The 144,179-nt window shown below is 45.9% G+C and overlaps 1 protein-coding gene and 1 long non-coding RNA gene across 3 annotated transcripts; one reads left to right on the top strand and one right to left on the bottom strand.

The window, feature by feature from the left end:
* Positions 1-39,259: 39,259 nt before the first annotated feature.
* Positions 39,260-80,429, top strand: LOC135378522 (uncharacterized). Of its 2 annotated transcripts, XR_010418433.1 has the most exons (9): positions 39,260-39,414; positions 44,647-44,806; positions 45,692-45,831; positions 53,035-53,217; positions 55,175-55,291; positions 64,890-64,976; positions 65,065-65,203; positions 74,556-74,747; positions 79,607-80,429. XR_010418433.1 is itself a non-coding variant. In XM_064611575.1 (8 exons), exons 1-8 carry the CDS (start codon positions 39,325-39,327, stop codon positions 74,621-74,623), a joined length of 984 nt encoding a protein of 327 aa, XP_064467645.1. In that variant the 5' UTR covers positions 39,260-39,324; the 3' UTR covers positions 74,624-80,429. The 2 variants fall into 2 exon arrangements, 1 of the variants encoding a protein (XP_064467645.1); XM_064611575.1 differs by having other exon boundaries at positions 74,556-80,429.
* A 5,691-nt stretch (positions 80,430-86,120) lies between these two features.
* Positions 86,121-89,738, bottom strand: LOC135367183 (uncharacterized). Its single transcript, XR_010414380.1, has 3 exons — positions 89,586-89,738; positions 86,419-86,625; positions 86,121-86,344 (listed from the first exon to the last, which is right to left on the bottom strand). It is a non-coding gene; the product is annotated as an uncharacterized LOC135367183 (long non-coding RNA).
* Positions 89,739-144,179: the final 54,441 nt, after the last annotated feature.

Here is a 144,179-nt window from a genome sequence, read left to right as displayed (position 1 = left end):
GACGGTGCTCACGCAGAATATAATGAGACACCCCGAGTTATTTAGGGTTCCACCGCAGAAGATACTCTACGTACGAAAGTATGCAGCCAGCTGGGAAAAGGATTCTGACGGTGTGGAGTTTATGGACAGGATACCCGCAGATTAGGGTGACGAAGCAGGGTCAGCTTTTCCTCTTACTCACGGTAGTCCGGATAACTGAAGCTGGATTACAAGAATTTTCAACTTTCGTTCCCTGGAATTCTTGTCCGAGTCCAGAAGCTGAAGTCCGGATAAACGAGAACAAAATACATGGAGGAAAATCCGTTCCCGTCCCTTTTGTCCGGATACCGCGGGATCCGGATAAATGAAGTCCGGATAAACGGGGGTCGACTGTACTTGGTTCGTTGGTTCGGATACGCCAAAGATCACTATTCTTGGGTGCCCGACAGCGATGTCAGAAAATGAATTTTACGTGTACCTGCTCTCGAATGCCAGCTTGGACCTGTACCCGTCCAACACGCTGAATGACTTCACGATCGCGTTAGATAAGCCGCTAAACCTGGATGATTCGTACATCGTCGGTCTAGAGGGATTTTCCATTCCCAACAGCTTCCTGAACGTGAACCAAGCGCCCGATAACCTGATAACGCTATCAACGGAGAAGTGGCAAACAAAACAGCTCACGTTCGAAGACACGGACACGCTATTGAATAAAATATTCCCCGAATATGGGATAGAGTGGGCTTACCAGGAAGATCACTACGTGTTTAAGCTACCGTCGCGCGTGCGCTCGGTGAAATTAATCGACAGACCGCTGCATCTCGCCTTTGGAATCGTCGACATCGATGGGGATCACCCGGAGGGCGGTAAAGTACGCGCCGTCCCAAACGTGTTACCGCTCGCGGAGGAAAGAGCCGTTATGATGCGAGTTCGCCGTGTGATAGTGATCAATAACGATCTAATTTTAGAACCCCGATCGCTAATGACCGACGCGTTCAACGAATTCTTCAGAGCGACGAACGATACAGAATCAAGGGTGGAATACAAAGACAACACTTACTCGCTCTCTCTCCCGGCGAATTTCAACTTGTCGACTGAGTTCCTGGACCTCATTCAGGTGAAGCACGTCCGTGTTGAAGGATCCCGAAAGCGCATCACGTGTAATCCCATAGTGAAGACGTAGCGCATCCACATAAGCACTCGAGAGACGGAAAGTTGGCGCATTTCACTTCCACCGAATTACTACGAAACACCCGAAGCTCTCGTGAGCGCCATCCATGAGCGTCTGCAGCCAGAGGCTTCCCTCACGTACGATGCATGGGCGAGGAAGTGTTCGTTGAGGTTGTGGGAAAACCTGTCGCTTACATTATCCGATTACTTTGCGTACCTACTGGGTTTCGGCGCGAAAACCATATTTACCGAAAACGATACGGGCGTCGACGAAGTGACCATAGATCTTCCCATTAACTGTATTATGATATACACGGACCTCGTCACGCCCTCCGTAGTGGGAAACGGGCGGCATCCGATACTGAAATTAATTCCATTCTTATACGATAGAACGAAAGAACTGAGTTTCGGCTTTCTACCCGTTCAGTATTTTAAGTTAGTGCAGCGCGAAATTTCCTCAATCACCGTCTCTATACGCGACGACACGGGTCGCAAGCTACCACTACAAAATCGCGGTAGATCGACGCTGACGCTGCACTTTAAGCATGTACACTAAAGCGGTACCAATCTACGGATTTGGCGTTCCGACGGTATACAGGTCGCACCTCTACCAGAGGGGAGGCAATTTCTTTTCTCAGCTCGGGCGTTTCGCTATTCCACTCTTTAAACGCGTATCGCCCTACTTAAAAAGACGGCTGTTGCGGCCGCTAAGCGCGTAGCCAAAAATCTCTCGGAGGGAGACTCTTTCCGAAGTGCGCTTAAAAGATCGGTGAAAGATACGGGCCGTGAAATTCTCCGCGACCTCGGAGGGGCTGGCGGGCGAAGAAAGAGGAGAAAACAGGACGTCTTCGACGGCGATACCTCGAACATCTTTCTCCACCTTTGATCGTAGCCTTTGGTGAACACACCGCGATCTAACGCGAGCCTCACCTGGTCTCCTGCTTTATACTTGCTCTCACGCGGGGTCGTCGCGTTGGACACGGAGAGCGTACTCGCGCCCAGTGGCGTTGGCATGCAGCGTCACGTCACCTCGAGCTTCTGTGCCGTGCTCGTGCGCACCCACGACTCGAAGGTGATGCGCATCAGGACGCACCACGGTGAAGATTCCGCGAGGCAGTGCGTCAGAGCTTTGATGGAAATGCGGGACGAGATGATCGCCCTGAACGCCTGCCCCGCGGAAATGGTGCTGAATGATGAGCAACGAGCGCGGCACAGAGCTGCCACCCACTGCACGTACTGCGGAGTTCGCGCAAGATCTACCCCGTGTCCGGCACCACGACCATTCCAAGCGTTGTACTACCGGTGAGACAAATTACATCGCGACGCTGTGCAACCACTGTAACTTGGCGTGCACGACGCGGGAAAAACTGCCCAACATGGTGCACAATCTGGCGTACGATTTGGCCGGACTGCTGCGGGAATTTCACCTTCTCGAGTGGAAGCGAGCTCCGTTCATCGTGGCCAGTTCCATGGAAAAAATCCGATCGTTCGAAATTGGCACATTCCTACTCAGAGATACCATGCAGTACCTAAATTCGTCGCTGGGAGAGCTCGTGGAAACCGTCAAACCCATGGGGGGCGCAGAGGCGTTCCAATGCCTGAAGCAGGTATTTGGAGACGACTACGAAATTTTGCTTCGTAAAGGTGTATTCCCATACAGCCACGTTAGCTCGTTCGCGGTCTACGACGAATTGGCTCTGCCGGCAAAATCCGCCTTCCGAAACGATCTGACGGGGAAGGATATAAGCGACGAAGACTATCAGTACGCGCTGCACGTATTTGGACGTTTTGGATGCTCGAATCTGAGGGATTATAATGCATTGTACCTGAAAACGGATGCCCTGTTACATGCTGACGTAATGCAGCACTTCCGGCGCCTGTGCTACGACGCGCGCGGATTGGAATTGCTTCATTGTGTTTCACTGGCATCCTATTCGTGGCAATGCGCTCTAAATTACACGCGGGCAAAATTGGAGCTGATCATTGACGAGGACATGTACGGAACCATCGAATCGGGTGTTAGTGGCGGACTCTGTCAGGCGAGCAGGCGTCATTTACGGGCTAACAACCCGCTGTGCAGTAGCTACGATCCCGATAGAGAGGAGGTGTACATATCGTACATATATTGCAACAATCTTTACGGATTCAGTATGATAAAGCACCTCCCTGTCGGCGATTTCGAATGGGTCGAGGATTTTAGCTCCGTGGATTTTATGCGTCACCCCACGGATTCGGACGTGGGATACGTGTACGTGTGCGACTTTGAGTATCCAAAATCTATCCACACGCTGACGCGGTACTTTCCCCTGGCTCCTGAGAAGGCGGTCGTCCCGAAGGAATGGCGCTCACCATTTCAGCGGGGGCTCCTCTAAGAGTTAATGTATCAGCCGGCGAACAGCAAAAAGCTGCTGCTCACGTGCAAGGACAAGGTCGAGTACGTCGTTCATTACGCGCTGCTCGCGCTCTATTGTAGATTGGGCATGCGGGTGACGAAAATTCACCGAATTCGAAAATTTCGTCAGGCACCATTCCTGCGTCCCTACATTGAGGACAATGTTGCCAGACGCGTCGCCTCGAGCATGACGTTCGAGAAAAATTTCTATAAAATCTCAAATAATGCGGTCTTCGGGCGTACGTTGCTAAATAAATTTAATATGCGAGACATTCGAGTAGCCTTCGATGAGGAGACGGTGAGTCGCCTCAGAAGTCAGGTGGAATGCGTGCGAATGGAAATTTTCTCCCCCGATTGTGTCATGTACGAAATGCGCAACAGAAAAGTGCGATGCGATTTCCCCCTGCAGATTGGCTTCACGATTTTAGAACTGAGTAAGTTAACCATGTAGTCGTTTTACTATGAAACCCTGTTGAGTAAGCTCATTTGTCCAGTGATTACCTGCTACTTTGACACGGATTCTCTGATCCTCTGCCTATTCTGCAAGGACTACGAAGATCAGTTACGTGCGATCGCTGACGACCATTTAGACTTGTCTCCTTTCGATCGTGATCATCCACTGTACAGCGAGAGGAATCGCGGTAGACTTGGCGCGTTCAAAAGTGAAACGGGTAGCGTACCCATTGAGCAAGTAATATGCTTGAAAGCCAAAATGTATTCCATCAAATTAGCCGGGGGAAAACAGATTGCAAGAGCTAAGGGGTCAAAAAGAACATTGTGCGCAAACACCTCCTCCATGATACGTACCGCGATACCCTATTCAAGCACGCTAGCGTATCGCACGAACAGGTGTCAATAGTGGGAAAGAAACAGTGCACGTACACCATCAGAAATGTGAAAAGAAGTCTGATGGCGTACGACGACAAACGATATCTCTACAATGACGTGGACTCCTACCCGTACGGAAGCTACGAATATGGTAAGCTCGAGTGAATGACATAGATAGAGGGATTTCACCCGGCGTTCTTTCCCCCGCCGCACAGATAATGCAGTGGATGAGAAGGAGTAGCTTCATTTGGACTGCGTCACTGGAAGGATGTGGCACCTCGTTCTCTTCTCGCTCGTCTCGTGCGCGCTGGCGCTGGACGCCGGCAACTGTATGATGAGCATCAAGCTGGAGAAGGATAAGCACACGTACGCACACGAATGCCCCGGCGACATCTTGGCCATCAGAGAGTGGCACGTGGTACCTATGCGGTCCGGCATTAACCTGGACAGGAACGCTACTGGATCGTTGCGTACGTGCCTTCACTCGCTGGACGTGAACGACAGCTACGAAGATATCCAGTGCACGCGGAAGTGCCAACTCACGGAGGACGAAATTTTTCTCAGCCGCTGTCCCGGAGACGTCTACATGATCCATCACTTCCGTGGAACCATGCCCAGCATCAAAGGAATCAACCTCTCCAAGACTGCCATGCTTTTCCTCAAACATGTAGTCAATAAACGTTGAAAGGTATATTTTTCCCTGTCTGTTCGATCTCATAGAGCTATCTGAGATAGAGACATTGGGTTAAAACCATCTGAAGCCACCGGCGAGCGATCCGCGCACCATCTGGCTGGCGCCGGTGAAGGCTATGTTCAGTAGGCCACCCGCTAGCCATTATGGCGCGGGCCAATCGGCATGAAGTGAACATCTGAGATAAAGCCGCAGCGGGGCCGCTGCCATCTGGCGGGCGCTAATGAAGGCTATGTTCAGCGGGCTTAGTCAGTGGGCCTGGAACGGGCCAATCAGTGGCGGCGGCCAATCAGAGGGCTTAGAAAATGTGGAGAGTGATCACTAGGCTTAGAATGGACCAATCAGCGGAGCCGGTTAATTAGCATAACGGGGGGCGGAGCTGTGCTCAGCGATACGCATGCACCAATCAGCGTGAAGTGGGCGTAGCCGAGTAATTAGCATAAAGGGGCGGAGCTACAGTCAACCAATCAATGATCAGTCAAGGCTTAGCACGGGCCATTCAGCGTGAACTGGGCGGAGACAAGCCAACTAATTAGCATAAAGGAGTGGAGCTACGGTCAGCTAATCAAAGATCAGTGGCCAATCAGTGGCCATCAACCCAGTGGCGCGGTGGCCAATCAACGTGCAGTGGGCGGGGGTAATGGCGGCCAATCAGATGGCTTTGGATTGGCTTGTGATGGATTACAAATGGATTGTGTTGGCTTAGAACTGGATTGTGTTGGCTTAGAATTGGATTAGAATCGGCCATCTTGGATTAGAAAAAGGATGTCGTTATACAGTACAGTTCTTATGCCGCATGGTTCTTATACAGGCACGTTATTATGCCGTATTAAACTATACTACTGCTGCACGACATGCGCTCGTTTGAAGTATCCGGTCGGCTCTTCATCTGGCTCTAAGAGTTCCTTACGGACCGAACTGTCCTCAACAGCCCTCAGCATCCTGTTCCTCAAGGAGTCCCCCAAGGAAGCATTCTCAGCCCGACACTCTTTAACGTGGTGATGGCCGGCCTACAATCAGTAATTCCTCGCAAAGTGTCGTTCTCCGTGTATGCAGATGACGTCGCCCTTTGGACAGTAGGAAAATCACGCCCAGCTCTCCAGCGCCGCCTGCAGCTCGCTTTAAACAATATCCATACGTACCTCACGCACCTCGGGATCGACCTTTCACCCGAAAAGTGTGTCGAGCTCCCTTTCACGTGTAAAGCTATGGCCAATTTCCCTCTTTGGCTTGCCCAAGCAAGCAATGGCCGATGGCCGACGGTTGGCAAAAGGTCGGATGACAGTTGGCCAACGACTCTTTCGGCCATCCAACGTTGGCGCAGCATTGCATAGTGATAGGCAGAGCGATAATTGGAAAGCCGTCGGCCAGGGTACAGATCCGTATCAAGAACAAGATGTCGTTGGCCAAGCACTTGCCAAAGCTTTGATCAATCTCGCCTGTGGGAGAGGGAAACGTAGAATGGTCTAGCGCTGCATAAGTTCGACGCTGGATGGACCAAGGGAATTTCTCAAAACTAAAGCAGTAAGAAACAGAAGCATTACCTTAATGGCGAGTTAATACGACAAGCAATTCATCATTTCAGTGTCGTTTGTGTACGTACCAAATTAAACTTAGACACGCCTCACCTTTCATTTTGACACAAACGCGAAGAGGTCTCTCGAATTTGAGGAAGCTCGCGAGACAAGTTATGTGTAGTACCTGTTTTTCCTCAGGAAACGTTGTGGGAAATACTAGCAACAAACAACTAATGGTATATCGTTACCTTACGCCGCAAGGCAATTGAGTCTGAAAATGAGTGACGCCGCAGGAATACTTTGGTCTGTAGTTTGGCACAAGCTTGGCACAACGCTTGGCACAAGCTAGGCACAACGCAGGCTGGCCAATGCTTGGCAAATCGTTGGCCAAGGTACAGATCCGTATCAAGAAACAAGCTTGTTGGCCGATTATGTACCAAGCAAGGCCAGGTAGGCCAGCCTAACTATAGCCTAGCTTGGCCCAACCTTTGTTTGTTGCTTGGGTGGTACGAAGAAGCTTGAACCAGTACGCTTTCACCGCTTCGTTGGCGTGGTAATCGACTCGGACTTGCGCTGGGCTCGGCACATTAAACACCTTTGCCCGTATTCACCAGTCCCACTTAGCCACTGGTTTAGTGACGTCTGGTTTAAGTTGATCACGTGAGTACTTCGTCCGCCAATCACGAACAACCACCCCGCTGGTCTAACCCGGCTACCGTGAGGGCCATGGCGGCCTCCATGGAGTTAGTGTGCACAACGCATAGGCCTAATCTACGCTTCGCCGGAAATTTTTCGGCGAAATACAGGTAAATTTTGACTTGTAAAGCTACTAGAAGTGTTTGTAAGGCGAATGTTGTTGCACTCCAATCAATATTTGCCCTCAACGTCTCACTTCGTTCGCCGTTCACACGACGTAAACCCGGCGGCCTAGCGATGGTCTAACTCCCACGTATTTGCATAGGACTGATTTAAACTAGGGGTGGGGGTAGTTTAAAGTCGGTCTACCGCGGAGCAGCTGTGAATGAGCCTTTCGAGAAAGAACCCAAAAATAGTTTTTGCTGGACGCTGTTTTCAAGTTTTCAATAGTTTTCAAGTCGAAATTGCGCAAATTAAGCAAAAAGAACGTTGTGAAGAACAGGTGAGCGAATTAAGTGAAGTAATAACCCGCCAGTGAGTTAAAAGTTAACGATCGGTATGAAGTGAAATTTTGAAATCCGCTCTCCTAATTTAGGACAAACATCGTCAAAGTTAGTGATGTCAACATTGGCAGCTAGACACAAGTCACTTTCCGATCCGAAGCTGACAGGAGGTCGTGCACAAACAGCTGTTACCTCCAGCAACAAAAACGACGCTGATTGTGCGTGGTACTTTTAATACAGCCCCTAGTGCCTCTGTTATACATCACTAACAATAGTTCGTACTCTGCTGCCGTTACTGGTTCTGATTGATACATTTAACGACTTGCTGCACACTACAGTGATCGCCGATAGTTGTGAACGAGCTTTGTGTTCCCAGATTACTGTTAAGTGTTTCCTCCTTTGCCTTTTCCTGTTTCCTGTTTGCTTGCCCAGAAAGATGCAAGCCCCATAGGAAAGCACTATTGTGTTCTGTCACTATGAAAGCACTAATGTTTTTTGGAAATCACTATGAGCATGTTTCTTGGCACAATTTTGTGCTGGTGAGATCTTGGCTATGCTTATCGGCTTCAATGCAGGGTGCTGCTGTATATGTCGACTGGGAGAAATTTTGACAAAAAAGCGTGTCTTTAGGATATCAGACTTGGTTATTCGATAAAAGTACCGGCAGAAATATCCTACACGAGGAAATATTGTGAGCAGTGTTTTGTGTCGACGAATTTGTATGGACAAATGAGAGCCTTCACCGGGGCATATAAACACAACACTAGAGTGTCAAGCAGCCCATGTAGTCATGATGTCGATACCACTGTCAGGTGTGTGCAGATGCTGCGTGCAAACTTGTGAGCAGGTTTCACCTTGCCGGTTCAGGAGAAAATCCACAGAGAAGTGAAGGTCTCAAAATTTTACAAGGACGCACATGTAAGTACATGTGTAGCTAAAATGTGTGCTCTACCGCTTCCAGCACACCACACCAGACGGGGAGGGCTAATATGCGAACAACCGACATTTCTGCAATGATGATGTACCGTAATATTAGAAAATATTCAAGGTGACAGCTACTTGCTTTTATGCTCACATTTATCATCTGCTGACGGTAGATGTGGCTTTGTAGACTGCCCCCGCCAGAGACAAAACACGAGTGACGTGGCTGCAGACTTTATCAAAGCAACATATTTCTGGGATGCGATTACTGCCAATACAAGCCCATGACCATGATTCACACAGTGTTCCCCTTCATTGTGTGAGCAGCACTGTGTATGCCCAACACTTCGTTTCTTTTCTTCCAAATTATCTGTTATGGGCACAGCTGTGCCTGTACCTCATGCTTGTGAGTTGTTTCTTCGCATTAAATCAATAAAACTACTTGTTACGCATTTCCACAAGGATTATTATTAAGGATATCAACTATTAGTTGTGGAGTACAGATGTTTGTCCCATGCCACATGCTATGGAAAAAAGAAATATTTACTACATTGTGCATGGAGACACAACTCCAATGCATTGATAGTGCAACAGAGCGAAATTCTATTGGGCAGTTTAGCATGAAAAGCAGAACCACTAGCTGACACTCTTACTGCACAGGAAGTACCAACACTGAACAGTTGAAATTACTGCTGTACATTGGACATGAAGAATGATTGAATATCGGAAATGCTATCTGTTACACATAACGAACAAACAGAGATCATGAAAAAGGGAACTGTGATGGAAGGACATGTAGGGTGTGTCTGAGCCAATGCAAAGAGAACCAGTAACACAAATACCAGTACCATGAAATATATGTAGATCACAGGGACCTGTTTTTATTGGTAATGCTGTTTTTCCACCTTGTACTGCGGCGCACAAGTACATTGATCTGTCTGAAACGCAGCTATGCTGAGGACAGTCACCACGTGGCAGATTGACATTTGTATCATCTATGCTAAATCATGGGCATCATTATGATGTGACTGCAGATGTATGACAGATCATGTGATCTGAGAGCACAGGCATGCTAATTTTTTGCAAGATTTCCTGGCAAATCTCATATGCTATGCATTGTTGGCAGCTGTCATGACATGTTGGCGACACGGATGTCAAACACTCCAACTCTACACTGGTGTGATCTGTGCACTTGTTGTGTAGTCTCATATGCTGTAAGGCGCAAATCTTAAGAATAGAAAAACACGCCCCTGTGTAATCAGGTCACAAGATTTATTCTATACATCTGCATTCACATCCACATTGCAACCATGCCTCTATTTATCATGAATGCCCAAATGCCTGTAATTTCGTTCTGTTGTGTCTGTCTTCAATGTGTTCTAAATAGCTGAGTTCGAGCAATAACTATAGAATAGTAGAAATTGTAGTAATACTGCATGAACCAAACCAATGGCTGCTTCTAATATACACTTCACTTCACTGTACTTTCAATTATGTTGCAACTTCGTTCTCCTTACAACAGTACAGGTACGTGCTAAGTGCCCACGGTTCTTCCATTTTGACATGTCCTGTATATTACCTGATAGGAACAGGTACTCCCATTGCGTACTAGCTCACCTCTGCCTTGACTCACACTCCACCCCTAAATGCACACCAGTGAATGAAGGATGAACGCAATATGGGCATACTACCGTCACAAAATTCTGATGTAATTAAGGGTGTTGTTATCAGCATCATTACAAATGATTCTAATATGTATGAATCTGTCACTCGAAAGCCCACAGGAAAGAGTGCCTAGATGCCGTTACAATGCAAGACACTACGGCACTCATTTACATTTCGAAAGATTGAAGCTTCCTTCCTTCACATCATCACCAGGAGAATGTGTGGCGCCTCAAGCATACTAGTTTTACTGCATAACCGGCACAAAATGCCTGTGACATATGTTACACCTTCTTATTTAGTTTGTTTCAGTAAAGCAGTTCTTCAATGCAATACGTGAAGAAAACTAATTGTCGTACAGATATGTGGCTGGAAAGTGACTAACCCTGCTTAAATGCATGAAAAACATGAATTGTAAGAGTAGAAACCATTGCTTCAGGAATATTGTGGTTGTGTATGCAGAATTTTTCCTTTCTTCTAAAGAGGAGTTTCGCACTACCTCTACCTCTGTTTCTTTTTGTAACCCTGCCCCCTCCCACATTTTTTTGTAATGTACCTTTATGGGTACATAAAGTTCAATAAAGTGTAATGAAATAACTATATGCCCTTCATGTGTGCCAACATAGATGTGTTTGCCCCAAATCTGTGAAACTGTTGTTGCTGTTGGGTGCTGTTAACTTGCAAACCATCCCCCCTCCCGATACGTCACCTATTAATTTCCAGGATACACCAGCTGAAGACATCGCATGTTCATCACTGGCTATTGAAGTTAGGTGGTCAGCCATGCAACAACATCTATGTTATTTTTCTGCATATTAAGCAATGTCCCACATTTCTGCTCCCAGACTTTGTCCTTGATGATGCAGTACACCGCGTTCACTACCCTAATATACTGTCTGGTTGTGTAGCTTTGTGCTGACACAGCTGAATGAATATGTTGGCTTTTGCAAAGTTACAACTGCCAAAGTGTCTCAAAAGATAACAGAAAATGTGGAAGAAAGATATACAATCCTGTATTTCCTAAAAAATAATAGCAGCACATTGTAGATAAGATGCATCTGATTTCAAGTTTCATTCTTTTCTTTATATGAGCTTATTTGCATTGCATTCATTTGTCCATTGCAGCCTTCCACTTACTGTCCATTATATATCAATGCAGAAAGCTAGCAGACAATGATCAGTGCTGCTGTTTGCTTTGATATTCCACGGTGTTGTTTCTCAAGAAATAGCACAATCTCTCAACACACAGCTGTGCAGTTTATAACTGCGTAGCTACGCAGTGCACAAATGCATGGGGCACATGCACAAATTTTTCAGAGCTTTACCATCTGTATTTCAGGTTGTCTGCAATACAGGACAGTGTAGAAAACTGGGAACAGTCAGAGAACTATAGCAAGACTTAAAAGCTAAAAAAGAAAATTATCAAGAACGCTGTATAGAGCTGCTGATATAATCGTGCAATACCTTAATTTGCACAATTGGACAGTGGGAGTTCTCAGAGCAGCCTTGCCAAAGGAGAAGCAGAGGTCACACGGGCCTCTCATGTGATTTTACTGTCAAAGTTGAGCTATCTCTGTCAGATTGAAGTGGTAAATGCAACTGCATCACCATAGAAATTCTTTCTGAACAAAAAGTCTAAATGAAAAGTCTCAGCTGGCATATTATAGCATGGCATCAGCAGTGGGGAGTTTTTAGGCATTGGTTGTGGTGATTGTTTGGCATGTAATGGTGCAATGATAATGGAAGTGAGATTGTTTACAATGCCAGTATGAAGTCAAGAGAGGAGCTTATAAAGAATGAGCGCAGAAAAAGACCCTGACCAGGTATGTAAGTGTTTCCTCAATAATATATGACTCTGAACAAGCAAGCACAATGCAAAGAACAGCACGGATTTGCGTGTAGCTGATGTTGCAGCTGTTGTTGTATGTGTCTGCCTGTGTCCATTGTATGTTTGCTCCACCCTTGAAACACCATTATTGAGACAAATAAGACCTTCTGTATGAGATATTTGATCCATTTTAACAGCAAAGAGAAGATTATTTGTATTTTGTGTATGGTGGTCTCAATAAACAACAAACTCTGAATGCCTCGGATTTATTGTAACGACACTAAAGTGTGCCCTTTTATTTTTGCAGGTATGGCGTCTGTGGTGTCAAGTGCGCTCAATATATGACTGTAGGACAAGTGTGTACATTCCCATTCTATTAAGTTCCAGCAACTGACAGTCTTTGTTAGGCGAACAGAATAAATGAATTCAGTGCTTGATGATTTGTACAAGAATGCTATCTGCAGAGATACGGAGATAAATGAGGTCACAATTAACCATAGCACCGCACTGATAGAACGACAGGAGGTCACGACACTGGCAACTTCCACACAACTCACAGGCAGGGGCACCCTGGGTAACATAACGAAAACAGCGCTAACACGCACACACACAGGACGCGGATCTAAACAGGACTGCACAGTTCGTTTTCAGTCGTGCGCCCGAACAAACACAGCCAGCAAAGCAATGCTTTAACGCGTTGCAGATTTGTGACACCTTGTAAAGTACCACGTCAATTTCTTGAAACCATAACACTATAAAAGTTATGCCTGTGGGAGTCCGATGCAGGATATGGCCACCCTTGCATCAATGTTATTGCTGTTTACTTACAGACAGCCTACCGTGATGATGCGCCTGCGCACACGCTGCGCACATGACACCAGACTTGAAAGCGTAAAAACACGCTGCTGACATGCCCCAGCGATCGAAAGGCTATCTTGATCGTTGCAATTCACAACACAGGCCGCACAACAAACGGTGGTGACTGACGATAAACAAGCGATGGTCCATGGAAGTGCAGTTATACGAAACCACAATCGACGACCGAACACTGACAAAAGTACAACGATCGCCTCCACGAGAATACGTACTCCTGCCTCTTCAATAACATGGCAAACGCGCTCCTTGTACATTGTTTTACCTATCATATTAACAAACACAAAGGCAGGCTTAACCGCCGCCCACCCACCCACACACCATCCCGCAACCACCTGTAGCAGCGCCAGCCAGCGCCGCCTGAACTTTTCTTTATCAACCTCATAACAAAAAAATCTATATATATATATATATATATATATATATATATATATATATAAATGGGGGTCTTCCTCTTCGCGGCTCTTCCGTCGTCTGCTAATTTCTCCCTCCCCTCAAAAATCTCGTGACAATGTGAATAATGCGCATGCTTTGTGGTCAAACGGCTTCAGAGCCGGAGAGATCACGTGATCAACTTAAACCAGACGTCACTAAACCAGTGGCTAAGTGGGACTGGTGACTCGATACTAAAGTGCAGCGATGGCTCCCCGCAATTCAACATCTTTCTGGCTCAGGATGGGGCTGTGATCAGCGTTCCATGCTCGCGGTTCACGCGGCATTGGTGAGGGCAACTGTGCTTTACAGCCTTCCTATTCTGCACAGGATATCAACAACTTCATTAAATACACTTCGGTCCCTGTTTGCTCGAAGCCTTCGTCGATGCCTCGGAGTTCCAAGAATGGCTGAAACACGGCAAGTACTGGCTGAAGCTGGTGAGCTCCCGATTGAAGTTCTGCGTGAACGGGAAACGGCTCGGCACTACCTCCGTTTGCGTGCTCACATTCCTCGCCACCCGCTCCTCAGGAAAATTCGATACCGCCCTGAAAGCGACTTCTATCGAGTAGCGCAGAGGACACGCCAGACTCTCACTGGCTTCATAACTAAGGACACTATACCGCCGGAAGCCCCCTGGTCTCTACCAGTACCGCCCACTTTTGTACGCCTCCCAAACCTTCTGGAAAGAAGAGATCAGGTCCCCCCTCAAGTCCTCCGAGCCCATTTTCATACTCTGGTAGACGAGAAGTTTTCTACGTTTACGGCAGCATATACCGATGGCGCATCCCGAAACAACAAGTCCGCCTCAGCATTCGTCATTCCATCCGAAGGCGTCATGCACGTAAGACGCCTTTCACATCCAACCTCCTCCACAGCTGCGGAACTCTATGCCATCCTTTTCTTTCTACAACACATCTCTGACTTTACACCCCGGGAATGGGCAGTCTTTACAGAATCCAAATCTGCACTTCAAGCAATTGAAAATTCAGGCATACGAGGCCCATCCGCACCCCTAGTCACAGATGTGTTAATGGCTTACCACACTATCTACGCCGCAGGCCACAGGCTAGTTCTCCAGTGGGTTCCAGCCCATTGTGGTGTCGTGGGGAACGAGCAGGCCGACAGCGCCGCAGAAGCAGCACTCTCGTATCGGGAACGGACCCGTATTGTTCTGCTGAGAGGAGACCGCAATTCAATTCTGCGACGCCTAGTGACACCCCTGGCTTCCCGCCAACGGACAACCGACATTCTTCCCTCCTCTATGTTTAGCAGAGTTGATCCAACGCTCGCTTTCCGCATGCCACGAAACACCTCTCGTCAAGATGCTGCATTAATCCACCGAATGCGCCTCGATGTGTCCTTTACAGCTCAGTGGGTTTACCGCTTGAGACAAGTTGACTCTCCCACCTGCTGCCACTGTGGTGCTCTTGAGGATCTGGAGCATATTCTTCATTGCCCTCACTACAAACCTTCCCGAACCACACTCTCCGAGTCTCTTCGGTATTCTGTAGCTAACAGACGAATTATGTTGGCGCGTGTTCGCCTCTAAAAGGCATCGTCGAGTCTTGTTTGCGCTCTGTAGATCAGTTTTTTTTCTTTTAGTTCACTTGTTTTGTGGACATAAAACTATAGTGCTCGTGTGTGCAGCTTCAGGTCGACATAAATAACCTCCATCAGTTTTATTCTCATCTCTTCGCAATTAAATTTCTATTTCACACGTTCAATGGCTATGTGAATGCCAACTTTTTTCCACGCGCATGTAAAGTGCTGTGGATTGTTCTTCCAATGCCCCCCTCCAATGCAAGCAGTTGATCTTCCATGAGGGGTAGACCGTGAGCTTCAAGTCACTACATTCCGTCTCAGCCTTTGCTCGTTTCTTTTAAGACTGCGACCTCGTCGAGGGGACCATCACATGACTTGTCTGCAGGTTTTTCCTGTGCATATTCCTCGATGCTCTGGTCACATAAATTTGTGACGGGTTTTAACTTCCTCTGCAAAGTTGATTCACTTACAATTACAGCTCAATATTTAGGAATAGTTTTCATAAGTTTCAATAATTTTCATAGTGGATATCTACATATATTTCGACGCATTACCATCCTCCACTGCCCCTTGATCTTACACTAGGCTGTCATCAACTTCAGTGTGCAAGTGTTTTGGTGACTCCTCGAAGAACTCTGCGTGCGAAGAACGGGGGATAGGAGTCTTCCTCAGCCGGTATAGGTGTCCGGTATGCAAAACTGCTTGGGACCGCCGTCCACTTCAACTTCTTTCGAATCTCCTTGTCCTCGAAGTCGTCGCGTGTGAAGTGGTCCTGATAGTGGCGTTATGTTAGCGCCGCAGGACAAGGAACGCAATGGCAAGATCCAACAAGCACTACTTTGATACGCCCGGCTGTTCTTCGCATAGTTGAACTGTTATTCAATACTGTGAGCAAAGGTTCTGCATAGTAATAGGGTAGCATTCTGCTCAATGAGCGGAAGTCATCCCCATATCATCGTCATCATGTATTTCTCTCTCTCTCTCTCTCTCTGCAATGAAAAATAAACACGCCACGAAATTTACCTCGCTCAAGCGTGTGTTATTCGTAGGCGCGAAGTTCTTCCGGCAGGTTCTGTGCCGATATACGCGTCTCGTCACTTTTGCCCGTCGGAATGCAGAAAAATGCTTTGCCTGACTCTGTCCCGTTGCAGCACAACATCCAGACATGGTTGTTCGTAGTTCCTCAGCTCTCTGAGATCCATTTCACGTACACACACAAAAAAAAAAGAGCGGCGCACGAACGTACGCGCACATGCGTCCCAGCTATTGCGTTCCCCGTAGACCCGGCGAGAGGTTGGAAGCAAAGAGGAGGAAAACGCACCACGTGACGCGCCTCGGCGAATGAGCAAGGCGGCGGCACGGGGAAAGCGAATGCGATACTCTTCCCCCGGGTACAGTGACTCTACTACGCCGCATTTTTCATGTCAAATTAAAAATATTTATAGCACGTTGTCGGTCGTATGGTTCCGCATATGGTATTTAGGAGCAACAAAGTCTCTAGTCACATCATCGGCATATCATGCTTGTCTACTGCTTTACAGTACCTTTAATGAACTGTCATGTGTTGTCACATGACAGTACCGCATTCATGAGTAAATGATGTAGATGTGAAGGTCATTAAGCATGAATTCAACAGAAATCCTCTGGCTGGGTGTATTTCCTGCTGCTTGGCACACTCTTGGAATCTGGTTGAAAAGCTGCTTCTGAAAACTGCCCTGCTGCTATCGTTTTCTTCACATCACCTGTGCATCAATATTCGAACAGATTGGGACAAAAGTTTACGGAGCACCAAGGTGTCCCATTTCTTCATGGGAGCGACACCCTAGCAGCAAACAGAAGCGGCCACACACACTGAGAGGTGCACAGAACAGCCAGTCACCTGTTTCTTATTCGATATCTTCCTGCTAGCCAGCAGGGGGCCGATCCGATGTAGTGCAAGGCAACAGGCTCATTGATATGGTGTCCAGCTGGAATTTGTGGTATTTTGGAACGATGTATTGCTAACGGGCAAACGAGACCAGTAAAAATATCCAAAACTAGACCTGAACTGCGTGTTTGGCTCACTGAGGTTACCGAAGAGCTACGTTGCCTTGAGGTGTGAAACAAAGCTTTATAAGATGAATCAACCAAGTTGCGTGATCTAACTGGCTAATACTGAGTAGATTTACAATATAGATTTGCAATATCTTGAGGAATTTTGCCTCTCTTGTCACAAATGCTAAATAAATGCAATCAAGCATACATTGGAACTCAGTTGCTGAGGCAAGACACATGTATACAAACATATGTGATTGTGCTGGTTATTTTCACGCATATAGTATGATCTTCTGAATTCCAGAACTGTTGTTCTTATTTGCATTTCTGCGGTGGTTGGCTTTGCACGGCTTTGCAGTTGGCTAGCTGCACCTGTTTTAACTCCTTGCATCTTTGTTGAGACAAAGCGGAGTTGTTTGGCATTTTTGTTCAGTAGTGTCACAGCAGGTTTAGCATAGCATAGCCAACAGGGGCATAGCCAGGGGGGTTCAAACCCCCCCAAATCGTACATTTGGTAGTGCATCTGGGAGAGGGAAACGAGGGCAAAATCCTCCTTACCCATGTAAAGTCCCCATAGAACCCCCATAATATTTTCTGGCTACCGCACGGATAGCCAACACTAGCATGAGACAAGATAGAAGCCAACTTGAATATACAAGGCGTATTGATGTGCATGAAAATTTTTAAAATGACTGAGCATTATATGCGAATTACATTATCAGAATGTTGATGAGAGTCATGTACCCCGGCCACCATATTTTTGATGATAACGAAAGACTGCAATTGAGCTGGTGTGATGGCAATATATTTTTCCTTTAATCTAATTAAATAATGATGCATTATATATAGTCACGAAGAGTTTGCTGATGGTTGTTGGAATGGTGTACATATCCTTAGCTAAATCATTCATAAGAATACACACAGCGGCTTTGAGCTCACCAAGGCTTTATGCGTGCAATGCCAACTGATGCTAGTATTTTCATGGTAAAAAGCATCGGTTGCAGCTTAAGAAAACAATACCATCAGTCAGGGGCAGTTGTCTCGTTATATTGCGAGAGTACTCAGTACTGGAGACATATAAACACAGAGAATAATAAACTGCCTAGTGCAGTGAGTGGAAAGTTTATTCCACTTCTTATTGGCAGAATATTAACACAATTTTTTCTACAAGATTTCTCAGGTCAGAGCACTTTATAGGATATACAAATTGCCACTTATGTGTGTTATGTGTATGTATGTCATCACACTTAAATGTATTTACCTGCTGTAATATACCCCAGACCAAGCTCAAAATGTGGCATATTGCCTTCAGTTGAAAAGTCAATTGCAAGCATGCATTGCTGTAAAGTGTTTCACATGAACCATTACCCAAAATGTATGAAGTGGCAGTACTATCACATAGGATGACCCATCTGTGGTGCTATGTGTAGAATCTATGCACACTTTTATTTTGATGTTAACATTGCCTTGAGTTTGAGGGAAAACACAGGACGAACACGGGACGAGACGAACACATAGACACACGAACCAGCAATGAAGATTTAATACACAAAGTGCAAGGGAGACAGGGGGAAAAGAAAGTGTCCACTTCGGCATTAACATCAAGTCAACACCAGCTAGCTTGCCTGCTCCTCCTATGTTCATCACACTTTTGTTGGTGCCCAAATGCCTTAACAGCTGTTTTGCATGCCTGTCATGAGAACTAGCAAGAAATCCTCATCTTGCAACAAGTCAGTATTTCCTCATTGAAAGACAGTAGGATCATCCTTCTTGCCTTTATGTGTGAGGGAAAGCACTGAACTGTTTGTTTGGGCTCCGATAGAACTGACCAACAGGGCAACACTGCTTTGATTGTCGTCGTGTTTCCTCTCACTGTAACATATATTATAGTCCCTCATGGTAGTGTACAAGTACTGCCTTGTATTGAGGTGAATTGGATCCTTTGAAACGTGCCATCCAGCACACCCCGAATACTGAGCTGCATAGTACGCTGAGTGCAATGCCGTCACGTAGTTTCCCTAACATAAACAAATAGTTTCTTGAAGGTAAAAAAAAGGACATTCCAGTACAACATAGTGTTTTACAAGTGCTTGCACGGGCCGCCTCTATTGCATCTTCCTCTGTTTTTGTCAGTGGGGTGTGGCACAGCCCAAAATCATGTGCATAATAGGAAGCTGGGAAGACAAACGAGACCTTGCCAGTTTGGACATTGCAGACATATCAGCAAGGCAGGTGTCCCCACGCCTGACGGAACCTTGTGATTTGATGGACCTTTTCCTTTGATGTGTCCTCTCTGTAAAAGCACCTGATCAGTTACAAATATAATAACACTTTAAACCTCCATCTTTCAATCTTTTTACCCCTGTACCTTCAGTAAAATGACTCTTGGCTGCATCCTGCATTTCTTCTCTCCATGCCTGAAAATCTGAAGTCAGTAAAAATAAGCAATGTCCTCAGTTTTAACACAATCCTCATGTGTTTCGTAATTTTGTTGCTCCAGTTAAGAATACAGTATGATAATTCTGAGTAAAAACACAAATACAAAATAATAGGAATCATTAAGCACAACGAAAGATGACTGGTAATTGCCGAAACCACGATATTTCTTACTCATATATCGACTTCGGTGTTAAGATAGAACAGGTGACAATTAGACAGTTAGACGATTACACAGATGGTACGAACACGCCACCAGGATTAGTCCAACTCGGCACTATCAGTGTACATTACGCACCAGTCTGCCGGTTTATGCCACTGAATCATATGCTACAACACAAGTGCGTTGAACGCGAATGGTGTGTACTAATGTAACCGAGCATGAGACGTACTTACCAGCTCCAGAATTGCACTCGTGCGTCTTAATTCACTTGGAAGTTATGTACAGTCAACCCTCGTTTTATGAACCCTCGATTTACGAATTCCCTCGGTTTGTGAACGGTGTCACAAGGAACAATTTTTTTTTTCATGTATTTCTCCCTCGGTTTATGAACCCTCTATATCCGAACTGTGAACGGATTGTCAGGAAACGAACCGCAAAAACGCACATGTTCTGACATCGATTTATGAACGGGGAAATACTGGGATTACGTCAATAAAGATGAACAAAGAAAGAAGGTCAAGCTGTGAGAGCCAATCTGTTCAATTCGGCCTCACCGTCATTGTCATGAGCCAGCAGTGGCGCCGCTACATGCTTATAAGCGCGCGCCACGTGCTGTTGTCAGTTCTTTCATTGTACGACGTTCATCACCATACGTCGTTAGTCTGTTGGATCCCCGCTTTAGCTCATTCGGCCCTTCATCACCCAAATTGCTAGGTATATCTTTCCTGTCTTTTCATTCATTGTATGTATCATACCAGAGTGTTAGTAAACTGTCTGTGTGTTATCCAAATGCCGTATTCCTGAATCTTATTTTGAGTTTGGCAGATAGCCAGGGACATCGGATCCATCACCAGCGTTAACACCTTTCTTCACCCCTTTCCCTTGGTCTATCTTGCCTCACATGGCGCAGCCGACAGGATACGGCAAGTGATTCTTCAGATTTTTCACTTCTGGTTGATACTGTATTAATTTTTTGCAAGTACTTCGACTTCGAAGTCTTATGCTTTTGACGTAGTTCGAAAGGCTTGTTCGAATTAGGCTTAGCCTCGTCATTCGAATGCATTGTATTGCATCTTTCGAACAGTTCTATCACTTCGTAACTTCTAGTTCACTTTTTGTCACGCATTAATTGCGTCTTCAGTTTTTCGTTGCATTTGTGCATTTTTCAGTTGTTCGCAATTTCGAACGCGACGTTCGACGTTCGTTAGGTTCAGCTGGTAACACTTATCTGGAACATGGTGCAGTATTGTTTCCGTCTCTCGTTTTTCGTTGTGTCTTAACAAATATCGTCTTTTGAGTTTGTTCTTTCATGGACAGTCCAAAGGTGTTGAGACTTCTTTTGCGTCCAGCACAAGAGTTATTTGAAGAGTGCGTCTCACGTAATCTCACACTCCCAGAGAACGCTGATCCTCGTCAAGCAGCAATTCTCATCATGGAAGACGACGAAAGGAGGAAACATGCATCTACGAGTGCTATTCCCACCAAAGACAACGAGGAATACCAAACATCGGAAGAATGCGAATCATCCGAAGATGAACATCAGGATGAACAAGCCTCACCAACAAACAAAACAAGTAAGAAGACACCTACCGCGAGTTCATCTGCTCCGATCACCATCGATCAGTTAGCTGAGATTTTCAAACAGGTGGTTTCCACACCACAGAGGATAGTAACCACCCCGGACCTTAGTAGTCAGACATTGAAGTTCTTTTATGGCCGGCCCAACGATGATTTTCGCGCATGGCTTTCATCAATTGATGTGTTACGTATCCAGTACGGTTGGGACGATTATACCGCCTTAGCCATTGCAAAGAGTAAGCTTCGTGGTGCGGCCAAGGATTGGGACGATGGATCCGGAAGAAGTTGTGTCACATGGCAAGACTGGGTCAAAGGTTTGAAAGATCAATTTGATTATGATCCAGATCTACCAGATTGGAATCGCGATTGTGAAGCTAGAGTACAGAAAAGTGAAGAATCTATTTCTGACTATATTCACGCAAAGATTAAAATACTCTGCAAGTGCCCTTACCAGCTCAGGGAACGTGACAAGATCCGTTGTCCACCATCACCATGGGTCTACAGAGCGAGGCAACGAGGACCAGTCTCACTTCCTACTACATGTCTACTGGATGTGACTGTCTCACTCTGATCAAGCTGGCACGACAGATCGAACCTTCTCAGAAACACCGTGATCCAAACTGGCGTCAACAAGGAGCCAAGCCAAAGGACTACACGAAGAAGGAACGTCAGCAAGGCTTTTCGTCCACATCACAGCCTAAGTATTCATCTCAGCAAAATGGTGAGAAACATTCTCCTACTTCCACCAAAACATCGGACAAATCAAGCCTAAAATACAAAGACCCAAAGGACTACACCAAACATCAAGACAAAGACAAGAAACACAGCTACACTGCTTCAATAAGACACGACTTACCATCTAGACACCCCGTGAGACCCGTCATTGAGATTCTTGTAAACACACCGGTCGACGCTCTTGTTGACACGGGTGCAGACATCTCAATTTTAAGAAAACAGGAAGCAGAACTTTGGGGTATTAACATAAAACCATGGAGTGACTCAGCAATGATCGCCGTCGATAACGAGTCCATGCCGTTCGGCGAAGCCGTCGTGGAAGTGAAGTTAGCGAACACAACTGTTTCTCTTCAAGTTGCTATCGTCACTAACATCACATATCCTTTCATACTTGGTAGCGACTGGCGCACATCTGCCAAGCTTGGAATCACCGTTTGGCCTAATGGACGCGTCTCCATCCAGTCACCTCCAAAGTCCCACCAGGAGAAGATCTTTAACAGCATGTTCTTAAAGAAAGACTTCCTCCAGGAACTTTCTCCATCTCACGCTGAAGAATTTCAACCCATACAGGAAAGGATCTTCTACAACACGACATCCAAGGATCAAGACACTTCGACAGACATCAAAACACATCACATCCTTCACGCTTCCAACAACGTGCACAACCACAACACACTAACCACAACAGGAATTGAACACACAACTTCTTGTCCTTATTTCCATCAGGCAAATGGTCTCGTGGAAAGATCTGTAGCCACCATAAAGAATATTCTCAAAAAATATTGCTTTGAGAATCCGTCAAAATGGGACCAATACATTGCAAACACCACTTCTTTCATAAACACTTCAAGACAAGGTTCTACTAGATTTTCACCACATTTCCTTCTCTTTGGATTTGAACCTCGTATTGAAAACGAGATTCAGGTGGGCGAAAAGACGGGAAATTCGTGACAGAGTTATGTCGTGTTGTCCCTTCCTTCCACAGTTCAGAATTTATCCAAGTTCCACCCAAGCATTTATCCACCAGCTAGCCTGCGCCTATGGTACATATTTTATCTGAAACCTGTTCACACGAACGTACCGACAAACCATCTTATAACTGTGAAGGTAGAGGAAGAAAAGTAATATTCCATTTAAAATCCCATTTCCGACACACGCACACAAAAGTAATAATAATAATAATGCTGGTCAGTAATAGCCCTTGCTCCTAATATAGTTTTGAACGTTTCACATAGAGCTGTGCCTTTACAGGGACCCCGTGGCTACAAGGCAGTGAAACAAATAAACATTGCAGGGCAGCTCTTAGTGAACATATGCTAAATAGATAATGGAAAAGCGACGTACATGAAGACAAAATAGAAAAGCGCACCTGCGAGGCTGTCCTGGGAAATGTATCCGGCTCACATGTCTTTGGGCGTTCGCATGGTCCTCAAAAACCATGTCGCACAATCCGCATCGGAAGAGTGTTGCCATTTCGGTGTCCAGTTGTGTGTTGATAACCCGTCGTGGAGGTCAAGGCTTTTCGACAACCACACTACAGTGCCCTGGAAGATTCTTCTAGGGCACTGTAACCACACGTTCAGCTGGTTTCGATACCGCGCTTTCGCGGAAAAGAGCAGACGACAAAAGCATGACGTCATTACTCGAGCGAGCCTTCCCTGACCGGCCTTCGGAGGAAAGTTGAATCGAGTTACCTCTCTGGTTACTCCACCTTGTTTTGGAACGCGGGTAGTGACGTCATCGAGTTACTTGACCCGGTTTTGGAACGGCGCTTCGGGTAGAGAGCTACTCAAGAGTTGACTCGAGTAGGTTTTGGAACGCACCCTGGGTGACGGACTGATCGTGACGTCAACCCGATCGGAAAAATGCTATTAAATGTCATCGGATGTCATTGCTTGTTATTAAATGTCATTTGCGTGTTATTACATGTCATTTGCGTGTTATCGCATGTCATTGCGTGTTATTACATGTCATTTGCGTGTTATCGCATGTCATTGCGTGTTATTACATGTCATTGCGTGTTATTAAATGTCATTAAATGTGCATCCAGGTGCCTATCAAACACTATCGACACGTGACTTCGCATTGTTTACCTGAGTTAACCGTTACCTTATCCTGGCGGCGCATGTTATTGAAACCTGGAAACCCATTGTTCACACTATCGATACATGATTTCTATTGTTTTCTCAGATATCTTATCGTGCATGTGCGTGTCGCATGTAACCTGAGCGGCCCATTGTTACCAGGTCCTATATCTATCACTACTCCAGCACAAGCAGCATTTTGGACAGATCTCTGCAGGGTATGCACAGTGAAGCTTCCTTATGTCAAACTAAACTGGTGGTGCAACCAAACTGTCCCATAATTAAAGGAGCATGGAAATCATTTGGAACATATATTTTTTCACCACTTGATATGAACATACTACCTTCATAAACTGTCACGCAAAATATTTCTTTCGAAAAGCGTGAATTTCCTGAGAAAATTAGTTTGCAAGAATGCGCTCCGCGGCGACAGTCTCCCCCAAGCCGAGGCGGCCGATCACTTCATTGGCTCCCAGAAGCGTCCGCTCCCCGCCAGAATCGTCTGCTAGCTCCGGAATCGTGGCGACTTACCGACTGAGACGCGGTTGCTATTTATTTGCGTTTGACATTCACTAGCTTTCTTACATGATTTGTCTCGTACGTTTTAAAACAAGACATAAAACAAGACTGCGGGCAGTGTAAAAGGCGTGGCTTGCCTCTGCATGTGTTGCCGTGACGGCCCGGGTTGAGGTGGATCCACTGATCTGGATTGTAAAAGGCTGGATCGCGGATAGGGAGCGCGAGCGTGAAGAAGCCGGCCGCCATCTTACTGTACACACAACAGTCGCCGTAGCGATCATGGCAACTTCTTGCAATTACGGTCGTACCAACCGTACTGGCAAGGTTACAGGGCCTAAATTTATACAGGTGAGTCACTCTTTATCGAGGAATAAATAGGCGTCCATTCTGTATATTTAGTTGACCATTATGAAGTGTTTTTTTTTTTGCCCAAAACGAGCACTGGATGCAGGTTGCTTGATCGCTCTTCCGACGTTCAATCGAGCACACTTGCATTTTACCTGGCGGCAAATACAGTTTGAGTGCATAATATGCTTGAAAGAACACGTTACACTACACAGGTAGTGTTGTCATCAATACATGTGCGAGCACTCGAGCGCTTTTTTGCATGCATTGCTAGCATGGTACACGGTGTTCTCTGCGGAAGCAAGTGCCACATTCGTTTCTTTGAATTACCTTCGCGCACAAGTTCGGTATTACGTCATAATAAGACCACGATTGTCACCTTTTTTCATGTATTGGTATTGTTTTGTGCCTTGGTTTGATTTGTGACAAAGAATCCTACGTAACGGTGGTGTGGCGCGACCTGAATAACGCCTTTGTGTCTGAGCTGTATCGTCAGCTTGTTACGATAGTAATAATTTGTAGCGTGTCGTGCTATTTGTAGCAGTTTTTAAGGCAAAAGTGGTCTCTCAATACAGGTTTCGTCATGAGGGCTACCCAGTGAATAATCTGTGCGGTGTGATACGGCTGGGTGTACAGGTAAGTATCACGTTCCTCATCCACTGGTTTCTACTTTACAGGAAGGAACAACCTCAGTGCACGCACTGTGGTTAGCCTCTCTCAGTTTTGCATATTTTCTTACATGTTCACATCAGAAACACACCTTACACTTTAGGCTCCTTCACCCAGCAATATAATAATTAGAGATTATAATTCTTTTTAGAAGAGTTCCCCATATTCTTTTTAGAATAGTTTTTAATCTTTTTAATTTTTAGAAGATACAGGGATTGTAAACCATGTTTTAAACTGATGTTTTAACATTTGTCCAATGCATTTATTAAACAACATATTCATTTTTAACTGGTTGCACCCAAACCAATGTTCTGATGTATTATTTCCTTTGTTGTCGATGCACCATAAAAATTGGAATAATCATCATCAATGCAGGTTACTTCACAGCTGCCTCGACATACTCAAGAAATGGGTGCAGAACCTGCGTAATGCCCACAAACTTTGACTACCACAGCACCTCCAGAAAGTAAAGGCATATGTGTCACATGGGATTTTTAAAGGCATTCACAGTATATAATACCTTGTATGAACTGTTGTAGATCTAAGCAGTCTCTACAGTACACTCTCAGAAATTAAAACATGTCAGGGAACTGTGATAATTGTTTCAGTTAATAGGCATGCACATATACTTACGCTATAAGAAGAAAATTATTTATTGAGAATGCACTTCTCTGGCTACTCATGTTGTTTACATCTACGGTTGATCACATTCACTTATCACATAATATATTATTATATATTATTATATTATCACATATTCGATCACATTAAATTTAAAATTCAGCATATATGAGAAAATATCAGGAGGGAAGTTGCTATTCATTGCTCATTCCAACCTAAAATTGAGTGCTACAAATTTAGAGAGCGTACCTGACCATTATCATTCCTAAAATATATATTGCCATTGTAGCAAGGTCACAAAACAATAAATGTAGTCTTTTGCGACCTCCCTGCACGTTCATTGTATCCTGAAACACATAAGTGCAAGAAATAAATCTTGAACTTGAATAAACTTGATGTTGTATAAACTTGACATAAAATGTTGAATAATATAATGAATGATTAAAATATTGAATAAACTTGAACTCGTATATTCTCTTTACTCATCATCAGTGATCTTCATTACAAAAGCATATCGTGTTAGACTTTTTTGTTTGCGTTTCACTGACTGGGTACACGAGGGCCAAAATGACAAAATCACAATTGTTTCAAGCTCCAAATAATCCTGTTGCAATTTGAAGACCATGCGTGGAGCTGCATTTTTTGGAACATGCTCCACATAACAAGCATGGCAAAGTCAGCACTGGATAGCAGGACCCCGTCCCCAAGCAGCTTTTCTCACGCTGCAGTTGTATTCAACAAAAGCATGTGAGTGCTGGAGAAGGACATTCAGTTTGGCACAACCGCGCCTGCAAATAATCAGAACAAATAGAGGAAGAAACAAACAAACATAGAAGGGCTGTACTTCAAAAAGAGATAAGTCCTGTGTCTCAAGGAGGTGTTACCACTTTCTAAGTAACTTAATTGATTAAGCTTACATCACTACCTGATTAACTGTCCTAACGAGTGTGATCTAATTGCGTGAAGTAATTATTTGCGCTGCTTCGGTGTGTCCATATTTGCGAGGCAAAGCACCGCTGTCGTTTACTAAAAGACTCTTTCTAAGGCGATGCTTGATATAAATCATACTAAACGCATACACGGCTAAAACAACGGCTGTGATTCTACAGAATGATCTCTTTCTGCCATGCGAGTATATCTTTTCCCAGACAGTTCTTTATGGAACAATTTTTGTTCAGAACGCAGTACGGGATATTATATACATGGTTGTTGTTAAACTCAAGTCGTTTCTTATTGAAATATTGGCTGGGAAACGTGCTGTAGTACAATCCCCAGCGCTGCACTGCGGTGACGGTCTAGTTTCGGAATGCAAAACCTAACGTAATTAAGAATCGAACGGCAGGACACCTGTGAAACACTGTTAGGATACATCAGTATATACTGGCACCTTACAAAATTGTGTGATGACAAACAACGATCAATGCTAGCAGCGCAGTAAATACTCACAATCTCTGTTGCCTCCCATTGTTTTCTATGGGCACACACAGCACTTTGGGGCCCACCAACATGACGGCCCGAAGGCACGCCTCTCCCCCACGAGCCCCTCTCCCATGCGCGATCCAGCCTTTATACATAGAGATCAGTGGGTGGATCGTACGCGGTTGTGGTTTCTGTTCCGATTGTGCTGAGGTGTCGTTAATTAGTGAACAGTATTGTGCCCGTGTGTGCAGCATATATATGATACGACTAAATACATTCCTGTCTTGGAGATTTATTCCATGTGCCATTGTTGTATGCTGCGTATGACCATTCAAAAAGAAAATGTTTATTTAGCCATGTGTTTTGTGGTTTCCCACAGATCGCTAGCAGATTTTGGTATCCATGTTGTTGTGCTTGTGGAGAGGTTGCGCTCCTGGTATCAGTAAGATATGGTAAGCACAATGTCACACACCTATGCATTCATCGGTCCGCTCTTTCGCCTCAGAGATGCCAGTGTCCATGCGGTTCAGAGCCCATAGTGGTCTAATTCCAGCGAATTTCGAACAAGCGAGGAACCTGACCATCTCCATTTTTTTTTAATATATTCTTCAGGGGCGGGAAATGATGAAAAATGCGCCTATATTTAAGCCTCAACCTTCAGCCATTTTCGAGGGAGAGGGGAAGAAAGAAACTGGTCGAAATGTGACCCAGTCGTTTCGAGCTACTTTGAGGGCTTGTCAATTGAGAAGTATGCGGTTCTAAGAGCCACAATATTTTTCACCTGCTCACTGCTACATGGACAACACGCTGTCGTCTTCCTAGCCATTGGTAACTGAAACTTTTTTCCTAAAAAAATGGCAAAGTCGCAAGAAAACGCGGAAACCCGCGTTTTTCGGAGCCTTTTTGTATTGACGCCTTTTGTATTGGAGAAAAATGAAACCTACACCATTCGTTTCGTCATTGCATGCCCTATCTGGTGATACCATTTTCATTGTTCTAGAGTTAATCTGCTAGAAGCAGATTGTAACAATCCCACAGGCGGCATCGCGATTTAGCTGTACTTCGGCCGGCGCTAGCAAAAAATGCCCACCAAAAAGTTGCCACGATTTTTTTATATGTGGCGCAGAAACCCTTTCCTGACACACAGAAAAAAAATGAGATTCGTATTTGATTTTCGATGACGCTACGATTTTTTAAAGTGACAGTGTGCACGCGCGCTGCGCACTGCTCCTGGGCGGTACTCTCCCGCAGCTGGTCGGCGTTACGGTCGCCAAGGGCGAACACGATTCAGAGAAATCACGTTAAAAACGCGATTATGGCTCATATCCGAGTCGCTGACACTATCGATACAACCCGGTGCACGATTAAGAAGTCACAGAAGTTGGTCGCGGAAAAAAATGTGTGGGCATTGCCTGATCCGTACCAGCACAGTGCTCTGAAGGAAGATGATTTGGGGGCAGCAACGAGCTTTTATACGGTGGATGAGCTGGACTGCACGTTCAGAGCCCAGGATCAAGAGACGTCGTGCACGTTAAAGGAGGAGGCCAAAAACTCACAAAAGCTAAGAGGTACATGACTTGTTCATCCGCGAAGCCTACAGAAAATTTAGGAACAAGTATCCAGACATAACGCTTAGCTTGAACAAATTTTACTCCATCCGCCCCAAGTGGGTTAGCATTAACCCATGCAGAGATGAATGCATATCCACGTACTGTGCAAGCTTCGAGCTCAACGCAAAGGATCATGAGCATGTGCATCTGTGATGGAAACTGCGAAGAATGTCTTTCTGGGGATTGCGAACAGTGTCCAGGTACAGAAGCACTAACTGAAGAAAGTCTGGGCATCCAAGATGACCAAGAAATTGATTACGCAATATGGGAGGAAAGCGGCCTGCTGAGGAGGACATTACATGCGCGCAACTTCATTGAAGTAATTAGAAAGTGGGTGCTCCTATATCACCCATGACCACATCAGGAAGGCCCAGAAAGAAGCGGTCCGAAGGGAGAAGTGTTCTGTAAAGGCAGGACACGTTGTATTTCATTTCGACTTTTCAGAGAATTGGACAGGTTATCCTGCCCAAGGAAGTTCAGAGCTACCACTGGCACAAAACTCAAGTTTCGATATTCACATGTGTGGCTACTACGTCAACTTCAACTCGCTGTTATGCTGTTGTGTCCAACGACACCCGGCACGACAACGCAGCAACATTTCTTTCTCTTCTCAAGATCGAAGAACATATGGAGGACCACGAACCCCTGCATGGAAGCGCTGTATACATCTCTGATGGGGCCAATGCGCATTTCAAAAACAGATTTCAGCACTATGAGCTCGAACGCAACACAACTGTAGATCGGTGGCTTTTCTCAGCTCCAGGTCATGGAAAGAACGCGTGTGACGGAGTCGGAGGTGTTGTCAAACATACTGCAACAATTTTCAGCTTGCGCTCTCCAGCAACGGAAGCAATACGAAACGCGTGTAAGTTCACTACCGCCGTGTCAAGACATGTCAAAAATGTGACTTTACTTCGGAAGATGTGAAAACCTTCAGGCAACAAAAAGAAGATGAGTGGAAGAATGTACGTCCAGTGCTCGGCCTTCGTTCTCATTACGTGTGGGTAAAGGAAAGTGAGGCTCCCAACAGTGCAAAGTTGAAGAAGACTCAAGCAGGTATCCCACCTTTGTTCTCATCCTGTGTTTTCCAGAGTTATACAAATTAAAAGTGCGTTGCTCTGAGCCATAACCATGTTTTTAACTTGACCTCTCTGAATCGCGTTCGCCCTTGGCGACCGTGTAACGCCGACCAGCTGCGGGAGAATACCGCCTAGGGGCAGCGCGCAGCGCGCGTGCACACTGTCGCTTTAAAAAATCGTAGCGTCACCGAAAATCAAATACGAATCTCAATTTTTTTTCTGTGTGTTACGAAAGGGTTTCTGCGCAACATATAAAAAAATCGCGGCAACTTTATAGTGGCCATTTTTTGCTAGCGCCGGCCGAAAAACAGCTAAATCGCAATACCGCCTGTGGGATTGTTACAATCTGCTTCTAGCAGATTAACCCTAGAAGAATGAAAATTGTATCAACACATAGGGCATGCAATGAAGAAATGAATGGTGTAGGTTTCATTATTCTCCGATAAACGGCGTCAGTACAAAAAGGCTCCGAAAAACGCCGTGTTTCGCGTTTTCTTGCGACATTGCCATTTTGTTACGAAAAAAGTTTCAGTAACAAATGGGTAGGAAGAAGACAGCGTGTTGTCCATGTAGCAGTGAGCAGGTGAAAAATATTGTGGCTCTTAGAACCGCATACTTCTCAATTGAGAAGCCCTCAAAGTAGCTCGAAATGACTCGGTCACATTCCGACCTGTTTCTTTCTCCCCCTCTTCCTCGAAAATGGCTGAAGATTGAGGCTTAAATATAGGCGCATTTTTCATCATTTCCTGTCCCCTGAAGAACATATTTTTTCAAGAAAAATTGGAGATGGTCAGGTTCCTCGCTTGTTCGAAATTCGCTGGAATTAGCCAGTGTTGACCACAGCACGGAGAAGTCATGATGGTCGACGACCTCTTCAAGTGAAAATACTGGTCACTGCGCCGCGTCTTCATGACTATGCATTTGTAACCAAGAAGAAGCACTATATTTCAATCCGAATGTTCGTTCACACTTAGCAGTATCACTTACCAGCCTCCGGTACATTCGTGTGGCGAAATCGAAGCTGACGGAGCTTAGGCTCCAACTCCATAAACCGTTTCGTCAAGAAGAGCAGACGTGTCGCCTAAAGAGTGTTCAGTTCATCACCTGTCCTTTCCACGACGTCCGATGAACAACAACGCTTCCTGCTCGTTCGGCTTGCCGGCGCCACCGACGCCGGAGAAATCGCAAAAAAGAAAGAAAAATACGGCGCGGCCATATGACGTCGGCGGCTGGCAGCCGAGTGAGGGGGCATTTCTGCCGCGAGATTCAAAGCTCCCTCGCGCTCCAGGATTGCGCGCTACGCTCAAACTTTTTGTGCGAATATGTATCACAGGGCTCAGGATCGTAATTTGTACTTCTCCCGTCATATTTTCTTCCGATCACTTCCATGCTCCTTGAAAACCGTGTCACAGTTACGGAACCAAGTGGATCAAAAGCTAAGAAGGCATGTAAATGTGTCATGGGAATATGAATTTGGTTATGAAATGGGCATCGACATAGGACAACAGTCCTGTGCTTTCGCTTTGGACTGTGCCTCGCAGCACTTGTCTAACCGTGACACTCTCGAACTTGTCTATTAATTTCACAGCTTCACTTAGTACTTGTAGCTGTAATTTAAGCAGTTTCCTCCACGTCGTTTCCTCATTGCAAGGAGGCATTGCAGCACAATTCCTGGGAAGCTTTCCTCATCTTTGGTGCTCTGTACCGTTGAGACAATCTGAGCAAGCACACGTGCTTATGCCCCAAGCGAGCACTGACCAAGGCTGCTGGATCAATTTACCACTCTGGAATTGTAATCATTCCGTTTTCCCACTGGAGTGGATTGTCCTGAGTGCTCCTGTGAAAGCCATATTTTCGGCGCATGGCCTCTTCTTCTGCCCAGCAATCCCACGCTCACAAAAAAAGAAAAAAAAAAGGAAAATATTTTATAGCTTATAATACATATACGTGGTGTTTCACCTAAAGTGATAAAAAATTGGCGACGTACCCGCCTGAGAATAGCGGAGCTTTCTGCAATTACCGTCTGGAAACTTTTGCCCCCATTTGGGAAGCTTTGGACAATTTTGAATTGAGCGAAATTATTATTTTTTCAATCGAACTTTGAAAGTCGCCAAGCCGACCTCACCTTTTTAGAGGAATATGAAGCCCTCCACGGCTAACCGCAGACCCAACAAAAACTATGCACAGCATAGAAACAGAAATAGTCGAAAAAAAAGTAGAAGTGCTGCTTTAGCCACGCATGCTTGATTGTCACACACACAAAAAAAAAAAAGCATGCGCGAGAGGTGCGGCAAGAGGAGGAAGAGTCCTTCCACATCCCTGCGATGCTCGTGCTGTCATCTGTTAGTGGAGCAATGGCAGCCTAATGAGGGAGAGGCATGTGAAAACGTGATCAACATGACATACAGCTGGTATAATTTCTTGTTTAGTGTCCCATTAAAACCAGCATATACAATACTCTTCGCACAATTTAGGGTTCATCAGTATAGCATGCTATTGGAGGATGCTATGCTATGGAGGATGTCGTGGCTTTGCTGTGGCTTTGCTGTCGTGCTTGCTATTTTGTATTTTAACTATTTTATAGTTCATTATTTGTAGCAGAATGTAAGGAATGCAGTGGGCTTGTTAAAAGCCATTCTTTGAGTGGGAATTGACCAAACTATCTACTCTGAGGAATTGAAAGGAATGAAATTAGCCCAAGCGTCCATTCCTCTGGCTGTCCAAGCCTACAACACTGGTACTGACGAGACCTGGTGTTTGACAAGAGTACAGAGTACACAATACTACCTCATTTTTGATGTGAGCAATTGTACAGAGATGCACAAAAGAGAGACTGTCTTCTCCTAATCTACTATTTGAGGCACTTACATTGACAATCTGGTGCGGTATGTTACACAGGAAAATTACATCTACAATAATAATTTTCAGAGGCTCTGAGGAGGAACAAGAAACTTCAGTGTAGAACACGGCATGAAGTGGACACCAATCAAGAACTCGCTACGCCATGCGAAGGAGCGGCAACACAACACCAGCAATAGTGAATAGTGCTGATGAGTTAAGTGGAACGTTGAAAGCCTTTACACTTGGGCTTCTGCAGAGACTTGCAATCTTTTGTTTACCACGAGAGCTACATTCCCTTGTACTAAGTCGGACACAGTGCAATATCTTTGAAAATAATTTATTTCTGAATACGTGCAATCCACACGTAATACTTGTTGGCCAAGATCATATGTCAGGGATAGGATGCCCTTTTTCTTTGTATGCATGGTGTCCAAGGTAATGTGCACGAAGGATATTGAAAAAGTGTGGCTGCCCAGTATGAATGAAAATAAAATGTTTAGAGCCTATGCGAAGAAACTGGAGCTCTAAGGACAACGCACAGAAAGAACATTAGACATTGAGCCATTTGTGTTTAGAGCCTTGTGTGCCCAGAATTTTTTGTTATGCCTAATTACCGAAAGTTATAATTTCGCTTTAACAGAGGTGTAAGAAAGTTGTGCTTCGAGCAACTTGTGTCTCAAGCAGACCCTTGCTAGGGAACACACCAAGCTAAAAAAAATACTGAGAAACTTGAAAGCTCTGCCATCGCCGCATACAAAAGCATTGGACGCTCACGTGGTACCTTTAGCTCCCTTTTTTAGCCAGAAAATATGTCTGTCCGACACGTACGTTGCAGTTGTGATGGGAGTTTCGGAACATGGTTTATAACTTTCTTATGTATGCCTCGAATCAAAAAAAGTTTTGGCTAAATAATTGTGCGTCATTCGTCACGAGTACACAAAGCTTCAAAAAAGTCTACAGCTTTCGTTCGCATCCCCCCCCCCTTTCCCGCGAAGACTAGTGAACCAGTTACTCTTCTTCTTGCAATCTGGAATGATATGCTTGGTTTAATAAACGAACAAAAGCTTTCCTTGCCGTATGAATTATTTTGAGTGACACATACCCAGCGCTGTCACCAGTCGGCTTTCCTATTTTGCCCGGGGAAGCGGTGAAACTTCAGACACTTCCCCGTTTCGCTCGAGAGGAAGAACCACCTGAATGCACTCAGTGTAGCGAACCTCTGTCGGTTTTACACAAACTCATCTCATGTCCATCCAGCAAGGCTATGCAGTAGTGCGCGTAAAACACATTTACCTTATAAAACTACGAGCACATGTCCACATTCCACATCTCTCCGCAGCTAGAAGAATCCCCAGCGGCCGGCGCGCGGGCAGAACTCGTGGCAGTGTTGTCAAATCTCATTCGCAGGAAGTCGCTAGTGGCGCCAGGGGCGCGAAGCTGTAGTAGAAATCTATTGTAGCAGAAAACTCACGTGACCTCCGGAGCTGGACCAATGACTGAGGACTAGCCACCCTATTTTTTTTAATATTTTTATTATGTCGCCAATGACGTAAATGACGTGTCATCCGTTTCTCCCTCTACTTTTCGCCTCTCTGCTGCTTCCCATTTTCTTTTGTTCCTTTTTTTTTCTTCAATTCACTGTTTTTCTGGTTCGCGTTTGTCGGAATGCAGTGTGAGTTACAGAAATACGACGACGCCTTGGTTTTTTTTTTTTTTTTTTTTCACATGAGGTATTTTATTGTGCGACATACGGTTATGCAAGAAAGACGTACACAGCATGACTGCGGTAATGAAAACATCATGACATTAATATTGCTCCGGAATTTGCTTGAAGAAGCGTGATAATGTCAGACTGCCTCTGGCAAGGACTGCTACTGGGGAGCTCTGGCTGCAAGATGAAAATTAGTATCAGATAGACAGCTATGCATGTGAAAGTTGCAATATAAATAGAAATAGTAAAGGTGCTATTGAACGCGAAAAAGAACGGTGGAAGGGTTGTGAGAAGCTCGCAGCCATGGGGTATGATGAGCGACTAGTATAAAAAATACCTTTTATTGCTCTACTTCACAATGATATATTCAGGACGAATAGCCTGACAAACTTGGCTTGAGCGCTACGTGCAGAACAGTCAACGCGAACGAAACTTGCCGAGGGAAATCACCAAGTAGCATCATACCTTTATACAGTACGACGTGAGCGGGTATTTAATCATAACATTTCGATGATATTTTTTCACGAAAAGAAATTGTATTCTACCATCGTATCTTTAAAGCTCCACTGACTGTCTCGGTCACAGCGTATTCCGGTCCCGATTTACGGTAACTATTAAGCAACTTATTCACAATACACGAAGTGAACGCGGTGTTGTAAAGCAACAAGCAATGACAAATCACTTACCTGTTGGCAGCCGTTGACCGGGTATCAGGTACGAGGCGTTCGGACGCTCGAATAGTTTTTACACCAAGAAGCAGAGCAGAAATGTTACGCAGGCATTTTCTTTGGCAGCTGTGACTGTTCGAGGACACTCACATGATAAAGCTTGCGCTTTTAAACAAGAAAAATCAGAACTCGTAGTCCAACCCAACCGCTACACAATACGAGCCGTCTGAAACGGACGCCGGCGACTCCGTGGACGCTGGTTCCAACCGGCACAGCCGCCGCGCTGTCGCCTGTTTGAGCGCTCGCGAACAAATATGAAAACGGCCAATCATAGCTCAGAAAACGAATTCATCCTCATGGGAACCAATCAGTAATCACTAGCCACCGGATGTGTCCATGACGTTCAATTTATGACGTTTTCTGACGTCTGATGACGTAAAACGCATGAAGCGCCTCACTTTATCCCGCAAACGAACTGGCGAGTTTCGGGCCCTTGGTGGCGCCCCGAAAAGTCGCTAAAATTGAAACTGAAAGTCGCTAAAAAAGTCGCTGCCGCTATTGTGCCCTTTTTGTTCGTTGCATGTTATGAAACAATATGGTGACAGCCAAGATGCCCTACCAAGATGATTCAGCGAATGAGCGCAGTGGATGGCCAAGAGAGAACATTAAAAAATGGGCATGAGTGGATAAGAATGAGAGAAAGTAAATGAAATTCGGCATCTTGAACATCTTCTGCAGACCTTTTTCTCGTTTTGTCACCGGAGTCATTGAACATGGTTTGTTTATTGCTTACAAAAAGTTCCGATGCCTTCTCGTGTTTTTGCGACCTGCTTGTCTGACAACCTCGCATAAATCTCACACTTGCAATATAGGTGCACAGCACCCTTGTGTCAGTCTTTGACTGGACGACGCTATCCCTAGAATACTGGCAGCATCACCGAGCTCTTGCGGTATTTCTGATGTTACTTAAGAGGTATTTTGGAAAGCGCTTGCGTCTAGGCCACGTGGTGCGCCAGAAATGGGGCAAACTGGAAACAGCTCAAAGAAACTAGCGCTACGAAGAACAACAACGAAACTGCACCACTGCACGCTGCAGGGAGCACGCTGAGAGATCTCCGTTACAGGTGATTGGACCGGAGTAGTTATTAAGGCCAGCGAAAAGTGGCGCAATTTCGGATTATTCTTCGCTAGAGCTTGTCGGCCGCTGAAATGTGACAGGAAAATCACGATTCTTCCTGACTTCATGAAGGAATATTTGTGTCGCTAAAAAGTCGCTGAGCATGTCAGAAAGTAAAAAAAAAATCCGCTAATCCCAAATACAAAATTTTGTCGCTAAACAGACCCCGAAATCCGCTAAATTTAGCGACTTTCCCCCAAATTTGGCAACACCAGAAGCATCCTCACGTGACATATGACGTTCGCCGAGAGGCGGAGCCCGTATGACTCGAACTCAGGGCCAGTTCTCACTTTGCGACGCCCGACGCGGCGTCGTGAGCGGGCGGCGGAAATAGACGCGCATTTCCGGAGTCAGGAGAGGAGAGACGTCGAGCCAAAAAAACTGCCATGCTGAACTTCTTTCACGACGTCGGCGAGAGCTGCCGAGAACGACAGCTGGCGACCAATTAGGTGACACAGAAAGGCCACGCCCCCTGATTTTTCGTCTGCTTTGGACGACGGAAGGCCACTGTGGTGGGAACATGAAAATTGTGCGCGCTGACGGGGCGACGGAAATGCGCCTCTACTTCCGCCGCCCGCTCACGACGCGGCGTCGTGAGCGGGCGGCGGAAGTAGAGGTGCTGCCCTCAGCTGTACCGAAGAACCGGATGCAGAACGTACTCCAATATGCCAATTTGTTCCACTGTTCTTTCAATCTGTGAGGTACGGTGGAAGGTGGAGGTACGTGTGTGATAAGTCATGCATGTGCATGCTCTTAGTGCACAGCGCTTCGAATTTCTGTAATGAAATACGCTGACAGCTGAACAACTGCAAAGCACTCGTGACAATAACGTTATTTTAAGATGAGGAATGGGGAGTTTCATTGCCAACGTCTATACTCCACCTCATTGCTGGTGGCGACGTGGTGAATAAAATAACGAGCCCCTTCAGAATAAGGATAGATGTTATTGTAACACACACACAGAGACACTCGTAGAACATAATACGATAATGGAAAAAGTCAAACGAGAACCGTACAATACCAAATCACATAATAACGAACGAGAACCGCGGAACACCACACGAAAACCGAACAACAAACAAAAAATATAAAAACGGAGGCACCTTTCAATAACAGACACTGCGAAACCTTTCTGAGTAAAAATAATTACTTTATAGGTTGACATTCACGAAATTCACCTTCATACGTACGCGCCCTGTGCACGACAGCTACGACCCCCTACTCGGAATACATGCAGCGGAGAAGTAAAAGAAGGCAATTACCATTAAAAACTACAGGAACACGGCTTGAATACATCAGCACACTGATTCCTAAGAAAGATGCGTGCTAATTAGCAATGAGGAGCGTTTAAAGCGCAATAAATACTCTAAATCAAATCGCTTCCCATTGTTTCCTATGGGAGCAGCCGGCGCCAGTGGGCCCTCCAACTGCGTCCTGAAGACGTTGTAGCAGAAAGTAATGAGAGCCACTGCTGAGGGCAATATTTGGTTACTGTTGTTATCGCAGAGTGCTAGACACCTGGTACATACATGTATTTCTTTACTTAACTGCAGGATAAGAAATTACATTTCAGCGCCTACTTGTTTTGTGGAACAAAATCTGCAGCTGAGGCAAAAGTTTATTATTACATTTTGTATTCTGGTTTTGAAGGCTTGTTTCGAGGTATACAGTGGAATCTCACTAAACGGAAATTGCTTAAACGGAATTACTGCTTTAACGGAACAACAGCTGCGAGGCGGTTTGGATTCATATTTGTGCAGCGCAAAATAACATTTTTACACCAGTGGGTAAACGGAACTGACTGAACATTTCAAAGCAACATCGCTACGTGCATCGCAGCTTGAGCTCTCCGCTTCCAGTACCGCCATGATTAGGATTAGTATGTTAACAGTAGTAAATGCCATTTCCAACAGTATCGCAGAAGTGCGGACATAACGCTCTTGATCTTCAAAGCAAGATCGAAGTTATCAACAACTTCGCGAGAGAGGACACTGTCACTTCGCGGACTTGTCATGTCGCGGCTGGTCGCGGTGAAGCGCAAAAGGACGCTCTTCCACTCCCACGTCCACCAATGAATTACACCAATGAATTACGTCCTTTTGCACTTCGCCGCGACCAGCCGCGACAAAAATATGTAAACCGAAACCAATTACTTACTGCAACAAATGACCCGCTTCGGTGGCAGATTTTTCTCTAAAAGGTGCCCACTGAAGGTCCCAAAAGGGGTATACCCATTTTAATGCCGACGGCGCCCTGCTTTAGAAGTTATGTTTTTTCACGAAATTAATTTGAATTTTTATTTAAATAATAAGCGGCTCCAACTCATTCACACGGTGCGCAGGTTGTAGGCAGTATCGGACAGATACTTGTAAAAAAGAAAGTTCTTCGATTGGTGCACCAGTTCGCGAATTATTTATCCCGGTGATTTAACTGAGACACCCGGTATACATACGCTGTATCGTTGTTGCATTGTTTGGAAAGGTAAGCAATGCCACAAAATCTGCGCAGAAATTGGTTTCAGTTTTGGTTTCGTCCCTCCGCGCCCTCTATCCTCTATTCCGAAGTGGGCGTTGATTTTCATAACGGAGGGAGATTGCTCACCTTTGAAGCAGTAGTGGCAGTTCGCAGTAGGTGCGGTTTGGTCGGCTCGGCTTGTCAATGACAACTCCGGATGAAAACATTGAGCGTTATGCTACAGAGGCAATGCAGATCCCTCCTGGGGACCTGATGAGCACATGCTGTGGGCCTGTAAGTGCACATTCAACAATATTGAACTGTACGTGCGACGCACCTGTACAGCTTTGTTTTAAATCGCTTTTGAAGGAACCAGCGTTTGTCTACCGTATATTGTTTACCGTCTATTCGTAGAGTAGACACCGGGTAGAGTCTTTTGGCACCGGTCACAATGACATCTGCTAGTTTGTTTCTTGTAAAGATCAAAGTTTACGTGCGATCGGGGCGTCGACGTTATAATGCATGCTAGCAATCTACAAATTTCTTATCGTCTGTATCAGTACCTCTCATATTATTAGGTCGAAATGCGTGAGACGAAAAATTGATGCGAATCATGCGAAGTCTTTGTGTACATGTTGCGTGCAAGTGAAAAAAGAAGTGCATATGGGACTCCAGTCCATATTCACTTCCTTTTCACGCGGATCCTGTGTCATATAGAAAACTGTTCCACAACATGCGGCAAGGAGGAACGGAAACAATTGGGCGTTGTATTGCACGCCGGTTCGAAAGAGCATGTAATCTAATCATCTTTGCAGCGACTGCTGCATGTAGGAAGTATATATCGACGAGTATTTGTACTTGCATGACTGTGGTGGAAGGAAAGCTCTCAAGGCAATGAAGGTAGCTGTGTATATAGACGAGTGAGCGCTTGTTTATGCAGGGAGACAAATGCACGCGTTGTCAGGACTGGACATTTTGGAACAGTTGACCATTCGAAATGACATTGGAGAGCAATTGCTACAAAACATGTTGTGGTTGCGCATACACCTTTTCAGTTCTAGTTTTTCTTTTTACACACATATCGTGGAACACTTCAGCAGGGTTTACGTTGCAGCATCACCCAGTGAGAAGAAAAGTTTAGTACTCTTACAGTTTTCAACACTGATTTTCCCTGCAACCCCTCGATCCCCCCACTCTTTTCTTTTTCTTTTTCATGTGAATATACATTGGAGTAGATAGAGCATGTGGGAGTCCCCCACCCTGAAATCCCACACTCCTGCACTCCTGACAAAAATCCTGCACTGATCTCAGGTTTCCGAACACTCAAAAACAAGAAATGAGCAGTATAGTGTGTTCTGCATACGGTACATCGAAAACTGTAGTGGTGTTGAATTGAATGTTATTGTCTTGATATCTACATCACAAGACATGCAGCTTATTGAAGCACTGTGTCAGTTAGGGATATTACCAGTACCTGCCCCTAAAAAATCTATAGAAGTCATGCAACATACACCCTCCAAAATACAGACAGAAAGGCCAAAAATACCAGAAGAGCAGTAGATATGGTTACCACCCCCTGCACCCCTGTACGGGACACCAGCACCCCAATCCGAAATGGAAATTCCTGGCTCTCGAATCAAGTAACAATTATGCAGTTCTCTGCATTAGTAGTGTGTTCCAAAGCAGCAGGTAGATAGACACAAATAATTGACAGAAACTAATCAATGAAGAATGACAGTGTTCAGTTTTTATTAAACATACTTTGCTTATCAGTTCCACATCACATTCTTTTTTTTTTTTCTTTATTTGGCAACAGGGTTTGGGAATGTGCCTGAAAGCAAGGGAGGCCCAACATGTTTTATACTGTTAAACCAATAACACCCTGAGGGAACTGATGTTCTGAGGCTGGAACAACATAGAAGGGACAAATACATACAAAGCCTCAAATGCCTAAGAAATTAACGATGAATTTAACATCTTCAGAATAAAACCCTCTGTGCAGTGACAAAAGTCAAAGAACAATAACAAAAGAGGACAACAACAACTCCACAAAAGTTATTACCTAGTTATCATTGCATTATATCAGTGCTGTTGTTGTCGTCCTCCTCTTTTGTGTTGGTCATTTGTTTTTTGTCCCTGCACTGAAGGTTTTATCGCTTTTGAATGTGTGTTACCAACCCACCCATTTTTTCACCTTTTTTCACATATTTTATACCCCTGACACGTGGACTCACATGAAATGACAAATGTGTGAGACTCAAACGTATATTTCTTTAAATTTTTATGAACTGGTAAGCAGTTTCATAATAAGCAGTTTCATCATGTCTGATTATTTATTTATTTATTTTGTTAGTTATAATTTATGATAGAAAAGTTCAAAACCATGCAGTCGCTAAAAGGGACAAAAAGGTCACTGAACTTTCGACAAATGATTTTATCGATACGAAGACGAGAATTTTATAGTAGTTTTTTTCCCATTGTCAACAACTGGGCCACATGTGCGATAGATTTTATCTAACCTTTACCTACTTTGGGACAGGCTATTAAAAAAAAAAAACGTATCCTCGGTGGTGGGTTTGAATCCTATGACCAGGTGTGCTGTCTGAGGTTTTCCCTAGGTTTTTTGAAGTCTTTCCAGACTAATCTCGGCACAGTTTCTCCCGAAATCGGCCCAGGACACATACTCTGTTTGGGGAGAGGACAGTGTTTGTCCTCTCCCCTGTCTGTCCTCCTTTGAGGTTTACCTCGATGCATTCATACCAACTTGCCCGGTCCCCCACTTTTTCCTGCTGTACTCTTACCATCTTTCCATATGTGTATGCTGCTCATAGCCAGAGCTGCTTTGCAGCATTAACACGTAATCAAGAGAGAAAAAAAGTCATTGGATATGACACAATGTGGATTTCACACTTGCAACAAGTTGACTCTCCTAGATGATGTCACTGCAATGATCTGGAAGATCTAAATCACACCTTCTCCATTGTCTGCACTACCAAGCTTTCAAAACCACATTTTTCAATGTCTCTAAATCAGCCGGACTCTTGCCGTCTCACTATGTCAAAATTCCTTATGGGACCTAAACTTTCAATGCCTGCCTTGTGCGACGCTGAAGAATGTGAGTACGAGATCAAAATCATCAAATGCCTCTCCAAAGAAGTATATAAAGGCCTGCTTCTTTCGTCACAACAAAACTATTATAAAACATTTTGCACCGCCCATTGTGAGATCAAGATCTCAATTAATTACTATAGAAAGGTCAGAAACTAAAAAGTGTATATATTAGGTAACAAGTAATTTGAAAATAACTCATCAATTTTTCCCAAGTACCTTAGGAACTTCAAGTTCATTTTCGTTTGAGGTAAATTTTTCAGTAACTTATACCCCAGTCAGACGACATGCTCGAAGGACTTCGGGGAATTTTCATTTGCAAAAAATGACCTCTCAGAGCCGTGTCAGACGGCAGCTCAAAGGACCTTTCTAAGAAATGACCATCAACGCGAAAGGAGGCCCCCAACGACATTTGAGGTGCAGAAAGGAGCAATCTCGACAACAGTGTTATGCCATTGTACCCTCGCTACCTTCGCAGCTGAATGTAGGAAAACTTATAAAATGCGGATAATGGAGTGAAACTGTGTAAACGTATTTAGATCCTATTTAGAGAAGTGCATATGACTTCTGCATCTTGATTTGTGGCGCACAGACCAACTTCAAATTTCCACAGCAGACAGGGAAAACGAAACCGAAAAAGGGAGCCGATGAGGGCAGTCAGTTGAGGAGCACTCCTTTCCCGCCTGTCTGGCAGGCGCCCCTGAACAAAGGTCATTTGAGAGGCCGAAGGCCATTTCTCGCAACTGACATTTGGAATGCTGTCTGACTAGGGTATAAGTCACATTTTTTGCACAGTAACTTAACTGGTAACGAGTCTCTTTTGTCTTGTAACTTCCTTATCTGTGATATATATATCAAGAACAAGAGTTGTTCAAAATAAGACCTTTGTGGAACGCCAGATGTAATTCTAGATGTCCCCGATTTCAAACCATCAGTAACGACACACTGCTCTCGAATGGAAAAATAAGCCTCAAGCGAGCACAAAATATGAGCGACTTTTGGTTCAGCACACTCACACGAAGGTCCTCAGTATCGACAGTGAGTATTACAATGCACAAAAGAGAGAGGGCGCTGACAAGCTGGTGCATACTGAAGGCTGGAACCGGAGACACAGAGATGACAAAATTTCTCTTACACAGCAAACACAGGTTTAATAACAACGAACCGCTATATCCCCAAGAACCTCCAGAGGGGGGGCAAGGGGAATAAGCGAGGGGTTACTAACACACTTTCCCCTCGTGGCTATCTCCACCGACTCCAACAACAAACGCTTCCATTTGTTCCCTTCCGTACGCAGAACTGAAGTGTCACTGAATACAGGTTGACAGCCATTGCATTCACTGATATGGGCTACAAGTTCACTAGACACAAAACTCTTCTGGGTGCTACGGCTGTGTTCTAAAAGGTGAAGATTCAAACAACGACCTGATTGACCCACATAACAGAACCCACACTCAAAAGGAATGCAGTACACAACGTTCTCCTTACACTGTACAAAAGGATATTTGTGAGCAAAATACAATTCTAATGCCAAAATTCTTGGGGACAGCAAGTATGTTACGTGAAATAGAGTGACAATATGGGATGACAACAGTTTTGAGTTGCTTATGGGGGTCATCAGACGGTTTTTCAGGAACGAAAGACACTCGACAAATTTCAATGAATGCCCAAGAAGAAAGCACATGGATATCATAACGTGCCTGGAGTAACCTCTTACATTGATTTTTCTACGCTTGAAGCCACACAATGAATACAATTTTTCGTGGTAGCAGTTCTCAACAATGAAGAAACTATGCCATTTTTCACAACTTTAGAATGAGCACTCGAGTAGGGAAGAAGAGGTGTGGCCCCTCGCTTGTTCCCCTTGCCCCCCTTCGGAGGTCCTTGGGGATATAAGCAGTTTGTTGTTATTAAACCTTTGCTGTGTAAGAGAAATTTTGTCGTCTCCGGTTCCAGCCTTCATTGCGATGCATGCTGGAAACTTCTGCTACTGATTATAAACTTCTCTCAGATACATCTGCTCGACTATTAGAATAAAATGTGCATATATATCGTATTTCTGTTTAGTTGTTTAGTAATGATCACTGATATGCAAACAGCTGTAATGAGCACTCTAATATTTACTGTTTGAGCATATATTTTATTGTTTTGTCAATTCCAGTTTGAACAGCCTGAGCCACATTTCTCTCAGTGTACACTGAGCGAAAGCGGTGTTCTGTGCCTGTGGTGCAAACTCCTTTCCTTAAAGTTGTAAAGTACCCCTACTGCAAACTAGTTCCAGCCTGTTGTTGTGTCCGGGCTCTTCTTTTAGCACAATAGCAATACAACTCCTGTGACAGGCTTTCTCAGTGGTTTGATATGTCATGCTTCATAAGCCTTCATGTTTTATATTCTTGTGCTTACTGTGTGCATTTTCAGGTGAAAAGGTGCCATGCCATAACAGGAAAAGAATGGGCATTTGTTTTTTTGTCTGCCGTCACCTTGTTGACCTCCTTGGGCTTCACCATCGACAGGCTAGCAGTACTGCCCAAACACTCGGATGATTTCACTTTTGCACTCGTCCTCCTGTTAGCAACTTGTGAGTTACTGTGTGTCCAAATCCTCTTGTTCACAAATCAGAAATGTACAAAATGTAACAGACAAACAAACCTAACATAAAATTACGGGAGTTCTCCGAGGCAGTGTACATTTAAGGACAAACAGGAACATGTGAGCCTCCAAACGCCCGGGAATCAATGAAATCAAACAGCTCAGGGGAAAAAGTTCAGAAACCCGGAAATCAGAAGGCCCATGTGCAAGTCCTTGACTTCAGCACCTTTTCCCTGAGTTGATTTAAAACAACATGGTTAAAAGTGTGGCGCACTCTTTTATGGTGTCAAATGGTCATTTTAGAAATGCAGAAAATTTAAGAATTGTGAATACAAAGTAAATAGTTATCCACCTGAAACCTCTATGAGGTGCACCTGTATGAGGGACTGCATTAGGCATGAATGCAATCTGATCTGCTGCTTTGAATGAGTTTAACCATTACCGTTTACACTGAACAAGGTGGGATAGCCATGTGATCCTGCTATACCTCGCAGGAGCTGTTCCAGTAACAGCCACTTTTTATGATGAGCAAATTAGAATGGTGCAAGCGAGCTGGTGTACTGTAGGTAACATGTAGGTAACATGTAGGTAACATGTAGGTAACATGTAGGTAACATGTAGGTAACATGTAGGTAACACATACTGTGGTAACGTTTCCATGAGTTCTTGGGGACTCCGTGTTTCCATGAGCGTTCCTCAAACTCGAGGAAATGTTACCACTCTTCATGACCCCTGTTAGAGGCTGTTATCTTCAGCAGTATTTCAACATGCCATTAGATATTATAAAGGGCCCTCGGATTTGCTGCATGCTTTGCAATTAGAAAAGTTGTACCTTTTATCATTAACTTTAAAATGCGCCACTTTGTGCTTGCAGTAATGTGCATGTTCTACGTCACCCATGGCATCTTCAAGGAACGACCATATGAAATTGTCGTCTACATCCTGAGCATGATCGTGGTGTTGGTTTATCTGATTATGAATTTCAGTACTAACACTGCTTCAGTCTTCAAAATGGTAAGACATGTTATAATTAGTCATTGACATTTTGTGACAATAATAATAACTGTATAGAGTACTGAAGATCTTTTAGAATGCCCTTCTGTGATTTGGCTATGTGGAAATGGGTATTTCAGGCTTGATAGACCAAGATGGTCTACGCCAGGCTGTCCAAGTCACACATAAATGCCAATGTTATAACCATTCTGCAAATTAAATTATAGTCGTTGTGTTGTAAGCACTCTATGTGATGGCGCTGCATGTATCTTATATACCTTGATTATGCAAGAGTGTATAAAAAAAAGTCAAAACTTCTCGAGCGGGACTACACGGAGTCGCACACATCCGAAACTATAGGTGAGCCTGCCACAACACATGGTGTCAGAAGTGGGGTTTCGGCAGTTGCTTGCTAGTGTAAAGCATTCGAGATCTATTAACCATGTTCACTAACTGGAAATTGGATATGGGCACTACACAGTCGTCGATTAATCTTCCACCAATCTGCCAGCCGCCAAGTGAGTTCGACTTCACAAATCCCGAACAATGGCCACAGTGGCATTGGCGATTCAAAAGGTACCACACGGTGAGTGGACTGTGCTCAAAGTCAGACGAACACCAGATAGATTGCCTCATTTATCTAATGGGAGACAAGGCAGAAGACATATTGTTGTCCTTGAAGTTGACCGCAGAGGAGTTAAAGAAGTATGATGTTGTCATTTGATCCTTTGAGAAGCACTTCGTTGTTCGCCGTAACGAGATCTGCGACAGAGCCAGATTCCATTCGCGCAACCTGCGGGAAGGAGAAATAGTCGAACAGTTCTTTAGAAAGCTTTATGTGTTGGCAAAATATTGCAACTTCGGGGTTCTACATGATGAAATGATACGGGATTGCATCGTCGTTGTAGTCAAGGACCACAGCCTTTCAGAGAAAATGAGACTAGACTCCGAATTGACTCTTGAAAAAGCCACTTTACTGGCCCGCCAGAGCGAATCGGTAAAGAAGCAGAAGCTAATGCTACATGCTGAAGAGGCTAAGGTGGACCATGTTATGTCTACCAAAACGTCAACTTCAAAGAAAGGTGAGAATCCTCCTTATGCCGGGAACCAGCAGCAAGCAAAAGACAAAACATCGTCGAGTTCCAAGTCGCCAGTCTCGTGAGGTGCCAGCATGAGATGCGGGAAAGATCATGAGACAAAGGAAAAGTGTCCAGCCCAGAATGTGCTGTGCAACAAATGCAGGAAAAAGGGACACAATGCCAGAGTGTGTAGGTCATCGCGAGTGTGTGAAGTGAGCACAGACAGTCCAGAAGACAAAGAATACTTCTTGGGCTCAATAGGCTCCGGAAGGGGACACGGAAGGACCGTAGCAGTGCAAGTGAGAAAATTGGGAAAGCACATTAACTTCGCTGTGGACGCAGGAGCAGACGTCTCAGTCATCCCCAACACTGTGTCGTGATGTTCTGCAACAGCCAGAGCTGAACAAGTCTTGACGTGTGCTCAAAGGCCCAAACCAACAAGAACTAGGGGTACTCGAGGCACTGCATGAAGAACTGACATTCCAAGGGAGGAAAGTGAATGCAGAGCTGTATGTTGTGAAAGGTCTGGAACGGTCACTGCTCTCCAGGGATGTCAGTGAGGATTTAGGCCTGGTCAAATGGCTGTACACAGTGACTACCAACACACCAGGAACCCGAGAAACCAGGGACATTGATCCAAAAACGGAATTCCCAGTGCTGTTCAGGGGATTGGGGCATGTCAAGCAGGCGTACACGGTTACCTTGCAGCCGGACGACGTCCCGTGTGCATTGACTACAGCTAGAAGAGTGCCAGTGGCACTACTCCCTAAAGTGAAGGCCAAGCTCCAAGCTATGTCCAATGATGGGGTCATCGTACGAGCTGAGGAACCTACAGACTGGTGTTCGGGAATGGTCATAGTTCCAAAAACAAATGGTGGCATACGCATATGCGTGGACTTAACCGAGCTGAACAAATACGTCAAGAGAGAAGTCCACCCACTCCCGATCAATGAACACGTCTTCACACAGATATCAGGAGCGAAAGTGTTCAGCAAATTGGATGCCAACTTGGGTTTCTGGCAGTTTGAGTTGGCTGAAGAGTCTCAAACATTGACAACGTTCATCACATCATTTGGAAGGTACAAGTTTAAGCGTCTTCCTTTTCAAATTACGTCTGCACCAGAATTTTTCTGGCGAAAAATGTGTCAGCTACTGGGCGATCTAGATGGTGTCGTGTGTAACATGGATGACATTCTGGTCTTGGGCTCTACTCACGACGAACACAATAGGCGTCTACGTGGAGTGTTAGAGAGACTCCAGAAGCACGGCCTCACACTCAAATAGTTCAAGTGCCCTACAGCTGTACATGAACTGAGGACGTTCCTTGGCATGGTGAACTACTTGGGCAAATTTGTGCCTCATCTCGCACACGTGGCTCATTCTTTGAACACACTGTTAAGTTCAAAATGTGAATGGTTATGGGGACATGAGCCCAGCAGAGCGTTTGAACAACTGAAGACTATTTTGATGTGCAGTCCACTGCTACCTTTGTTTGACCCTGGGAAACCCACCATGCTTTCCTCTGATGCCTCATCTTTCGGGCTCGGAGCCGTTGTACGCCAGGAGCAAGAGGAGGGAGTCTACAGACCAGTTGCATATGCCTCTAGACCTCTTACAGAGGCTGAAAAACGGTACTCTCAAATAGAAAAGGAGGGGCTAGCAATCGTTTGGGCATGTGACCGTTTCAAGGAACTCATCACGGATATCAAGACTGGAACCGAGATTGACCACAAGCCTCTCATTCCAATTTTGATACCCATGACAAGGTCCTTGAAACGGTCACACGCCCAAACGATTGCTAGTCCCTCCTTTTCTATTTGAGAATACCATTTTTCAGCCTCTGTAAGAGTTCTTGAGGCATATGCAACTGGTCTGTACACTCCCTCCATAAGACATCGAGCCCAAAGTTTCCCCAGAATAACGGCTTTGTCAAGTCAGGAGTGCGCATCATAAAGAGCAGCCTGAAAAAGTCTGAAGACGTCTGCCAGGCTCTTCTGAGTTACCGCGCAACGCCACTCAGCAATGGATATAGCCCTGCTGAACTTTTAATGGGAAGGAGGATTAGGCCATCTGTACCAGTGGTAGACCATCTACTAGAACCAGAAACTCCGGACCGCAAGGAACTCTTCGAGCAGGAACAAAAGAGGTGCAACATGCAGAAGCAAAATTATGATTGACAACACAGAGCACGAACTCTAACAGAACTCGGGGTAGGAACAAAGGTGTGGCTCACAGACCAAAGAATAAGTGGGATTGTAACGGAGAACCCATGTTCATACTGGGTGGAAACCAACAAAGGCATTGTGAGGTGCAATCGATACCATCTGATACCGATGGAGAAAGCTATCAGTACAGCTGCTCAGGCTGTTGAGTCTACGGACTTCCCTGACATTCTGCCGGCCGACGTGCCAGGAACAACAGGCGACACAACCACCTCAGAGGAGATTTGGAGTCAGACCACGACAAACATCCAAGTAACCTACTGACTCCGCAAGTGAAACACACAAAGACACGGTGTGGAAGAGTTGTGAAACATCGTCATACATCGTCTGGACCCTTAGTGAAACACTAATGTCAAGAGTTAAGAAGTGTCTTGTAAAAGAAAAGAAAAGAAAAAGAAAGAAAAGGAGATGTGTTGTAAGCACTCTACGAGATGGCACTGCATGTATCTTATGTATCTGATTACACAAGAGTATAAAAAATAAAGCACTTCTAGAGTGGGACTACACTGAGTCACACACGTCTTCATTGCCGCAATCCGAAATTATAGGCGAGCCTGCCATAAAATAGTCGTAATCATGTAGTAACAGATACAAAAAGTATTTATTGTATAAACCAGACTAGGCTGAATTTTTTCTTTTTGTATGTTGAGGTTTTGTTTCCAAAGAAGTGGGCATGCAAAACTGCCTTTATGTTATAAGCTAGTCAGTGGGAGATAAATTTTTTTCAGTTCCTCTTCAGGAAAATGGGTGCATACACAGGATTGACTTATAATTTAATTTACAAGATTACTTTCTTACAAGATTTACAAGAAAAAAACTTTCTAAGGTCCTCGGCACCTCTTTCAAGGATTTTAAAAAAGCATGAAGCTCGTAAAACAACATCGAATAACTTTTCATGCCGAATAAGTCTATTTTTCTTTCACTACTTTCAAATGACTTTGTTTCTCATAATATATTGTAACAAATAAGAAAGTTGAAGAATAATGTGATGTCAGTACTGAAGTCTAATTCTTAGTTTGCAGTCTGTCTGTTATCAAATATTAAAGGAGCATTGAGGTGACCACCAAATTTGGCTTTGACTGTGGCGTGTCCTGCAACAAATAAAATCATCTCCCGCCAAAGAACGACGGGCACAGGTGATGTGGAGCGCGACAGCAGCGCTTCTGTTATGCACACCTTAAAAATATCCTCCCCCCTTCAAAATCGAGTTCTTTGGTTTGAGCCACGTGGCATCGCGTCACCAGCTTGCGTGGCTCTGTGGTTGGCCATGGCCATGTCACGTCGTTACTGGGAGGTACCCGGGTTCAAATCCCGGTGCCGGCTCTGCTGTCTGGGTTTTTTCCTGTGTCTTCCTCAGATGCTTTCAGACATATGTCTGCACAGTTCCTTTAGAAGTCAGCCCAGGGTGCGCACTCCCCCAGGGTGTCAGTCGTGATGTTGCCCACCTCTGTGAGGCCAAGAATGGCAAGCCCTTTCACCAACACCACTACCGGCATCGCGTCATATGATAGCAGACCAATTATTGACGTTCGCGTGAGAATTAGACACGAACTATTGTTTACTATTGCACTAGTACTGTTGCTTAGTCTAGCCAGAGACGTTGCAGCTGTCATGACGCTGAATTTCAGAATCACGAAGCGCAAAATGTAGTTCCACACAAGCAAGCGAAGCATTCCGTCTCACGGCTGATAATGAAGCTTGTTTATTGGCTAGAAATTCAAAACGTCACATCCCTCCAGAGCATGGTGCTCGGCCCCCCTATCACACAACAAAAAGCTACGTACATGTGGCGGATGCGTGGTGGAGAGAGGCGCTCGGGTTACGCATGTTTGTGCACTTTATGCAGCATCTTACATGGGTGGGGTAGGTACCCATGGAAGAAAGCATTTATATGTGCGTCAGTGAGCTGGCATGAGCCGAATGAAATGTATATGTGGGTATCATGACCTGTGCTCTTTCATGGGGTATCATTATTTGTGAAATGCTTGGCAGCCTGTTTATGGCCCCTTTAAGTGTCACTTAAAGGAGCATGGAAGTGACATTTAACATGACTCGAAACCCTGCTTCATCTGTGAAGCTGTCCACAAGGAGTCACCATGCAAAACATTTTCGCTCTGCAGCGTATTGTCACTGCGCAATAAAATATACAAAAGACAGTTGGAAAAAACAGTCGCGGACGAGACACGAGCCCCGCGTGACGTAGAAGCTGCTTAGGGCCTTTTCTCTTTGCTTTTTCTTCTCGGCTCACGCGCCGCTTCTACATGCTTGAGCTGTGCCGTTGGACGTCACTGGTCACGTGCCGAAGCCCGTGGTACGTCACGACGTCTTCTGCTTCGCCGATGCGCTCTTTGGATGTGGAGAGGGTTTTGAAAGGTGTGCGGAACAGAGCCTTGCGCGCGCACCGTTCTTTTGCAGGAGCTCATTTTATTCCTTGCAGAAGACGTCACAGAGAAAAACAAAAAATATTTTGGGGGTCACTTCTATGCCCCTTTAACACACCTCCTGAAGTCTTTGCAAATCTTGCAAATTACATCTGTGCTTGCATTGTTCCTATCTACAGTGGATTCTCGTTAATTCGAACTCGAGGGGGCCAGGATATTTGTTCAAATAAAGTGAAGTTTGAACTAACAGGAGACACTCTCCTGGAAGGGGGCTTGGCCACAGGGAGCGCTGCGAAGCACTTGGAGTTGTGCTATACGTTCACGGTACCGGTTTCACTGTACGACACAGTTAAATGATATGAGCGTAATTCAGATCGTTACTGCTGCCAAACTCCGCCACCGCCGTCGTTACGTTCCTGATGCCTAGCGGATGTTATGGCAGAGAAAGCTTCTATACATCGTCCCAGCCGTTACATCTTTGAAGGAAACACAGGCCTTTTATGTTCACAAAAATTCACTTAAAAAAAATATGAAGCAAGTTAGGGTTGAAAACAGTCTGTGATTCGCTCCTGCAGCCGCTTCCTCGAATGGGACTTTTAGCATTGCTTCCGGTTTCAACACAAGTTCAAGCATGGCATCCTTATATTCCTCAGAAGGCAAATGGAGCACTGTCGTATCCAGTGCCGATGCTACATTAGTTGCACTTGGTAAAGGCACTGGTTCGTGGCTTGGGTCGTCCAAATCTGTCACTACAGTCGGCACGGTCCTCTGGTCTAGTTCGGCTGGTGCATGTGGAGTCGATGATGTCCATGTCAGTCAAGAGACCAGTCTCCACACTGTCGTCTATGCTGACATGGTGCCAGTTACGGAAATAAATGATGGCAGTGAACAGGTTGTAGAATGATATTGACAGTCGCGAAGCCATAAAAGCGAGTGACTGCACGCAAACACACCTCTTCCACCCTTCACAACCTCGAGAGAAAAGAGGAGAGGGGTGGACGGAGAATGCAAACATTTGCGTATGTTCCTTGCCGTCGTAAAGAGGTAAAAGTGTCCTTGAACAACACAAAATGCGGAAAAAGGACTGGAACTGTACGGAAGGTGAATAACAAGGGAGATATGGCACACTATTCTGGTCCTACACGTGAGCGCTGTTAGCTCGAATTATCAAGTGTATGCTCTGATCTGTTCGAAATACCGGGAGTTTCTTCCCATTGAAATACATGTGGGCTTGGACAAGACCTGGAGGCGATTTCGAATTAACGAGATTCTATAGTATTGGTCATGCTCTGCTTCCTTTTCTTTCTTGCTGTAGACAAAAACCAAACCAACGGTTGCCCCTGAAGTAGTCCTAGGGTGCATACTAATCACATGCCTCACTTCTTTGTGCTGTTCTTCTCTCTACATCTATCCTCGTCTGAACATTGCTCAAAACCAGAGTTGCCGTGCAGTGGCAACAGAATTTAGAAATGGAAAGACAGCAAAAAAGACAGAAATATGGAGCTTTAAAGGACTTGTGTTTCCTTTCTGGTACCGTTTCAGGTCCGTATGATAGTAGGTATCATTTTGACCCTGCCCAACATTGTACTGGCTTGTGTGGTGTTGAACCGGTACTGTTCCTGTTGGTGGTTCGTCTTCCGCATGAGCTCTGACTCAGGTGTCCAGGGGATGTTGAGGATGTATTTTGCGTGCCGAAGTCTCATCACCTTGGACCTTCAGCTCCAGGTAGGGGCTTACATGTTACATTTAATTGGTACACATAGGTGGAAATAGAGAAAAATCAACGTAATAGTGAGCTGGGTTATATGTACACTAGAAAGTGTACATACACCAGAAAATATTGCTTAACCAAATGTTGAGGGGCGAACCAAATGATAAAAGTGTATAGACATAAATTTTCTACAGACAAGAAAAAGGTCAGGATGTCATCACGTGCTAAAAACCAGAATATTTATACTTACTGCTACATCCTTTAATTTACTTTTCTCTCCTGGTCTCTGCGAGAGCACTACAGGCAACAAAAAGTGCACGCAAAGGTCACTTCGTATTCTTCGTAGCAGACAATCTGTTGCTGTGTACTTGTGTTTAATATCTAGGCTCATTGTGTAATAATTAAGCTGCATTAAAATTATTACTGAAAATTGAAATACTGCAAAATGGTAGAATTTTTTGAAAATATGCACCTGAAAGTATGCTTTTCCACACAATATTGCCAGATTTTACCCTATTTTGTAGCTCCTAAAATTTGTGCCCCAGCTTATAAAAGGACATGGGTAAAAACCTAAAAACACAAGTCCAGGCATGTTGGTAAGCCGACATTAATAAATTAATACAGTGCAAATGTAGCACACAGACAAAACAAGACTGGACAAGTGCTGTTGCAAAGTGGTGGAACTCTGGGCTGGTTGGTAAGCTGACATAACAAATCAATACATACCTGCCAACTCTACCAGATTATCCGGGGGACTCCCAAATTTTGTTCACACGCATACGGACGTGCCCTCCGACGAAAATTGAGATCTCGGGCTTTTACCTCTATTTTCCTCTAATAGCTGCACCTACGCATTCCCGAAAAATTTGCCTGTAACACGTGTTTCATGTCATAACCATTAATTGCTGGATGTCGCGGCAGGTTGCATATTTCATTGTGTCCATGTTTCTTGAGAGAACGTGCTATCGCCCTACAGTCAGCCAGTCTGGTACAATAGTTTTGCCTCCTCCAATGGGGCTCTTCAAACAGAAGAAATACCTGCACGTGTTCCTCATACATGCAAAGTGCTTTTTTACTGGTTTTCTGGTTGGGCACAACCAGCCGCAGAGCATAAGTGACCACATGTAACCGCTGTTCTGGAAGATGTTCCCAAAATGTGACGAAGTGGAGCACAACTGGTGTGGGCAGACAAAGGCCACTGCCATTATCAGTGAAATGGCTGCGGCCACACCAAATGCAATGTTGCTTGTAATGACGCATCTTTCGCAATTGCAGTTGACTGAAGCAACAGTAGTGCGTCACAGCCGCACCCAATAGTGGGTAGTTACGATGTAGAGGGATTGCACTACGGTGGCAATGCTACTTGGAGTGTGCAAAATTTATGCGTTCCCCACCACCACCCAGTATCTCGCTGCGGGCAGGCTCCTGAATTTTGAGTTCGTCAGGTTGGCAGGTCTGTTAATACAGTGTGATTGGAGCACACAGACAAAAAAGACTGGACAAGCGTGGTTGCAAAATGGTGAAACTCTTTGCTGGTTGGTAAGCCGACATAACAAATTAATACAGCATGAATGGAGCACACAGACAAAACAAGACGAGACAAGTGCTGTTGCAAAATGATGGAACTCATGGCTGGTTGCTAAGCAGACAATGGAGCATACAGACACCTGTCCCGTCTTGTTTTGTCTCTGTGCTCTATTCCCGCTGTATGAATATGGTACTCTTTCCATTCATTATGCGTAATTATGTGTTCTCTTAAAGCGTTTGCCAGTACAAAGGAAATTTACAGCCGCTAACATTATGACAAATAAAATGTTAGTCTAGCCATCTAAACTTTTCTTTGTCTTTATCACTTCTTCTGAATGATTTTGTTTACCACCTCTTCACCTTTCTGAGTACACAACAGTTTAAGCTGCAGTATTAAGATTTTCATTTGATCTGGTAAAATTCTCTTACCTTGACTTGTTCTAGATTAGCATGCTCATCTTTGTACTGGACAATGGATCTTCACTTGACCTTAAAGAGAAGCTTATTTTGGGTTTTGGAGTACCCATCACTGTTGCATGGTTGCTCTGTGGCCTGTATGGAGTAAGTATGTAAATTTGTCTGACAAAACACATATATTTACCAAATTGCAATTACTTTGACTGCATCATCAGCACTTCTGGTTACATCCAAAAAGTTCTGAAAATTAACTTTGGAAAAGGCAAATTCAGTCACCTATAGTACTCAGTGCTGCCACTCAGCATCTCGTATTCAGCTGAAATGCAGGAATCGCTTTTTTGAAGATATGCACCTGAAAATATGCTCTTCCACACGATATTGCCTGATTTTGCCCTACTTTGTAGCTCCTGAAATATAAAATCCAATTTTCGTGCCCCAGTTTAAAAGAAGTCTTAGGGTAAAAACTCGAAAACACTAGTGTCTATGTGCACATTGACTTTGCAGGGCTGCGTGTTGAGAGTCTCAAAGTTGGTGCCATTATGTGCCATTATGTGCTTTTGTGTGGCAGGGTATTGCAGCTGAAATATTTCTTTGCCAAACCTTTTTGCAAGATAAAAAAAATCCAAAGGCTTTCTGGCACTTTTCTGGTGCCTGGTTTTCTGGTTTCTGGTGCACTTTTCATGTGTAGGAATGTTACTACTACATGTCTAGTTTCTGCGGAACATAAAACCTCCAAAACTGCCATGTCATAACATCACCACTACTATCAGCCCTGGCATGTCAAGGGCAACTTCTTTGGAGGGTTTAATGAATACGAGTCAGTTTAAAAAGCAGTGAAAGACTCTACAATTTTTGTTTTTGTTTTTAACTGCTGTATATTGCACAAGAAACAACAATCGTATCTGATGGATGCATCCATAGGAGCTTCGGCCTCAACTTTTTCAGAAAACCCGTAAGAGAATGAGTGAGGTTGACGTGACTCCGTGATTAGTGACATGATCAGTAGAGCACAGATAAATATGCAGGAAAAACTTGTGAAATATGCATATAACAATGCCCCCAAAACCCTGAATACATGCAGTGTTCTTTTTTTGTTTTTGGCATGAGAGCAATGCAAGTAATGCATACCTGCCAACTCTCCCGATTCATCCTGGAGACTCCCGGATTCAGACCGGTTTGAATGATTGTACGACCGAGAACCAAATCTCCCGGAAAATGCAGTTTCCCCCTGTATATCTCAAACGTCTGCTTTTTGTCTGGCCACGCTGACGTAAACGTCAATCCAATACCAGCCCGATTGCCATCGGCATCGCTGCCTCTTTCCAGAGCCTCTATCTTACGGAGTTCAAGGGTTATGGCTCTAGCTATAGCACTGGTAGTTTCCGGGCATCTCCATGTTTTCGGGCGACAAAGGTGCCTTCGCACTGTTTCCGCGAAACAAGTATCTACACGTGTTTCTGAAGCAATACACAGATATATTGGGATGCATGAGGAAGGGCACCATGTGTTCTGCACAGTTTCCGGCTGCGACATCAGCATTCCGCGTGGAGGGTGGACCGACATTGTTACCCATGTTACGTCGAGCAAGCACAAGAACCACCTTAAATGCCAAGATAGACAGTGCTAGCTAGGTCAGTCTTCCTGAAAGCAAGACAAGGACTACGATGTTATCCGTGCGGGCCCTCGTCCTCCGCGTTCCCAACTCCCGACGATGCAAAGCGTACCTACGCTTTGCATCGTCGAGAGTTGGAAACACTGAGGAGGATTGTGCTTTGAACTAAGTTGACTGCAATTGTCAGTGAAACGGGAAACCGCGCACAAGAGCTCATGATACGCGCGCTGAACTGACCACAGCGATGTACAACTGTGACTGATGGTTCTGACGTATTATGCAAACTAATTTTTAATGACTCCTTAACTAACTTGTTCCACTATTATGTTTAAGCTCTCCTAGGAAGTCCAGATGGGCTTTTTAATTTCAGACACATTATCGAGGTAGTGCTGAACGAGTAGTGTTGAGTGTCAGGGCAGTTCAGCATCGCAAAGAGAACAGAGACATAGTTTTGTGTCTTCACTTTCTTTTGAGAAAGTGTCATAGCCTTGTCACAACTTGACACCCAGATAGTTTCTTGGAGAGGGCAAAGTATGTTGCTTCAAAACTTGTGCTTGATGTGCCTGCTGAGGTCAAGTTTGCTCCTGTTAGATATGCAAATAAAAGCCTCCCAACATCGGCTTTCTCCTCCCCCCCCTTCTCCCCGCTCTTGAAATCTCTCTAATATGGATGTTCCCAAGTTGGCAGGTATGGTAATGCATATTTAAGAGAAGTTGAGCATTGTATTAGGGATCACACAATAGAATGAACATACACAGCTGGTAGAAGTTATCAGATTGAAGGCTTTGCCTTCGGCGGTGTGCCACAATGCAGATTAATATGAGAACGCTGCCTGTGTGCATATCTTGCGCAGTGGAGCAACCAGGTTGGGAGCTAAAGACCCCACCACACCAAAATATTGATCAAGGATATTAGATTCTGACCAGAATTTTTGTGAAAGAGAAGCCAAAAGGGCTTTTCCAAAGGTGTAAAGCCTTTCAGTGTTAAAAAGAGGCTCTGGCACCCAGTCATCTGAAGATATGGCAAAATATGCACCATTCATGCATTTTCATGTAAAATATTCTACAATGTGCAAAACATCCATTTCTGTGTATCGTAGAACCTTTCTAATCTGTCCCAAACCAGGACCAAAGCATTTTTTAATCTGGGGTACGAAACTATGTGGAGGAAAAATACATGAATTTGCATGAAAATTTGAGCTCTACTGATCAGAGTGTCCATTGACCGGGCAATCCTTTGTGGTCACACTGCTCCCCGCAGGCCTGATTTTTCCAGGTGCTTTTGTAAATTGAATTGGTAGAAACTTGAGAAGAATGATGCCCAGCATAAATATTTTGTATTACCGCTCCCAATAGACTGCTTGTTTAATTGAGCAGTACTCCGAGCAGCATGTGAATGGTAATTTCGCTGCACTTTTGAGCTAAGCACTTTTATTCCAATTCAGTAAAACCATTTTGGGCTTTGCAACTTCGTACTATGAGCATGACTGACTATTACTGATGTATGGACAAGGTTTTAAAACTATTAAAGTGCCACTACGGACTAGATCTTGTGTATTCAGAATCTTACCAAAGTTATGTTACTGAAATCTTCTTGTCTCACTTCGCATTCCTGCAAAATATTTTGGCTCTATGTAATTAATTTTTATTTATTAATTTTTATTTTTTATTTTTATTAAGAAAATTAATTTTTATTTATGAGAACTGCGATGTCATGTTATGCTCCAACTGAGTGCACAGCTCTCATCTGGCAACGTTGTTGCTCTTCGCGTCTTCCGAGTGTGCTTCCAAGCCACACCAATCCATCACTCGTCGACGAGGTAGTGATCCATGGCGAGTAACCCTGTAATCACATTTCTGCCGGCTCACGCTCAGGCGGCAGGGAACGTCATCGCTCTCTGGTGCCACGTGACCGGCGCTTTTGGCCACGTCACCACTTTCTGATCTCCGGAGCGGCAGTCGGAGGCAGCCGGATATCTTGTCCTCCCAGCACAGATTCTGACGACCGACGGAGTCTGCTGCCGGCAGAAGGAGAAGGTGACTCCACAGATACTTATCGCGCTTGCTTTATATTTCATCAGGAAAACTCTGCATGTGTCCCATACAACGGCGTTCACTGTACTATGGCCAATTCTGAACTGGAACGCCAACGATGGTTGGCTTTACCGCGAAAGTGGTGAAATGACACCGGCGCAACAGCATCGGAACAATTATGCAACGCATAGATGGATGCCTACAATGTAGTGTGCGCAAAGGAAGCTTTTTCTCTACATGAGGCGAAATCGACACGAAATACAAAGCATGAATTTTATAAACGTGGATATTTCTTTCTCTGGACAAACGTTGACTACACATAATATTTCATTGCACCTTTCCGATACATGTACAAAAACATAATAATTGGAAGCTACTTGTCCTGCCGAAAGGGAAATAAAAATTTATTTTATTTCATTTAATTAATTATTGACTACCTGTAGCTCGACATCATAGCGTCATCGCAAGTCTATCACTTGTCGGGACGCTATAGCGCCTATATTGGTGCTCGGCATCGAGATACAGTTCATTTGTAGAAAATAAAATCGAATGTGATAACGTCTCTTCTCAAAATACAGTTAAACCTCTATGTAACGAAGTCGGTAAACACATCGCAAAACTTCGCTATATGGAGAACTTCGTTATAGAGAACGTTAGCTAAATTTTGGTGGTTGTTACTACAGTTAAGTAGCCTGAAGTTCCCGGGAATATAATGCACGAAAAACAAGACTATGGAAGAGAAAGAAGCAATTTATTTGGCTCAGAAATAGTCAGTTACTCGCTTTTGCACAGTCTTGAAGAACGTCTGTATCACAGACCGTTCATAGTTTGCCAGCGACGCCAGAGCGCCATCCTGGTCCTTGTACGATGCCGCGTATCGTCGAAGCACGTCAATAGAGTCGAGCACCTCCCTAACAGATGGCACACATATGTCCTCGTATGTATCCTTACGCAGACCGGCGACGATATCGGCCTCAGTAAGCTCCTCTGTGCATACTGCCGTTGAGTCGGCGTCCAAACGGTCCTCCAGTGCAACATCATCTGGCACCCCACCTTGTTCTCGAAGTTCTTCCCATCGCTGGAGCACAGCGAGCGCGTCCGGGGCTTCAGTTCTCTTTGGCCTTCAGGATCGTTGACAAAGAATTCGCCGGGTTCCGAACCTCGCAGCTGCGTCCTTTTTTTCACCCTTGGCGACTGCGTTGATGATCTGCACCTTGGCATCTACGGACAACGATTTCCGCTTGAGCACGTTTGCCATGGCGTCCACTTCACCCGCTCACACGCGGAACCAAAAAAAGTGACAACTGACCAGCGGTTGTAAACTGTAGGGAGAGAGGAGGGGGCCTCCTTCCTTGTCATTCGTCGAACGCTGGTTGCGCCGGTCACCGAGCCCCCGGCGCCCTCCTCTCACCAACTCTCCTTTGTACAGGCTTCTCCAACACAAAGAGCGACCTGGATATGATGCGTCGGGCACCCCGGATGGCCCTGAATTCCAGAAAGTTCGGAACGTCGCACTATTTCCGAGAATCGGAGCGGTGTTAAGCGCGCGCGGAACTTCGTAACACAGAGAACACGGGCAAACGCACTACGGTGTACGGAAAACCCAAATACATGGGCTTCAATGGGAAAAATGTACAAGCATTTGAAAAAGTTCGCTAAGTAGAGAAATTCGCAGCATGGAGAGTTCGCTATAGGGAGGTTTAACTGTACTCCGACAGGCGTTTGGGTCGTCCACACGGAGATTTGGATTAATACTGTACATTCCATAGCGCTTTTTTGGAATCTATTCTTTGGCACATATCTCTGTGCCGTTTTTCACGTGAATGCACTTAGCATCATCCGCAAGGAGCGCAAGTGCAATAAGTTTTTTCTTTCATTGATCAATCCTGCGCTAGACACAGACGAAATGCAAGCACGAATACAGAAGGGATCGGAAAACTGACAGCCGCTGGGAAACTGACTCGTGTGAATGCTAGAAATGAGCGGGCGTCTTCAGACGCGTAGTGACCTGGTTTATCTCTGATATCCTCTCACTCCTTCCCGACTAGCTGCCGGCAGAAAACTGACTCGTGTGAATACAGGGTAAGTCACATGACGCTGATCGAAAGAGAAAAGGAAACCGGGGACTCTTTTCGGCTGTAGTTTGAGTCACACGAGTTCCACCTCACGGTAAACGTCATATGTCACTTCTGCCCGCGCGCTGGCCGCTGGAGATTCTTCTAGCTGTGGAGAGATGTGGAATGTGGACATGTGCTCGTAGTTTTATAAGGTAAATGTGTTTTACACGTAGTACTGCATAGCCTTGCTGGATGGACATGAAATAAGTTTGTGTAAAACTGACAGAGCGCTACACTGAGTGCATTCAGGTGGTTTTTCCTCTCGAGCCAAGTGTCTGAAGTTTCACCGCTTCCCCGGGCCAGAGCAGTAATACACGGCACTTTCACTGCCCTGGCCAAAATAGGGAAGCCGATCAGTGACAGCGTATCTGTCACTCAAAATAATTCGTACGGCAAGGAAAGCTTTTGTTCGTTTGTTAAACCATGCATATCATTCCAGATTGCAAGAAGAAGAGTAACTCGTACACTAGTCCTTTCTTCGCAGGCAAGATGGGGCGGGGATATATTTATTAGAGCAAAGAAAAAAAGGGGGAGGAAACGCAAGATGGGGATTATAGTGTTTGCCGAATAGCAACACAAGTGCCTGCTGCTCAACTTCGGAAAATTTTGCGATCAACAACTACAAATCGCAATAGGACTGTTCTGAACTCCCTGAACTTTCGTCTTCTGTCACGTCACCCGGACAACTGCAGCATAATACAATTTAGGCTAAGTGCGACAGGTGTGAGCAAGCAATTGTGCCCATGATGTGTGATTCAAATGTGTGCTCAAATCGCTGTAAACATCAATTAAAAGAAAATCGCAAAAGAACAGACTGAGAAGAATATACGTATGATTAATATATTCAATTTAATGAAAGAGTTTCTCTGTATCTGTTCTTGTTCGTTTTTTTTTTTTTTTTTGATTGCGTGTTAGCGCCGCGAAGCAACTGTGGCTATGAGCAGCGTACAGATGTGGACAGACGGAGAGAGGACAGCAGGAAGGAGTGGGGGACAGGGGGATTAGTATGCGTCCTGGGACGACTTCAAGGGGAACTGTGCCAACATTTGTCTGGAAAGTCTTCGGAAAACCCAGGGAAAACCTCAGACAGCACAGCCGGCGGTAGGGTTCGAACCCACCACCTCCCAGTCTACAGCACGACCTTGGTTACCACCAACGAGCGGACGCCTTAGCCCACTCGGCCATGCCACTGGTTGTTCTTGTTGATAATATCTGTATCTCGAAATTCGGAAGCACGTACAACAACAATAAATGATAGAGAAGTTATGATGACATGGGATGTTTACCCCTGGTATCCACAGGACCTACCCTACTTCACAGAGGTTGATGTAAGAGGAAGCACGTACAAAAGTTCCACATAGCTATGATAACCCATACTATTTTGTGGAGTAAAATAAATGTGAAAATCGCCGTGCATCGAATACATAATGCTGAATTAGAGAAGCTGTAATGGGTAACATGCCTCGGACAGTGGTACACAGACAACGGCATAAATAATATTTCATGACCTGCTGGAAGTGCTGACTGTTTCAACGGAACATTTAATGGAATGTTTATCATGTTCCCAGTCTGACGGGATGCGTACATATAAGCGTTCTTAATACCTTCTTCGAAGTTAGAACTAAAAAAAAAAAATCGCATAATTTGTGCTACTTGCAAACAGTTCTGCCGCCAGGCACATACCAATCTGACCTCCCAGTCTTTGGTCTTCCCGCCCCTACCCTTGATCTCTCTTCTCCCTCTTTCTCTCCTCGCGTGACATATGACGCACACCATGAGCCTGAGCCTGTGTGACTCGAACTACAGCCGAAAAGAGTCCCCCGAAAACCAGAGAGACGACCCCCTTTTGCTTGTGTTTTCTCGAAGGTCGGAGGATGGCTTCCCGGTGTTGGGCATGATGGCGGTGGGCGGCCTTCATGTTTGTAATTTCACCTGTGGTGAAGCTACGCTACTCTCATTGATGGCATGGTTTTGTGTCCATCTGTAGGTGGTTGCTATTGCAACGAAAGTTGTGGATGTGCTTGAGGAACAAACAACTTGTATATTTGTTTGTTTTTCTTATTTTTGGTACCGTCATATGTGCTTTGTCACACGTTGTTTATATTCCAAAAACGGGAGAGCACAGAAACAGTAGACAACACGAACAAGCTGTTTAAGTTACGTTTTTGAGTGCATCTTCCTCAAACAGACCTCGCTTCTTTTCTTCTTTCTTTTTTTTTATTATTGATCATTGTCCGCCCTCCACTCCTTCCCCAAAAGATCTCTTTTGTCTCTGCTTCTTTTGCAGATACTGTGCATTGTGTTAAAACATGCTCTTTTGCATATCCAATGCTACCTTAACTACTTGCTTGCTTTAAAACAAGGTAATGTTTCTTGTAAATCTCTTATGCGTCACATTTCCGAGCACCGTGGGTCCTGCTTCCAGGTGTGTTGTGCAACATTGAGGGGAGAATCATTATTACAGTTACATCATAACAGCTTGATTATCATACTGACATGTGCCTAAAGGTGGAATAGGAAGGGCACCCCTGTATGGGGTACATATATAGAAAGTTAAGGGGTGCTGTCAAAAATATAGGGGGTGTAGGGAGTCTGGATAAATCACTGAGCATTGGGAAACCAACAATGCTAATTTACAACAGCTGGATAAGTTTAATGTATTAAAATGTAAAGAAGCAGTCCTGACGCACAACAAGAAGCTAGTGTCAGCCCTTTATTTAATTGCTCTTTGTACAGAAGCTCAGTGCACATTGTGAACATAAGTCACTCACTGTGAGGCAACTCATATTATTTCACTTTCCACATGTATACCACCAGCAATGGGGTACAGTATTGCCCCCTGGCAATGAAACTCCTCAATCATTATCACCCGAAATTAAAGTTGTTTATGCCACAAAACGGCAACGTTTTGATGTGAAAATTGCACGAGTTTCACAAAAGAGGATGTTTTCACGTACATGCAGTACCTGCAGCAGATATCCGTTGGGGAAGGTGCACACACAAACAGGGTGTGCCAAAGCACTCATGATGGTAGCAAAAAGAAAGGAAGAAAAATAATTTTAGCTGTTTGTTCCTCGAGCACATCCACACAAACACCTAAAGATGGCCACAAAACCATACCATCAATGATAATAGTGTAGCTTCACTGAGTCAAGGACACCCTTCAAATTAGCTACTCACCGCCAGCAAGCCATGTGATATGTCTTCCGACCTTCGGGAAAACATAAGTAGAAAGAAGACATCTCTCCCATTTTCTCCCTCTTTCGATCAGCGTCACGTGACCTCTCGACCTCGTGAGTCTCCCTGGGTGCTGGTGTCGTTGCTAGGAGACAAGTGACATCACTGCAATTTGTGGGCAACACATGATGTCCCCTGCTCCTGGCATCATCGAAACTTGTGGAGGCTCAGCAGATATTCAATAATTGGTAGAAATGCACAGTGTTCGCAAACAGGATTGAAATTAGCTATATAAAATCCAAAGTACCTCTTTTTCTAGGACTAAATAAAAAAAAACGCCTTTTTCCTCGAGTCCGGAGTGGCACTTTAAGTGTATAGAATAATTTTGACATCTAGAATTCTTATGTTGCCATTCTTGTCTCTCCATGTACACAATGTCGTAAAATATTGTGGGGCCAATTGTGGATCAGGACAATCCCTGTTCATTCTAGTGAGCCTCCACTGTACGTTGCACTCGCGCAAGAAGTAAGATATTCAAAGTAATATAATAACTACTGTGACAGTGAAAGATTACTGATGCTCTACACTTATTTACATACCCCCGTGGTGCCGTTGGGCATTGTGTAGGAAAATGGGACATCGCAAGTAACCGACAAAAAGGCAGGGAGGCAGGAAGAACACGTGTGCACACAATGCTCATTGAAAGTTAGATGCAAAGCCTTACTTACATTTTCCTTTATGCTTGATGGAAACATCACTTACTGATTATTGGTATTGACGACTGAAGTTCCCTTATACTGCAGATGAAATGGGAAAATAAAGCCATGACCGGATTATTCCTTGCTTTGAGCGTCTTTGCCTTTGTATACATTGGCTACCGTTGTGCAGGTGTAAGTAAAGCTTAATGTCATACTCTAACATTTGTGTGTTGTAAATTCAGTCCCAATCATTCTCTAACATGTATTTCCTTATCCTCAGCTCACTGCAGCAAAACCAGCTCTCATCTTCTTCTATGCAACAGTATTTTGTGCTGCTGTTGCACTGTTGACGCATCTAGCCGTTGTGATCACAATGATCTTGGTGTTGCGGAACTTTGGGAGAGGACTTAAGAACAAATGTAAGCCTGTTTCTCCTGTTACATATTAAGGAGAGGGTGTAAAGCCATTTATGGAGGTTAAAGTTATGTCATGCAGTGAGGTGTGTGCAGATGCTGACAGGCAAAATTTCATTCAGCCCTTACCTCTAGTTTGATATTGTTCAAGACAATTCCCAGGATGTCCCACAGTGTAGGAAAGATGTCCCCGATTGGAAGCGCGCGGCAGTATTTTTGTTGCACTCCAGAGCTAGATATTTCCTAAAATGTGAATGTCTCAAGGAATGGATATTGTCGCTGTTTACCATTCCATTGGATTTTTGTAATCTCTCAAGTATAATTTAACCTCTGTATGCACTAAGGGGATAAGTCGAATTATCCCCTTTCTAGTATTCTTGTTCCAATGACATCCACATACCACTATATACCAGCCAAAGAAACTTTAGGACAATATTGCAATTTATTGACTTACTATAGGAGGGTAATAAACGAGAAATGCATGTGTGTCAATGGGACGGACAGTCAGATCAGGCCCCTTTTCTACACATGCATGCAAATGGTGTAGCTAAAATTTGCTACGATGCAGAAATGAACTTCGACTTCCACTCGAAAAACATGTTCTTCCTGATATTAAAGGTCAGATATGCCGATTTTGAAGTGCCGCAGAACTGAGCGATACTCGCGCTGTGTGTTCATTACCGAACACTGAACATGTGTGCGAAATATCTTGCTCCAACTGTTCGTAGTTTTTTAGAAAACAGTTTTTTTAGTTCCCGCGCCCGGCCGTCAGACCGTCGGCAAACCCTGCGCACGGGCGCACCGACGTCACTGCTCTCGGTTTATCTGTCTTTGGCTTGGCCGCTTGGCTTCTTTCGTTTCGTCCTCTGTGCATCGTACATAAGCGAACAGCTGTTATATTGTTGCTAAGCCGGAAACAAAGCGTGTGAATATTTTTTTTTGGCACGGCGTCGCTTGGAAAGTGCACTTCCTTGTTCTGACCTTGCCTTTTATGGGCTGGAGCGATATGATGCGTGATATGCCACGGCGAAGTTGTCGAAGATGCGACGGTGCTACGCTGTTAGAACAATTCGTCGGAGCATTCAAGTGTTACCTATTATAAGCTGCCAAAAGACCAAGCAGTGCGAAGCTCTTGGCTGACAGTGGTGCCTGCTAATTTCCACTGCAAGGATTTCGTCCACGAATGTTATCATAAGTTACGCGCGACTCCGGAGGCAATTTGGAATCTCGGCACGAAATCGTCCGAAGAAATCTGAGGTGCCCGACGCACAACATTTTGAACGTGCCACGGAGGATCAAGGCAAAAAAACGAGAGCAAAAAAGGTAAGTCGAGGTTCAGATATAAAAAATAGCAAGCTTAATTAATCGACTGTGCAGCTGTCCTACTGCGATTACTCTGATATAACCACGATTAACAACACAATAGTATTGATAATCTAACTTCTGAATTATCACAGGTGCACGCTGAAGGCGGAAATCAAGCATGATCTGGCTTGCATCTGGTGCATGAAGAAATTGCTGACACGTTAGTTGCAGTGTACCTCCACCAACAGGTATGACAATGTGATGTCATAATTTGAGTATTCACCTATGTTCAACTTTTCATGTGCACTCGCATGCAGACATCTTGACACCACTTTTAAATCTGCCCTCAAAGTTACAACCTGTGCTTTCAGGGTGGAAAACTAAGGTCGCCATTCCGATTAGCTGCTATCTCCCAGTTCAAGCACTTTTGCTGTCTGGACACTGGTTCCTGTGGATGGGGTGTTACAAGCTTCACTGTCTGATATAGAAGGTACATTGCATTAGTTCAGTTAATTTGTCTTTTGCACATTTTTGTTACTGTTAGGTGGATTACTGTTGGACATACAATCCTTTGACACACAGAAGCTGATGTCGCCTCTGATAACATTTTAGAATTTTCAGTGTCATCAACGTCCATTGAGGAAGGTGCCTTTACTATCTGTGAATCTTTAATTGAAGAATAGCCCAGAATTCATGTTAACATAGTCTACTCTTATTAATTCACTGTCTGTGTTCTGAGAGCTAAGAAAAATGGAAACTATTTATTTGTCACAACTTCACACTGGATGTGGTACTGGATTGACATGTAAGCTAAAATACCTGGATTCTACAATAATTGTGTTGAACTTGGTGCATTACCGTGGGCAATGCCACATTCATTACATTTTTAGTGGGTCCGGTGCACAAATACTGTGTGCATACTGCATACATACATACTGTTCGATAGGCAAAAATACCTGAGCAGTGCTGTGTAGTCTTTTTACCCAAAGTCCATACTCTTAGTGCAAAGTCACAGTACGTAGAACAGCAATGTGCAGGCATGCTGCGATAGAGATTCACAACAGAAAGAAGACTGTTGAGAGCATCTAAATTTTAATGAGACGAGACTTTCATGCACAAGGCTGCTCTTGTTAATGTCTAACATGAAGTTACAAAATCCCAGAATATATAAAACATGTTGTAATGTAGAGAGTGAGGGTTGGTACAGACATAAAAATAATTATACAATCATATATAATAAAATAAAAAGGGGATACAACTCCCCCCTCAACACAACTCGACAACTCAATAACTCTACTTGTTCACTACCTTACAACATGTCTTATATATTCTGGAATTTTGTAACTTGATGTTAGATCTCGAGAAGTACAGCCTTCTGTGCGAAAGTCTTCTTTCTGTTGTGCACAATCATTATACAGTAAATACGAATATCCCTTTCTTGTCATTAAATGCTTTTTCTTTTTTTTCCAGACTCAGAACGGTTAATTTGGATCAGGTCATGTACGTTCCATTTAGACATGGCAAACATAAAGTGGTGTTTCTCAACACAACTTAGCAGTGGCTTTCATGCATTACTGCTACGGCCATTAAGCGTGAATGGAAAGCTGCACATTATGCATGATGTAAAACTCCAAGACTAGGGAACACGAAGGGACAGACACAAACACGTCCCTTTGTGTTCCCTAGTCTCGGGGTCTTACATATGCATCATCTTCACCAGCTCGCTTGCTTCCTAGCCATTTTTTCTGCACATTATGTTCACTCTACTTTTATCGTGTGCTATATAATCTTGTTCAAGTTCTGTCAAACGACGTGTAATGCTATAAAAAAATTCAGTACACTGTTTATGTGGGTTGAATGGTAGTGCATGAATGCAGGAAGGAAACTGTCATGTTATGGCAAGTGTTTACGTATTGTGCGTTTAACTACTAATTTTATTGGTTAGCTTTTGCTGGCGTATCATGTCAAGCCATGTTATATTAATTTGGAACATGTTCTTCTTAGTAGCCAGAGCAGCTGATACACAGTGAGAACATAGCCCGTGTGTGTTTGTCTTTTCTACCGCAGCCCTTGGGTTTCCTCCCTGATGCCTATACACGTCTGGGATAGGTTTCAGAACCGGTAGTTCCCGCCAAGTGTGAATTGCTTTTCAGGGGATCATCACGCTAGCAGATGAAACATATGGTTTAAATTATATTATATGATATATATTATATATTATTTGCAGGACAGGAATTGCGTAGCTTCACACAAATACTACTACTACGACGTAAGAGTGGTTTCAAATCTAGATTTTTTGTGTTCCTGACATTATCGCACAAGATGTAGTATCCACTATGATCCTTTATATGGGGGTATGTACAGTGCAATCAACAGATGCTATTTACAAATCTGTGCTTTTTACTGTGTTGAAATGGGGTAGTTTGTATCTGAGAGCCATAGTGAAACACAGGCAGCCAAGGACAGACTTTTGATGCCCTCGAGAAACATGGCAACACATTGCAGGGACTCTGGATGCTGCCTAAATTTCCAGAACACACAGCTCAAGGCAGCGGTTAAATAACAAGTGGTTAGAGAAATCCAAGACAGTTGCATGTGTAAGCAGTCCGCTGTTGGATTTGCTTCTGTCCGAGATACGTTATCTCAAAGGGAACGCACGAACACACTCAGAATGATGCTAGGGCTGCCTGTGAAATAGAATGAGGAGAGGGGAAGATATATAACCCTTTTTTCTTGTCTGTTATTCTATTGGTTAAATTGTCATTTGCTTAGCAGCATATATGTGTATATTCCAAAGTCTGCTAATAAATATATCAGTTTAGAGCTAGCAGTCGCATTGTAGATGTCTCATCCTGTCCTTGGCTGCTTGTGTTTCACTATGGCCATGCTTGCTATTGCAAAAACAGAAAAAAAAAACAATAGAAAAACACGAAAAGGGCGACCTAAAAAGCTGCCTGTTCTAGTGCTCACATGGAGGCAATGCAATGAGGTAACATGTTCCATTCATGAACTGTGCATAGTAGTACATATCACAACGGCAACGATTATTCAAATTTTTCTTGAAGTACTTTGTTTTTTGGAGCTTTGTTTGCAGAGTCTATTATTGGAACTTTATGTGATTCCCCTCTTGAGATACTTTAAGATTGCTGATGCTGTGCAGTTTGTTAATTTTGAAACTGTACTGTGCTGAGGTACAAAAAGAGAATTGTCATATCTGGATTTGAGCACATAGGAATAATTTGTAAGTACTTTCCTTGTTGACATTAATATTTGCACCAGGTCACAACATTGTTGATTGATGGAAAATGTAAATAAATATATTTATTTGCTTGCCAAACAATGCACAAATGTCTTCCTTTCTAGTGAGATATTCCCTGTTCACGAGACATAAATGTGGAAAAGTTAAAGGGGCATAATGATGGTAGAGTCTAGCGTTGCTTTTTGCCACTTCACATATATTCGTGTGCACATGTAGGAATAGGAAGGTAGAGCATATGCATAAAAAATGTCATATGCAGCCACACATATGGTTCAGAAGATTAATTAGATGATGTCCAAGCATATATAATTGTGCTTCATGTGCAATGGGTATGCTAACGGATTGCTTCCATGAAGCCTTTTTATTTATTTTTATAAATTCTTTTTATAAATGTTATCTTTTATTTTATATAAATTTCATATTACATATTGTATACTTATATTTTTATAAATTAAAAACTCAAGTTATATGGCCCCTGTAAGAGTGCCCTTTGCAAATGGTTTGGTAACGTGTCTCTAACTGTAAAGGTAAGAGGCAATCGAGAATGCTGCAGACAAGGTTGCAACTTACATATTGCTTATCATGTCCTACATACAAAGTGATTTGTACAATAATTCCTGAGGACGGAATTAATTCCGAGGCTGGCCAGTGATGTCACCCAGGACGACAAGTCACATAATTGCCTCTAACACTTTTACACCCCATGGGCTGAGTTGTGAATTGAAAGAGCACTCTACAGAAGGATAAGGTGCACCTGATTTCTAGGATCTATGCTATGCCCTAACTCTTCAGCACCACATTTCTAAGTGGCAATATGTGCTCTGGTACTTCTTTTGCGTCTGCATAGTGTGCAACCACATGGCTACTGGAGCTTTCGTGTGCATGTTTTTGTGCGATGGTGCTCATTACAAACAATATCCAGATGTTAGACATAAAATGCAGTAGTTTGTAGCGTGCCACACAACGCAGCGTGACATGGGAGTGTGTGATTCAAAGAAAGCTTCTGGAAAATGCACAGAATCCCACAAAAAGTTTAAAATGTGATTTGTATTTTGTTTTACGTCTCTCGTCGTTACATACCATCGTCGACGCTGTTGCACATTGATAAATCGTACGTAAAACTTGTCCCATAGCAGTATGCAGTTTCTCAAATACATAGCACAATTTTTTCCTGCAGGAATAAAACGCTGTCGGCATTTTCTTGCTAACACGGCTGTCGAAACGTCAGTCTCTACAATGGGCAAGTGCTGTAAAGGGGCCAATGCAGACGCGACTTGATACAAATTGTACGTGCTCACAAAACACAAACGACGAATTCCAGTCACAGCATCGCACAGAGGTTGGTTCGCGAATGAGTTCGCAGCTGCTACACTGTTTACTTATCGCGGAACGGTGGAACCCGGCTGTCCGCCATCTTCAAGCACAGATACGTGAATCCGCGAGAAGCCGTGGCTGAAATCCACTGACAAGTACGAAGGCGCGTACACGTCACAATGCCCGTTCGGGTGCATCTACGTCATAAAAATGGCTGCGCCCATGTGTGTTTCGGAATGAATTATCTATTTTTTTGACATGGTACTGTACCGAACTGAGAGAATGAAGGTTCATTTTGGGGACAGCTGGATGTGGGCTTTCAGAATATCACAACCGTTTCGACTATTTTGGGATTTTTGAGTTTGAAGGGATTTGTAATCTGCTCCTTAGCACGCTCTCCGAGAGAGGGAGCCTCGTGAAGCCGTACAAGCCCCTCTCACTCTTCACTTCGACTTTCGCTTTCTACAGATGAGCAACGCAGCTCATGCCGCCAAGTTACTCGCGCTTTTGTAACCTTCAAGAATAAAAGCATCAATGACTTCCTACCTCACGTGACCGTGTCAGCAGTGCTACTGAGCGTTGTAATCGGAAGAACATGTTCACTAAGCTAACAAGTCATATTTTGTTGGCCATACAGGCATTATTTTCAAGATTGTCCTCGTTTAGCAGCACGATAATCACTATCTAGGCTACTGCACTGCACAAAGGTAACTTCGTCCGTCCTGCCGTCACCATAGGAGTTCGACTGGTGAAAAATGTTTTTTCCTGCACGAAAACCCTGTGCGTGCAGTGTAATATGGAAAACGTAAATATGTCCTGCTCCTGTGCTTTGTTCAATTTCTGCTATGTTACACACTCAGAAACGATGCCAATGGAACATGCATGTAGAGTAGACACATGCATACATGTTACACATTTTGCATTTGCGCTATTCAAGGAAACTCATCTGCAATTACTTTCCCAAATATTCACTCGCAGTTTCCTCGGGGTGGGATTTTTCGACTTATCCCCTTATTGCATACAGAGGCTCAACTATTGCAGAAGACAGATATCTGCATTCATTCTAGTTCAATGAAATAGAACACAGAATGTAACAGATACACATACTTTTCGTTTTCTTGCATTTGCATTGACACTTTTCTGCTCTTTATATTAAAACCCGATTGCGCAGCCGATGCCTTTGAGAACTGTCTTTTCAGTAAAATCCAGAGACTAGGGACGACTAAAACTGACACAACAGGGGGGGGGGGACAGAGTTTGGAGACTTTTTTGTGTGTTCCTGTTTTTGTTATCCCTAGTGTCGGTGTTTGACTCATGAATTACTCACCAGCACATTTGTTTTCCTTTTTTTCTGCCATGATTTCATTGTTTTTTCACGGTCAGCAAAATGCACAGAGATTCCATAGTCTTGTGTACAACCGCCGGTTTTGTCAGTATTTGTCCAGGGGTGTTCAAGTCAAACTGGGACTTTGTCTCCTGAGTGTACAAATGGCTCGCGCTACTTCTTTTTCGTCATTTTCACACGCGACAGGCCTCCGCGTTCACCATATGGTGGTGCAAAACAGACGGCACGTGCTGGACAAGATGGCCGACAACGAGGTGAGCGCGCACATCGAACAGCAAATTGTCATGAAGTTTCTCGTGAATGAAGACGTAAAGTCACCTGAAATTCTCAGAAGACTTCAGGCTCAGTATGGCCACGATACACTGAGCCGCAGCAAAGCGTCTGAGTGGTGCAAACGGTTCCGAGACGGCTATACATCAGTGCAGGACGATCCTGGCCGTGGCGGCTCAGAGCCCAGTTTCAGAGATCCTGAGAACATCCAATTTCTGGAGCGCCTGATCCTCAAGGACTGACATGTCTCAAACTGGCTCGTAAGACGGACCTTTCTATGGGAACGTTGAACAATATCATTAATGAACACCTCTAGTTTCGGCAAGTTAGTGCCCGTTGGGTCCCGAGGCAGCTCTCTGTGCTTGACCGGCAGAGAAGACTGGAAATCCCCCAAGAGCTAAGGTACCGTTTCGACACTGAAGGACAGCTGTTCCTTGATCGGATTATCACGTGTGATGAAACGTGGGTGCACCATTTCACTCCTGAGTCTAAACTCGCATCAAAACAGTAGAAGCATCCGGGCTTGCCAGCTCCCAAGAAGCTCCGAAGCACCCCGTCTGCAAATAAGGTCATAGCCATGGTTTTCTGGGACAAGGCTGGCGTTGTTCATGTTGATTTCCTGCCCAGTGGTACCAGCATCAATAGTGCATATTACTGCCAGGTTCTCAGGGGTGTGCATAAGGCGCTGAAGCAAAAGCGGCCGGGCCTCATCACCAAAGGAGTCCTCCTCCTACAGGACAATGTATGCCCGCGTACCGCACATTTCACAACATGCACTTTACAGGAACTTGGCTGGGAGTTGCTGCCACCCCCCTTACAGTTCAGACCTCGTCCCCAGCGATTTCCAACTCTTCGGGCCGCTGAAGGCGTTCCTTGGGGGCCGCCACTTCAGCTGCGACGATGAGGTCAAGAATGCGGTCCGATGATGGCTGCTACGCGCCTGTAAGGATTTCTACGCTGCTGGCATCCAAGCCCTCATGAAACGCTGGGACAAGTGCATCATTAGTGCAGCTAGAGATTACGTTGAAAAATAAAACTAAAACTGTAAGTTCATTTTACTTTTGCGCAAAATGAAAAGTCCCGGTTTGACTTGAACACCCCTCGTATTTCAAAAAGTTCAGGTACCACTTTATGCTTGACGCATGAGCCCTAAAACAGGTTGCCGTTTCTTTTAGATGTCCCTTTATTATAGTTCACTGATTTGCAGAACAAAGGTGTCAAACCACTAACCTATTTTCAATTAGAACGTCTAACATTTTCGGTTAATCCCGATTCGATTCGATAAGCACCTTGCGAATTAATTGTTTGTGTTAAGCCGTTCTTTTTTCCGTTTTTTTTTTAGTTTTTTTTTTTTTTCTCAGAATAATTTTGTACTTTTCAACCCCACACCAGTTTGCACCAGAGGGGCACACTAAACGTTCTAACAAATAGCACGATTCGCAACACACATGCATCTGATATGTTCGAAACAAACCACTATCCATGTACTACACTGGATATCCCACAATTAAAAATGCAGAGTTTGCTGGACACATGCTTACTAGAGCACTGGATCGTGGGATTGCACCTGGTAGCAGCACCCAAGGGACATTTTTTCCGCCTGTGACTGCTGGTACCTCCTTTCCCGGATACTTTTTTCCTGGGGACTTTTTTTCCGGGGGCATTCTTTCCGGATCCTTGAACCCACAACTTGGAATAATTCATACCAAACACTTTTCATGTGAAACATGAATTTCTTTGCTGGATATTTAAAAATGAGTGGAGTTCCTGGACGTTACATGGAACAGTTCTAGCACAGTTTTTGATGTAACGTATTACCTTAGTAAGGCATGCATGATGCTTCACATTTCTCTTTCTTGTTGCAGTGGAACTAAGACCCATATCAAGTGGCAATCCTGCTCCAAGCTGCTCTTTAACCCAAGAGTCTGCTTGATGTGCACCCTTTAGCAACTAGCAAAAGATGATGATTATGAAGAGGCTATGGCAACAACATGATACCAAGCAGTCTGCATGCTTTCCTGCTGCTCAACATTGTGACCACTCTGTCAAGAAGCATTGTAAGGATCTCCATTACTTTCAAGGCATTGTGACACTTCTAGCATTTCTAGATGACCCGTTGCGTGGTAAGCCGGGTTGTTAAAGTTACTTTGAAAAAGTATCTGAGTTACAGCTACAGTTACAGATACCCAAAAATATACTCAGTAGTTTTACAGTTACTTTCTATATTTTGCCACTTGAATGATATGCCTGGCTGCTATCACTTTTCCTTCCAGTCCTCTTCCTGTTTCTATGGATCTTTCTTTGAATAACAGATTGGGCACACACTGACTACATAGCTCTGACTGATAGCACATGACTAGACTTAGTACGTAACACTGGACTGACAAGCAATGCTGCATTAGAAAGCTATCATATGTCGATAGCTCGTTGTGAAATGAATTTTTGTTTCTTTTGTTTGCTCAAAAGAGCACAGCCATTCCAAAATTTGTATCATTCTTGCATGGTCGGAGGTTTGTAGTCACAAGACACCCCAAATTAAACAGCCTCTTAGCTGCGGCACTGCTTGGCAGTCCAGTGCTCTACTTCAAAAATACAGACTTGAATACTGGGAAGGGCTGCAAGACACTAATGTCTTTCAGTGTCGTTAAGGCTGTGTACTTTAGAAACTCCTCTTCCTACTCCGGAACAGATGTTCTTGTTGGATTGAATGAAAAAGTGTGTCACAACCCTGAGCGCCACTATCTGCAGTAATGTACTGCGTGCAGCTCATTTTCTGTATTTCTGGCTTCTACAACTGCCACGCAAGGCACTGTTTCCTGTCCTCTAGCCAATGTGTTTTGAATTGTGGAAATGACATGGCAGCCACAACTAACCTTTCATCTGACATCATTGAGCGAAACCACTCTCTTAGCCCTGCATTGAAGGTTCTCTACCTGAGGTGCACAGTATTTCATGCATTCAAGTGACAGCCCTGTGAGTTTTGTTTGAAGCACGGCTGTGGTCGGAAGAAAGTATCCTTTATAATGGTACCCCCTTTGCAACAAATTAACAGCTTGTGCTACTGGGGTGATGACGTGCATATACACCCCAATAAAGTCATAGCCTGCCTTTGTAAAACCAGGAATGTTTAACTTCTCACAAATCTGTTTCATTTCTGCATCGTTCTGTGTGGGTACTGCATGAAGAGTGTTCAAGGCATCAAGTGCACAGAGCATACACTTCAATTCAAGATTACTATTGCCTTTTTTTGGAAACAAATAATGCAGTGCTTCGGGAGCGAGTGAGAAAGGAGTGGCCGCACTGATTGTGTGGGTTCGATGGACTGGATTGTCTACAGTTTATTGAGGTTCACAGGCTTGCACCCTAAGTCACCCGTATCCCCACTTAACTTGCGCTGTTCATGCCTAATCTCGGTCATTTACTGAACCAAATGTACTCAAGGAGGAGTAAAAGTTACCTGTAAAAAGTAATTCAATTACATTTACAAGTACCCCCTTAAAAATGTATCCTACTCAATGTACATAAAGTATCTGAATACAAGTACTCATGTACTTTTAATGAGTTACTTAACAACCCTGGTGGCAAGGTAGGGTTACAGTTTTAGGGCACACGACGTAACAGCTACACAGAAAAATTGCTGATCTCTAGAGCTACCCTTGTGGGATAAACTCTCATAATGTGTACAGAGCAAGCATATCGACAACAACGAGAATGGAGGGCCCAGAAGTGTGCTGATACAAGCAAGTTGATTGAACTCTACAAAATTAATGGAGCAGGAGGGACAACAGGCACACACACACGTGTGTATGCACACACACATGCACATGATGTCAGCAACAGGGTGGCAACGATAGATGTGGTAGCACTACGTATTACACGCACACTCATACTTGCTTCCAGTTCCATGCTCTGTCTTACTTTTTGTGAAGGCCTATGTGCTTGGCTAAATCTCGTTCCTTAAAGGGAAGGAACTAATCATGTTCGGCCACGACTATACGCAAGGCAAACACTGGAGCCATGCAAATAGAAAAATTTCCATTGTGAATAGTTCATGAACAGTTCACTTACACTGCGAATCGAATTCGAATAATCAGAAAAGGCCCAATTCGAATAATTTTGAATACCTCATGGTGAAATATTTTGTGGTGTTGTGCTCATTAGATGATGATGTGCTCCAAACGTGTGAGCCTTTTCAACCACCATATAACATATCGTGAGAGAAGGGTCCCTATGTGCTGTGTGTGGTAGACAGCATTTGTGGGTGAACTGCATTGAGAGTTAGTCAACATGGTCCATGCAGCCTGCTTTGTGTGCCATCTCCTCATTTCTCTGTTCACATTGTGAATTTCCTGTACTTTTTTTTAGAAACTGCACATATTTTCACCTGTTACTGAACATAACTCTCAAAGTTGGGAGTACACTTACTGGAACCTGCAATGCCCAGAGTATAGTGTTGACAATGAGCTCACAAAGTTTGTCGACTTTAGTGACATAATATTCTAAACAGTGTAAAGCGGGCTTCACCTAGCGCTCCGAAGTAATGAGGTGAAGCCGACTTGCCGAATGGAGCCACACACCAAAAGAGCAATGACATTAACATGAAGTGGGCTTCACTTAACCCTTGGATGTAACGAGGCGGAGCCCAATTGCAGAATGGCGATAACGATACCTCGCTTCAGTACTATTAGAAAATATTCAATAATTTCGAACACTGAAAATAGGTTGTGAATAGCATTCCAATAACATCAGACAATATTAGTTTTGTATTCGAAATTTCGAAATTCGCAGAGCTCTAGCAAACACAGCTTGCACACAGAGTATGCAGGAGAACTGCACTTGATTTTAGAAAGATGCAGTCGTGGGTAAGTTACTAAAAAAAAGTAACTATACTTTGGCACAAGTCAACTCTTACAGGCCAACTCTGTCACAGTCACCACCAACACAGCCTCTGCCTTTTTTTTTTTCTTTTTAACCAAGCCATTAACCTGACTACTTAAGTCCACCATGCAAAGTGACCCATTCAAAGTGATTCCTCCGACAGATGCAAAAATCTTGCAGAATTCGATTTTAAAGGAACAGTGAGGTGACACATCGCTCAAAATCCAGCCTCGTCTGTCAAGCTGCCCACCAGGAGTCACCATGCTCTGTGGCGCGCTATAACTGTGCAATTGAATTCACGAAAAACTGTTGGGGAAAGCAGCAGCGGACGACTGGTATGATTCTCGCATGATCCTCACGCGTGGAAGAATGCCCCCACGTCTTTTCTCTTTGTTTTTTTCCTTCTCATCTCACGCGCCACTTATACACGCTTGAGCTGTGTCGCTGTACACAACTGGTCATGCGAGGGGAGTAGCACATGTCACAACATCCTCTTGTTCTGCAGTGCTCCTTTAAGGGCTAAGGGCTGGGCTCCTTTAAGACGTCTGGCTTGGGAGGGTATATAATGCGTCAGAGTTGCAATGTAGTGCGCCTGCATGCTTTCAACCCGTTGTTTCTACACTGATCATGTTGCATGGAAATTGTTGCAGTACCTCAGTAACTTAGTTCTATTTTAGTTACTTCAACCAAAAGTGGATAGCTAGGTAGTTATGGTTACAGGTTACTTTTATGGAAAAGTAGCTAGTTACTGTAACTATTTACTGCAAAGAGTTACTACGCAAGACTGCTGAAATGTTGCCTTATCAACTCCACTAATTTTAGCGCAGCAGCGATGGTCATATCATCATGGCAACCTTCAAACTGAGGTGTGGGTTAACGCAGAGCCGTTTATAGAGAGAGTTTGGCCATTGGGAGGAACTCAGTTTGAAGCGTGCCATGCCACGTCACATCTGAATGACTTCCCCCGCTGGGCTCTATTGTTGCCCTGGCATCAGCCGGCTGTCGACGCCATTTTGCTGCTGAACGTTATTTCTGATGCAAGGAGGGAAGACATGTGCGTACTTGCCCTTCGAAAATCCTTCATCCTTGAACTCTTTCAGTTTGGCATCAAAGCTCCCCATATCACAAGAGGCGGTGGTTCATAAGCTGGCGATCTCTGTAGATTTCATTGTATGCGACAAAGCACCTGTCGACCAGGTGGCGGACAGCATCAAAATAGCGCACCCCAAATGGCTGATAAGTGGATTCTGGATGGATTATGCTTGGATAGAGGCTTTTTGGGTGGCGCAATGGCAACTGGTGTCGAAATAGGTTCCACCCACAAGGGGGCAAAATATTAGAAAATGGCGGAACTCACTTTATAAACGACTCTGGGTTAACATGGTGAACTAGACATTCTCTGCTTCCCCCTTTTCCACTCTCCTGGCTTGTTTTTTTGTTTTTTCCTCGCTGTATATGATTTCTGTGACTGCATTCTTCTGGTTTATTTGTGTTTGTCACCCTTGAACGTCAAAGAACATTGGTGGTATACTCACCAATGTTGTGTCAAAATATGACTGATCACGTGAACAAAATTAATATATAAAATGTATTACTCAACTGTATTACTCAACACTTTATTCAGCTAGAGAATGTACCAGAAATCACTTCTGTCATCACTTACTTTGAAGCCCTTTGTAGACACAGTTTAACTGTTGGCTTTTGTTTCATAAACTTCATGCTAGAGCACATTGTGTAGGGTACCGCGATTGTGATGCCTACCGTGTACCATGAACATGATAGTTGTATCGTGATGCTGTGATCTGTCGTATAAATAGATGCTCATGTCTGAAGCTGGAGAGCAAGATAAAATCGGGTGATATTGCATGAAAGAGCTGATCTTTCGTGTGGAAAAGAAAAACTCTAAAGGAACTACACACAAGCTCGTGGAAGTGCCTGCATTTGAGCTTTGGCGATGGTGATGATGCAAATCTGTAGTAAAAACGTATTTTACCAAGTATAACGTTAAAATGTGAGGGTGCATGCAAACACCATGCAGGGAATTCCAATAATTCAAGCAAAATCCTGTGTGGAGCACAGCAACAATTCAAGCCAAAACCTGGACATTCCTGGCAATGGGAACATAGTAAGTGATGTGTCATGTGCCATATTGTTATTTTTGTGAATCATTGCGCTAGCCTTCTTGTTGTACTGCTTACGTCACTATTTGAGAGTTCCAGGTGTTCGTGTTTTCATCATTGATAGACAACATGATCTTTATTTTTTGTTAGCTTTTGAGGATGAACTGCATTGTGCCGCTTTTAGAGTGAACGTGGTCACTGAACTGTGATACTTCTGCCTTGTATGTACTTTTTGCTAGGTGATAAAGCGGTCATGAAGAGTAATTTTACATAACACACTTGTGTTGCAGCACATTATGCATGCTACAAAGTAATTTGTTTTGCTGCATCACGTACATTCATGCTTTTAGTCAACAAGTGTAAATTGTCTAATGTTTTCATGCATATCTGATGTATAATGTCTCTATGAACCACATGATGTTGTGGAAAAATTTGTATCTACTTGGCACGCTTTCTTTTATGATCTTGCATATCATTTGTTATTTTATCATGTTATTTTCTAATTTGCTATGCCCCATGAGCCTGTGCAGGTATGCGAGTCAGAGCATGTATATTTTTGTACATCACTGAGAAACTACCATACGACTCACTAGAAGTGTGATATAATATGTGAGTCAATTTCGATTTTTTACAATCTGATTGATATTAACGGTTGTTGAAGTTATGTGATGCGATTACCAAAGAGTACTATGTACAGATTTCGGATTTATGAGACAGAAAATAAAAGCTGATAAAAATCTTTTTGTGAGATGCTTTCTTTGACGTCACAAGCATACGCTGCACATAGGTCAGTGTTCTCACCTAGAGATATTGATAGACAAGTTGCCTCGAGGAAGGAGGTTGCCGCGCTGCAGTGCATCTTAGTAACATTAGCATAGGTCACAGTAGAAAACAAAGAGAAGGAAAAATGATATGCTGCTTTATGGCGTCACCCGCTTGTCTCTCAATAGACCTCTTCCTGTTTGTAAACAAATGACGTCATAGTGTTGGAAAGCGCCACCACTTTGGTAGAGTTGACCTACGCTCGAACCTAGAGAAGAACAAGGTCGCGCACAACAGCCATGGTCTTGAGGGGATTACGATGGTCCCTGAAAGGGAGGCGACCTTCGGTGAACGATGAAAGTCACTGAAATGGTTAGCCTTGTCGGTCCTACTTTTCTTCAAGAGACTGTATGGGACGGTATGCAGAGCCGTTTATAGAGAGAGTTTGGCCATTAGGAGGAGCCTAACTTAAAGCGCGTCATGCGACGTCACGGCTGAACGACCTCCTTCGTCGTGCTCTATTGTTATCCAGTCGTCAACCGGTCGCCGACGCCATACTGATGCTGATCGTTGTTTACAATCCAAGGACAGAAGACACATGCGTACTTCTTGCTTCGAAAGCCTTTCGTCCTTGAACTCTTTCAGTTTGGCAACAAAGCCACCCTTATCACTGGCGCCAATGGGTCATAAGCCGGTTATTCCTGTAGATTACATTCAACGCGACCAGGAAGCTGTGGACCAGCTCGCGGACAGCATCAATATGGCGCGGACTAGATGGCTGATAAGTGGATTCCGCTCGGATTCAGGCTTTTTGGGCGGCGCAACGACGACTCTTGTCATGTCCCGAGCGAGAGAATCGCAGCCGTATTCCCCAAGAACCAGACTAGCTTTAATAATCTCCAGTGCTATCCAGTTTAATCATCTCCTTCCCTCGCGCTACATACGTCGTCGTCATCATCTTCGTACATGTTCCACTATCATCACAGCTTCCCCCTTCAGCGAAACCTTACTGATAGCCGTATCGTTCCGGTTTTCTAACCACCCGACCAGACTTAGTCCTCGTTTGCGGTTCTAGGATGGCTGCCTGTTCGGTTGGCTTCTGCACTGCCGCATGTTGCTCCTGCAGGTCCCAACTCGTCCGCCGCGTGGTCCCAGTCCGTGTGCACTACGTATGACCTGGGACTATCCGCCTGGCCCAGTATTACTCCATGGGCCGCCGCACCCGTCAGCACACGTACTCTCGTCTGGTCCTGCAGCCTCGGTCGGTGCCTTGCTCGATGGCGAGTGTTGTATCTCTCGGCGTCCGCCCTCTGGCGCCTGGCGTATCGCGATTTCTATGACCATCTCCCTGAGACTTGGAGGGATCACTAGTCTACTACCTCTTAGTAGAAGCCCGTCCACTGAAGACAGCTCGTCGGCTACGTTGGCGAATTTCCTTAGCTCCGCAGGCAGGGAGTTGTGCGAAAGCCACTGTGACCTCGTGAACTCGATGACTCGTCGGAGAGTCCCATCTCTCTGTAGAGCTTCCCGTATATTTGAAAGCATGGTGGGTGACGCTGGCAAAAGCGCCAGCGCCTCGTATTCGCGCACCTCGGTCTCTAACGTGTCGTCCGCCAGCCCACTGGTGGTCACCGGGTTCCTCGAAAGAACATCCGCCGTATAGAGCTGCCTTCCAGGAACGTGGACGATCTCGAAGTCGTACTCGATGGTGCGAAGCCTGAGCCGTTGGATGCGAGGAGTCATGTCCGCGATATTCTTCGTAGAGAAGATTGGGACCAGTGGTTTGTGGTCGGTCTCGACGAGGAATTGGAGCCCCAAGACGTACATTCTGAACTTACTGCACCCCCAGGCCACGGCCAGCGCTTCTTTTTCGATCTGCGCATAGCGTTGCCCCGCCGCAGACAAGGCTCGCGACGCGTAGGCTACTGGACGACGGACAGAATCCTCGCCTTCTTGAAGAAGAACAGCCCCGAGTCCGTAAGACGAGGCATCGACTGACAGGGTCAAGGGACGTTGCGGGTTGTAGTATGCGAGGACTGGAGCTGTTGAGAGATCCCTCTTCACGGCCTCGAATGCCTTCTGTTGCGATGGTCCCCACGTCCACGGGGCGTCCATAGGCAACAGCTCCCTCAGTGGAGTCGTTTTCTCTGCTAATCCGGGCATGAACTTTGCCAGATGATTGAGCATGCCGAAAAACGACTTGAGCTCAGCTCTTGACGTTGGCGGAGACATCTTCTCGATCGCCTCGACCTTTTCGGAATCAGCAGAAATGCCGTCGGCCGACAAGATGTGACCCAGAAAGTGAATCCTCGCTGTTCTAAATTGGCATTTCTTTGCGTTGAGTGTCACACCTGGCTCCGTCAATCTGCACAGAACAGCATGCAGACGCCTGTCATGTTCTTCAACGTTTCTCCCATAGACCAGGATATCATCCATGTGACAAGTGGTTCCTTCCAAGCCTTCCAGGATGTTGAGCATCTCACGCTGAAAAAACTCCGGCGCTGTGGCTATACCAAAAGGAAGACGCAGAAATTGGTACCTTCCCAGTGGTGTAATAAATGTGGTGAGCTCACGGGTATCCTGCGACACCTGGGCGTGCCAGTAGCCCGTGTTGGCATCTAGCTTACTGAAGACCACAGCCCCTGTTATGGTGCTCAAGTTTTCTTCCACCGTCGGCATGACGATTCTTTCCCGTACTAACTGTCTGTTCAACCTGGGGCGGATTACTGGCCATTGCATCGGTGCGTCGGCCTAACGTGGCAACGCCCACCGTCGGGCAAGCGCGCGCTGCCGACGCACGATCTGAAGTGGTCAGTAAGGCCACCGTCGTCCGCTGGGTAGGCGAGCCTCGTCGGCGCGGGGAGCAATGACGCTACTCTCGGTGGCAGACGCAAGTCTGTCAAGCAAAAAGCCTAAATTTGACGACATTAACTTACTTTGTATTTACCTCTAAGAAATATAAATTTTGTTACCGCGTGGAAAGAAACCTTCTTACACATACTTCGCTAGATCAGCACGTAAGACACGAATCAGCCAATGCGAATGCAGTGCAGTGTCGTCTGCTGCCGTCGCCGGCTCAAAAGGGAATCCTTCGGTGCTCGGAGCTGTCTCTTTTTCTTTTCACGCGACACATGCGTTGGGGATTAATTGCGTATTTTATTTTAGCATTACATTCGTAGAAGACGAGGACGGTGATCTGTGCACTATACGCCGCGTGGAAGATTGCTATACTGACGAGGATAAAGTTATTTGATGGACTTACGGTGTGCTTGCTGAGCTTGTCGAGTGATCTCCTCCTTTTTAGTTGTACAACTAAACTAAGCAGTGATTCGGGTAACAGCTCAGAACTACACAGCCTGCTGAGGCTTCCAGAGAGTTGCCGGCTACAACAAGCAGCCAAGCTCAAAATGTGCGGAGCGGAGGCAGATGTCGACGGAGGAGGAGACAGGTGCCATCATCAATGTCCACCAACTCCTTGAAGAACGAAGGAGAATCGTGGAACAACAACGGCGGACCGCAGGAAGCATTGATCGCCTATGCCAAGTATGCCCAATGAAAGAGTTGCTAACAATACGGACAATAAAATATGTGCTGGCTCATTCCCGCAGGCACTGGCTGCAATATCACAATATTTTGCGCACAAGCTTTTGCAGAAAAGGCATACAAATGAATAGCGCAAGTATTGCTAGTTTTTTTTTATTGCAGTGTCCAAGTATTTCATAAATAAAGAAATGTCATGCTTGTGCAAGACGGAGTTAATTTCACAATGGTGGGTTACATACACACTAACTCCGCTAATGCGGGTGCATAACATTCCCTATATGGGAAACACTCGATGTGTATGTCAATGTTTCCATATACATCCTGTATGTGTATACACGAGGCTTTGGACAGTCGGAAGAAGGAAACAAACTGCTCTTCCGACAACGATGTGAAGACATCCTTGTGAGCACGAAATGTCCTCGTTGACTGCACTGAAGTGGCTCCTTGGTTCTCTAGAAACGCATACACAAGCGCCATTTTCAACGACGAACATCGCAGCGTTTTGCGTCGGCTGACCTCCTCGCCCAATGGCTACGAACGCCACACACCCGGCGATGGTGGCAGGCTGCGAGTAAGGTCACTTCTTCCTTCTCACGACGAAGCGGGTCACGTGCAGCACGCGTTACTATGGAGACGACGCTGCGCTACGCACCGACAAGTGGCCAGTAATCCGCCCCTGGTGTAGTCCACACACAGACGTAACTTGCCGTCCTTTTTCTTTGCTACTACCACGGTCCCTTGATACTCTTTCTGGTCAAGAAACTCCGGCGAAAGACTTCTTAGGGCGCGCCGCCGACGCATGGTGGCGCGCCAATAGTTCGGAAGTAAGACCTCGCGCCCTCCACTGTTCTTCAGTGCTGGTGTTTTTGCTCCGGATTTTTTATTACGGCCTTTTTCGGAGGTTCTTTTTTATCGGGGAATCTGAAATGGGGGATGTACGAACTTCACCAGACAAGTTTTCGTCCGATTTGGTAAAACTGAGCGCTATAACCGCGAATACCGAGCCCGTGTCAAGCGCGGCGGCTGCGATATGAGGTAAGAATCAGAGGTAATCAGAGAGGTAAGAAGGTAATGAGGAGGAAAGAGGTCGTGTATTAATTTACTGAGTGATCGATGTCACTTTGCGCATAGAATACGTTCGTTAGATTACGTTAAAGCATTATGTGTCTGTGAATACGTGGATACCTGCCAGCTCATTGAGACGTGGAAGAGCGTCATGCAGTGCGCTGTAACAACAGTGCGTGGTTCAAACTAAAAAATTACCGTCGGGATGTTGGAACCGTTGTAGAACCCGTGGGGCTTTTTGAAGGTCCTCATTTATGTTCATTTGCTTTTAACATTATTCACTGCACCTGTCGTTACCATATTTGCCACGCCGTTTGAGATATCATTTTAATTAACTTTCTCGGGTCTCTCAACGCAGACGCCAGCCCTCTGCTGCATCATTGGGGTTGGCCCTGAGAAGGGCCGTTTTGTGGAGTGCAAGAAATAGATGCACTGCTCGTGCGCTGTATCTCCGTGATGGTTTCATTTCTTTCCAGCACCAGCAGGGACAGGTCTTCGTGTTGCCTCATTCCACTTCTTATTTTTCTCCCTTGAGAGGAAATGTAGTCGGCATCGTACAAAAAAGTGCAACGCTTCAGCCGTTTTCTGGACGTAGTGCTCCTTGCAGCCAACTGTTGCTGTCGCCAATTCTTCATTGATGAGGGTTGCTTCAATAATTTCCCCGTAAGCGGTGCACCTCACGCTGTTGTTTGTGCAGTCCCTGAAGTGTGACTCTGCCAGCTTCAGCAGTTTCATTAGCTGTCGTGATGGTCTCTACAAGCCACCATGGGTCCTAATCGAGATGAGATCTGTCGTGGTCGGCAGACTTGTTGCGCATTCCAGGGTGTCCGCACAGGAAGCACAGTCCCCTCCACGAAGCTTGTGAACAATATAACCACCAAGGTATTCCAAAATAGCATCATTGGTGGTCACACTGGTTGCCTGGTGAAGTTGGGTGTCACATGTAGTAGCTGGGTCGAGCAGGATACTGTCCAGCTTCTCGATAAGGCGTTCTACCTGTGACAGTAACGTGGTGTCAGTTTGCAGAGGGGAACTTTCCATCATGTAAAACATCACACCGGGTGTAAAACATCACACACGCAGCTTACATGGTTAATCGGAGGTGACTTCTTTCCGAAAAGGCTCTGAAGTGTTAACAGCAGCTGCGGACCTTGCGACTGGACATTGGTTCTATCAGGTGGCTTCACCAGGTTGTTTACGGACAGCATGCGGTATATGTACAAAAAATGAACCGCTGTGGGTCGTCCTCCATCACCAGCAATATGCCTGACGATGCCGAAGAATTTCTGGAAGATGGGATTAGGTGACTCCTTGTAAGAAAACGTTATCTGTCGCAGCAGGTACATTGGTAGATATTTACCTCCAGTGGATCTTGACCGAGCTTTCCGGTGAGAACATACTTGTATCCCAAAGCTCTCAGGTCTTCAACGAGTGCAACAGTGCTGCGTAGAGTAACCCTTAAGGCAGAACAAGTCTGTTTGCTTAGAAAGCATGCCTGCTGCTGCTGAGTCAGTGTCTTCCTAAATGCACACCATTCCTCCAGCCATGCAATGCTCTCTTTTATGACCTGAAACATCTTACGTTTTAGAAACATATGAGTTGTAGAGCGAGAAATGAGGCGACCAGGCTCTACTGAGGTTGATGGGTTTAATGACGGTTAATGGCGATGAACCGAAAACGAAAGCTCGGGTCACGCGCAGTGCTGCGCGTAACCGATGGCGGTGCTGGTGATGATTATGACGCTGCTGCTACAGGGCTCCCCCCCGTGGCGGATGACAAAGCTGGCGAGGAGGGCCGAGGTTGGCGGAAAGGTCGGGCGCCGAGGCCAAGGAGTACAGGAGCCGGACCCGAGGCGGCGGGCGGCTCGTAGTGTGCGAGCTGCGGCGCCCAATGCACTCGACGTGGAGGGGGAGGAATGCTGGAGACAGGAGCTGAGCACGGACGTAGGGAGGGCGGGTCGGGCGATACCAGAGGTGCAGACTCCAGGAATGCGGGCTTAAGCCTGTCGATGGCCACAGTGTCAGGTCCCCGTGGAAGATCGAGGCGGAAAAACTTCCCGGCTCGCGAGATGACCCTGTAGGGGCCGTCATAGGGAGGCTGCAAGCTGGAGCGCACAGAGTCCCGGCGGACGAAGACGTGGGTGGCTTGATTGAGGTCGGGGCTCACGAACACGCGTGTTGCGGGAGCGGAGCGGGTAGGCGTGGGCTTGAGGTCCCGGAAGAGCTGGCGGAGACGGTCGATGTAGGAGGAAGGGTCGTGCACGAGCGGGGCCGATGGGGTGAAGAATGCTCCGGGAAGGCGGAGCGGGCAGCCGTAGACCATGTGGGCCGCGCTGCAGTCATCCTGGCGGATCGCGGCGCGATGGCCAAGCAGGACGAAGGGTAGACGCTCGGGCCAGGTTGTGTCGCCGTGGTCAGTGGCGCGGAGGGACGCCTTGAGCTGCCGATGAAGGCGCTCGACCAGGCCGTTGGCAGCCGGATGGTAGGCCGTGGTTCGGATGTGATGGGTTCCGAGGGCGCTGCACAGGTGACGGAAGAGGGCCGATTCAAACTGGCGTCCTCTGTCCGTGGTTACAGTGGACGGGACGCCGAATCGGGAAACCCAGGAGAAGAGGAATGCGTGGGCCACCGTTTCTGCCGTGATGTCAGGAATCGGCGTTACCTCCGGCCAGCGGGTAAAGCGGTCGATGCACGAGAGCAGGTAGCGGTAGCCTTTGGCCAGAGGAAGCGGGCCAACCAAGTCGATGTGGACCTGGTCGAAACGGGCATCTGGCGGAAGGAACCGCGATGGAGTGGTGTGGAATGGTGTGGCGGTAGATTTTGGACCGCTGGCAGGCCAGGCAGGCCCGCGCCCAGTCACGGACATCGGCATTCATGCGAGGCCATATGTAGCGCTCTGCGACGATCTTTTGCGTGCCGCGCACGCCAGGGTGGGACAGCGAGTGGAGGGCGTTGAAAACATGCCGGCGGAAGGCCAGGGGAACGAAAGGGCGGTGGGTACCAGTAGAGGTGTCGCACCATAGACTTGCCGTCGAACCGGGGAGCGAGATCTCCCGAAAAGTGGTGGATGAGGCGGGGGATGAACGAAGGGCGGCGAGCTCTTCATCAGCCTGTTGCGCCTGGGCGATGCCGTCCAAATCGACCGCGGGGGGCGGATGGAGAGCATTGACGTCCGGCCGCGAGAGTGCGTCGGCAGCGGCATTGTCTTCGCCTGCGACGTGTCGCACATCTGTCGTGAACTCCAAGAGGTAGCACATGTGGCGGGTTTCACGAGGCGAGTGGTTGAGGGAGGCCGATCGCAGGGCGAACATGAGAGGCTTGTGGTCGGTGTACAGCACAAACGGGCGGCCCTCGAGAAAATGGCGGTAGTGTCTGCATGCCAGGTAGGCGGCGAGGAGCTCACGCCCGAAGGTGCTGTAGCGTGTTTCGGCTGGCGAGAGGCGTTGGGAAAAGAAACCGAGAGGTTTCCAGTGGCCATCCTGACGCTGCTGCAGAGGGCCATCCTGAGTGGCCATCCTGACGCTGCTACCAAATGTAGAGGAGGTGGTGTTCCCCTACATTAGTCCTGACCGGCGATGATGGTATGTCCCAGCGGGCAGATGGACGTGGCCTCACACTAGGACGGTGCCGGTAGAACTGCTCTGCCAGCGCCGTAGCGCGTGGCAGCAGAGGCACGTCGTCATCGTCGTCACCGGGCCGCCACATCACTCCCCCCCTCAGACGTGGAGCGGTGCATGCGGTTGAGGTTCGCGTCGATAACACGAAGAGGAGAATTACGGCTCATAGATGGTGGACGGCTGGGCGTACGGCTTGTGCTTGTGGCTGTTAATGCAGCAGCAGCGGGATGGCGGGAACAAGAGTGCTGCGATCCGGGCGGGTTCCAGTGATGAGATGTGAATGCCGATTGGTTGAGTGGTTGGGTGCTTGAGTGGTTGCTGATTGTCTGCTGAGTGCGTTGAGCCCTTGTTGACTGCGCTGAGTGCTTGCTGAGAGATTGCTGCTGAGCCTTGATTTTTGCTGAGTGATTGGGTTGTTGAGTGCTGATTGTTGCTGGGTGAGTTCGTTGATGAGTGGGCGACAGTACCGCGACCGGTACGACAGCGTGAATGCCGGTTGCCGCCAGAGAAGTGCCGGGGAGGACCATCATGAAGCAGGTGGAGGCCGGAAAGTCAGCTTACTGTGGTCTCCCTGCGGGTCCCCGGTGGAACAACGGTCCCGGTGCGCCTTGCCTGCTAGAGGGTGGTTCGCTGCTGGTTTGCCGACGAAAAATTTAGGATGTTGAGTGGCCGAATTACGCCGAACATGGTGTTCGTTGTTCGGGTCACCAAATGTAGAGGAGGTGGTGTTCCCCTACATTAGTCCTGACCGGCGATGATGGTATGTCCCAGCGGGCAGATGGACGTGGCCTCACACTAGGACGGTGCCGGTAGAACTGCTCTGCCAGCGCCGTAGCGCGTGGCAGCAGAGGCACGTCGTCATCGTCGTCACCGGGCCGCCACAGAACGATTAATAGGATATGAAGACCTACATTTAGTTGTCCTGGCCGAGCCTTTGCCACGTCATCTGGCCGCTGAAGGTTCAGACTGTCGAAGAGTGCATTCAGCCTTCGAGTGAAAGAAACTGTTCCTTCACAGCCATGCAGCTTTTTGCATTCTTCTCGTGTGCTATAAAACTCCATAGATGTCGCCACGGATTCACTGAACAGCTGAAAAATTTTGAGATGATCATCATGCTGCTGCATCAACGCTAGCACAAGAATAGCAAAATATGGACGGAGGCTCACCTGCACTGCGAGCTTCACGTTCATTTTTTGAAATGCATTTGGGTAGATGTGTGCCTTTGTGAGCTTCGCCACAGCTCGCAAGTCAACCTGTTGTTCTTCGTACTCAAGAAGAGCTTGATAATGGTGATGGTAGACTTCTTTACCACCAGGAAGCTACAGCATTAAACGTAATGTTTTTGAACATGTTACACACACTAAGCGATCAACCAACTTACAATGAATTTTCCTACTTTCAGGAGGTTGTTCCGGATGCATTTAAAAATGTGTGGAACATCTATGATGGAGGAGACTTTCATGTCTGGAACAGTAGGGTGCCCAAAGGACGTGACTGGGTCTCCTTCAGCTGATATGCCTGGAAATATATGGTTCTCGATGAATGTGTCAAGCTACGCTACAGTCTCCTCTGCTGGAAATACTAACTCTAAGGGAGGTGGAGATGCATACAAAGAGTAGTGCATACCTAGAGCCCTCAGTGCAGCCTGGTTTGTTGTGGAGTTGTCGCATGTGATGGCTTGCACAAGAACTGTTGCCTTGGTGAGGTGTACGATGCACTGAAGGATGAGCTTTGCCAGGACAGAGCCGGGTGCTGCTCCTGCTGTACAGAACGTTCCTATTGTTTGGGACCACCCTCCAAGGATTGGCCGGAACAGGAAAACGAGCACATGGTCTCCGTCTTTTACTTCATCCTGTGGCCGTGTGTGATCACCATGGTCCACCTTTCCGAGAACGACCATGTCTGCCTGATGGAGGTGGAGGCCTTTCCGTACGCTCATTTCGTCAAACATGAGCACCCCTGTAAATGATCAGCACATTTGTTAGTTGTTGTGTGACCACATACCACACAGACAAATACTTGCCACGGCGCTCTCTTTCTGGCACCTCCTTCAGTTTATCCTTCAGAAGAGTGAAGAGGTCAGGATTAAATCCAAAGTTTGCGTCAAGGCTTGAGATGTAGGACCGAAGCGTTCGAGGGTCTGGCAGAGGCAGGTATTCGTTCTCCATAAGGAATGTGTATGCTGCAGTGGACTTAATTTTCAGAAGAAGGGAGTCGTAAATCCATTCCATGCTGTACCTGAAACAAATACAAATGCTTCATTCTACGGTGTCTGAAAAGGATGTAAACTTGGTGACGTTGGAAGGGTTCTGGCATCTTTTTGAACAGCTGTTTGGCTTTGGAACATACCGCATTCCTTTTGCAGACTTCACGGCTGCCTTTTTCAGGCACTGGTCGAAGATGATCCTCTGGCGCTGAGGTAGCTTCTCCTGCTCTGATTGTTTCCCACGGGCCACGTGTGATGTGCGGCACTCAATGACCTTGTGTGCAAGTCTTCGCTGCAGGCCACGGAGTGCATGTTGTGCTTGCCAAAGTTTCGCTTTCACTCTTTGAAGTTCTATCTTTGAACCGACAGCACCTTCTTCTGTCTGGCACGACTTGTCATGTCTACGCGCTGCTTCGCCGTCTTCTTCTTCCACGTCTAGGAAAGGATCCACGTTTTCCTTGGAATGGAGCCTCAGTATTTTACGCGGCGGTCCACATACTGGGTGCCCGCCCTCCACGGGGAACGCACACGGGGCTTGCTTGTGTTTCGTCGCGGTCTTGCTGGGTCCGGATGGGGTACTTGGCACACGAGTCTTGCGCACACGGCTTTGTGGTTTCGGTGTCGTCAAGTACGACGGGCAGTTCGGGAAGATGCGCGGCACCGCGCCGGCACGAAGCTTCGGCACAATCCTGTCGTACGACACAACCTCCTGGTTGATGACGAAGTTGTCAGTCCTCACGATGTCGGCTAGGTCGAAGTGCAGGGCACAGACTCTGGTGCTTGGCGAGTCAAACTTGAACCTTTCCGTTTCCAGACGCGGAATGGCTCGTTTCCACCGCTCTCTTTCGACTGGGTCCGACGGCAAACGAAAGAGAGACGTCTTAATCGTGCACGTCGGTTTTCCAACGTCACAAGCAGTTACACAGTACGTCGTGGGCATGCTGGTACCGCGTCAAGCGAACAAATTGCAAAAAGCGGACTGTCGATGCAAGCGGATTGATATCCAGGGCCCCGACTGAAAGCATGTGACATTACAGGAGTGTCGTCTGCTAAAGGAGAACGGTTCCTTTCGAGCGATGCGACCGTCCCCGCGCGGCGCCTTTTGACCCTAAGAAGTCTGCTCTATTGTTTACGGGCGGAGTTTCTTGACCAGAAAGAGTATCAAGGGACCGTGCTACTACGAGTGGGGCACACCATTCAGTAGCACGGTCAACCCTCTGAATAACCCCCAGCTGCTCCATTCGCTTGATTTCGGCTTGCACCTCAGGAAGCAAGGGCAGTGGGACCCGACGGGTACGGTGACCGCATATGGCTCTGCACCGGGTATTAACCTCACGCTGTAGGTCGCCTTTAGCTTTCCTAGGGGCATGAATAGTTGGGGATAGTTTGACGCTACCGGGTCATTTTCTGGTTTACTTTCAATCGCCAGTACTTGCGGTAAGACATCCAGTGCCTTGATTGCAGGTCTTCCCAGAAAAGCGTGTCGTAGCCCCTTGAGGACACATATTTCTTGACGAGAATGGATTCCGTTGAATGTCATGTCAACTTCAGTTCGCCCCAGAGTCTCTATCTTCACTCTTCCAGGGCCATACAAGGTCTTCCCAGACCTCTCCATACATCCAGCAAATGTCCATAAGATATCTCGCCCGGGATGTTTCGATATCCACTGGAGTTTGCCAGAGATCCGCTTTACATCCATGCGATATCCCAGCGGCTAGCATTTCTGCCCTGTTTGTAGATCCATTGAAAGTCCCTGTGACGTCTGTCACGGATATTTTTGTGGCGGCCCGTGGAAGACGACGACGACGCGCCTCTGCTGCCGCGCGCTACTGCGCCTGGCAGCCGGCTCGACTGTCATTGCCCCATCCGCCTCCCTGACTACACTCCCGTGTTCGAGAGCGAACTCCTCGCCATGATACTGGCTCTCAGAATGGTGCCCCTTGCATTTCCCAGGATCCTGCTTTTGTCCGACTCTCTATTCGTCATCACCGCCCTCGCCAGCCCCTCCAGCGAGTGGCTCGAGCTCCTGCAGGCCCTGAGTCCTAGCCACATCGCGGAAGTGGTCCTGACATGGATTCCTGGTCGCTTCTCAAACATCTTGCACTTTCCGCCTCCTTCCTTCCCTCTGCTATGGCTTCCTTCTACTATCATGCGATCCTACCATCCTCCTTGTCCCGCGTGTGAAGCCGTGGGTCTCATGAGTCTTTAGAGATTACTCTGCACGAAACCCTGGCCAATCGCCCTGTGTGGTTAGTGGCCACTGTACCTAGTGGTGAAAGAAGAAGAAGTTCTACCGGCACCGTCCTAGCGTGAGGCCACGACCATCTGCCCGCTGGGACATTCCATCATCGCCGGTCAGGACTCATGTAGAGGGACACCACCTCCTCTACATTTGGTGACCCGAACAACGAACACCATGTTCGGCGTAATTCGGCCACTCAACATCCTAAATTTTTCGGCAAACCAGCAGCGAACCACCCTCTAGCAGGCAAGGCGCACCGGGACCACTGTTCCACCGGGGACCCGCAGGGAGACCACAGCAAGCTCAGTCTACGGCCTCCACCTGCTTCGCGATGGTCTTCGCCGGCACTTCACTGGCGGCAACCGGCATTCACGCTGTCGTACCGGTCGCGGTACTGTCGCCCACTCAGCAACTCATTCACTCAGCAACAACGCTCGGCAGCAATCACTGAGCGCACTCAACAAGGGCTCAACGCACTCAGCAGGGACTCAACACAATCAGCAACAAACAGCTCTCAACAACGATCACTCAACGCACTCCCTCAGCAACAAGCAACGCAGCAACTCAACGCCACACAACGCACTCAAGCATCCAACCACTCAGCACTCACAACTCATCTCTGGAACCCGCCCGGACCGCAGCGCTCTTGTTCCCACCATCCCGCTGCTGCATCAACAGTCACAATCGCAAGCCGTGTCTCCAATCGTCCACCATCCACGAGTCGTCATCATTCTCCTCTTCATGGTATCGACGCGGACCTCAACCGCATGCACCGCTCCGCGTCTGAGGGGGGGAGTGATGTGGCGGCCCGTGGAAGACGACGACGACGCGCCTCTGCTGCCGCGCGCTACAGCGCCTAGCTGCCAGTTCTACTGGCACCGTCCTAGCGTGAGGCCACGACCATCTGCCCGCTGGGACATTCCATCATCGCCGGTCAGGACTCATGTAAAGGGACACCACCTCCTCTGCATTTGGATATATATGGGATATTACGAATATCGTACATATTTTGCTTTGAAAAATTTGGTGCATGAGATATTTAGGGCCGTATTCCCAAACCACCCGCAACTTCGCCCTAAGGGCGCCCGTAGCCCAGGGACCATTGAGGGCGAACATTCCCTCAGGGCAGCATGCGTTTCTCAAACGTAGACGTGCACGCGCTCAGCGAAGGGCTGGCCATCGGGAGGCTCGAAGGGGATTCGGCCCGATTCCTCGTAGAACGGAGCAGAAGCGCATGCGCACGACCGCGCTTCATTTCCGCTTCCGACGGCTGTCGTCTGCTACTTTGGTATCTGCTGGCGTTTGTCTTGCAAACTTCATGTCAGTATTGTGTTCAGATGTTGTATAACTGTTGGGTATTGCGAATATGAATTGTACCCATCTCATCATCGTCTCTTTATGTGTGTTTGTGTCTTGCGCTAAAATAGCAAGATTGTAACAATCACTGGATGGGCGGACAAGGGAAGCCACGATTGTCCATGCCCCTCCTGATGTTGAGACGTTGGTATAATGCACAGACGACTTCGATAAGCAGTATCTTTCTTTGAATTCATATTCGTCGTACTGCTCAAGATGGTTTGTCCCATTCCCGAATTCGTCGCACTGTCGGCATAAAACCGTTATGGAATCGCTCGACGCGATCCATGAATGAAATCACGCATGTCCTCCATGTTTGTTTCGAGGCAAGCGTCCCTCAGGGAGCGTACAGGGAGCTCGCGAGCTTGCTTGGCTGGCGCGCGCCCTTAGGGCGCCACTTGCAGATACGGGCGCTTTGGGAAACGAAATTCTCCTCCCCCAGGGCCGGCGCTTACATAGGGAGCCCTCAGGGTTGTTTGGGAATACGGGGTTAGTGTTTGTAGAGTACATAGCGACCGCTGCAACTGTGTCCTGGCAAATAATATGTATTGTGTGTTTTAACCTGCTTACAATGTGAACTTTTTGGCACCTTGTACTTCACGGGTTATTGTACAGCCTACGTACAGAAACTCTTGAGTCCTCCGAGATAACATATATATGTATGTATACATACATATATATGTAAGGTCCACCCCGACTATATATTAATACAAACATATGAGGATGTGTAGCATCCTGTACACTCACGCAATACTATATATGGAGGAACTCAATGTTCTCGTGGTGACTGTATCGGGTGGTCTGCAGCATGTATGGACAAAAACACTCACAAGATGACTAGTAATGCAATGAGTCAAATGCAAAATGATGTGCTGCTGAAGGGTGTTTTCATATACAGGGTGTTACCCTATAAAAGTATACCCGTGCCGCCATGCCGTACTCGCCAATTACTCAATGCAGGTGGCACATTGTGCGATCTTCATATAGAGCTCATAAGGACATGTAATCTTGGTAAATTTTGAAGTGATTGAGCGCCGCAGCACGAAGTTATAACTCAAAACGTGCAATTCCCGTAGTGAAAACAATCAAGATGGCGGCGTTGAGAAGAGCATTTGACATGCTGCTCCCCAGACGACGACGTGTCGCATATCCTGCCAGCCCGATGGAACTGTAGTTTTCATTTCGCTTTGGTGTAACTGTCGTATTTTGCTCAGAAGCAAGCAACGTGAGCAACGAAAAATGCCGACGTACTCGGCAGACGACACCCAAAAGGGATGTCGTCTGCTTACTGAGCGGCGCCATCTTGGCTGTTTTCACTACGGGAATTGCACGTTTTGAGTTATAACTTCGTGCTGCGGCGCTCAATCACTCCAAAATTTACAAAGCTTAAATGTCCTTATGAGCTCTATATGAGGATCGCACAATGTGCCACCTATACATTGAGTAATTGGCGAGTACGGCATGGCGGCACGGGTATACTTTTATAGGGTAACACCCTGTACATTACAGATTTTGTACAAAAAGACCAGCAACTGCTTGGCTACCGCTTTTTCCTTTGGCTTATATATAAGCCAAAGGAAAAAGCAGTAGCAAATTCACCATGTGTCTAAATTGTGTCAGTCCTCAGTTTGTAAAATTTATCTGATGAGTATAGCTCACTTGCTAACTTTCGAACCATTAAATAATAGGTTTTACAATATTAGCAGTTGCTCGGCATAAACCTTTTGAGCACATTGTCCAGATAGCATTCTTGATAAAAGGTAAATAAATGAATAATAACATTTATTTCCTTATGTGCGAATGATTCAGCATTATCTTACTGTAATAGCTTTTCTATCCTCACATGATTCGTAAGACACATATTGCAGTGGTCATTCGCGTGGAATAACATTATCCTCATGTGGAATGCAGCGTGTATCAATTTTCCCTGCATTGTCGAGTGCAATGTCCCCACTTGACTGGTTCGCGCAGCCTTAAACAGGTACCATGTTTGCAGTGACCGGTAGCAGAGACAGGTTTTTATCCCCTGCATACAAACACAGCTCATGACTAGGCCCTGAAGCTTTAGGGTTTAACCCGATTTTTACCTAACAAATTGTCCTCATCGACACGTCTGCAGGAATGCACACTAACTTGTTTGGCAGCAAATGCATTTAAATAACCGTTTGTAGCAAACCTGTACAGTTAATTGGAGTAACTGAGCCAGATTTTTCCAGGAATTAGTATACTGGAAGTTTTTCTACCTGAGTTTGCATTAATTTAGAGTACGTTTCTTACCCGATTTTTACCCCCCCCCCCAATTTAGGAAAAAATATTTCTCCAAAACTTCACGCTCTACTCATGACGCTGTGTACCACGTCGACACACATTACCATGTGCAGTGTGAAATTTACCCCACAATTTATGCTGATATACAATAGTGTAGTCGAGCCCTGGCATACGACATTAGAGGACGATATGCAGCGTCAGTTATTGGTCATAGAATATATAATAAATGAAATTACAGTGACGTACGAGTTCTTATTTTATTTGCTTGTGTTGCCCTGCTGCGTTTGTTTAGCACCTTGTAATTCACAACAGCAAAGGTTCTAAGGGACAAGTAAGGATTACGCCTTCAACATCATGTTATTTAAATGTGTGAAAACTGTTGAGAGTTGTTAAAAAGCACGCGTCATTGGAGCACATAAAAACGTGCTGCAAAAGAAAGCTTTGTTATGTAAAGCTGTCATGGCTTCATCCGCCATGCACTGGTCTCGTACTATTCTCCAAAAGCAGTTTTTAAATCTGTACAGTGCACCAAAATATGTTTTGTGATGACATGAACTTGGGATGGGGGCCCACTGGATGTTGAAAGGACGTTACAATGTCTGGGATGTTAGCGACCTAATTTGGACCAAGCCATGGATAGCCCACAGATATCCGGTGGACGTTGAGATGTCCGAGACATCTGCGACTTATTTTGGATATCACCAGGACGTTTCTAGTTTGCTGGGGACACACATAAGATTGACCTGGGTACGGAATGATTCCCGAGCAGAATGGCCATAGTACGAGGACGTGAGATTCTGTATATCGGGTACCTTTATAGATATGATACCTGATACGTATATATCTTATTTATGATATCTTATTAATAGATATATTTATATATGTGCAATATCTTTAGGCTAGTTCCATCTCAAATCGAACAACCCGGCACACTTGATGTCTCGAATGAACGGGAGAAAAATATATGTTGAAGCCATCGGTGAGTTAGGAGAAATAAACGCTCTCCGAATTCTCTGCGCTGCGCAGTAGCAGAGGAGGAAAAACGGCCTCTCAGAAGAGATCAAGAGATCCATCGAGTCAAGAGATCCACCGATGGATCTCTTGACTCGGAGGATCTCTTGACTCGTCTGGGTGTTCGCCAGGCTTGGATCTTTTGACCCTTTTGTGTTAAGTCGTTAACTCTAACATCGCTAAGCAGAAATTACTCGTATCCAAATACGAGGGACTCGTTTTACGTGCGGTATAAATAGAATACAAATTTTTATTTCTTTTTTCTTTTCTGGTGCTACGCAAAAGGGAACCAAATCCCAGTCTAGGCGAGAACACCAGGACAATATCACAAGGTTACACGCAAAGTAACACAAAGTAAAACGCAAAGTTATAAAAAAAATTGAACAGTTAAAGATGCACAAGGAGGGAATAAAAAAGAGTAATGTGATCATTGCATCAACATCCGCATTATGTTTTTCTTGAACACAGCGAGAGAAACACATTTGTAATTCCAGAGGAATCAATTTCACGTGGGTTCCGCCTATCGCACCGCACCTCGGCCACCTCTGCGGAGTTGTATGCCATCCTGTTATTCCTAAAGTCTATTTTGGATCACCACCCCCGCCTCTGGGTGGTTTGCACAGATTCGCGGGCAGCACTGCAATGCATAGACAACATGGGCATCCGTGGCTCCTTGGCTCCGGTGGTAGTGAACGTCTTGACGACGCTCAAGGTTTTAGAAGACAGGGGCCACCGGTTGACCCTCCAATGGGTTCCTAGCCACATTGGCATAAGAGGCAATGAAGTAGCGGATCGGGCAGCTGCTGCGGCTCACCATCGCCGCTCAGCAGTCCCCATCATACTTTCGAATGGGGATAGACGCTCCCTCTTGTCCGCATTGACTTCGCCTTGGGCCTATCAGGAATGGTGTCATGACATCACCCGGTGGTCGCTTCTGTATGCTGTTGACCCAACACTATTATTTGAAATGCAAGGCGGTTTCCCTCGCCTCTTTACCTCTCTCGTACGTCGTTTACGACTCAGCGTCGCATTCACCCCTGCACTCCGGTATAGGCTGGGCCACAGCAACACGGCGCTGTGTACAACTTGTGGTGTCCCGGCAGCAATCCGACACATTTTAGAAGACTGCAGCCAGTACGTATGCGAGCGACGGGCCTTTAAATGACAACTTGAAATGCTCGATCAGAGGCCATTCAACATCTGCAAAGTTCTCGGCCCATGGAGTAACCCTGGACATCAGTGCCGTGCACTTGGCGTTTTCTTTCCTTTCTGAGGGCCACCGGCCTCCTTCACGAACTGTAGGGATTTCCTTTCCTCGTCATCCTCTCATATGAACCTCTTTGGAATGGGGTAGGGTCCTGCACTCAACGCAGGGAAACATTCCACATCATCATCATCCATTCATCTATGTTGTTGTTGTTGTTGTTGTTGTTGTGTTAAAAACAGGTAGTTGCATTGTAAGATCAACCTGTTTGTAATACAGGTGTGTAATTGTGTGTAATTGTAAACAGGTAATTGTAATACAGAAGTGCTGTCTTTCTTTTTTCGTGTTGGAGATTATTTCTACAGTTAGCGTGGGCTACGTACACTCACGTTGGGTGGGCCAGCGGCTGTTTCAAACACGTTGATTATTCAAACACTTCTCGTATCACAGCAGGCTCGTCGTCGAAGAGCCAAGTCGCTGTTGTGGACAGACGTTCTACATGGCGGAACCGTCTGATCATGGACTCTCTCAGGGTACGAAAGATAGCTTCATATGCCCGAACATCTGTTTTCTTTTTTTTTTCTGTATCCAGTTTTTCCTTAATTTTTCCCGCCGTCCACAAAAGGACAAAGAAAAAGCACTTTGCGACTGGGCCCATTATTATTGGTAACAAACTTCAGTTCTGGCATAACGTGGGGACGGCTGCGCCAATGGACACAAAAGTACAAAGACGAGGAGGAGGAGTATCGTTGGGAGGAACCCGAGAGGTCTGCCTGCCTGATTAGGCGGCATGTTTCTCGGGAAGGGAAAGGTGGTGGAGAGGAGGAGAGGAAAGGGTGAAGTGGAAGACCGAGCGGAATCCGCTCGGGGGGAGGATAGCTGCGTCCATGGGCCGACTTCAGGGGAACTGTGTCGGCATAGGCCTATTACACATCTGAGGGAAACCCAGGAAAAACCCCAGACGGCACAGCCGGCCCGCGGATTCGAACCGCGGACCTCCCAGTCTCCAAGCGCACGCGTTACCGCTGCGCCACCGGAGCTGGTAAGTACAAAGACAAGTCTGAGTCCAGCAGTACACCCTGCATTTTGGGGTTGAGGTCAATGAACGTAGCATGTCAATGTTGATTGGAAAGCACAGTCAGACAGTATTTTCCCGCACGGTCAGTAAAATAATAGAATAACGTGATAAGGGTGGAGGCCAATGAAAAGAACGCGACAAGGATAAGTTCTAAGCCCTGCGGCCTACGATTCTTTGTAAGCTGAGCTCAATATTCTTGGTAACAAGCATCCGTTCTGGCATAGCGTGTTACGGCGCTAGGGGCAATGGACATAAACGTGCAAAGGCAAAAAAGGGACTCGCCGCCGTAACCTACAGCGTAACCTCAGGATTTTCTCGCTTACTTTTTTGTGCATGTGCGTGTGTGGTAAGAAGAGAGAAAACACCGAAAAGTCTTCACTGTTACCGGGCATATTACTTCCTAACTCAATACTACGTACAGCGCAATCGCTTTGCAATGAACGTGGTAAGGGATAGACTTTCTTTTTTGTCGGGAATCCTGACCAGTATGACGCTTTCACTGGTTGGATCTCTTGACTCGCCTGTCACGTGACCGGTTGGATCTCCTGACTCGATGGATCTCTCGACTCGTTGGATGTCTTGACCGGGTTGGAACTCTTGACGCTTTGGACCTTTTGACTCGCCTGTCACGTGACCGGTTGGATCTCCTGACTCGATGGATCTCTTGACTCGTTGGATCTCTTGACCGGAAGCGATCGCGCGCAGGTTTGAGCGTTCCCTACAAGGCTATTTAATGTAGCGTTGTAGTAATTTCTTGATCTGGCTTTAGGCCACCTAGGGCACAATAGGCTCCTCGGTTGGCAGCTCTCTGTCGGCTTTTGTTTGTCTGCAAAAAAATATCGAAGTTGACTCAAAGCGCCGAAATGCACCATATTCACTGCAACTTTGCGGGCGATGTAAAAAACGGATAAAATTGAGCTTTATGCCGTTTAATTTGTCATTCATGGGGCTATCGAATTATATATAATTTGTTACTCTACTCTGTAAGGAACGGAAGCGATACCTCATTATGCAGCACCGTACCACCGAAAGATGACGAATTTCAGAAGCCCTTATCGAAAAACCCCACCAAAATCTTGCCTCGAAAATTTTATATGTTGTAGGTTGTCCCTTGGACTATGCACAGAAGAAAAATCAAAATTCGGACTTGATCGGTAGGCGCGCTGTGAATTGTTTGCCACCCCTATACACGGAACGCTTTCAAGAGGTGGCACTGTGTCCCGCGTGTTGTAAAATCGAATTTTCTAAAGAGACTTTCAACTTCTGTCTTCACATGAAACGTAATAGCTAGCATTTGAAGCCCTTTGTGAGCGTTTGCGTTCATAACAGTGTTGTAAGCGCTGAATGTAGATTGTGGAGCAACCAGATGTGGTCGCATTTTTTGCGGGATGTCACACACGCATTGCAAGTGTTGGGAGCCCGTGAAGAACGAAATGCTTTAGAATACTTTTGCGTCTTTATAAGAGGTATATTTGTCCACAGTGATCATATCGAATCATATTTACAGTACACAGAATAAAAACAACTTGACAGCGAAGAAGACAAGGTAACGAAGGTAAGAAGATAACGTAAGTAATGCTTATCTCTCACTCTCATCCTGGGTGGATGAGAGTGCTCGTGTCATGAACTGCTTTAGGCTGTTGTAGGAGCCACTTTCCTTAATGTTACTTTTGATGGCAGGTTCTTGTCAGATTTTCTTGATAGGCTCTTCTCACATTACATGCTAACTCGCTGCAATCCTTGCCCCTACTCCGGGATGTTCCTGGCAAGGTAACACCGAAAGCGGTCTCCAGTTTACGGCCTGTCTTTCTGCCCATTTCTTCACGTATTTGGGAGTGTTTCCGCTGTGCATATGCCTTCACCGACTTTCTTTACTTAGGCGGTGTGACGTTAATGGCTTCAGATGATATACACTCAATGATTTCTTCAACCACGTCGGGCTGGTGTACAAAGCTTCCTTGAAATGTGGGCGACATTGCTGCTTGCTGTGATTCAGCCTCCCTTGCTGTGATGTACTTGAAGCAGCTTCTGCACAGCTAGGCCATTTCTGATACGCCTTCGGTTTGATCCGCTAGAACCACATTCTTTATGGCAGCTACGACGATCTCGGAAGCAAAGCGAAACTTCTTTGTCCGAAGCACTTTTTTCCTGTGTGCGAGGCGTTGGTCAGCGCAATACATGCACGCGGTCAGCGCTGTAAACGAAGAGACCATTGAGGTGGGTGTGATGCCAGGACGACACACTACAGTAATGCAGATGTCTTCACATGCTCTGTATAAGGGCATTCCGTGCACTTCTGTAGTCGAGAATGATGCGAAACTTTGCGCAAGGTGTCTTCCGAAAGTTAATCCGACTAGGACCTTCCCATGGTCACAGCCTGTCGAACCGAAGAACATATTGGACTGCGGCGCCAGTCGGGCTGTTTCGGCAAGGTTCACAAAAGGCACCATGAATTAGCCTTGAATGTGTGCGTAAGACGCTACACAACGACACTCTGCTCCGTGTGATTTCCGCCGTCCGAAGTCATGGAGCCGTAAGAAAGGAAATGTTTTAAAAAAATGCTGGAAGTCACTGCGTGATCTCTCATGACTTAATGTGTACAGTAAATATGCTGGTTTATAATCCCCCTGAACAGATATACCTCTTACAAAGATGTAACAGCATTCTGTTCTTCACGGGCTCCCAGCACTTACAATGCATTTGTGACATCCCGCAAAAAAGTGCTAGCACATCTGGTTGCTCCACAATGTACATTCAGCGATTACAACACTGTTATGAACATAAACGCTCAGAATGGCTTCAAACTGTAGCAATTACTTTCATGTGAAGACAGAAGTTGAAAGTCCCTTCGAAAATTCGATTTGGCGACACGCGAGACACGGGGCCACCACTTGAATGCGTTCCGTGTATAGAGGTGGCAAAAAATTCATAGTGCGCATACCGATCAAGTCCGAATTTTGATTTTTCTTCTGTGCATAGTCTAAGGGACTACCTACGACAGATAAAATTTTCGAGGCAAGTTTTTGGTGGGTTTTTTTAGATAAAGGCTTCCGGAATTCGTCATTTTTCGGTGGTACTGTGCTACCTAAAGAGGTATCGCTTACGTTCCTGACAGAGTAGAGTAACAAATATTATGTAATTTGATAGCCCCATGAATGACAAATTAAACGGCATGAAGCTCAATCTTATCCGTTTTGTACATCGCCCGCAAAGTTGCAGTGAATATGGTACTTTTCGGCGCTTTGAGTCAACTTTGATATTTTTTTGCAGAGAAACAACAACCGACACAGCACTGCCAACCCAGGAGCCTTTGTGCCCTAGGTGGTATAAAGCCAGATCAAGAAATTACTACAATGCGACAAGAAATAGACCCGTAGGGAACGCTCAAACCTGCGCGCGACGACATCGTCTTCTAAGAGGCAGTTTCTTCCTCCTCTCCTATTTCCCGAACCGCGCAACGCAGAGAATTCCGAAAGCGTTTATTTCTCCTAACTCACCGATGGCTTCAACATATATTTCTTCCCCTTCATTCGAGACATCAAGTGTACCGGATTGTTCGATTTGAGATGGAACTAGCCTTTAGAGATTTCAGTTCAGAGTTGTTCAGTTCAGAGTCACATTTCAGAAGTTTTTGGTGTACAGTTACCCGCACATCAGTGGATGCACCGTGTATACACGATATTAAAAACTGTATTGCCTACAAGCGCAAACCAATAAAAAAGCAGGCAAGAAGCAATCCTTGTGGGACGCACTTTTGAGAGGACCTTTTCTCCGGGGACCTTTTCTCCAAAACCCGAGAAGAGAAATGAACCAAGAAACAGTCATCTTTTTTCGAGTTCTTCTTTTTTTTTTTTTTTCTTTTGTCCCAGAAGCAATGACATGGCTCCTGTGAAGGCGAAGTGCCACAGCCCGGTTGTGCCTCATATGCACCAAATGCTCATAACCTCCAAATGCTCAAAACCTCCAAACGCTCATATGCACCGACAAAAAGTTTGTGGTTTTGAGCGTCTGGTGGAAATGAGCAGGAGGGGAGAACCTGCTCATAAGCACCAAACGTCCAGAACATCCGAATGCTCATATGCACCGAAAGGCGGGCGACCACACAGGCCGGGTCTTCCTCTCCCGCATTTGGAACAAGGTCATAGGGTGAGAAAGGTGGAATGAATGGCGATTACCAAGGCCGCTTAATGTGTCAGTTTGAAGTTTATGTAACAGCTTGGTCCTGCTTGTATGTAGCCAGAACGAATAGCGCCTTCTCGTTTATGGATTTCAATTCGAGCTTTATTTTCATAGACATGGAGGCAGCCTAGGACAAAAGACTTGACTCTAGCTCGAAAGGCACTCGGCTCCCAGGGCTGTAGCAACAAAGAGCGTTGTCCCCTCCGAACATATGTCCGGGTTCACTCACAGTGCAGAAGCTGGAATACGATATTTATAGAGGGTTTATATTATGCATACATAGGCCTGCAGTGAACATTTGCGCAAAACCCTTCTTTCGAGTCTTGTTCCTCGCAAGCTGGTTAATCTAGAGTCACTAAATAAGCTACACTTAAGCGTAGCTTATTTAGTGACTCTAGGTTAATCAATGCGTCATAGTCCAGAGATATGATAATCATGTTTTCGGTTGACTACGAACTGAGAAAGCCTGACATCTCTTATGGTTAATTGAGTGCAGGATATTCTTGATCGGTCAGTTTCATTGTGCTGAGACTTCTTTCAGCATCAGCGACAGTAGCTGGTGTGGTCAGAAAATAGAATGCTGACGCAAATGCAAGGATTCAGATACATCTCCTGGAGGCTTTCTTGTATGTGTACGTTAAAAATTGTTTGGCGTCCTCTCTTTTTCTCAATGACACAAAAGGATATTCCATTAAAAGTTCGCTGGAAAGAACTGAGATTTGAATATTCGTTCTGCAGAAAGACGACTGTTCCTTTTTATTTATTTATTTATTTCACTTTTAGGAGAAGGTAGCAGACATTGCAGAACTGCTTCATGATCTTGTCGCGTTGTCTGTACTCCGCAAAATAAAGAGAGGAACACAAAGAACAGACGCAATTTGTACAATACAAGCGGTGCAGCAAATGGAACCGCTTTTATGTTCCTCATTAAATGACGTGCAGCATTTAGTGTTCATTAAGATTAATGTTAATTTAAAAAGGCATGTTTTCCAATTTCGAACAAATGAGGAGAGCGAATAATAGCACTTGATTGGCTATGATTCAGTTTATCAGATGTCCACAACGACGCTCCTGTATTTTTGTGCGCACGGAACCGCGCGGGACCATTTCTTCCGCCACGCAACGAGGGACCAATTTTCCGGGACGGACTTTTCCGGGACTATTTTTTTCCGAAACTCCATCCAACGTCTTCTACACATTCTCGCTCCTATAGTTATTCTACCTTCAGTCTCGAAGATGACTGGCTTGGTTCTTTGGATGATTGGTTTTCAACTCATTTCTGTGTGCCCACCGTTTTAGGCATTCAAGAACATTACTTCCTTTTATAAGTAGAACTCGGAAATTTACGTGCCAAAACCATGAAAATAGACAGATATTTAGACAAAAAAAAAACCTAAACAGGCAAGAACATGCAAAAACAGATACGTTGTAGCACATGCCAAAACTACTTGTAATCTACGCTTCACGACGCAGACTTTATACTGTGGAACTCTAGCGAATGCTACAGAACCATTCGATGACGCCAGTGCCTGACTGCGACGCTGTGCAGCGTCAGTCCTCCTTCCTGCACCGCTAGTTCAAGCTCACTGGGTGTTATCGTTGAATCTCTAACATATATTCAGTTTAATGTTATTTCTTCAGTTTATTTTTACTACTCGGTTTCTCTTGTGTTTACTCGTTTATGTAGCTTAAGGCGCTATGGAGTAGACGACGTTCCATGTTGATATCCGTTCATCGGCCACATTTTCTCTTACACGTTTTGTCAACCACACTCTACCTCAGGTAGGCGAATTTAATTCACTGTGGTGACGATGAAAGGTCTCGCCGTTGTTGGCCTCACAGATGTGGGCAACGTCACGACTGACGGCCTGGGGGAACGTGCTTCCTGGTCAACTTGAATAGGAACTGTGCCAACATATGATTTGGTCGATAGACATTTCATCGAAAATCGAAACGGCAGTGGTCGTTTGATCGATTTTTTATTGGTTCGCTTGGAGTGTTGAACGCCGGAGTTCTAAATGCTGTTATCCTAAGCAACATTTAACTGCGTGTAACTCGTTTGCTCGTAAACACATTCCTCATGCTAACCCACTTTGTCAAATAATAATTGATTTCAAGTATTAAACATTCTTGGCAAATAAATAAATAAAAATAAATTAATGACATTTTTCGATTATTTATTCCTGTTGAATGTGGATAAATTTTAACAATGTATTATTGTTTCTGACAATCAACTGACCATTGCATAGGAGAAAGAACAGTTTTAGTTTATTTACTTTTCGCCTATGTGCAGGTGAATCTAAATTTAGTTCTTGCAACAGACATGGAACCGAAGAAGTCCTTCGAAACCTAGACAAGATAAGCAGGGCAGCAGATCTTTGTACTTTTTCTATTTTTTCGGATAGCGTGCATGTGTAATGACCCAGATTGCAGATGCATACATTAAACGAGGTTGAACTAAGGTATTATATACTGTTAATTTAATATCTTTCGTTGTGCCATGGCGAAATTTCCTTCTTAGCATCGACAGACTTCGAGTGGCTTTCGCGCGCACATGGCTATCCCGTTTCAGACCGTTCCCTTTAAAGATGTCACCAGCAATGAGAAGGGTGCTCAGAAGAAACACAGACTATCGGCTGCTCCCAACCTGGGGCAACTTTCTTCAACATGTGTCCGACTGGTTCGTAAATTACAAACGTCTGCAAGTAACCAGCGGTCTCCCTGTAAAAAAAAAAAAAAAAGTAAATAAAAGAGAGAGAAATAATAATAATAAAAATGCAAAAAGCAGAGTACCCTGATTGCCAGCTCCGTATGCTCGAGTCAAAAGTTACAGAAAAAGAGGTGCGGATGACACCGTGCATGCAGTTTTGAACTCCCTTCGAACAAACGTCTTTCGAACAAACGCCGTCGATCAACCGGCTTTCGATCAAACGCCTTCGATCAAACGTCATTTGGCCAAACGGCGTTCGACCAAATGAGCGGACACTATACGGCGTTCAAACACCAATTGACTCACGATAGATAAAAATAAACTTCCATAAAAATTCGTTCTGACTACATACAGGCAGGACCAAGCTGTTACATAAACTTCAAACTGACAGATTAAGCGGCCTTGGTAGTCGCCATTCATTCCACCTTTCTCACCCTATGACCTTGTTCCAAATGCGGGAGAGGAAGACCCGGCCTTTGTGGTCTCCCGCCTTTCGGTGCATATGAGCATTCGGATGTTCTGGACGTTTGGTGCTTATGAGCAGCTTCTCCCCTCCTGCTCATTTCCACCAAACGCTCAAAACCACAAACTTTTTGTCGGTGCATATGAGCGTTTGGAGGTTTTGAGCATTTGGAGGTTATGAGCATTTGGTGCATATGAGGCACAACCGGGCTGTGGCACTAGAGTCTGAACAGAGGGGGGCCTTACAGTGGGACTGTAAAGAGGTTCTGAACGGGTATTTTCGACAATGTAGTAACGGGAGAGCAAACGGAGAATCTATTTGATCTCCTAAAGGTCATGAGAGGGACATGTACGGTGTTTCATCATAGCATTATTCCGACAAAAATACCAGGGGGTAGCTTCATAGCGGGTCTCTTGGATAACATAAGTAAGTAAGTAATAAGTAAGTAGGTCATTGTTTTTTTCGAAGTAAACATCACACTGCACGAAGACCCTCGAACATACGAGGGGCGTTCAAGTCAAACCGGGACTTTTCATTTTTCGCAGAAGTAGAATGAACTTACAGGCGAGAAATTAGTTTTATTTTTCAACGTAATCTCTAGCTGCCCTAATGATGCACTTGTCCCAGCGTTGCATGAGGGCTTGGGTGCCAGCAGCGTAGAAATCCTTACAGGCGCGTAGCAGCCATCATCGGACCGCATTCTTGACCTCATCGTCGCAGCTGAAGTGGCGGCCCCCAAGGAACGCCTTCAGCGGCCCGAAGAGTTGGAAATCGCTGGGGACGAGGTCTGGACTGTAAAGGGGATGTGGCATCAACTCCCAGCCAAATTCCTGTAAGGTGCGTGTCGTGAGATGCGCGGTATGCGGGCTTGCATTGTCCTGTAGTAGGAGGACTCCTTTGGTGAGAAGGCCCGGCTCTCCGAAACAGGAGGTGTTCATGAATGATAGTGTTCAACGTTCCCACAGAAAGGTTCGTCTTTCGAGCCAGTTTGAGACATGTTATCCGTCGGTCCTTGAGGATCAGGCGCTCCAGAAGTTGGATGTTCTCAGGAACTCTGACACTGGGCTCTGAGCCGGCCCGGCCGTGATCGTCCTGCACTGATGTACGGCCGTTCCGGAACCGTTTGCACCACTCAAACGCTTTGCTGCGGCTAAGTGTATCGTGGCCATACTGAGCCTGAAGGCTTCTGTGAATTTCAGATGACTTTACACCTTCATTCGCGAGAAACTTAATGAAAATTGGCTGTTCGATGTGCGCGCTCACCTCGTTGTCGGCCATCTTGTCCAGCACGTGTCTTCTGTTTTGCACAAACTTATGACCTCCACGTGCTGAACGCGGAGGCCTGTAGCGTGTGAAAATGAGGCAAAAGAAGTAGCGTGAGCCATTTGTACACTCAGGAGACAGAAAGTCTCGGTTTCACTTGGACACCCCTCGTAGCTCTAAGAAGAACCGGCGCGAGTCGATGCCTACAGTAAGCCTTTCATATTTCCCTCAAATCTGCATGCGGTATGTTAGAAAGTAATAATTGCTTGGCAGAATTTGTGATATATCCAAGTAAATTTCTATCGCAAGTTGTTTGGGTATAACTCTACATTATCTTCAGGTGGAATGCAGAGCGGAAGCTTCGCGGCGTTTTTACAGTGTACAGACCCAATTAACGCTTTCCGCCTTTCTGTCTCCCAAGGTTCTCCGAGGAAGCGATAAAACCTTATTTTTTGACGGTTTGGAATCTGTTATGGTAGCCAACGACGCAACAGTACTGTGTTTTCTCATTCCAGCTCAAACGTCCGAGGTCGGTGGCTCGACCACCTGGGATTTCGGCGAATTTTTTTTGTGACTTTCCACTTCACGCGCAGAAGACAAATGCAAAATATTTCGGTCACAAAGCTAACCGCCTCTCCGCTAGGTGGCTCCAAACTTCCGCGCAATGCGCGAAACCTGGTTCCCTTTGCGCGGCTCTTGCGTGCCAACCCTTCAACGGATCGCGAAAAGTTTAACGGCATGCGCTTGGAGAAGGGTATGTTTACTTGTGAGCGTGTTTCTTGCGATTTTTAACCTAAAAGAACAGAGAAGAACGACCGCGCAAGTTCCACAAAACCTGCAATATTGATGATTTTTTTATGCTGCGTTACGTATCACATATCGAAATGATTTTTATTTCACTTAATCCCCATAATGAGGACATTACGTCAAAAAAATTTCAAGCCCCTGGGTGCAGCCGTTTCTTGAATAAAAATACGAAATTTCAGTTTTTTCGCAAAAATGCCCAAGTAGAGACGACAAAAAAGCTAACTGCCGGACGGTCTAGAACCTCAAGCGTGGTATCAAAGTGTAGATCAATGCCTCTAGTTTGCAGGAATAGAATATCTCAAGGGTGTTTTTCCTTGTTGGGAACATACAATTTTTGTAGGAGCCATGCCGCACGTGAGGTTTCCGTGGTCCGGGCGCTCCTTTCACCCCACAACTCTTAACTACTGAGTGTTATGTACACTTTAATGACAAACGCATAAAGAAAATAACAAGTGGCAAGAGACTCCCCTAAGGATATGGAAAACATGGAGCTTGACAGTTCAACACAACACTCACGACAACCAGCGGATCGCATATCTCTCATTATTGTGTCTCTAGCTTGCTGGCAAAGCGGTGTTTGTGTCTTGCGTTTCCGTGGAAAGTTTCACTGCAAGTTTGTGTTGCACAGTGAACAACTTAGTGGACACATTACCATAAAACGCGGAAAACATCGCCTTTGTTTGACGTTGATGTTAACGATGGCCGCAGGTGTGTCTGCGCAACGGTTGAATATTGTAGTAGTTGTAATAATAATAATAATAATGGGACCGTGATGTTACACGTAAGGTTTGTCTGCGCAGTGTGGCGACAGCTTGCCGAAACCGTTCTCCGTGTATCTGTTCTTCGCAAACCTTTGTGTGTGTTTGTTCGTAAGAAAAATACTTTCGTTTGGCACCCATATTGTGTGTATGTCATGCAGATGCTCTTCAGCCCATGGAAATATATCCTGTGGACACGGGATCTCATTTTCATGCTGTCTTTGCAAGCTGGCTTTCGCGGCGGGTATTTTCACCGTTCCGCTTATCGCACTGCAATGTCAGTTCTCGTGGGAGGTGGCGAAGAAGTTGCAAGTGGCAGCGACACCGAAGTCCTCTTCATGGTTGCAGAGGTTCGCGAAGTTTTTGCGGTTCTTGTACTGGGAAGCTGCCGCCCATTCATGCATGACTTGTAACAAGTCGGGCAGAGCTTGTCTCCAGGTGTCAGGCCAATTGACGTCAACCTTTGGGCCAAGCTGCCGGAAATGCTCTTTGTGCCCCGAACTCTTTTTGTGATTTGCAAACGGATCCGCGCAGTTTCTGGACGATATTGCAAATGGATACTTACTAGTCTGGAGGTAGTAGTAGTGGTACCCAGATATGCCATTGACGGTTCCTGCTCCGAGATCGAGACTGCTGTTCCTCGGTAAGCCTTGGAAACTGAATACTCGTGATGCTGCAGAAAGACCTGCACTTCTGTGGTCCATATGAGCATGTTAGTAGTATAAATATATGTCCTATAGCCAAGAGTTTTCTCTAATCCAATTCCAATCCAATTCTAATCCAACACAATCCAGTTATAATCCAACAGAGGCCAATTCTAACGAATGCAACTTTCTGGGCGTTTGAGGCTTACTTGTCTGTGTCGTCCCTAATTGTTGGCCTGCCTCGGCCAAATCTCGTTGTTTACGCCGATTCTAAGCCATCTGATTGGCCGCCATTAGCTCCGCCCACTTCATGTTGATTGGCCCATGCTAAGCCTACTGATCTTTGATTGGCTGACCGTAGCTCCGCTCCTTTATGCTAATTAGTTGTCTTGACTCCGCCCACTTCATGCTGAATAGCCCGTGCTAAGCCTACTGATCATTGATTGGTTGACCGTAGCTCCGCCCCTTTATGCTAAATTCTTGGCTCCACCCACTTCACGCTGATTGGTGCAGGTGTATCGCTGAGCACAGCTCCGCCCCTTTATGCTAATTGACCGGCTCCACTGATTGGTCCATTCTAAGCCTACTGATCACTCTCCACATTTTCCAGCTTTCTAAGCCCTCGGATTGGCCGTCCCCAATTTAAGCCTACCGATTGTCCCGTTCTTAGCCCACTGATTGGATGATTAAGCCTGCTGAACATAGCCTTCGTTAGCGCCCGCCAGGTGGCCCGCTCGGCAGCGACCCCGCAGCAGCTTTATCTCAGACAGACAGGGAAAAAAACACATTTCAACGTTTATTGAGTACATGTTTGAGAAAAAGCATAGCAGTCTTGGAGAGATTGATTCCTTTGATGCTGGGCGTGGTTCCGCGGAAGTGACAGATCATGTAGACGTCTCCGGGACAGCGGAAAAATTTCGTCCTCCGTGAGTTGGCACTTCCACATGCACTGGATATCTTCGTAGCTGTCACGTGTGCAGCGATCCAGTAGCGTTCCTGTCCGGGTTAATGCCGGACCGCATAGATACCATGTGCCACTCTCTGATGGCCAAGATGTTGCCAGGGCATTCGTGCTTGTACCTGTGCTTATCCTTCTCCAGCTTGATGCTCGTGGTACAGTTGCCGGCGTCCAGCGCCAGCGCGCACGAGACGAGCGAGAAGAGAACGAAGTACCACATCCTTCCAGTCCAAATGATGCTACTTCTTCTCACCCACTGCTTTATCTGTGCGGGGGAAAGAAAGCCATGTGAAATCCGGCTATCTACGTCATCCACTCGAGCTTACCATATTCGCAGCTTCCGTACGGGTAGGAGTCCACGTCACTGTAGAGGTATCGTTTGTCGTCGTACGCCATCAGACTTCTTTTCACATTTCTGATGGTGTACATGCACTGTTTCTTTCCCACTATTGACACCTGTTCGTGCAATACGCTAGTGTGCTTGAATAGGGTATCGTGGTACGTATCATGGAGGAGGTGTTTGCGCACAATGTTCTTTTTGACCCCTTTAGCTCTTGCTATCTGTTTTCTCCCGGCTAATTTGATGGAATACATTTTGGCTTTCAAGCATATTACTTCCTCGATGGGTATGCTACCCGTTTCACTTTTGAATGCGTCAAGCTTACCGCGATTCCTCTCGCTGTACAGAGGGTGATCCCGATCAAAGGAAGACAAGTCTAAATGTTTGTCGGCCATCGCACGTAACTGGTTTTCGTAGTCCTTGCAGAATAGGCCGAGGATCAGAGAGTCTGTGTCAAAGCAGCAGGTAATCACCGGACAAGTGAGCTTACTCAGCAGGGTTTCATGGTAGAATGAGTACATGGTTAACTTACTCAGTTCTAAAATCATGAAGCCAATCTGCAGGGGGAAATCGCATCGCACTTCTCTTTTGCGCATTTCGTACATGACGCAATCGGCGGACAAAATTTCCATTTGTACACATTCCGCCCGACTTCCGAGGCGACTTGCCGTCTCCTCATCGAAGGCTACTCGAATATCCCGCATATTAAATTTATTTAGTAGCGTTCTGCCGAAGACTGCATTATTTGAGATTTTATAGATATTTTTCTCGAACGGCGTGCTCGAGGCGATGCGTCTGACAACATTGTCCTCTATGTAGGGACGCAGGAATGGTGCCTGACGAAATTTTAGAATTCTGTGAATTTTCGTCACCCTCATGCCCAGTCTGCAATAGAGCGCGAGCAGCGCGTAATGAACAACGTACTCGACCTTGTCCTTCCACGTGAGCAGCAGCTTTCTGCTGTTCGCTGGCTGATACATTAACTCTTCGAGGAGCCCTCGCTGGAATGGTGAGAGCCATTCCTTCGGGACGACCGCCTTCTCGGGAGCCAGGGGAAAGTACCGCGTCAGCGCATGGATAGATTTTGGATAGTCCAAGTCACACACGTAAACATATCCCACGTCCGAATCCGTGGGGTGACGCATAAAATCCACGGAGCTAAAATCCTCGACCCATTCGAAATCGCCGACGGGGAGGTGCTTTATCATACTGAATCCGTAAAGATTGTTGCAATCTATGTACGATATGCACACCTCCTCTTTATCGAGATCGTAGCCACTGCACAGTGGGTTGTTAGCCCATAAATGACGCCTGCTCACCTGACAGAGCCCACGTCTAACACCCAATTCAATGGTTTGGTACATGTCCTCGTCGATGATCAGTTCCAATTTTGCCTGCGTGTAATTCAGAGCGCATTGCCATGAATAGGATGCCAGAGGAACGCAATGAGGCAATTCCAATCCGCGCGCGTCGTAGCACAGGCGCCAGAAGTGCTGCATTACGTCAGCATGTAACAAGGCATCTGTTTTCAGGTACCAGTGCGTTATAATCCCTCAGATTCGAGCATCCAAAATGTTCAAATACGTGCAGCGCGTACTGATAGTCTTCGTCGCTTATATCCTCCCCCGTCAGATCGTTTCGGAATGCGGATTTTGCCGGCAGAGCCAATTCGTCATAGACCGCGAACGAGCTAACGTGGCTGCACGGGAATACACCTTTATGAAGCAAAATTTCGTAGTCGTCCCCAAATACCTGCTTCAGGCATTGGAATGCCTCTGCAACGCCATTGGAACGCCAAATCATAGGCCAGAATGTGCACCATGATAGGCAGTTTTTCCCGCGTCGTGCACGCCACATTACAGGGGTTGCACAGCGTCGTGATGTAATTTGTCTCGCCAGCAGTACAACGCTTGGAATGGTCGTGGTGCCGGACACGGGGTAGACTTGCGCAAACTCCCGCCTACAGTACGTGCAGTGGGTGGCAGCTCTGTGCCGTGCTCATTGCTCATCATTCAGCACGATTTTGGCGGGGCAGGTGTTCAGGGCGATCATCTCGTCCCGCATTTCCATCAAAGCTTTCACGCACTGCCTTGCAGAATCTTCACCGTGGTGCGTCCTGATGCGCATCACCTTCGAGTCGTGAGTGCGCACGAGCACGGCACAGAAGCTAGAGGTGACGTGACGCTGCATGCCAACACCACTGGGCGCGAGTACGCTCTCCATGTCCAACGCGACGACGTAGTTATACTGCTGCTTGTACTGTATTTTAGTAAATTCTCCAAAGTTTTTGCCCGGTTCGCAAAATTGAAGCAATTCCAATCCGCGCGCGTCGTAGCACAGGCGCCGGAAGTGCTGCATTACGTCAGCATGTAACAGGGTATCCGTTTTCAGGTACAATGCGTTATAATCCCTCAGATTCGAGCATCCAAAATGTTCAAATACATGCAGCGCGTACTGATAGTCTTCGTCGCTTGTATCCTCCCCTGTCAGATCATTTCGGAATGCGGATTTTGCCGGCAGAGCCAATTCGTCGTAGACCGCGAATTGGCTCTGCCGGCAAAATCCGCATTCCGGAACGATCTGACGGGGGAGGATATTGGCACGAATCATCTTCGAGAAACTTCCAGGGCAGGCACGAAACGGTACATCTCATCCCGGCGCGTGCTGAATAAGAAGCAAGAAGCTTCCAGACACATCGCTTGCTCTCTGGCAAACGCACGTGCTGTTCTAGACTTTTCGGCGCGACGCTTAAATGCTTGTGCGCTCCAGGCTGGAGCATTTTCATTCTTTGGACTCAGTTGTGTTCAGAGAGCTATCACTCTTGTGTTTTGCTACCAAGTAGTCTAATAAACCGTTCACTATTTATTCGCCGACTCGCCGACCCATTTCGCTTCGTGACAATATGATTATTTGATTTCGTTTACGTCCGCGCACAGGCAACGATGTTTCGCTATGCTCTCTTCCTTCAGGAAAGAGCGCGTGCAACGCTCGCATACGAAACGCTTGTCTTTCCTAATCAGTAACCGCTCGAGGGACTTGATTCCAAAAAAATGCTGGTCTATAGCCAATAAGTGAACTTTCTTTTCATACTCGAGTTTTGGGGGTCGCGACACGTGCACTCCCTGATCGACGTACACGTATACGTACACGGATATCATATTTTTGTCTGCAAATTCGTCGAGGTCAGAGAGAAGCGACTAGGCCACCAGTACTCCACAGCGTAATTTTCATATTTTTTTACCATGTATTCCAACTCTTTGGATGCAGGAGGGCGAGCGTATTGTATTTAAAACACTCACCCTCCTTACGTGCCGGTAAATGAATATTTGTTAGCACGTTCCTGCGTTTAGCCAAATGATCGGGAAGCGCCCCATTGCATCCAAATTTTTTAGTTTTCACCGCGGAAATACACATTTGAACGTTTTGGACGTCGGTGGACACGAACCCACTCCCTTCCCGCTGATAATTTTTTATGCGCCCTGTGGACTCCTGAATCACGTCCATTAGGGTATTCGCGATGGCTCCGTCACTGTGGACGTCGCGAGCGCCATAAAGTGCGCGATGTGCGCGATTATCTCTCCACGAATTTCCTTTATCATTAAAACATCAGAACAAATGCAAAACCTAAAGGGTATTCGTTGCGCACTCAATATACCCAGCAAACACACATGATTCCCAGATCATCCCGTTTTCATCTCACGGCCTCATCGGGATGACTTGATCCATGCGTCGTCCCCCAGATCTCCGGGACTGAGCAATGGGAAATCGTACCATATTCATCCCTGTGAGAGCTGCCTGCGAGGATGCAGACGCCACAAACCCTCCGTGCCTCCAGCTGCGCTTGCGCGGTACGCAACTGCGGCTGCATTTCGTAACTTTACTACGTAACCCTCAATGATGATATGATCGTTACCGAACACAATGTAAAATCTATCGATTTCATTCTTCATATTTTCGCATAGCAACATCCAGTACTTTGTGGTATTAATAAAGATACGCGACTTGCGCTGCTTCAAGCGACCAGTGGGAGCGAGGTTCAAACGTTCAAACCGTTAGCAAGCCCGTCCGGGTTGCAGGCTGGAGGTGTTGTGGTGTGATGTTACAATTGTGAGCGAGTTTCGGAAATCCATCATTTCCCACTGTGCGGAGCTAAGATGGCTACTAGCGGCAAATGATCACTTCTTTGGCTCCCTATGAGTGTCGCTGGGAGAAAAGACACCACTCTGGAACGGGATTGTACGCACCAAGAAATTGTGGTGGCATTGTAGGTTCCAAAAAATGTGGATGCCATCACGCACACTTCAACGAAATGTCAGTGTGCTTGCAAGCAATGCGTTTCGTAAGCTACAGCGGCGAAACTAACAATGTGACGGCAACGAGGGTAGCCGGTACCCTCAGTCAGGGCATGATAATACGAGTAACAGCGATCCAATGCTCTTGGAACACGGCGCGTTTCTATCCCGCAGTCCTCAGACAAGTAGTTCGCATGTCAGGGACATTTATCAAGACGCTTCCGATGAAGATACAGAAGGAGAAATAGATGTGTTACACCAGCGAGGTTCAGATACGGCACAGGTCATTTGAGCAACGCTTGTACGGAACAGGCGTTACCGATCGCAAAGCGCCGATGACTAAAGTACAGATGTTCAGTCAGAGTGCAATTCTCAAGGATGCTCCCCACTGACATACATGGACTTGAGCAACATTCAAGGTAAAGTAATGTAATATTTATTACCACAATTTGGGAAGCGTTGAGTCAGTACACTGTTCTTTGTAGAAAATTCTGTCACGCAAACTTCGGCAGCATGACTGCTTCCCCGCACTGAAAGACCTGGCCCTTGTATGTCAAGTGAGACACTGTTACAGAACACGATCAATCCTTGTTGAAAATAGGAGAAATGCTATCACGCTATATCTGGTGCAGCATCGAAAAGCGAGACCAATCCAGAATGTTGAGTACGCCTCCACCTATGTGGCAACCTTATTCTTACCGTGTGATTCATTCCACTGTTTATAGTGGCCTTACATTGAACGTGTTGTACTGTAACACTGGTAAAATTAAGGCATTATCATGCAGTGAATGAAGCTGGGCATTCGGACCCTAAATGTCCAACCGGGGTACGCAGAATTATGTATTTCCAGCCATACAAAACGCGTTTGAACATGCTTTCAGCATGGTTGGCAAAACAATCCAACCCACATTTCAGAACCGCTGGATGACTTTGACACTTTATGCGCTTCATATGGCTTTCGACATTGTCACACAGAGTCCCACACAGTCCGCGAAGTATACAACGATGCAGTGGCAGACTAGGGAAACGGATGAGCCTCTACTCCAGCCAGTGAGGCAGTCGCACGAGATGTGTCAGTCCCAGCCAATAAGGCAACTAGACGCACAAACTTCACAGTATGGCATGCCAATGCAGATGCTCCCAAACGATATTGTGATGTGTTGACCGTTGTATGGTGAACTAAGCAAACCGTTTCAGCTGTGCCTATCCCAAGCCGAAATCAACAAGAAGAGCGGCCTCTCTGGTAGGAACAGTGTCCTGTAGGTTAGAAGTGCTTTTGCATATCATAATTCCATAGTCAGCATCATAAGAAAAAAAAAAAGAAAAGAACACGTACTATACCAAGCATACGATTCCCTCTGTCATTAATTTCTTTCCTTTTCTTTCTTCCAGATATTGTGCGTGAGTAGCTGGTGCTCTTAACGAGTGCCTACGTCTCCATTTTTCTTCTTTTTCATTCCATTCATGTTGCACATATTTCCAGATCCATAAACACATTTCTAACACTCTATACTCATGAAACAGTCATGGGGTTTGAAGTAAAAAATGTCATCTCTTGTTTAGATGCGAACGTCTTGCGCAAGTCAGTGGAGCAGGTGCTTGGCACATCGGTCACAGGTATGTAGTTTTCAACGGTTTCCTTGATTTTGTGGCAGATTGCAACTTTTGTACGTTGTTTCTTCTTCTAGGTCTTAGGGTGTTAATAGGTGCTTCTCGAGGTCCGTCTCAGGAGATCTCCCCACATCGGAAGTACCTCCACTTTGCTTCTTTGTTTCCAGCGAAAGGGCACAAAGCAATTTATATCATTTACTTCAGCCTTTGCAGCTCAAGTGCTCAGAATGGTGCATACCATGAAGCCTATTCAGAAGCACCACACCTCACGGCTTGACCTCATATTGGCCAAGTTAACAAGGCAGGAAGGATATATCCACGTCGGGGTGCAATCTCATCACATGAGCACAGTGTAGGAGGTGCGCCGTCCCGAGAATCGTCTTCCGATTCATCCCCGATATCGTGAGGGTCAAAAAAGCAGTATACACACTTAGGCACTGAAAGTAAAAAGAGCCGTAAGAAATGTGCAACAAGTGAGGCGAATAACTTACTTTTGAAGTGAGTTGAAGCAGACCGTTCCACCCCTGAGGCGCTCTCACGGCTTATAAACCAGCAGCCATGCTGCATGTCAGAACACGTTGGGGCCATCTGTTTTATATCAAACCTCGCGTACTCCCGTGCTTTGGTGGTCGTAAATCATGTGTTCCGAGAAATGAAGTCACGGAGCTTCATCAGCCATGCTGCATGTCAGAACACGTTGGGGCCATCTGTTTTATATCAAGGCTCGCGTACTCCCATGCTTTGGTGGTCGTAAATCATGTGTTCCGAGAAATAAGGTCACGGAGCTTCATCGGCCATGCTGCATGTCAGAACACGTTGGGGCCATCTGTTTTATATCAAAGCTCGCGTACTCCCGTGCTTTGGTGGTTGTAAATCATGTGTTCCAAGAAATGAGGTCATGGAGCTTCATCGGCCACGCTGCATATCCCAAGTTCCCAACATGTTGGGGCCATCTGTTTTATATCAAAGCTCGCGTACTCCCATGCTTTGGTGGTCGTAAATCATGTGCTCCGAGAAATGAGGTCACGGAGCTTCATCGGCCACGCTGCATAGCCCAACACGTTGGGTCCATCTGTTTTATATCAAAGCTCGCGCACTGCCATGCTTTGGAGGTCGTAAATCACGTTTGTCAAGAAATGAGGTCATGGAGCCTCGGCCGCCGTGCTGCATGTCTCAACAAGTTGGGCCATCTGTTTTATATCAGAGCTCGCAGTTTGAAGATCGTAAATCATATTTTCCGAGAAATGAGGTCATCTAGCTTCAGAAGTCACGCTGCGAGGCCGCGCGTATTAAAAAAGTAAACTGTTCTGTCTGATAAGATAAGTCTATCTTAAGAAAAAAATCTCTGCGAGACCACGTCAAAGTGGACTGCCTGTCATAGCCCTCTCATTTCCACATGCCGAAGCAAGCTTTCTGTAACCAAAAATAAAGCGTTTGCTTATGCACTTTGGTTTCCAAGAAGTTCCAAATGTCCTTCGCAGCTAACATGCGCGCTCGCCATATATCACGGGCTGTTCCTATATATGTTATTGTGTAAACAAAATTGCACCACCCTTGCACCCCTCCAGGGGTGCTTTATATAAAAGTTGCGATATATACAACTCATTTGAGGTCTGTGAAGCTTCTTGTTCATCCGTCGGTCGACTCTGGGTGAAGCGCACAACGAGAAAGGTATGTCTCACTATTGTCTTCGAGATGAGGAAAGTTAGGTAACAGTTGTCCTCATTTTCAGTTCATTTGGCGTGCGTAGAAACTTGCACTGAGAAGTAAGCGAGATATGTCATCTATTTTCGAGAAGCTGGATAAATTATAGAAACCCGGAGATGGGAACATTCAGAAAATGAGCAGTGTTCCGAAGAACGAAAAGCTCGACGTGTTGGACTTACGCAAGGTGGACACTATGTACGGGGAGGCCGTGTACATGGAACTCCTGATAGAAAACGATAAACGTGTAAAGGTGTACCTACCCAGTCGTTTTAAGCGACTCACAGATGAAGATTTGCAAGAAATGCGAGAATTACCAGATCTGAAACTAGAGAAGAAGGAGAGATTCAGGGATGGTGAAAGAGTCGCATCGCCCGACGTCATCTTTACTCACGCGAAGAAAAAGTGACCGAGACGGGCGAAAGTCAGCGTCCCATATGTAATCATCAGTAAAATAGAAATACATGTATTTCTGGTTTTAAGAGAAAAAATGTTGCATTGTTGTGATGGATTAGGAAGACAGGCTGATATGATGGGAAGCTCTATTGATAGAATGATATGATAGGGAGCTATAGCGCGTATTCATTGACTAAGCAAGTATAGTTTGTGGGGAGCTATAGAGAATAAAGGACACCACACTTTTTTAAGCGACAAACAACTTTTCTAGCAGCTTTATTGATTTTAAGTAACTAGTGGCGAGATTATCGGAAAACAGGGATACAATGCTCTTCAGTGATTTTCCTTTCGCCAACAATGTCGCCCCGATACAACAGTACACACCACACATTGGAGAATACACGCTTTGAACACAGACGTCATTATAGTCGTCGACGGCGAGGCGTTTCAGCTCGGGTTCGATGGGCGGCAATCCAAAGGAATCAAAGTAGATGAGGTCATCCTTCATTTTCGCATAGAGAATCCAATGCTCCCTGGCTTGCTGTCGTCGATCGGTGTTGACCATGATTATTCCTAGTCTATCCAGCGCGGGCAGACGATCGTCTCGAGCGTATACGCCACGGAAGAGTGCCGAAGTGTAATCGTTGTACTTCAAGAGTCTCTCGATGTCTTGCTCGAACATCGCTAATCCAGTGTGACGTTCCTGTCTTATCCACGGACATGATTCTCACACTCTCGGACAGTATCAATACGGTCGTGGGTTCGGCCAAGGCGAGTCGGAACTTGAGTTGCGGACAAATGTTTCCAGGCCTGATCGGTGACAGGTGGACGGAGGATTGATCGGAATCCAGGTCGTAGTACAGTAAGAACTTGTTTCCAATGTAGTGGTCGTATTCGTAGGAGACGTGCTTCTCGCACAGCTGCTCCAGGAGGTTGAAGTAGCTTCGGTGGTTCAGGTTATTGTTGAAGTCGAACGTGTCCACTCGCTGCGTCCCAGGTCGTAGTACAGTAAGAACTTGCTTCCAATGTAGTGGTCGTATTCGTAGGAGACGCGCTTCTCGCACAGCTGCTCCAGGAGGTTGAAGTAGCTTCGGTGGTTCAGGTTATTGTTGAAGTCGAATGTGTCCACTCGCTGCGTCCCGTTCACAGTGAGCGTCGCCGACTCAATGTCGCAGTTCACAAATCGATACGGGTCCCGATTGAATGCTCCCTGGAACGCTAGGATGGGCACGAATGCGACCACCACCTTAGACGGTATCTTCTCTGGAAATAAATCTTGCAGGCATGCATCCAGGTTGCCAACTGGTAGCGAACGAATACGCGATTCACTTCCGGCCAGTGTGTAGAGAGCCTTGTGCTGCTGCAATTCCGTTTCGTGCCCGAGGAATAGGCTGGGAGGCACGGTGATTTTCTTTATGTACAAGGCGGCACTCATGATTTCCACTTTATGCGTGTGCTGCTCCTGATCGGTCAGAGCCTTGATAAAAAACAAGCCTAATTTCCACTCCCGATATGAGTAGCTTAGGCTGCAGGAAAAGGTCCAAGTTGATCTTGGAAACCAGGTCGATGGTCTTGCCGCCCCGTGTGAGGTTGTGTCGTTCGGTCGGTCCACGAGCGCGAATGTTGTTTTCCGATTGACGCGCTTCGTCTTGCGTGTACAGACCCGCTTTATGCACGGTATTTTTGCTCTGTGGTGCTGGCATGAAGCAAAATATCCAGGTAGCTTCTATAGCTATACAAATTATTATTCGTAATCATAGTCTGGTTCAAGAAGACGGCAACGTTCTTGAAAAGCAAGCTGGTGAACACGTTGACGGGGTAGACCTCGTCGTAGGTCGTTCGATCACCAGCGTGTGTTTCCGGTAGCGAACCATCGTCACGTACGATGCGGATTTTTGTCACTATGTGCGCGGAGTTCAAATCGAGATAGTGATGCCCCAAATTCGAAAGCTGGAACTCTATGATGGAGGATATGTCAGCGGCGGGGTAGAATACCTCATATTCTCCCTTCAGTATATGCCACTGCATTCCCGGCACAGAAAATAATTGTGTTTCCGACTTATCCAACAGTGGAGTGTCGGGGTGTACGACGTTAATCGTGTCCATCTCGCAACTAAATTGTGGCCGCGCAACCGGCGTGATTTATGCTGTCGAAAACGTCCGGTTTTTTTCCTCTTTCTTCGCCCGGCCCCTCCGAGGTCTCGGAGAATTTCATGACCGGTATCTTTCGCCAATCTTTTCAGCGCACTTCGGAAAGAGTCTCCCTCTGACAGATTTTTGGCCACGCGCTTAGCGGCGGCAACAGCCGTCTTTTTCAAGGAGGGTGATACGCATTTAAAGAGTGGAATAGCGAAATGCCAGAGCTGAGAAAAAAAATTTCCTCCCCTCTGGTACAGGTGCGACCTGTATACCGTCGGACCGCCAAATTCGTAGGTTGGTACCGCTTTAGTGTACATTGTGGGGGGCGCTGATAACCCGGCAACTTCCGCGCGATAGCGCAGATAGCGCAAGAGATAAAAGAGCGAGCGCTAGGGAAAAAGGATATTCGTGCGGCAGGCAGGCTGGCAGACGGTCACAGAAGCGAGGAGCGACGAAGCGGGCAGACGGCCAGCAGCTGTGATGTAAGGCAATAAACCTTGTTTCTTTTGTTCAACTGCTGTGTCAGTGTTCTTCGGGGTTACGGCGGGGTCGAATACGGAACCACCCCGGGTTTGTGGGCCGAGGTTCCCACAACATGCTTAAAGTACAGCGACAGCGTCGATCTACCGCGATTTTGTAGTGGTAGCTTGCGACCCGTGTCGTCGCGTATAGAGACGGTGATTGAGGAAATTTCGCGCTGCACTAACTTAAAGTACTGAACGGGAAGAAAGCTGAAACTCAGTTGTTCTTTCGTTCCATCCAGGGTGTCGAACCGCAAAAAATACGGGTACGGTTCGGGTTCGCGTTGTTTTGATTTCGTTCCGGTTCGGTTCCGGTTCGGCCACGCCAAGAATCGAACCGGTTCGCAAACCGGTTCGCAGCCCCGAACCGGTTCGCGAACCGGTTCAACGCTTCCGTTTTATATGTTCCATAAAACTGCTTTTATCAGGAAATGCGTGGCTAATAGCTTACTGCTGTTGTCTGCATTGACGTCTCTTGCGGTGAGGTAGCCCTTTAGCGAGAGAAATGAGGAATGAATGAACACTTATTGCAAATAGAGTCCATGCTGTTGAAGCGGTGTAGTCCTGCTACTTTCTGTTCCCAAAATCTCTTTTTTCACACGCACAGTGCCAGCAAGATACACTTAAAGGAAGCCTAATAAGATGGACAGCATAACATAGACGACAGTACTAGCCGGCACACTGCCTTCGCAACGTGAATCAATCTGAAACCGTACTGAAGCATGTCGAAAATAAGCCTGCCAGCCTTACTCTGTCCGAGCTCACACCAGTGTACTAGTTAATCCACAACACAAAGGCAATATGTCACGACACAACTGCACTACCAATAAGCAGAACCACATTTACTTTTCAAGCCACGACCAATCAAACAGGCACCGTTCTGCGTACGCTCCTTCTCCACTTCTCATGTTTCTGACTTGTTTAATTTGTACTGCTCACGTGTAAAGGGAAATCTTGGGCGCTTATTTGATCGCATATTCGTCCTGTAGAGCTACATAACTGGCCTACTCCATTCCTGTTTCATTCGTCCGCGTGGCACCTCGTCTCTGAAGAGTAGATGCCGCACCGCGTGCGTGGGGCGCTAGCCGCTGCGCTCACAAGGACAACTGCGCTTCAACATGTTAAAAAGACGCTGAAAGTATACTTACTATACGTCGTCGTCTCACTGCTAGGTGAAAATTTCTGAAATCCATGATATAGGCGCGTGATGATGATACCAATGTGTCTTCGTTCGGGGATAGAGAGGAACTCTTATGCTGACTTCTTTTATGTCCGAACCGTTTTGTTGCGAACCGGTTACCGCTATTATTTTTTACGGTTCTGCTCCGGTTCGGGTTAAACAGTGTCATGAAAATTTCGGTTCGGGTTCGGGTTCGGTTCCGGCAAAAATAACGGTTCGGGTACGGTTTTCGGTCCGGGTTCGGTTCGACACCCTGGTTCCATCGTACACGAATGGAATTAATTTCAGTATCGGATGCCGCCCGTTCCCCACTACGGAGGGCATGACGAGATCCATCTATATCATAATACAGTTAATGGGAAGATCTATGGTCACTTCGTCGACGCCCGTATCGTTTTCGGTAAATACGGTTTTCGCGCCGAAGCCCAGTAGGTGCGCAAAGTAGTCGGATAATGTAAGCGACACATTTTCCCGCAAGCTCAGCTAACACTTCCTCGCCCATGCATCGTACGTGAGGGAAGCCTCCGGTTGCAGACGCTCATGGATGGCGCTCACGAGAGCTTCGGGTGTTTCGTAGTAATTTGGTGGAAGTGAAATGCGCCAACTTTCCGTCTCTCGAGTGTTTATGTGAATGCGGTACGTCTTCACTATGGGATTATACGTGATGCGCTTTCAGGATCCTTCAACGTGGATGTGCTTCACCTGAATGAGGTCCAGGAACTCGGTCGACAAGTTCAAATTCGCCAGAGCCAGAGAGCGAATAAGTGTTGTCTTTTTATTCCACCCTTGATTCTGTATCGTTCATCGCTCTGAAGAATTCGTTGAATGTGTCGGTAATTAGCGATCGGGGTTCCAAAATTAGATCGTTATTGATCACTATCACCGGCGAACTCGCATCGTAACGGCTCTTTCCTCCGCGAGTGGTAACACGTTTGGGACGTCGCGTACTCTACCACCCTCCGGGTGATCTCCATCGATGTCGGCAATTCCAAAGGCGAGGTGCAGCGGTCTCTCGATTAGTTTCACCGGGCGCACGCGCGACGGTAGCTTAAACACGTAGTGATCTTCCTCGTAAGTCCACTCTATCCCATATATTCGGGGAATATTTTATTCAATAGCGTTTCCGTGCCTTCGAACGTGAGCTGTTTTGTTTGCGACTTCTTCATTGATAGCGTTATCAGGTTATCCGGCGCTTGGTTCACGTTCAGGAAGCTGTTGGGATTAGTATATCCATCTAGACCGACGACGTACGAATCATCCAGGTGTAGCGGCTTATCTGACGCGATGGTGAAGTCGTTCAGTGTGTTGGACGGGTACAAGTCCAGGCTGGCGTTCGAAAGCAGATACACGCAAAATTCATTTTCTGACATTGCTAGCGGGCACCCAAGAATCGTGCTCTTTGGCGTATACGAACCAAGTAGTGCAATATCCCGTTAATTTTCGTCTTTCTAATCACCGTAGATATGAGTCGCTTATCCTACGAGGAAAGATGGTGAATGGGCTGCAGCTCCTGCTCGTAGAATGATCCCAGTATTTCTTTTCCCATCGAATCTTTCACGTACACTACGGGTGGATCGGTCTTTCTTGTTCGCGACACCTCGAACACTGCGGCCGTCCACCTTTGATTACGATTCGATCTGTTGAACAGAGCTACTTCATTTCCGGCGTTCACGTTTTTCGACTTTTCGCCCGTGACATGGTGTACCGAGTCGTTATAGTCGGCCACCATCTTCGGTAGTGCATTGATATAATTAAACTTCCCTGTACTAGTGAAATGCCTGGCTATTCTTTTTCTAATGCTTCTTTGCACGCGTTCACAGGAAGCCGCCTTCATCCCACTTTGCGTGGTATAGTGATTTAGTAGCGACTGAAAATACTGACGAATGAGTGTACCCCAAAATTCGCTTCCGCGATCCGTGAGGAGATTCTTCGGAATTCCATGACGGAAAACTCGTTGGAAAGCTTTCTTTACGTCTTGCGGGCGCTTTGTGCGAATGGGGACCATGTACAGGTACCTCGATAGCGTATCTATGACTGTTAACGTACTTGTAGCCCTTGTTAAATTTCTGTTATCTACGCATATCCAGGAGGTTTGCCTGATTTAAATCCCTCACGTGAGTTGCGATGATGTAGCGCTGCTTAAATTTTTTCTTCACTGGCTTGTGAAGGGCGTAAGCATCTTTTTTCAGCTGTTCAACGGCTTCTCTGCGCGTGAGCTTGTGATAACGTCGGTACCGATCGACTCCACCTAACCCTTTCTATTTGATCTTTCTATAGGGCCCCATATTTGCTCCAGCGAGCAATTCGATGCATTTTCAGAGCGCTGATAATTTTTGATACTTTTTTGTACCAGCTGGGTTTCTTGATGAGCGCGCTATGACGTGCTAAGTAGCTCACAAGGGCCACAAGGTTTGAGCGGTTGATTCGCTTCCCTCTGTATACTAGCACATTATCCGCCTGACAGGTGAAAACTTTCTTCAATTCTTTTAGCACAGATTTCGCGCGTGCTTTATTAACGCCGGAGGGTAGAAGATTAAAATCCAATTGATTGGGTTCCGGTTCGGGTGCCGATTGGACAGGTTCCAAAGGAGGAGGAGGAGGATGATGATAGTGAGCGCGCTTCAGCAAGTAATAGAGGGCTTCCAGTATTTTGCCCACTTTTACGTCGTCCGAATCGTTAGATTTCAGAAGTTCACCTATTTCTATTCTATGAGCCATGACCGATGGCTTTGGATATCGCTCGCCCGGCGACCCCAGCCACGAGACATGATAGCCCTGAGAGGAGCAGTGGAAGTATGGGAATGAGACCACCTCGTTGTCGCCTAATATATTTCTTCAACTGCCAGGGGCACTTATAAAGCGACTTGTAAGCGAGGAAGCGGAGGTTTTTTTGTGTTTCTTCAAGTTTTTATGAAGTTCCGTCGAAAGTGGGATATTTCAGAGAATGTTCAGACGGATTTTCAAAAGGATTCGAGTGTCGTCGCAGCTAAGCTCTTTAACTCTGCGCGGTGCGCCAGTTTGCTGGTGGCCAATACTTTGAGGAGCATGAGATGTCTTCTAAGTTCGGCGGTCATTTCGCGGGCGTAAACAGGAACTGCCGGTCGTGCGGTAAAATACCCGTTCGCAGGCTACGAGAGGGAGGTGTTTGCGAGTGAAGATCTACAACTAAATAACCGTGCGCCTTATCCGTCGCCTGGTTATATGCGTCGAGAATATAGGAGAGCCCCTGTTTCCCGAATACTTGACGTCCGAAGGTTTCGATCTGTTGTACGGAGCGAGCGTTCCGGAACAATACGATATAAGTGGCGTTCAGGGATATCGTTCGAAACGCGGCGTTGTGATAGAACAAGGCTTGTGTGATCAGGATCACGGACGCATTCTTATGGTGGCTACCATGCACAAACAGCGACTCTACCTCCGATAGGACATCCTTTTCCGTGATTTGATCGTCAATAACTATGAGAGTGGGATATTGTTCACCACAATCTGCGGGTATCCTGTCCATAAACTCCACGCCGTCGACATCCTTTTCCCATTCAGCTGCACACTTTCGTACGTAGAGTACCTTCTGCGGTGGAATGCTAAATAACTCGGGGTGTCTCATCATATTCTGTATGAGCACCGTCTTGCCACACAATGACGCGCCGGAGATGAGAATTCGAGCGGGGTGCTGGAACTGCATGCGTATCGTGGAATAACTTGAGCAGACTGTGTAGCTAGGTGCGATGCATCTTTATTTTCATCCATAGCTCCTAGCGCGATTGATGTTCTTCTGAAGGACTCTTATTTCTTCCTGACATAGTTCCTGAAGCTCGTGCAGTGATTGCTCCCTGTAAGCCGACAGGTACTCGTCCAAGATTTCGCGTATGATGTCCCGCAACTTGTTTGCGGTGAAACGGGAGCACGATATCTGGCAGCACATCTCGACGAAGCTCTCTCGCTCGCGTGACGCCTCAAAGCGGAACCGCGCGGAGTTGATGCACCTGAGTCGCGCCATCTGGTGGCACGAGGTAAGTTTGGACATATGAGATAAAGCCGCAGCGGGGTCGCTGCCGAGCGCGCCATCTGGCGGGCGCTAACGAAGGCTATGTTCAGCGGGCTTAATCATCCAATCAGTGGGCTAAGAATGGGCCAATCGGTAGGCTTAAATTGGGGACAGCCAATCAGAGGGCTTAGAAAGCCTGGAAAGTGTGGAGAGTGATCAGTAGGCTTAGAATGCACCAATCAGCAGAGCCGGTTAATTAGCATAAAGGGGCGGAGCTGTGCTCAGCCATACGCCTGCACCAATCAGCGTGAAGTGGGCAGAGCCAAGTAATTAGCATAATGGGGCGGAGCTACGGTCAACCAATCAATGATCAGTAGGCTTAGCACGGGCCATTCAGCGTGAAGTGGGCGTAGCCAAGACAACTAATTAGCATAAAGGAGCGGAGCTACGGTCAGCCAATCAAAGATCAGTAGGCTTAGCATGGGCCAATCAACATGAAGTGGACGGAGCTAATGGCAGCCAATCAGATGGCTTAGAATTGGCTTGCGTTGGATTAGAATTGGAGTGCGTTGGATTAGAACTGGATTATGGCTCAGAATTGGATTAGGATTGGATTAGAATTGGATTGTAATTGGATTAGAGAAAACCCTTGGCTATAGGACATATTTATACTACTCATGTTTGCGCAATATCAGCATTCTCATCTTCAAGATCTTCGCGGCGTCTCCTGACCCATGCACTTTCCGTCGTGAAGTGAAAGAAGCGAACTGCACAGCACCTTAGATTTGGGTGTCCGTATGACTGACCTTGGCATCGTCATAGCTTGCACGATACCACGAAGTCGGTGTTGGGCACGTTCAAGGGCGACATCTGTCCCTTCACTTTTCTTATTCGCACGCATCTGTATGGCATCAGAAGCGTGGAACAGCCAAGTGTTGTGGGGGAAAGGAGCGACTGGAACCCGGAAACATCACGTGCGGCGTGGCTCCTACACCGCTCTACTTAAAAAAAATGTATGTTCCTAATAACGAAAAACACCCTCGAGATATTTTATTCCTGCAAACTAGAGGCATTGACCTACACTTTGATACCAAGCTTGGGGGTCTAGGCCATCCGGCAGTTTGCTTTTTCCTCGTCTCTACTAGGGCATTTTTGCGAAAAAACTGAAATTGGGGATTTTTTATTTAAAAAACGGTCATACCTACAGACTTGAAAAGTTTTTCAGGTAATGTAAGGGAAAGTAGAAACCCGCTCGCAAAGAGACATACCCTTCTCCAAGCGCATCCCTTCAAAATTTTCCCGATGCGTTGAAGGGTTGGCACGCAAGAGCCGCGCGAAGGGAGCGAGGTTTCACGCATTGCGCGAAAGTCTGGAGCCTTCTCGCGGAGCAGTGGCTAGCTTTGGGACCGAAATATTTTGCATTTGTCTTGTGTACGTGAAGTGGAACACCACACAAAAATTTCGTCGAAATCCCAGATGGTCGAGCCACCGACCTCGGACGTTTGAGCTGGAATGAGACTGTTCCCGATTTGTGTTGTGGTTTGTCGTGCGTTGGCAATCTGATAGGCTGTATATTTTACCACGATACTATGGTGGCTAGATGAATATTGTATGATGAATAATGATGATGATGAATGATGACGATAATGATGCATATTGTATTGAATATTCATAGCCACCATAACGATACATGCTTGGCTGCATGACTGTGCGGACCAGTCACTGCTCCCGCTCCCGCTTAAGTCCCGATTGGCCCTCGCGTCGCCGGGCAAACTTTATCGCATCACGTTGTGCCAAGCTTGTGCCAAGATACAGACCAAAGCATTCCTGCGGCGTCGCTCATTTTCATACTCAATTGTCTCGCGGCGTAAGGTAACGATATATCTTTATTTGTTTGTTTTGCTCGTATTTGCCACAACGGACAGTGAGCACGACGTTTCAAAATGCAAAAAAAAAAATATATATACGGAGCTGTTTATTTAAAAGTATTAAAAAAAAGCTCCTAAGATGCCCGAGACCACAATACGACCAAACTCATAACGGCATGTGTTTCCTGAGGAATAATAGATACTATACATATAGCTTGTCTCGCGAGCTTCCACAAATTCGAGAGTCCTGTTCGCGTGTGTGGCAAAATGAAGGGTGAGTTGTCTAAGTTTAATTTGGCGCCTACACAAACTACACTGAAATGATGAATTGCTTGTCGTATTAACTTGTCATGAAGGTAACGCTTCTGTTTCTTACTGCTTTAGTTTCGAGAAGTTCCTTTGGTTCATCGAAAGTCGAACTTACGTAGCGCTACACCATTCTACGTTCCCCTCTCCCCCAGGCGAGATTGGTCGAGATTGGAGAGCTCGTTTCTTGATACGGATCTGTACCCTGGCCTACTGCTTTCCAACCCTCGCTCTGCCTATCACTATGCAACGTTGCGCCAACGTTGGATGCAATCATTTTTGCAGCCTACTCAGGTAGGTGAAGTTGTGTGGATAACTTTATAAACTTTGGGGTATATATTTATTTTATTATTTTATTTATTTTTTATTTATTTATTTATTTACCTTTATGTTTGAGCATGAATTATTTTCGCAGTTTCGACAATTTCGAAAATAGTTTGTTGAAGAAACAGAAACCAAACAAAGGGCAATGACTGCATTATTTGAATTCCCCCTAAGGCAGTGGAAAATTGAAGTCACTTGATATCCGAGCTCTCTAACTGAACTGAAGAGTCTTTGACATCTTCTGTTTTGTCTCACTTTCGAGACACGAGGAATGCTTCAATCCCTGTGAAAACTTTGACTTGTCTGCTCAGACGTTTCTGCACAAATCTTGCAGTGAACTTTGCCAAAGAACTGTACAACCACGGTTTATACGACGATGCACTTGACACATAAACTTTTGTGTTTTGTGCTGTTTGGAACGGCACACAATTAGTGTTAAAGCATTGATTAGTGAGATCCGATGGAGGCAAGGCTCCGTGCTTTATGCCAGAAAGAATGAATCATCCAAGACATCCACATGTAAGACTATACGTAAAAACACAAAATCAAGTAATCAGAAATAAAATGAGTCTTGGGTTAATTATTAAAATATTTTTGTAGCATATGTCAATAGAGCTTAGTACAATACGTACATTGTATTATTAATATGTCATGCAAGTCGGAAGAGAATTACACCTACCACATATGCTTAGGGAACTCATACCACCCCTGACAGACACCAACATCCCAGGAACATCCTGTGGATATCCTCTTTGAGATATCTGGATATCCTTTGGGATGTCCACGAAAATCCATATGACGTCACCTGGACGTCAAATTTATTGCCAAAGTTGCATCCATGTATGTCCCTGGTTCGCCCAGTGGATGTCTTTACTGCCGTTTCAAGGATGTTGTACGGTCATGCTAGCCCACCCTCACAACATGTGATTTACAGTGACCATCAAGCTATGTATGTAGCCGAATTACATGCTGGCTCCACTGAACTACGTCTAGGTTATTAAAGGAAGTATGCTCTAGTATACAAAATACGACGCAAATTAAAGAACGCCGACGAACGATGTCCACAGACGCAGACGCAGCGGTGCCGATACAACACCACCTAGGTACAGAATGCCTGCGCGCTCGTCGACGTGACGTAACTATAGACCTCTCCCTGTTTGTAAACAAATGACGTCACAGTGTTAGCCAGCGCCACCGGTTTGGTAGAGTTGAACCATGCTCCAAGCTATGGGGCGAACAAGGTCGCGCCCGAAAACCACGGTCTTGAGGGGATTACGATGATCCCTGAAAGGGATGCGACCTTCGGTCTTACTTTTCTTTCAATAGGAGGCAGCGAACAAGTGTCCATTCGTGGAAACCAGCTCTCCCCTTCCGATCTGTTTCGGTTTCAGTCTGTCTACCAACGCCATAATGACGTTTCTTGGGTAGAGGTTTATTAAGAGTCAGCCAATGAGGATCCTGTTTTCAACGGCCGTATAGCCAATCACGAACGTGCTTTCAGCAGTTATGGCAATGGAGAAGAACCACCGTCGTCTGCGAGTTGTGATTGAACGTCCCCGCGTGCTAAACGGGAAAACTTAGAAATAAAACTGATTTTCTGGAAAGCGTCTCGCACTTTTTGTCTAAAATTTAGGTTTGCAGGTTCCAGGTGAGCTGCATGCAATCATTTCTGTGAGTTCTTGAATTCGGAGAGCGGTGAATCGCAGTAGCAGACGAACTCTATATGACTATATATGTCCACGTAGCGAATGAGGGAGAGGAGGCAATGCGCAGGCTTTCTCTATCTAGGTGGTGTTGGCCGATAGCGTTGGCCGGAATGACAGCGCCGACAGCGCCTCTATGGGAACTACAATTACTTTTCCGTTGTATGCGTTTTTCTTTTTTGTTTACTAAAAATTTATGAGATTTTGAGCGCGTTTTTCAAATACTGCCGCCCGTATTAGACCCGTTAAATATACCTTAAATAACCCGTTAAATAAGGTTGAAAAAAACCTAAATAACCGTGTCACGACAGTTATGAAAATATATGGGCGCGCGGATTTTCGTTGCGCAAAATAGGCGACGTAGGCGGCCCGCTGGTCGCCGAGCATGTCTCGGGCACGTTGATCGACCCGGCATCGATCGCCGTTGTACCTGGCACTGTACAACGTTGTCCCCAGCTATGGACGGCCAATGAGTGGCAGGCCAACTGGATGCCACAGCTTGCCCAACCGTTGGCCATCGGCCATTTCTTGCTTGGGACCCTCGTCTTGGGGATGGTAAAACGAAATGTTCGAAATCCCCATTGAGGTATTCTTGCAGTAATGCGCACTGCAGACATTATCATCCGGCATCCTTGGCAAAAAATGCTGCGTACAGAAATTCGGAACATTTTGAAGCTTCGGAATCAGGACAGAAGCAGACGGAAACACTAGCCGTACGTCGTCTACCCGGGCACCATCCGGGACCTCTCAAACAACCAATCAGCTGGGATTCCTTAGAACGTAACATGGTAGCTGTTGTTGACAGTTGACTTGTGTGCTGAGAATGTGCTGTGAATAATTGAAAAGTACTTTTCTCGATAACAATGCCGATTTTTTGTTGCATAATTTGTAGCATTACATTTCAAGCTATGGGTAATCGAACGGTGGTATCTCCCAAAGCGAGTTGCTGCATGTTATTATCCCTTTAAAATTCGCTTCCTTGAAATAAAAGCATGGCTGTGTAACACATTTACACATAGATATAGAAAAGAGGTACAGGCAAGAAAATCGCTCTTCAAATACAGATACAACTGTGACCAGCAATGTGTCCACCAAAGTGTCCATTGGTTGACCAGAATAGTTGTAAGGAAGAGAATGCATAGTTCTGTTATGCACCTTTGAAAACTTCGCATTGCAGTTTGTCTGAAAACAACTTCAATTACTTAAAACATTGGCAGAAATCTGGCCAACATGTTTGTACTATACATGGCACCCAAGCATTTCCATAATGTTGGTGTGCCAAACTTTTGCCAACCTCAAATTTTGCTTTATTGGCCACAGATCCTGTTGCACAGAGGCCTGCCAGGCCCATGCCATCCTCTGGCCATTGACCGCTGTTTGCTTGGGCACCGATTAACGGCAACGATGGCCCAACATACATAAGTTGTCTCGCGAGCTTCCACAAATTCGAGAGTGCTCTTTGCCTATTAGTCAAAATGAAGGGTGAGGTGTCTACCCAGAAAGCACATGGTGGGATAGTAGACGTCTAAAGATGTCTAGGACGAAACTTTGTGGCTAAGGCTACGTATAGATGTCTTATAGACGTCTAACAGCCTATACGTTATTTAGACTTCTACAGAAAGCCGTCTACTAGACATCACTCAGACATTGCACAGTAGACTAATCTAATTTTTGACGTACAATAGAGGTATAATTTCTGAACGTACAGTAGACGTCTAATGTCTAATAGCTGGCTAATTGTAGACCATATTGAAAAACACCTGTATTGGCCACACGGATGACGTTTTGATTCGATAGAGATCAGATATCTCAAGTGAAACATGTTTAACACCATATCACGCTACAGAGCACATCCAAAGCCATAAGGTGGCTTTTCACATCCTGCATAAATACCCCTGGGGACAATCTAGGCCCATGTGAGATGAACCGATGGGGTGTATATGTCCATCGTTGAAATGTACTATAAAGGAATAACATATAGTAAAATTATTTGACAAATTTGTCGCAACAATGAAACCCCAATGCTGTGATATATCTGGTCACCAAAAGCTTTACTTTTGAAGATCTACACTGCACAGAAATGTACACTTCAAGTGCTGAAATTAACAAGATCCTATGAAAAGGCGTGATTTTCAAAGTATGTACATGGCTGTACGGTCTGTATTGGTGCCCTCTCAGCTTAGTGACAGTATGTTGGAATGAACACACGGTATTGTTTGCAAAGTTTATTGCAATCTATAACAACATTGCATTCAGTGGTACACGCACACTAGCTTCTAGCCTTCTGCTGTAGAAAATTAGCATTCCTGCAAAATGAGATTTATACGTAAGTCCTCTGGATTTCATGGGCAACAGAAAACAAGAAAAAAAAAAACATTCTCCCATGACTGCTTTCTGGCTTGCCCATCTTTTCCAGCCTTTCGTGTTCACCATCAGTGCAAAATACTGATGACGTTCACTTGCATGCAGGGATCGGAACCGTTAAATTTTTCGGTTCGGTTCGGGTTCAGGTTCAGGCATATTGGTTTGGTTCGGGTTCAGCTCCGCAGCAGTGCAAATTATTGGTTCGGAAGGTGAATTTTAAGCAAATTGCCATGGGCTAACAGCAAGCACATCCTTACGATTCTCAAACAACACAAATGTACTTTTGTTGTTGTTGTTGCCGACGCAGCAATGGTTCACAGCATCACTGTGTGCGACAGGTCTATATTTCAGGTGCAACGCTACGGTACCATACTATATATACTTCCTATGTTCACTCATCATATACACCCCGTTACATCCTGCTCAGGGACTGGCCAGGGACTTGCAGCAACCAGTCTACCGTAGGACCAACGAAATGCGACCGCCAATTACAACTGCAAGGAAGTTTTCGTCTGATCTGGGGACAAAGTAGAAGTGTCGCACATGTTGAAGATATTGAGGTAGAAGATTAATATACTCGTAAATCCCCTGTCACCTGATATGTGACGGACTATACACGATGCAACCACGTCAGAATTAATGACTGCGATTATTTACCACACCGTCACATGTGTAGCTCAAGCTCCGTGTAATACGCTACATTGCGACTTATGTTCTTGTCTCACCAGCGTTAGGTCTAACCCTCTGCCTACAGTAGTTCGCCTGGTCTTCCACGATGATGCCAATACATATATAGTTCGCCTGCTACAGTAGTATGCTCTGGTCTACCTTCAAATCCGCGTATTGATCTTTCGCCTTTGGGCTAGGATCTTTCGCGGTGGAGGGAGGTGAAAGGGAGCCAGTCCTTCATATTTCGAGAAGGCCCCTTGATAACGCGGTCCGCCCCCGGGTGGGCCGTGTCTTGGAATGCGCGGCCCGTAAAACGGTCGTCGGGGCAACATCGCTTGCGGTGTTGTTTCCGGGAAGATTTTTTCTAAAGAGTAGTTCGCCAGGGCTGCCCCCTGTCACCGGCACTGTATGCCCTAGTGTTTGGCCCGCTTTTAGAGTCCCTCGCATCCTCGGTTGCATCCCGGATGCTTGCCCTTCCGGGCACATCTGCGTTACCGCTTTTTGCGTATGCGGACGACCTGTCTCTAATCCTGACCGACGAGGAAGCTATCGGGAATGTTCTCCAGGTAATTGAAAGCTACGGTAGGGTTTCTAATGCACAGATCAATAGAGATAAAAGCGCACTACTTTTCGTCAACCTCATCCCGTCGTGCTCCGCACCCTTTGGTATTCCTGTGAAGAATGCCGTGCGCGTTCTTGGGTATGATTTCCTGCCTTCAGGAATATCTCCCAGCACCTGGGCACGTGTCCATATGCGTAGTATTCCTGTGCTCCGGGACTTGAAAGAGCTCGTACTCCCCATTACCTGCAGAGCGCGCCTTGCTGCGTCTTGGTTTCTGAGTAAATATTGGTATTTAGCCAATATCTCCATCCCTCCGCGGACTACTCTTCAGGTCGCTACACGTGCGGCGTTTCAGTTTATCTGGGGCGGTTCTGTAGAATGGGTATCAAGAGGTCGTATGTATTGGCCTCGCGTAGATGGCGGCCTTTTGGTGCCCGATTTCAAAGTGAAGTGCCTTGCCTTAGGTCTGCGCGCGATCTTTCAGGGTCTCCTAGAGCAGCGGCATCCTGCTCAGGGTCTACTAACTTTTCTGTTAGGACCCGACATTCGTTTTTTTTCTGAGCTGACACACACTCGCCCGCGCTCAGAGTGCGTGGCTCCCCACTTGAAAGCATACGTTGTGGCAATGCGCAGCCTGCGAGCTTCTTTCCCTGATGATGACATAATATCATGGCCCGTGCGGCGCCTTTACATAGCACTTCTTGCGCTTAATCGGCCATCCCCGAACTCGACGCCTATTCAGCGCCACATAGCGTGGCGTACGACCACTGCTGGCTGGCTGCACGCCCGTCGGGCCAGTCTTCAGTGGCGCTTAGCGCATGACGTCTTGTCGCTGCGTGAGCGTTTTTCCCGTTTTGGTGTAACGTCACCCGGCTGTCCCTTCTGCGAGTACAGGGAGTCAGCAGAACATGCTTTCAGTTTATGTTTGTTGACGGGTGCCCTGTGGCATCGTGTAGCAGGCCTCTATAGCCTGACGGATGTTGAGTGGAGCACAGTTCGTGGTCTGTACCCCCTAACTGTCTCGCAGCGGATAGGCGGCATTTTGTGCTCTTGGTGGTCGAAATCAACTACCAAGTGTGGATTTCACGCTGTCGACGAGTGCACGCGCAGGAGAGCCGCAGTGTGCAGGAGGTGATTCGGCTAGTTAACGCCGGAATTCGCAAAGTTCTTTGCAGGGAGCGTGCGGTGCTTGGAGCAGTTGAGTTTCACCGTCGCTGGATGACCTCTGACATCCTCTTCAGGGTGGACAATGGCAAGTTCCATGTTAACCTATGAGGTGTCCACATCCTCGTGTTGTTCTCCCACTTGCAGCTTTCCAGTGTCATGGACTGTTGCATGGCGAAACGGACACGTATAGCAATCTCTGAACAGCCTTAGTCGCTGGGCGAGAGTTGGTATTCAGAATGTTGTTCGAGTCTATTTGAGATGCTGCAGGAAGCCTGCCCCTGTGGCCGGCCTTCCATTTGATGCCAATACACTCTACAGTAGTTCTCTTGGAGAGGCTACCTCCATAGGTAGTTATCTTGCTTGATGACAATACACTCCTCTGCCTCTGAACGCGCGGCCTATAAAACAGTCGTCGGGGCAGTATCGCTTGCGGTGCTGTTCCTAGAAAGATTTTTTCTTAAAATGCACTGTTTGGAGCGTTGCCCGCTACGATGCCAATACACAGATCTCGCGACAAAATCGCGCACAAGGAAGCCTATAACTGCCAAAAGGACAACCCCAAAAACTGAATGAACGCAATAGCTGCGAGGAGCAATACCTCGCGCAGTTGCAGTTTTGTTTTGTTCAGTTTCAGTTTCGAATTTGTTTGGCAACACGGCTCAATCCGCTGTGTAAATCTTACTTCCGATCTCGCTTTCTCTTTTTCAGATTAGCAGACGAGAAGTTAATCTTGCAGATAGGTCTATGGGCCACTGCAGATTCCAAATAGAACAACACTGCACCAATTTGTGAACAGGCTTCCCCAAGGCCCGCCATGCATGTGCAGTGGGCTGTGACGACTTCACCGTCAGGCCGGAGAAGTAGCCAAGGCTGCAACGGCTTGCTCGACAGGCTTTGGGAATGGTTGACCTGAAATAATAAGCAAAGACAATTGTACAAGACATGTCATGTTTGTCGCATTGAGCGAACTCAGAATTATGACGTTAAAGGGACTATGAAACTATTTTTTTCTTCGTTTCATTCGAAAGAAGACATCTTTCTGAGTCTAGAACCGAAATTTTACTTTCGTCGCGCGAGCGGATTTCTCGGGAGCGAATTTAAACAGAGCGGCGAAGGGAGGACAGCTGGCGCCGCGCCGTGATGAGCTGCCGAGCGGAGACACAACGGGTAACTTGACGCGACCACGGCCGGCTCAGCAACACGTCATCGTGACGTGTTGCCGAGCCGAGGAATCCCGCCAGGAGCATGCGCCGCAGGATCCCGTGTATGCGTTCATCGTGGCGGCAGCCACAGCGCGAGCTCGCGGCATTACTTGCCATCGTGCAACACCGGTGACGTAACGGGGAACCGAAGAGCGGTCCGTACAGTTACACCATCGGCAGGGAAATATGCGCGGGAGAGGAGGAACGCGGAAGAGACATTTCCAGCGCGCGCTCCTCGCAGAGTGGAGCGATTTCGTCCGGAAAAATTTGTGGCATATTAGTTTCTCTGCGGGAAGAACGATTTCCATCGAAAAAAAGTATGGGGGTTCGGGAAATTTCATAGTCCCTTTAACTGATTTGTGAGGCTCTTCACTGTCTTCAATTACTGCATATTCACAGAAGGTTTTCTTTCGTCCTGACACCAGTACCAGTAAGCGTAGAAATTAATTACACTGACATCATCACTGAAATAATTTCAACGTATCCTTCACCCCATCCCCGCCACCACCACCTACTGTCAGTTGACCATGCTACATTTTTGCAACAAAACGCCAAGCACATTTAAGTAATATTTCCACAACCATGCGTGATATGCAAATCAAGCTAAAACTAGAGACAGAACACAAAGACAAACACACACCTGTGCTACCTGTGTGCTCGTCTGTGTTCCGTTTGTTCATGCCACTATTAACATGCCAAACTCGTAGTTTTACGCAAATAAAGTGGACAGCTAGAGAACGAGTGCACTTCATGTGTAGTGATGCTCACCTTGCTGATGACAACAACGCTCCCGTCTTCGATAGCTTTCGTTCGTGGCTGGTTCACCCATCCGCTTGTCAGAAAACTGTGCGATTCCACTGCTTTGTGTGCCTTCATTTGTTCACGTGTGACGAAGCTTGTCGTATTAACTAAATACTCCTTCACGTCTGTCAATTCCACTTTTAGATAGCTCATCACGTCGCTGTTGGTGTCTTTGTCGGTAAAAAGAAGGGGATCTACACCACCACATTTCAAAACTCTCTCGGTAACGAGATTTCGCTTCCCCACACAGCTGAGCGGCATATGCGCTCAACTGCAGCATTTTCTTTAAGGTCACAAAAGAGCCTACCGCACGTTTGGGTCCAAGTTTCGCACGAGTCCTCAATCGTTCGAGCTCGCAGTCACAAACGTCTCACAACTCGAAAGCGAAAGTGCGCCAAAGTGCCCCCACCGTGCGGGGAAGCGGCGGCGCAGGGTACGCGTGACGTCACATGAATACTCCCTATAATCAAACAGCGACAGTGCAAAAAGATTGGCGGCTCGAACTGTCGCCTGTTCCACCACAATGTAGATCTCGTGGTACGACAAATGGCTCGTTGACTTCTAAGTTTGCCTACAGTGCACTAGAATACATATTCTAGTTCACCATAGTTTACCATGGTTTACCAAACAGAACACCTTTCGATCCTTTTGATTCCAATGACCCACCATTACGCGTCGCTGAGTTGCCCGCCATTGGCGGAGTCCGCTAGTTCTGGCGAAAGAAATTTCAATAATATGACGGTTCCTGTTTCAAATTTTGATTTACATTTTATGACAATGCTGAGAATGGATTTAAAAATTATATTACTTCAGTTGCTTCAGTGCTGGTTGCAGTTGTTCAGGGGGATGAAAAAGCCGTGTGTAGACAAGGCAATCCATATCCGTAGTCTCCTTTTGAAACCGCGTATCCGTTAACCGTTTTCAAAGTTTCAAAGCGGACAAAGCAATTCTAGGCGATGCGATGCGATCACGTGATGGTGATGCGATGCCATGCCAGCTCCAAGGCCTTTCGGGATTGCATTTCATTTCTACGTCGCCGATGTTGTGCAACTAGGAGGTGAGTACTTTACTTTACAACATCAACAAGTCTACCTTACAAGTCCCTGTAAGGTATCAGTGCACTGTGGAATATCAAATATGTAGCGACTGCGACTCAGTATTCGTTACGTAGGCTAGGTAACAGGGTAAATGAACTTCATCAAGTAGTTTCCTTAGGTGACAACGTAGCGTGCTATGCCAACGAATTAAATCCGCCTTCGGCGCACTCATATCAAAATGATACGACGGTATATGCAATCACCATGCCCGCCTTTCTTTGTTCCCCGTTTCCGAAACTATGATTCCCGCATTGGGCGTTTACTACCCGCCGAGCAAAATGTTAACCTCATGATGTGTGTCGTGTTGGTGGGACATTTATCAAGAATCCCGTAGAAGAGTTTAGTGATTTTCTCCGGCATTACTCATTCGTAGTTTGTGGCCTTTTTTGCTATGTAATACATGCTTTTGCTTGTCTTATGCTTGCAGTTGCACAGGCCGGCCTTACTCATTCATACAGTGTACCTGTAACACGCAGCAGAAATAAAGAGGTGTGCATTTTCAAAAGATGCCATTGTGCCACAGGTAAGAGCAGTCATGATAGACGTAGCAGCTATATTGACCCTAAGGGAATGCACTTTTTTTCCAGCAAAATCTAACAGGGCTGAGCTACACCCTGTGTTAGTTTCTGCTGGAGTGCTAGTGTGCAATATGGCTAGCTGCTGAATACTGTCTAAAACTGACTTGTTGTACAGCTTCACCTGAGTAAGTGTCCATGTGCTACAAAACCGGTTGTTATGGTACAAGAGGGAATTCTTATTCTACAAAGATGTTACCAATTGAGGATCCGTTGATGCTGGAGCAGTGGTGCTTCCTGACATCTGAGAAAGTTTTCAGGGATTCGTTTTACTAACAGCGGTCTTCTCGAGTACAGAAGTGCATACATTTTATTCAGTTACACTTTTTCTTTTCAGTGAAATCTAACAGGGTCGAGCTATGGCCCTGGCTGGTATCGGCTGGAATGCTTGTGTGCAATATGACTAGCTGCTTAGTGCTCCTTAAAATTGTTTCTTCAGGTAACCTGGGTAACAGTATCCATGCGCCGGAAGACTAGCTGCTGGGATGCAAGAAGGAATCCTCCATTTACCAGACTTGTTCAAGGATCTGCTTCACTCTGTGGCTGCTGACGCTTTCTAACAGCTGATACTACAGATGTGCTGGATAAACGTGCCTTTATCCCACAAAACGGGAACCAGTATGTGCCTTATTCACACTTGTATAGCTATCCTTGAGTTGTGGGGATGGGAGGCATCTGTGAAGGGGATGATCTTGGGCAGTGCTGCCGAGGGAAAGCAGACTTTGTTTATCAAGGTAAAATAAATCACTTGATGTTTGATTGACTTGCTTTGTGTTCCACCGGTTGAATAATTCATGAATGGGTGGCACCATCAAAGAACTTTTTTGGAAAGATCCTAGGGACATTTGCTAAGAAATGAGCAGCATTTGCATACGCTCACTAATTAAATAAGCCTTATAAATTTTTAATTTGATTTTGGGCGCCTTTGGTAGCAAGATACTTGGCAATTCGCTCCTGATATACACATTCCTGGAGGAATGATGTTGAGTACATAGCGAGGCTAACAAGTCATTCCAGTCATCACTTCTAGAGATTTGAAAGAAATTCATTTTAGTACTAACATTCGCTTTGAAACATGTACATACATTTTTTCTTATTTTCTAAAGCAAAATCTAAGAGGGTGGAGCCACAACTCTGTCTCGTTTCGACTGGAATGGTTATGTGTAATACGGCTAGCTGAATCATGCTCTCTAAAACTGACTTCTTGTTTTGCAGGTTTGTCTGGGTAACAGCGTCCATGAGCCGGAGAACCAGGGGTGCAAGAGGGAATGCATATTACCGCACTTTTACGAGGATCGACACCAGTTTGTGGCTCCAGCACCAGTGGTGCTTCCTGCCAGTACTTTCAAGCAAGTGACACTACAAATGGGTGGATTAGCGGGTCTTTAACCACCAAAGCTATTCACATTTTTGCACAATATTTGTGCTTCATTGTAACAAACAAATATGAAGGGTTCACCGCCGTGACTAGTTTTGCATACTTTGTGTACAGTTTTTTGTTTAAATAAATTCATTACAAAATGCGTGCTCTCAGACTGAAGTATTCACAAAGGGTTATACACAGACAGAAAATTCACATTAATATGCACGGGGGGTACGATAGACAAGACGTCTAAACTACGGATAATGGTAGCAAAAGTGAGGTATAACAAAGGTCTAATCCTAGACCTACTTCCGAAATGCAGGTATAAAACAGATCAAAGTCTAAACTTCAGTGCTAATGCATGTCGAAGAGCCATGACTAATTTTAGGCATCATGTCTAGAAAAGGGGTAAATCATGTCTACGTACGTAGACATTCAATGTCTAAGGTTAGATGACTATTAGTGTTACATTAGCACGTCTACTGCTATGCTAATGGACGTCTACTTGACTAGCCTTAGACATTCTATCGTTATCCCAGATGTCTAAGGTTAAACATCATATAGCCATCTATTATCCCACCATGTGCTGCTTGGGTAAGTTTAGAGGTACTGTAAAGCAGTAGACAAGCATGATATGCCGGTGATGTGACTAGATACTTTGTTGCTTCTAAATACCATATGCGGAACCATACGACCGATAATGCGCCTATAAATATTTTTAATTTGCCATGAAAGGTGCGGCGTAGTGGAGCGGTGCGACGCCTGGTGTCAAACAACCCCCTGTACAGCGGGCAACACTGAAAATTGGTACTACAAACTATTACATCGGAACTTCGTTATTTTAGTAACCATATTATTAGTTTTCCTGTTTACCTAAGCATTCTGAAACCCCCGTTAACCCCCGGTTTTGCGAAGTAACCCAGCGCTGGCCGCTGTTCGATGGAGGCTCTCCTTCTCTGCTGCGCCTGCGCGCTCCTTCTGTTTGCGGCCTCTTTCGAACGAACAAAGTCTCTCTGTGAAGCTCTGTGAACAAACAAGTCCCGACGCTGTCTGGCTTCTTGAACGTCTGACACATTTTTTTCAACGGCTGAGCATTTCATTTCAGTTCGCTTATCCGTTTATCCTCAGATGTGGATCGTTGTGTGGATTGCAGGGGCGGATTTTATGGTGGATTGTGGTGGATTGTTATGTCGGGCTCAGTGTTATACGCATGCAATGTGGTTGCCGCCGTATGTGTCAGGAGTACGGATTCATTTCGAATACCTAGTACAGTGTTGCCCGTAATCTTTAATTGTAATTTTCTAATTAATCGCACCGTCGATTGCAATGAAACTTGTGCAGTTTTTGTCCTGGTGGCTTGGACTATCGAATAGCCACCCTAAATGACATTTGATCGGTGCTGAAATGAGGAATTGCTGGTCGTATTATATCACCATGAAGACAACGTCTCTGTTTCTTGGTGATTTTGGTTTGAGACAGTCACTTGGCCAATCGAAGGTCGAACTCATGCAGTGCTACACCATTCCGCGTTTCCCTCTCCCCAAGGAAACATACCGAGATTGAACCAAGCTTGGCAAGAGTTTGGCTGGCCAACCTAGTCGTGCTTGGCAAGTGCTTGGCCAACGAGCTGGTTCTTGGTATAGGAAGCTTTCACCTACGTCACATTGTGACGTGGCAGTGACGTACACTCATAGAAACGAACTTCACCGCACAGCACGCTCCTAGCCAACCATTATCTCGAATGATATCGTTATCTGCCCTTGTTTGTTGAAAACAGGAGGTGTATGCCTTTTTTGTGACAATTATGAACAGCATAAGTGTCACAAAAAAGGAGTACGCCTCCCATTTTCAACAAATCAGGGCAGACAACGATATCATTCGAGATGATGGTTGGCTAGGAGGGTGCTATGCGGTGAAGTTCATTTTTAAGAGTGTAGAATGCTCGTAAGCTCCTCCCACTGGTGGTCACTTTTCGTGCGAGCGGCATTGAAAGATGACAAACTGCGCTATTTTTCAATCCGACAACCATAGTTTTTATAAAGAAAACCTGAGAACGACAATGACGAAATGTCTGAAAGAAGCGTACGGACGCGACCGGATTTCAAAACACCATTCAAGGCTTCGTTTTCGAGCAAATGCTAGATAATCTCGGCAGATGCGCCGAAGAAGTGACCACCACCATGACGGCC

This window comes from Ornithodoros turicata, chromosome 1 (assembly GCF_037126465.1).
Source record: "Ornithodoros turicata isolate Travis chromosome 1, ASM3712646v1, whole genome shotgun sequence".
NCBI classification, from domain to species: Eukaryota; Metazoa; Arthropoda; class Arachnida; order Ixodida; family Argasidae; genus Ornithodoros; species Ornithodoros turicata.
The sequence above is the reverse complement of the archived record's forward strand: the minus strand, read 5'-3'. Positions and strand labels throughout refer to the sequence as shown.

Bases quoted from the DNA above. Each gene is read 5' to 3' on its own strand.
- LOC135378522 (XM_064611575.1), top strand. From the start codon at position 39,325: ATGACAACTCCGGATGAAAACATTGAGCGTTATGCTACAGAGGCAATG. The intron at 39,415-44,646 runs GTAAGTGCACAT...GTGCATTTTCAG, and splicing joins TGAGCACATGCTGTGGGCCT to GTGAAAAGGTGCCATGCCAT. The intron at 64,977-65,064 runs GTAAGTAAAGCT...CCTTATCCTCAG, and splicing joins TTGGCTACCGTTGTGCAGGT to CTCACTGCAGCAAAACCAGC.